This window comes from Phalangium opilio, unplaced genomic scaffold (genome assembly GCF_054372755.1).
Source record: "Phalangium opilio isolate 3A_F unplaced genomic scaffold, DU_Popi_V2 ptg000017l_1, whole genome shotgun sequence".
NCBI classification, from domain to species: domain Eukaryota; kingdom Metazoa; phylum Arthropoda; class Arachnida; order Opiliones; family Phalangiidae; genus Phalangium; species Phalangium opilio.
In genome coordinates, this window is record NW_028324151.1 from 11,576,191 (window position 1) to 11,713,260 (window position 137,070).

At 32.5% G+C, this 137,070-nt stretch overlaps 4 non-coding genes and 119 pseudogenes across 4 annotated transcripts; 4 read left to right on the forward strand and 119 right to left on the reverse strand.

The window, feature by feature from the left end:
* The first annotated feature begins 11,704 nt into the window (after positions 1-11,704).
* Positions 11,705-11,777, forward strand: TRNAT-GGU (transfer RNA threonine (anticodon GGU)). The gene has a single exon. It is a non-coding gene; the product is annotated as a tRNA-Thr (tRNA).
* An 822-nt stretch (positions 11,778-12,599) lies between these two features.
* TRNAT-GGU (transfer RNA threonine (anticodon GGU)) lies at positions 12,600-12,672 on the forward strand. The gene has a single exon. It is a non-coding gene; the product is annotated as a tRNA-Thr (tRNA).
* A 963-nt stretch (positions 12,673-13,635) lies between these two features.
* On the forward strand, positions 13,636-13,708 carry TRNAT-GGU (transfer RNA threonine (anticodon GGU)). The gene has a single exon. It is a non-coding gene; the product is annotated as a tRNA-Thr (tRNA).
* A 1,551-nt stretch (positions 13,709-15,259) lies between these two features.
* Positions 15,260-15,332, forward strand: TRNAT-GGU (transfer RNA threonine (anticodon GGU)). Its single transcript has one exon. It is a non-coding gene; the product is annotated as a tRNA-Thr (tRNA).
* A 967-nt stretch (positions 15,333-16,299) lies between these two features.
* Positions 16,300-16,418, reverse strand: LOC149703850 (5S ribosomal RNA; annotated as a pseudogene).
* A 136-nt stretch (positions 16,419-16,554) lies between these two features.
* Positions 16,555-16,673, reverse strand: LOC149703851 (5S ribosomal RNA; annotated as a pseudogene).
* A 1,956-nt stretch (positions 16,674-18,629) lies between these two features.
* On the reverse strand, positions 18,630-18,748 carry LOC149703852 (5S ribosomal RNA; annotated as a pseudogene).
* Positions 18,749-18,888: 140 nt separating this feature from the next.
* LOC149703853 (5S ribosomal RNA) lies at positions 18,889-19,007 on the reverse strand (annotated as a pseudogene).
* A 391-nt stretch (positions 19,008-19,398) lies between these two features.
* On the reverse strand, positions 19,399-19,517 carry LOC149703854 (5S ribosomal RNA; annotated as a pseudogene).
* A 141-nt stretch (positions 19,518-19,658) lies between these two features.
* On the reverse strand, positions 19,659-19,777 carry LOC149703855 (5S ribosomal RNA; annotated as a pseudogene).
* Positions 19,778-19,916: 139 nt separating this feature from the next.
* LOC149703856 (5S ribosomal RNA) lies at positions 19,917-20,035 on the reverse strand (annotated as a pseudogene).
* A 397-nt stretch (positions 20,036-20,432) lies between these two features.
* Positions 20,433-20,551, reverse strand: LOC149703857 (5S ribosomal RNA; annotated as a pseudogene).
* Positions 20,552-20,691: 140 nt separating this feature from the next.
* Positions 20,692-20,810, reverse strand: LOC149703858 (5S ribosomal RNA; annotated as a pseudogene).
* Positions 20,811-20,951: 141 nt separating this feature from the next.
* On the reverse strand, positions 20,952-21,070 carry LOC149703859 (5S ribosomal RNA; annotated as a pseudogene).
* Positions 21,071-21,725: 655 nt separating this feature from the next.
* On the reverse strand, positions 21,726-21,844 carry LOC149703860 (5S ribosomal RNA; annotated as a pseudogene).
* Positions 21,845-22,242: 398 nt separating this feature from the next.
* Positions 22,243-22,361, reverse strand: LOC149703861 (5S ribosomal RNA; annotated as a pseudogene).
* Positions 22,362-22,501: 140 nt separating this feature from the next.
* Positions 22,502-22,620, reverse strand: LOC149703862 (5S ribosomal RNA; annotated as a pseudogene).
* Positions 22,621-22,760: 140 nt separating this feature from the next.
* LOC149703863 (5S ribosomal RNA) lies at positions 22,761-22,879 on the reverse strand (annotated as a pseudogene).
* Positions 22,880-23,019: 140 nt separating this feature from the next.
* Positions 23,020-23,138, reverse strand: LOC149703864 (5S ribosomal RNA; annotated as a pseudogene).
* A 141-nt stretch (positions 23,139-23,279) lies between these two features.
* On the reverse strand, positions 23,280-23,398 carry LOC149703865 (5S ribosomal RNA; annotated as a pseudogene).
* A 139-nt stretch (positions 23,399-23,537) lies between these two features.
* Positions 23,538-23,656, reverse strand: LOC149703866 (5S ribosomal RNA; annotated as a pseudogene).
* A 397-nt stretch (positions 23,657-24,053) lies between these two features.
* LOC149703867 (5S ribosomal RNA) lies at positions 24,054-24,172 on the reverse strand (annotated as a pseudogene).
* Positions 24,173-24,571: 399 nt separating this feature from the next.
* LOC149703868 (5S ribosomal RNA) lies at positions 24,572-24,690 on the reverse strand (annotated as a pseudogene).
* Positions 24,691-24,830: 140 nt separating this feature from the next.
* LOC149703869 (5S ribosomal RNA) lies at positions 24,831-24,949 on the reverse strand (annotated as a pseudogene).
* Positions 24,950-25,440: 491 nt separating this feature from the next.
* On the reverse strand, positions 25,441-25,559 carry LOC149703870 (5S ribosomal RNA; annotated as a pseudogene).
* A 138-nt stretch (positions 25,560-25,697) lies between these two features.
* LOC149703871 (5S ribosomal RNA) lies at positions 25,698-25,816 on the reverse strand (annotated as a pseudogene).
* A 139-nt stretch (positions 25,817-25,955) lies between these two features.
* On the reverse strand, positions 25,956-26,074 carry LOC149703872 (5S ribosomal RNA; annotated as a pseudogene).
* Positions 26,075-26,214: 140 nt separating this feature from the next.
* On the reverse strand, positions 26,215-26,333 carry LOC149703873 (5S ribosomal RNA; annotated as a pseudogene).
* Positions 26,334-26,730: 397 nt separating this feature from the next.
* LOC149703874 (5S ribosomal RNA) lies at positions 26,731-26,849 on the reverse strand (annotated as a pseudogene).
* Positions 26,850-27,762: 913 nt separating this feature from the next.
* LOC149703875 (5S ribosomal RNA) lies at positions 27,763-27,881 on the reverse strand (annotated as a pseudogene).
* Positions 27,882-28,019: 138 nt separating this feature from the next.
* On the reverse strand, positions 28,020-28,138 carry LOC149703876 (5S ribosomal RNA; annotated as a pseudogene).
* Positions 28,139-28,273: 135 nt separating this feature from the next.
* Positions 28,274-28,392, reverse strand: LOC149703877 (5S ribosomal RNA; annotated as a pseudogene).
* Positions 28,393-30,347: 1,955 nt separating this feature from the next.
* Positions 30,348-30,466, reverse strand: LOC149703878 (5S ribosomal RNA; annotated as a pseudogene).
* Positions 30,467-30,606: 140 nt separating this feature from the next.
* On the reverse strand, positions 30,607-30,725 carry LOC149703879 (5S ribosomal RNA; annotated as a pseudogene).
* A 391-nt stretch (positions 30,726-31,116) lies between these two features.
* On the reverse strand, positions 31,117-31,235 carry LOC149703880 (5S ribosomal RNA; annotated as a pseudogene).
* Positions 31,236-31,376: 141 nt separating this feature from the next.
* Positions 31,377-31,495, reverse strand: LOC149703881 (5S ribosomal RNA; annotated as a pseudogene).
* A 139-nt stretch (positions 31,496-31,634) lies between these two features.
* On the reverse strand, positions 31,635-31,753 carry LOC149703882 (5S ribosomal RNA; annotated as a pseudogene).
* Positions 31,754-32,150: 397 nt separating this feature from the next.
* On the reverse strand, positions 32,151-32,269 carry LOC149703883 (5S ribosomal RNA; annotated as a pseudogene).
* Positions 32,270-32,668: 399 nt separating this feature from the next.
* Positions 32,669-32,787, reverse strand: LOC149703884 (5S ribosomal RNA; annotated as a pseudogene).
* Positions 32,788-33,184: 397 nt separating this feature from the next.
* On the reverse strand, positions 33,185-33,303 carry LOC149703885 (5S ribosomal RNA; annotated as a pseudogene).
* Positions 33,304-33,443: 140 nt separating this feature from the next.
* LOC149703886 (5S ribosomal RNA) lies at positions 33,444-33,562 on the reverse strand (annotated as a pseudogene).
* A 399-nt stretch (positions 33,563-33,961) lies between these two features.
* On the reverse strand, positions 33,962-34,080 carry LOC149703887 (5S ribosomal RNA; annotated as a pseudogene).
* A 397-nt stretch (positions 34,081-34,477) lies between these two features.
* On the reverse strand, positions 34,478-34,596 carry LOC149703888 (5S ribosomal RNA; annotated as a pseudogene).
* Positions 34,597-34,736: 140 nt separating this feature from the next.
* On the reverse strand, positions 34,737-34,855 carry LOC149703889 (5S ribosomal RNA; annotated as a pseudogene).
* Positions 34,856-35,346: 491 nt separating this feature from the next.
* On the reverse strand, positions 35,347-35,465 carry LOC149703890 (5S ribosomal RNA; annotated as a pseudogene).
* Positions 35,466-35,602: 137 nt separating this feature from the next.
* On the reverse strand, positions 35,603-35,721 carry LOC149703891 (5S ribosomal RNA; annotated as a pseudogene).
* A 139-nt stretch (positions 35,722-35,860) lies between these two features.
* LOC149703892 (5S ribosomal RNA) lies at positions 35,861-35,979 on the reverse strand (annotated as a pseudogene).
* A 397-nt stretch (positions 35,980-36,376) lies between these two features.
* On the reverse strand, positions 36,377-36,495 carry LOC149703893 (5S ribosomal RNA; annotated as a pseudogene).
* Positions 36,496-36,894: 399 nt separating this feature from the next.
* LOC149703894 (5S ribosomal RNA) lies at positions 36,895-37,013 on the reverse strand (annotated as a pseudogene).
* Positions 37,014-37,410: 397 nt separating this feature from the next.
* Positions 37,411-37,529, reverse strand: LOC149703895 (5S ribosomal RNA; annotated as a pseudogene).
* Positions 37,530-37,669: 140 nt separating this feature from the next.
* On the reverse strand, positions 37,670-37,788 carry LOC149703896 (5S ribosomal RNA; annotated as a pseudogene).
* A 399-nt stretch (positions 37,789-38,187) lies between these two features.
* On the reverse strand, positions 38,188-38,306 carry LOC149703897 (5S ribosomal RNA; annotated as a pseudogene).
* Positions 38,307-38,703: 397 nt separating this feature from the next.
* LOC149703898 (5S ribosomal RNA) lies at positions 38,704-38,822 on the reverse strand (annotated as a pseudogene).
* Positions 38,823-38,962: 140 nt separating this feature from the next.
* LOC149703899 (5S ribosomal RNA) lies at positions 38,963-39,081 on the reverse strand (annotated as a pseudogene).
* Positions 39,082-39,572: 491 nt separating this feature from the next.
* Positions 39,573-39,691, reverse strand: LOC149703900 (5S ribosomal RNA; annotated as a pseudogene).
* Positions 39,692-39,828: 137 nt separating this feature from the next.
* LOC149703901 (5S ribosomal RNA) lies at positions 39,829-39,947 on the reverse strand (annotated as a pseudogene).
* A 398-nt stretch (positions 39,948-40,345) lies between these two features.
* LOC149703902 (5S ribosomal RNA) lies at positions 40,346-40,464 on the reverse strand (annotated as a pseudogene).
* Positions 40,465-40,862: 398 nt separating this feature from the next.
* On the reverse strand, positions 40,863-40,981 carry LOC149703903 (5S ribosomal RNA; annotated as a pseudogene).
* Positions 40,982-41,119: 138 nt separating this feature from the next.
* Positions 41,120-41,238, reverse strand: LOC149703904 (5S ribosomal RNA; annotated as a pseudogene).
* A 139-nt stretch (positions 41,239-41,377) lies between these two features.
* On the reverse strand, positions 41,378-41,496 carry LOC149703905 (5S ribosomal RNA; annotated as a pseudogene).
* A 140-nt stretch (positions 41,497-41,636) lies between these two features.
* LOC149703906 (5S ribosomal RNA) lies at positions 41,637-41,755 on the reverse strand (annotated as a pseudogene).
* A 398-nt stretch (positions 41,756-42,153) lies between these two features.
* Positions 42,154-42,272, reverse strand: LOC149703907 (5S ribosomal RNA; annotated as a pseudogene).
* Positions 42,273-42,410: 138 nt separating this feature from the next.
* LOC149703908 (5S ribosomal RNA) lies at positions 42,411-42,529 on the reverse strand (annotated as a pseudogene).
* A 398-nt stretch (positions 42,530-42,927) lies between these two features.
* Positions 42,928-43,046, reverse strand: LOC149703909 (5S ribosomal RNA; annotated as a pseudogene).
* Positions 43,047-43,444: 398 nt separating this feature from the next.
* On the reverse strand, positions 43,445-43,563 carry LOC149703910 (5S ribosomal RNA; annotated as a pseudogene).
* Positions 43,564-43,703: 140 nt separating this feature from the next.
* LOC149703911 (5S ribosomal RNA) lies at positions 43,704-43,822 on the reverse strand (annotated as a pseudogene).
* A 398-nt stretch (positions 43,823-44,220) lies between these two features.
* Positions 44,221-44,339, reverse strand: LOC149703912 (5S ribosomal RNA; annotated as a pseudogene).
* Positions 44,340-44,477: 138 nt separating this feature from the next.
* LOC149703913 (5S ribosomal RNA) lies at positions 44,478-44,596 on the reverse strand (annotated as a pseudogene).
* A 656-nt stretch (positions 44,597-45,252) lies between these two features.
* On the reverse strand, positions 45,253-45,371 carry LOC149703914 (5S ribosomal RNA; annotated as a pseudogene).
* Positions 45,372-46,288: 917 nt separating this feature from the next.
* On the reverse strand, positions 46,289-46,407 carry LOC149703915 (5S ribosomal RNA; annotated as a pseudogene).
* Positions 46,408-47,064: 657 nt separating this feature from the next.
* On the reverse strand, positions 47,065-47,183 carry LOC149703916 (5S ribosomal RNA; annotated as a pseudogene).
* Positions 47,184-48,096: 913 nt separating this feature from the next.
* On the reverse strand, positions 48,097-48,215 carry LOC149703917 (5S ribosomal RNA; annotated as a pseudogene).
* A 138-nt stretch (positions 48,216-48,353) lies between these two features.
* LOC149703918 (5S ribosomal RNA) lies at positions 48,354-48,472 on the reverse strand (annotated as a pseudogene).
* Positions 48,473-49,128: 656 nt separating this feature from the next.
* On the reverse strand, positions 49,129-49,247 carry LOC149703919 (5S ribosomal RNA; annotated as a pseudogene).
* Positions 49,248-49,901: 654 nt separating this feature from the next.
* On the reverse strand, positions 49,902-50,020 carry LOC149703920 (5S ribosomal RNA; annotated as a pseudogene).
* Positions 50,021-50,158: 138 nt separating this feature from the next.
* Positions 50,159-50,277, reverse strand: LOC149703921 (5S ribosomal RNA; annotated as a pseudogene).
* A 642-nt stretch (positions 50,278-50,919) lies between these two features.
* LOC149703922 (5S ribosomal RNA) lies at positions 50,920-51,038 on the reverse strand (annotated as a pseudogene).
* Positions 51,039-51,176: 138 nt separating this feature from the next.
* On the reverse strand, positions 51,177-51,295 carry LOC149703923 (5S ribosomal RNA; annotated as a pseudogene).
* A 400-nt stretch (positions 51,296-51,695) lies between these two features.
* On the reverse strand, positions 51,696-51,814 carry LOC149703924 (5S ribosomal RNA; annotated as a pseudogene).
* Positions 51,815-51,953: 139 nt separating this feature from the next.
* LOC149703925 (5S ribosomal RNA) lies at positions 51,954-52,072 on the reverse strand (annotated as a pseudogene).
* Positions 52,073-52,210: 138 nt separating this feature from the next.
* LOC149703926 (5S ribosomal RNA) lies at positions 52,211-52,329 on the reverse strand (annotated as a pseudogene).
* Positions 52,330-52,972: 643 nt separating this feature from the next.
* Positions 52,973-53,091, reverse strand: LOC149703927 (5S ribosomal RNA; annotated as a pseudogene).
* Positions 53,092-53,229: 138 nt separating this feature from the next.
* On the reverse strand, positions 53,230-53,348 carry LOC149703928 (5S ribosomal RNA; annotated as a pseudogene).
* Positions 53,349-53,746: 398 nt separating this feature from the next.
* Positions 53,747-53,865, reverse strand: LOC149703929 (5S ribosomal RNA; annotated as a pseudogene).
* Positions 53,866-54,003: 138 nt separating this feature from the next.
* LOC149703930 (5S ribosomal RNA) lies at positions 54,004-54,122 on the reverse strand (annotated as a pseudogene).
* Positions 54,123-54,777: 655 nt separating this feature from the next.
* On the reverse strand, positions 54,778-54,896 carry LOC149703931 (5S ribosomal RNA; annotated as a pseudogene).
* Positions 54,897-55,551: 655 nt separating this feature from the next.
* Positions 55,552-55,670, reverse strand: LOC149703932 (5S ribosomal RNA; annotated as a pseudogene).
* A 138-nt stretch (positions 55,671-55,808) lies between these two features.
* LOC149703933 (5S ribosomal RNA) lies at positions 55,809-55,927 on the reverse strand (annotated as a pseudogene).
* Positions 55,928-56,325: 398 nt separating this feature from the next.
* Positions 56,326-56,444, reverse strand: LOC149703934 (5S ribosomal RNA; annotated as a pseudogene).
* A 139-nt stretch (positions 56,445-56,583) lies between these two features.
* On the reverse strand, positions 56,584-56,702 carry LOC149703935 (5S ribosomal RNA; annotated as a pseudogene).
* Positions 56,703-56,840: 138 nt separating this feature from the next.
* On the reverse strand, positions 56,841-56,959 carry LOC149703936 (5S ribosomal RNA; annotated as a pseudogene).
* Positions 56,960-57,613: 654 nt separating this feature from the next.
* Positions 57,614-57,732, reverse strand: LOC149703937 (5S ribosomal RNA; annotated as a pseudogene).
* Positions 57,733-58,387: 655 nt separating this feature from the next.
* On the reverse strand, positions 58,388-58,506 carry LOC149703938 (5S ribosomal RNA; annotated as a pseudogene).
* Positions 58,507-58,644: 138 nt separating this feature from the next.
* On the reverse strand, positions 58,645-58,763 carry LOC149703939 (5S ribosomal RNA; annotated as a pseudogene).
* Positions 58,764-59,161: 398 nt separating this feature from the next.
* Positions 59,162-59,280, reverse strand: LOC149703940 (5S ribosomal RNA; annotated as a pseudogene).
* A 138-nt stretch (positions 59,281-59,418) lies between these two features.
* On the reverse strand, positions 59,419-59,537 carry LOC149703941 (5S ribosomal RNA; annotated as a pseudogene).
* A 654-nt stretch (positions 59,538-60,191) lies between these two features.
* On the reverse strand, positions 60,192-60,310 carry LOC149703942 (5S ribosomal RNA; annotated as a pseudogene).
* Positions 60,311-60,965: 655 nt separating this feature from the next.
* Positions 60,966-61,084, reverse strand: LOC149703943 (5S ribosomal RNA; annotated as a pseudogene).
* Positions 61,085-61,222: 138 nt separating this feature from the next.
* On the reverse strand, positions 61,223-61,341 carry LOC149703944 (5S ribosomal RNA; annotated as a pseudogene).
* Positions 61,342-61,739: 398 nt separating this feature from the next.
* On the reverse strand, positions 61,740-61,858 carry LOC149703945 (5S ribosomal RNA; annotated as a pseudogene).
* Positions 61,859-61,997: 139 nt separating this feature from the next.
* LOC149703946 (5S ribosomal RNA) lies at positions 61,998-62,116 on the reverse strand (annotated as a pseudogene).
* A 138-nt stretch (positions 62,117-62,254) lies between these two features.
* LOC149703947 (5S ribosomal RNA) lies at positions 62,255-62,373 on the reverse strand (annotated as a pseudogene).
* Positions 62,374-63,028: 655 nt separating this feature from the next.
* Positions 63,029-63,147, reverse strand: LOC149703948 (5S ribosomal RNA; annotated as a pseudogene).
* Positions 63,148-63,802: 655 nt separating this feature from the next.
* LOC149703949 (5S ribosomal RNA) lies at positions 63,803-63,921 on the reverse strand (annotated as a pseudogene).
* Positions 63,922-64,059: 138 nt separating this feature from the next.
* On the reverse strand, positions 64,060-64,178 carry LOC149703950 (5S ribosomal RNA; annotated as a pseudogene).
* Positions 64,179-65,346: 1,168 nt separating this feature from the next.
* On the reverse strand, positions 65,347-65,465 carry LOC149703951 (5S ribosomal RNA; annotated as a pseudogene).
* A 138-nt stretch (positions 65,466-65,603) lies between these two features.
* Positions 65,604-65,722, reverse strand: LOC149703952 (5S ribosomal RNA; annotated as a pseudogene).
* Positions 65,723-67,145: 1,423 nt separating this feature from the next.
* On the reverse strand, positions 67,146-67,263 carry LOC149703953 (5S ribosomal RNA; annotated as a pseudogene).
* Positions 67,264-67,919: 656 nt separating this feature from the next.
* LOC149703954 (5S ribosomal RNA) lies at positions 67,920-68,038 on the reverse strand (annotated as a pseudogene).
* A 137-nt stretch (positions 68,039-68,175) lies between these two features.
* On the reverse strand, positions 68,176-68,294 carry LOC149703955 (5S ribosomal RNA; annotated as a pseudogene).
* Positions 68,295-68,948: 654 nt separating this feature from the next.
* On the reverse strand, positions 68,949-69,067 carry LOC149703956 (5S ribosomal RNA; annotated as a pseudogene).
* Positions 69,068-69,206: 139 nt separating this feature from the next.
* Positions 69,207-69,325, reverse strand: LOC149703957 (5S ribosomal RNA; annotated as a pseudogene).
* Positions 69,326-69,722: 397 nt separating this feature from the next.
* On the reverse strand, positions 69,723-69,841 carry LOC149703958 (5S ribosomal RNA; annotated as a pseudogene).
* A 138-nt stretch (positions 69,842-69,979) lies between these two features.
* LOC149703959 (5S ribosomal RNA) lies at positions 69,980-70,098 on the reverse strand (annotated as a pseudogene).
* A 139-nt stretch (positions 70,099-70,237) lies between these two features.
* LOC149703960 (5S ribosomal RNA) lies at positions 70,238-70,356 on the reverse strand (annotated as a pseudogene).
* Positions 70,357-70,753: 397 nt separating this feature from the next.
* Positions 70,754-70,872, reverse strand: LOC149703961 (5S ribosomal RNA; annotated as a pseudogene).
* Positions 70,873-71,527: 655 nt separating this feature from the next.
* Positions 71,528-71,646, reverse strand: LOC149703962 (5S ribosomal RNA; annotated as a pseudogene).
* Positions 71,647-71,785: 139 nt separating this feature from the next.
* On the reverse strand, positions 71,786-71,904 carry LOC149703963 (5S ribosomal RNA; annotated as a pseudogene).
* Positions 71,905-72,301: 397 nt separating this feature from the next.
* LOC149703964 (5S ribosomal RNA) lies at positions 72,302-72,420 on the reverse strand (annotated as a pseudogene).
* Positions 72,421-72,559: 139 nt separating this feature from the next.
* LOC149703965 (5S ribosomal RNA) lies at positions 72,560-72,678 on the reverse strand (annotated as a pseudogene).
* Positions 72,679-73,075: 397 nt separating this feature from the next.
* LOC149703966 (5S ribosomal RNA) lies at positions 73,076-73,194 on the reverse strand (annotated as a pseudogene).
* A 139-nt stretch (positions 73,195-73,333) lies between these two features.
* On the reverse strand, positions 73,334-73,452 carry LOC149703967 (5S ribosomal RNA; annotated as a pseudogene).
* A 397-nt stretch (positions 73,453-73,849) lies between these two features.
* LOC149703968 (5S ribosomal RNA) lies at positions 73,850-73,968 on the reverse strand (annotated as a pseudogene).
* Between the last annotated feature and the right edge of the window lie 63,102 nt (positions 73,969-137,070).

Consider the following 137,070-nt stretch of genomic DNA (forward strand, 5'->3'; position numbering starts at 1 on the left):
TTCAAAATCGACGTTTCTCGACCTGAGAAGCACATTTTGAGTATTTTTTCACTATTTTCAAATATGACCACTGAAACCATTATTTTTGTACTTTTTGCTTTAATTCAAGCAAATGTAACGATATTCATTCAAAAAGATGTATAAATTCAATTTTCAATAAGAAATCGTTGTCACGGATTTTGTATCTTGAAGAAAAAAAACATGCGATTTTTTCGGTACACTTTTGAATGCATTTTTTTCTGGATAAATGTTTGACCGAATTCAGCTTAATTACCTATAAAATACTCATTAAAAGTGATTTCATCTCGATTGATCAATAAATAAAAATGTACCTCGATTTTTAATACCATTTTCAAAATCGACGTTTCTCGACCAGAAAAGCACATTTTGAGTATTGTTTCACTATTTTCAAATATGACCACTGAAACCATTATTTTTGTACTTTTTGCTTTAATTCAAGCAAATGTAACGATATTCATTCAAAAAAATGTATAAATTCAATTTTCAATAAGAAATCGTTGTCACGGATTTTGTATCTTGAAGAAAAAAAACATGCGATTTTTTCGGTACACTTTTGAATGCATTTTTTTCTGGACAAATGTTTGACCGAATTCAGCTTAATTACCTATAAAATACTCATTAAAAGTGATTTCATCTCGATTGATCACTAAATAAAAATGTACCTCGATTTTTAATACCACTTTCAAAATCGACGTTTCTCGACCAGAGAAGCACATTTTGAGTATTTTTTCACAATTTTCAAATATGACCACTGAAACCATTATTTTTGTACTTTTTGCTTTAATTCAAGCAAATGTAACGATATTCATTCAAAAAGCTGTTTAAATTCAATTTTCAATAAGAAATCGTTGTCACGGATTTTGTATCTTGAAGAAAAAAACATGCGATTTTTTCGGTACACTTTTGAATGCATTTTTTTCTGGACAAATGTTTGACCGAATTCAGCTTAATTACCTATAAAATACTCATTAAAAGTGATTTCATCTCGATTGATCAATAAATAAAAATGTACCTCGATTTTTAATACCATTTTCAAAATCGACGTTTCTCGACCAGAGAAGCACATTTTGAGTATTTTTTCACTATTTTCAAATATGACCACTGAAACCATTATTTTTGTACTTTTTGCTTTAATTCAAGCAAATGTAACGATATTCATTCAAAAAAATGTATAAATTCAATTTTCAATAAGAAATCGTTGTCACGGATTTTGTATCTTGAAGAAAAAAAACATGCGATTTTTTCGGTACACTTTTGAATGCATTTTTTTCTGGACAAATGTTTGACCGAATTCAGCTTAATTACCTATAAAATACTCATTAAAAGTGATTTCATCTCGATTGATCACTAAATAAAAATGTACCTCGATTTTTAATACCACTTTCAAAATCGACGTTTCTCGACCAGAGAAGCACATTTTGAGTATTTTTTCACAATTTTCAAATATGACCACTGAAACCATTATTTTTGTACTTTTTGCTTTAATTCAAGCAAATGTAACGATATTCATTCAAAAAGCTGTTTAAATTCAATTTTCAATAAGAAATCGTTGTCACGGATTTTGTATCTTGAAGAAAAAAAACATGCGATTTTTTCGGTACACTTTTGAAAGCACTTTTTTTCTCGACAAATTTTTGACCGAATTCAGCTTAATTACCTATAAAATACTCATTAAAAGTGATTTCATCTCGATTGATCAATAAATAAAAATGTACCTCGATTTTTAATACCATTTTCAAAATCGACGTTTCTCGACCAGAGAAGCACATTTTGAGTATTTTTTCACTATTTTCAAATATGACCACTGAAACCATTATTTTTGTACTTTTTGCTTTAATTCAAGCAAATGTAACGATATTCATTCAAAAAGCTGTTTAAATTCAATTTTCAATAAGAAATCGTTGTCACGGATTTTGTATCTTGAAGAAAAAAACATGCGATTTTTTCGGTACACTTTTGAATGCATTTTTTTCTGGACAAATGTTTGACCGAATTCAGCTTAATTACCTATAAAATACTCATTAAAAGTGATTTCATCTCGATTGATCAATAAATAAAAATGTACCTCGATTTTTAATACCATTTTCAAAATCGACGTTTCTCGACCAGAAAAGCACATTTTTAGAATTTTTTCACTATTTCCCAATATAAATCGAGGAACATTTTTTTTATTGTTCAATCGAGATGAAATCACTTTTTATGAGTATTTTATAGGGAATTAAGCTGAATTCGGTCAAAAATTTGTCCAGAAAAAATGCATTCAAAAGTGTACCGAAAAAATTGCATGTATTTTTTCTTCTAGATACAAAATCCGTGACTACGATGACTTATTGAAAATTGAATTTTAACAGTTTTTTGAATGAATATCGTTCCATTTGCTTGAATTAAAGCAAAAAGATAAAAATTATGGATTCAGTGATTATATTTGAAAATAGTGAAGAAATACTCAAAATGTGCTTCTCTGGACGTGAAACGTCGATTTTGAAAATGTTATTAAAAATCGAAGTACCTTTTTATTTATTTTTCAATCGAGATGAAATCACTTTTAATGAGTATTTTATAGGGAATTAAGCTGAATTCGGTCAGAAATTTGTCCAGAAAAAAATGCATTCAAAATTCTAACGAAAAAATCGCACGTTTTTTTTCTTCAAGATACAAATCCGCGACAACGATTTCTTATGTAACATTGAATTTTAACAATTTTTTTGAATATCGTTACATTTGCTTGAATTAAAGCAAAATGTACAAAAATAATGGCTTCAGTGGTTATATTTGAAAATAGTGAAGAAATACTCAAAATGTGTTTCTCTGGCCGAGAAACGTCGATTTTGAAAATGTTATTAAAAATCGAGGAACATTTTTTTTATTGTTCAATCGAGATGAATTCACTTTTTATGAGTATTTTATAGGGAATTAAGCTGAATTCGGTCAAAAATTTGTCCAGAAAAAAATGCATTCAAAAGTGTACCGAAAACATTGCATGTATTTTTTCTTCTAGATACAAAATCCGTGACTACGATTTCTTATTGAAAATTGAATTTTAACAGTTTTTTGAATGAATATCGTTACATTTGCTTGAATTAAAGCAAAAAGATAAAAATTATGGATTCAGTGGTTATATTTGAAAATAGTGAAGAAATACTCAAAATATGCTTCTCTGGACGTGAAACGTCGATTTTGAAAATGTTATTAAAAATCGAAGTACCTTTTTATTTATTTTTCAATCGAGATGAAATCACTTTTAGTGAGTATTTTATAGGGAATTAAGCTGAATTCGGTCAAAAATTTGTCCAGAAAAAAATGCATTCAAGTCTAACGAAAAAATCGCACGTTTTTTTCCTTCAAGATACAAATCCGCGACAACGATTTCTTATGTAAAATTGAATTTTAACAGTTTTTTAAATAAATATCGTTACATTTGCTTGAATTAAATCAAAATGTACAAAAATAATGGCTTCAGTGGTTATATTTGAAAATAGTGAAGAAATACTCAAAATGTGTTTCTCTGGCCGAGAAACGTCGATTTTGAAAATGTTATTAAAAATCGAGGAACATTTTTTTATTGTTCAATCGAGATGAAATCACTTTTTATGAGTATTTTATAGGGAATTAAGCTGAATTCGGTCAAAAATTTGTCCAGAAAAAAATGCATTCAAAAGTGTACCGAAAAAATTGCATGTATTTTTTCTTCTAGATACAAAATCCGTGACTACGATGACTTATTGAAAATTGAATTTTAACAGTTTTTTGAATGAATATCGTTCCATTTGCTTGAATTAAAGCAAAAAGATAAAAATTATGGATTCAGTGATTATATTTGAAAATAGTGAAGAAATACTCAAAATGTGCTTCTCTGGACGTGAAACGTCGATTTTGAAAATGTTATTAAAAATCGAAGTACCTTTTTATTTATTTTTCAATCGAGATGAAATCACTTTTAATGAGTATTTTATAGGGAATTAAGCTGAATTCGGTCAGAAATTTGTCCAGAAAAAAATGCATTCAAAATTCTAACGAAAAAATCGCACGTTTTTTTTCTTCAAGATACAAATCCGCGACAACGATTTCTTATGTAACATTGAATTTTAACAATTTTTTTGAATATCGTTACATTTGCTTGAATTAAAGCAAAATGTACAAAAATAATGGCTTCAGTGGTTATATTTGAAAATAGTGAAGAAATACTCAAAATGTGTTTCTCTGGCCGAGAAACGTCGATTTTGAAAATGTTATTAAAAATCGAGGAACATTTTTTTTATTGTTCAATCGAGATGAATTCACTTTTTATGAGTATTTTATAGGGAATTAAGCTGAATTCGGTCAAAAATTTGTCCAGAAAAAAATGCATTCAAAAGTGTACCGAAAACATTGCATGTATTTTTTCTTCTAGATACAAAATCCGTGACTACGATTTCTTATTGAAAATTGAATTTTAACAGTTTTTTGAATGAATATCGTTACATTTGCTTGAATTAAAGCAAAAAGATAAAAATTATGGATTCAGTGGTTATATTTGAAAATAGTGAAGAAATACTCAAAATATGCTTCTCTGGACGTGAAACGTCGATTTTGAAAATGTTATTAAAAATCGAAGTACCTTTTTATTTATTTTTCAATCGAGATGAAATCACTTTTAGTGAGTATTTTATAGGGAATTAAGCTGAATTCGGTCAAAAATTTGTCCAGAAAAAAATGCATTCAAGTCTAACGAAAAAATCGCACGTTTTTTTCCTTCAAGATACAAATCCGCGACAACGATTTCTTATGTAAAATTGAATTTTAACAGTTTTTTAAATAAATATCGTTACATTTGCTTGAATTAAATCAAAATGTACAAAAATAATGGCTTCAGTGGTTATATTTGAAAATAGTGAAGAAATACTCAAAATGTGTTTCTCTGGCCGAGAAACGTCGATTTTGAAAATGTTATTAAAAATCGAGGAACATTTTTTTATTGTTCAATCGAGATGAAATCACTTTTTATGAGTATTTTATAGGGAATTAAGCTGAATTCGGTCAAAAATTTGTCCAGAAAAAAATGCATTCAAAAGTGTACCGAAAAAATTGCATGTATTTTTTCTTCTAGATACAAAATCCGTGACTACGATTTCTTATTGAAAATTGAATTTTAACAGTTTTTTGAATGAATATCGTTACATTTGCTTGAATTAAAGCAAAAAGATAAAAATTATGCATTCAGTGGTTATATTTGAAAATAGTGAAGAAATACTCAAAATTTGCTTCTCTGGACGTGAAACGTCGATTTTGAAAATGTTATTAAAAATCGAGGTACCATTTTATTTATTTTTCAATCGAGATGAAATCACTTTTAATGAGTATTTTATAGGGAATTAAGCTGAATTCGGTCAAAAATTTGTCCAGAAAAAAATGCATTCAAGTCTAACGAAAAAATCGCACGTTTTTTTCCTTCAAGATACAAATCCGCGACAACGATTTCTTATGTAAAATTGAATTTTAACAGTTTTTTAAATAAATATCGTTACATTTGCTTGAATTAAATCAAAATGTACAAAAATAATGGCTTCAGTGGTTATATTTGAAAATAGTGAAGAAATACTCAAAATGTGTTTCTCTGGCCGAGAAACGTCGATTTTGAAAATGTTATTAAAAATCGAGGAACATTTTTTTATTGTTCAATCGAGATGAAATCACTATTTATGAATATTTTATAGGGAATTAAGCTGAATTCGGTCAAAAATTTGTCCAGAAAAAAATGCATTCAAAAGTGTACTTAAAAAATTGCATGTTTTTTTTCTTCTGATTACAAAATCCGTGACTACGATGTCTTATTGAAAATTGAATTTTAACAATTTTTTTGAATATCGTTACATTTGCTTGAATTAAAGCAAAAAGATAAAAATTATGGATTCAGTGGTTATATTTGAAAATAGTGAAGAAATACTCAAAATATGCTTCTCTGGACGTGAAACGTCGATTTTGAAAATGTTATTAAAAATCGAGGTACCTTTTTATTTATTTTTCAATCGAGATGAAATCACATTTAATGAGTATTTTATAGGGAATTAAGCTGAATTCGGTCAAACATTTGTCCAGAAAAAAATGCATTCAAAAGTCTAACGAAAAAATCGCACGTTCTTTTCCTTCAAGATACAAATCCGCGACAACGATTTCTTATGTAAAATTGAATTTTAACAGTTTTTTAAATAAATATCGTTACATTTGCTTGAATTAAATCAAAATGTACAAAAATAATGGCTTCAGTGGTTATATTTGAAAATAGTGAAGAAATACTCAAAATGTGTTTCTCTGGCCGAGAAACGTCGATTTTGAAAATGTTATTAAAAATCGAGGAACATTTTTTTATTGTTCAATCGAGATGAAATCACTTTTTATGAGTATTTTATAGGGAATTAAGCTGAATTCGGTCAAAAATTTGTCCAGAAAAAAATGCATTCAAAAGTGTACCGAAAAAATTGCATGTATTTTTTCTTCTAGATACAAAATCCGTGACTACGATTTCTTATTGAAAATTGAATTTTAACAGTTTTTTGAATGAATATCGTTACATTTGCTTGAATTAAAGCAAAAAGATAAAAATTATGCATTCAGTGGTTATATTTGAAAATAGTGAAGAAATACTCAAAATTTGCTTCTCTGGACGTGAAACGTCGATTTTGAAAATGTTATTAAAAATCGAGGTACCATTTTATTTATTTTTCAATCGAGATGAAATCACTTTTAATGAGTATTTTATAGGGAATTAAGCTGAATTCGGTCAAAAATTTGTCCAGAAAAAAATGCATTCAAAAGTCTAACGAAAAAATCGCACGTTTTTTTCCTTCAAGATACAAATCCGCGACAACGATTTCTTATGTAAAATTGAATTTTAACAGTTTTTTAAATAAATATCGTTACATTTGCTTGAATTAAATCAAAATGTACAAAAATAATGGCTTCAGTGGTTATATTTGAAAATAGTGAAGAAATACTCAAAATGTGTTTCTCTGGCCGAGAAACGTCGATTTTGAAAATGTTATTAAAAATCGAGGAACATTTTTTTATTGTTCAATCGAGATGAAATCACTTTTTATGAGTATTTTATAGGGAATTAAGCTGAATTCGGTCAAAAATTTGTCCAGAAAAAAATGCATTCAAAAGTGTACCGAAAAAATTGCATGTATTTTTTCTTCTAGATACAAAATCCGTGACTACGATTTCTTATTGAAAATTGAATTTTAACAGTTTTTTGAATGAATATCGTTACATTTGCTTGAATTAAAGCAAAAAGATAAAAATTATGCATTCAGTGGTTATATTTGAAAATAGTGAAGAAATACTCAAAATTTGCTTCTCTGGACGTGAAACGTCGATTTTGAAAATGTTATTAAAAATCGAGGTACCATTTTATTTATTTTTCAATCGAGATGAAATCACTTTTAATGAGTATTTTATAGGAAATTAAGCTGAATTCGGTCAAAAATTTGTCCAGAAAAAAATGCATTCAAGTCTAACGAAAAAATCGCACGTTTTTTTCCTTCAAGATACAAATCCGCGACAACGATTTCTTATGTAAAATTGAATTTTAACAGTTTTTTAAATAAATATCGTTACATTTGCTTGAATTAAATCAAAATGTACAAAAATAATGGCTTCAGTGGTTATATTTGAAAATAGTGAAGAAATACTCAAAATGTGTTTCTCTGGCCGAGAAACGTCGATTTTGAAAATGTTATTAAAAATCGAGGAACATTTTTTTATTGTTCAATCGAGATGAAATCACTTTTTATGAGTATTTTATAGGGAATTAAGCTGAATTCGGTCAAAAATTTGTCCAGAAAAAAATGCATTCAAAAGTGTACCGAAAAAATTGCATGTATTTTTTCTTCTAGATACAAAATCCGTGACTACGATTTCTTATTGAAAATTGAATTTTAACAGTTTTTTGAATGAATATCGTTACATTTGCTTGAATTAAAGCAAAAAGATAAAAATTATGCATTCAGTGGTTATATTTGAAAATAGTGAAGAAATACTCAAAATTTGCTTCTCTGGACGTGAAACGTCGATTTTGAAAATGTTATTAAAAATCGAGGTACCATTTTATTTATTTTTCAATCGAGATGAAATCACTTTTAATGAGTATTTTATAGGGAATTAAGCTGAATTCGGTCAAAAATTTGTCCAGAAAAAAATGCATTCAAGTCTAACGAAAAAATCGCACGTTTTTTTCCTTCAAGATACAAATCCGCGACAACGATTTCTTATGTAAAATTGAATTTTAACAGTTTTTTAAATAAATATCGTTACATTTGCTTGAATTAAATCAAAATGTACAAAAATAATGGCTTCAGTGGTTATATTTGAAAATAGTGAAGAAATACTCAAAATGTGTTTCTCTGGCCGAGAAACGTCGATTTTGAAAATGTTATTAAAAATCGAGGAACATTTTTTTATTGTTCAATCGAGATGAAATCACTATTTATGAATATTTTATAGGGAATTAAGCTGAATTCGGTCAAAAATTTGTCCAGAAAAAAATGCATTCAAAAGTGTACTTAAAAAATTGCATGTTTTTTTTCTTCTGATTACAAAATCCGTGACTACGATGTCTTATTGAAAATTGAATTTTAACAATTTTTTTGAATATCGTTACATTTGCTTGAATTAAAGCAAAAAGATAAAAATTATGGATTCAGTGGTTATATTTGAAAATAGTGAAGAAATACTCAAAATATGCTTCTCTGGACGTGAAACGTCGATTTTGAAAATGTTATTAAAAATCGAGGTACCTTTTTATTTATTTTTCAATCGAGATGAAATCACATTTAATGAGTATTTTATAGGGAATTAAGCTGAATTCGGTCAAACATTTGTCCAGAAAAAAATGCATTCAAAAGTCTAACGAAAAAATCGCACGTTCTTTTTCTTCAAAATACAAATCCGCGACAACGACTTCTGATGTAAAATTGAATTTTAACAGTTTTTTAAATAAATATCGTTACATTTGCTTGAATTAAAGCAAAAAGTACAAAAATAAAGTTTTCAGTGGTTATATTTGAAAATAGTGAAGAAATACTCAAAATGTGTTTCTCTCGCCGAGAAACGTCGATTTTGAAAATGTTATTAAAAATCGAGGTACATTTTTATTTATTGTTCAATCGAGATGAAATCACTTTTAATGAGTATCTTATAGAGAATTAAGCTGAATTCGGTCAAAAATTTGTCCAGAAAAAAATGCATTCAAAAGTGAACCGAAAAAATTGAATGTTTTTTCCTTCTAGATACAAAATCCGTGACTACGATCTCTTATTGAAAATTTAATTTTAACAGTTATTTGAATGAATATCGTTACATTTGCTTGAATTAAAGCAAAAAGTACAAAAATGATGGTTTCAGTGGTTATATTTGAAAATAGTGAAGAAATACTCAAAATGTGTTTCTCTGGCCTTGAGACGTCGATTTTGAAAATGTTATTAAAAATCGAGGAACATTTTTATTTATTGTTCAATCGAGATGAAATCACTTTTAAAGAGTATTTTATAGGGATTTAAGTTGAATTTGGTCAAAAATTTGTCCAGAAAAAAATGCATTCAAAAGTGTACCGAAAAAATTGTATGTTTTTTTCCTTCTAGATACATAATCCGTGACTACGATTTCTTTTTGAAAATTGAATTTTAACAGCTTTTTGAAAATTGAATTTTAACAGTTTTTTGAATGAATATCGTTACATTTGCTTGAATTAAAGCAAAAAGTACTAAAATAATGGTTTCAGTCCTTATATTTAAGCTCCCGTGGCTCAATGGCTAGCGCGTTCGGCTGTTAACCGAAAGGTTGGTTGTTCGAGCCCACCCGGGAGCGGTTTTGTGGGGTCTCAGATGTAGCGCAAAAAGTCATAATTTTTCCTTAATACCTGACGACCATTTAATTTCTGAGCTTCCCTGGCTTAGTGTTAGGGCGTTCGGCTGTTAACCGAAAGGTTGGTGGTTCTAGCCCATCCGGGAGCGTTATTGTGGTGTCTCAGATGTAAACTATAAAGTCAAAGTTTTTCCACAATACCTGAAGACCATTTAATTTTTGGGATTCCGTGGCGCAATGTCTTGCGCGTTCGGCTTTTAACCAAACGGTTGGTGGTTCGAGCCTACCCGGGAACGATGGTGTGAAGTTTTAGAAGTAACGTAAAAAGTCAAAGCTTTTCCACAATAAATGACGATCATTTAATTTCCGGGCTTCCGTGGCGCTATGGTTAGCGCGTTCAGCTGGTAACCGAAAGGTTGGTGGTTCGAGCGCATCCGGAAGCGTTGTTGTGAGGTTTCAGATGTAACGTAAAAAGTCATAATTTTTCCACAATACCTGACGACCATTTATTTTCTGAGCTTTCGTGGCTCAATAATTAGCGCGTTCGGCTGTTAACCGAATGGTTGTTGGTTCGGGCCCACGCTGGAGCGGTGTTGTGTGGTCTCAGATGTAGCGTAAAAAGTCATAATTTTTCCACAATACCTGACGACCATTTAATTTCCGAGCTTCCTTGGCTCAATGGTTAGCGTGTTCGGCTGTTAACCGAAAGGTTGGTGGTTCTAGCCCACGCAGGAGCGGTGTTGTGGGTTCTCAGCGGTAGCTAAAAAATCATAATTTTTCCACAATACCTGACGAGTGACCACCATTTAATTTTTGGGCTTCCGTGGCGCAATGTCTTGCGCGTTCGGCTTTTAACCAAACGGTTGGTGGTTCGAGCCTACCCGGGAATGACGGTGTGAAGTTTTAGAAGTAACGTAAAAAGTCAAAGCTTTTCCACAAAAGATGACGACCATTTAATATTTGAGCTTCCATGGCTCAATGGTTAGCGCGTTCAGCTGTTAACCGAAAGGTTTGTGGTTCGAGTCCACCCAGGAACGATGGTGTGAAGTTATAGAAGTAACGTAAACAGTCAAAGCTTTTCCACAATACCTGACGACCATTTAAATTCCGGGCTTCCGTGGCGCTATAATTAGCGCGTTCAGCTGGTAACCGAAAGGTTGGTGGTTCGAACGCACCCGGAAGCGTTGTTGTGAGGTCTCAGATGTAACGTAAAAAGTCATAATTTTTCCACAATACCTGACGACCATTTATTTTCTGAGCTTCCGTGGCTCAATGGTTAGCCCGTTCGGCTGTTAACCGAATGGTTGTTGGTTCGAGCCCACGCTGGAGCGGTGTTGTGTGGTCTCAGATGTAGCGTAAAAAGTCATAATTTTTCCACAATACCTGACGACCATTTAATTTCTGAGCTTCCGTGGCGCAATGCTTTGCGCGTTCGGCTGTTAACTGCAAGGTTGGTGGTCTGAGCCCACCCGGGAGCGGTGTTGTGAGGTCTCAGATGTAAAGTAAAAAGTCAAAGTTTTTCCACAATACCTGACGACCTTTTAATTTCTGAGCTTCCGTGGCTCATTGGCTAGCGCGTTCGGCTGTTAACAGAAAGGTTGGTGGTTCTACCCCCCCCGGTAGCGGTTTTGTGAGGTTTCAGATGTAACACAAAATGTCAAAGTTTTTCCACAATACCTGACGACCATTTACTTTCTAGGCTTCCGTGGCACGATGGTTAGCGCGTTCGGCTGTTAACCGAAAGGTTGGTGGTTCGAGCCCACCCGGGAACGTTGGTGTGAAGTTTTAGAGGTAACGTAAGAAGTCAAAGCTTTTCCACAATACCTGACGACCATTTAATTTCCGGGCTTCCATGGCGCAATGGTTAGCGCGTTCAGCTGGTAACCGAAAGGTTGGTGGTTCGAGCGCACCCGGAAGCGTTGTTGTGAGGTCTCAGATGTAACGTAAAAAGTCATGATTTTTCCACAATACCTGACGACCATTTAATTTCCGAGCTTCCTTGGCTCAATGGTTAGCGTGTTCGGCTGTTAACCGAAAGGTTTGTGGTTCTAGCCCACGCAGGAGCGGTGTTGTGGGGTCTCAGAGGTAGCGTAAAAAATCATAATTTTTCCACAATACCTGACGAGGGACGACCATTTAATTTCTGAGCTTCCGTGGCGCAATGCTTTGCGCGTTCGGCTGTTAACTGCAAGGTTGATGGTCTGAGCCCACCCGGGAGCGGTGTTGTGCGGTCTCAGATGTAAAGTAAAAAGTCAAAGTTTTTCCACAATACCTGACGACCATTTAATTTCTGAGCTTCCGTGGCTCATTGGCTAGCGCGTTCGGCTGTTAACAGAAAGGTTGGTGGTTCTAGCCCACGCAGGAGCGGTGTTGTGGGGTCTCAGCGGTAGCTAAAAAATCATAATTTTTCCACAATACCTGACGAGTGACGACCATTTAATTTTTGGGCTTCCGTGGCGCAATGTCTTGCGCGTTCGGCTTTTAACCAAACGGTTGGTGGTTCGAGCCTACCCGGGAATGACGGTGTGAAGTTTTAGAAGTAACGTAAGAAGTCAAAGCTTTTCCACAAAAGATGACGACCATTTAATATTTGAGCTTCCATGGCTCAATGGTTAGCGCGTTCAGCTGTTAACCGAAAGGTTGGTGGTTCGAGTCCACCCAGGAACGATGGTGTGAAGTTATAGAAGTAACGTAAACAGTCAAAGCTTTTCCACAATACCTGACGACCATTTAATTTCCGGGCTTCCGTGGCGCTATGGTTAGCGCGTTCAGCTGGTAACCGAAAGGTTGGTGGTTCGAGCGCACCCGGAAGCGTTGTTGTGAGGTCTCAGATGTAACGTAAAAAGTCATGATTTTTCCACAATACCTGACGACCATTTATTTTCTGAGCTTCCGTGGCTCAATGGTTAGCCCGTTCGGCTGTTAACCGAATGGTTGTTGGTTCGAGCCCACGCTGGAGCGGTGTTGTGTGGTCTCAGATGTAGCGTAAAAAGTCATAATTTTTCCACAATACCTGACGACCATTTAATTTCCGAGCTTCCTTTGCTCAATGGTTAGCGTGTTCGGCTGTTACCCGAAAGGTTTGTGGTTCTAGCCCACGCAGGAGCGGTGTTGTGTGGTCTCAGAGGTAGCGTAAAAAATCATAATTTTTCCACAATACTTGACGAGGGACGACCATTTAATTTCTGAGCTTCCGTGGCGCCATTCTTTGCGCGTTCGGCTGTTAACTGCAAGGTTGGTGGTCTGAGCCCACCCGGGAGCGGTGTTGTGAGGTCTCAGATGTAAAGTAAAAAGTCAAAGTTTTTCCACAATACCTGACGACCATTTAATTTCTGAGCTTCCGTGGCTCATTGGCTAGCGCGTTCGGCTGTTAACAGAAAGGTTGGTGGTTCTAGCCCCCCCGGTAGCGGTTTTGTGAGGTTTCAGATGTAACACAAAATGTCAAAGTTTTTCCACAATACCTGACGACCATTTACTTTCTAGGCTTCCGTGGCACGATGGTTAGCGCGTTCGGCTGTTAACCGAAAGGTTGGTGGTTCGAGCGCACCCTGGAGCGGTGTTGTGGGGTCTCAGATGTAGCGTAAAAAGTCATAATTTTTCCACAATACCTGACGACCATCTAATTTCTGAGCTTCCATGGCTCAATGGTTAGCGCGTTCAGCTGTTAAGCGAAAGGTTGGTGGTTCGAGTTCACCCAGGAACGATGGTGTGAAGTTATAGAAGTAACGTAAACAGTCAAAGCTTTTCCACAATACCTGACGACCATTTAATTTCCGGGCTTCCGTGGCGCTATGGTTAGCGCGTTCAGCTGGTAACCGAAAGGTTGGTGGTTCGAGCGCACCCGGAAGCGTTGTTGTGAGGTCTTAGATGTAACGTAAAAAGTCATAATTTTTCCACAATACCTGACGACCATTTATTTCCTGAGCTTCCGTGGCTCAATGGTTAGCGCGTTCGGCTGTTAACCGAATAGTTGTTGGTTCGAGCCCACGCTGGAGCGGTGTTGTGGTCTCAGATGTAGCGTAAAAAGTCATAATTTTTCCACAATACCTGACGACCATTTAATTTCCGAGCTTCCTTGGCTCAATGGTTAGCGTGTTCGGCTGTTAACCGAATGGTTGTTGGTTCGAGCCCACGCTGGAGCGGTGTTGTGTGGTCTCAGATGTAGCGTAAAAAGTCATAATTTTTCCACAATACTTGACGACCATTTAAATTCCGAGCTTCCTTGGCTGAATGGTTAGCGTTTTCGGCTCTTAACCGAAAGGTTGGTGGTTCTAGCCCACGCAGGAGCGGTATTGTGGGGTCTCAGAGGTAGCGTAAAAAATCATAATTTTTCCACAATACCTGACGAGTGACGTTCATTTAATTTTTGGGCTTCCGTGGCGCAATGTCTTGCGCGTTCGGCTTTTAACCAAACGGTTGGTGGTTCGAGCTTACCCGGGAACGATGGTGTGAAGTTTTAGAAGTAACGTAAAAAGTCAAAGCTTTTCCACAATAAATGACGACCATTTAATATTTGAGCTTCCACGGCTCATTGGCTAGCGCGTTCGGCTGTTAACAGAAAGGTTGGTGGTTCCAGCCCACCCGGTAGCGGTTTTGTTAGGTTTCAGATGTAACACAAAATGTCAAAGTTTTTCCACAATAAATGACGACCATTTACTTTCTAAGCTTCCGTGGCGCGATGGTTAGCGCGTTCGGCTGTTAACCGAAAGGTTTGAGGATCGAGCCCACCCGGGAACGTTGGTGTGAAGTTTTAGAGGTAACGTAAGAAGTCAAAGCTTTTCCATAATACCTGACGACCATTAAATTTCCGGGCTTCCGTGGCGCAATGGTTAGCGCGTTCAGCTTTTAACCGAAAGGTTTGTGGTTCGAGTGCACCCTGGAGCGGTGTTGTGGGGTCTCAGATGTAGCGTAAAAAGTCATAATTTTTCCACAATACCTGACGACAAATTTCATTTCTGAGCTTCCTTGGCTCAATGGTTAGCGTGTTCGGCCGTTAACCGAAAGGTTGGTGGTTCTAGCCCACCCGCGAGCGGTGTTGTGGGGTCTCAGATGTAGCGTAAAAAGTCATAATTTTTCCACAATACCTGACGACAAATTTCATTTCTGAGCTTCCTTGGCTCAATGGTTAGCGTGTTCGGCCGTTAACCGAAAGGTTGGTGGTTCTAGCCCACCCGCGAGCGGTGTTGTGGGGTCTCAGATGTAGCGTAAAAAGTCATAATTTTTCCACAATACCTGACGACCATCTAATTTCTGAGCTTCCATGGCTCAATGGTTAGCGCGTTCAGCTGTTAACCGAAAGGTTGGTGGTTCGAGTCCACCCAGGAACGATGGTGTGAAGTTATAGAAGTAACGTAAACAGTCAAAGCTTTTCCACAATACCTGACGACCATTTAATTTCCGGGCTTCCGTGGCGCTATGGTTAGCGCGTTCAGCTGGTAACCGAAAGGTTGGTGGTTCGAGCGCACCCGGAAGCGTTGTTGTGAGGTCTCAGATGTAACGTAAAAAGTCATAATTTTTCCACACTACCTGACGACCATTTAATTTCCGAGCTTCCTTGGCACAATGGTTAGCGTGTTCGGCTGTTAACCGAAAGGTTGGTGGTTCTAGCCCAAGAAGGAGCGGTGTTGTGGGGTCTCAGAGGTAGCGTAAAAAATCATAATTTTTCCACAATACCTGACGAGTGACGACCATTTAATTTCTGAGCTTCCGTGGCGCATTCTTTGCGCGTTCGGCTGTTAACTGCAAGGTTGGTGGTTTGAGCCCACCCGGGAGCGGTGTTGTGAGGTCTCAGATGTAAAGTAAAAAGTCAAAGTTTTTCCACAATACCTGACGACCATTTAATTTCTGAGCTTCCTTGTCTCATTGGCTAGCGCGTTCGGCTGTTAACAGAAAGGTTGGTGGTTCCAGCCCACCCGGTAGCGGTTTTGTGAGGTTTCACGCAGTGTTCCTAAATGGTCTCCCTCCCAATTGCTGCCTGCGCTCGAAGCTGCTTAACTTCAATGATCGGACGGGAACCGTTGCTTTCAGCGTTATATGGCCGTCGCCGAGAGCACTAGTAAATAATTCGAATTTAAAACTAATTAGACAAATTAAACTTCCTGCATCTTTTTAAACAATGACAAAGATAAAATATGTTTGCTTTTTTCATATCTGGTAGAATTTAAAAGAGAAAACAAAAATGAAAAAGCCAACGGCACGCAGTGTTCTTAAATGGTCCCCTCCAAAGTCCTGCCTGCGCTCGAAGCTGCTTAACTTCAATGGTCGGACGAGAAAAGGTATTTTCCGCGTGATATGGCCGTTGCCGAGAGCACTAGTTAATAATTCGAATTTAAAATTAATTAGACAAATTAAACTTCCTGCTCTTTTTAAAACAATATCAAAAATAAAATGATTGCTTTTTTCATATCTGGTGGAATTTAAAAGAAAAAACAAAAATGAAAAAGCCAACGGCACGCAGTGTTCCTAAATGGTCTCCCTCCCAAGTACTGCCTGCGCTCGAAGCTGCTTAACTTCAATGATTGGACGAGAACCGGTGTTGTCAGCTTGATATGGCCGCTGCCGAGAGCACTAGTTAATAATTCGAATTTACAATTAATTAGACAAATTAAACTTCCTGCATCTTTTTAAAACAATAACAAAAAAAATGTTTGCTTTTTTCATATCTGGTGGAATTTAAAAGAGAAAAAAAAGTGAAAAAGCCAACGGCACGCAGTGTTCCTAAAGGGTCTCCCTCCCGAGTGCTGCCTGCGCTCGAAGCTGCTTAACTTCAATGTTCGGACGAGAAAAGGTATTTTCCGCTTGATATGGCCGTTGCCGAGAGCACTAGTTAATAATTCGAATTTAAAGTTAATTAGATAATAATTAACTCTCTACAAAATAACTCATCACCTGGCTTTGACGGCATAAAAGCTAAACCGCTGAAAATAGTGATCGAAAGCATAATAACCCCTCTTAAATACCTAATTAACTTATCCTTCAATCTAGGTATCTATCCAGAAAATCTAAAAAAAACCATAATAGTTCCAATTTTTAAAAAAGACGACCCAAAAACTCCGTCAAATTATCGCCCTATTTCACTGCTATCTATTATAGCAAAAATATTTGATAAAGCCTTTCACGTGCGACTCAACTCCTTCGTGGAGAAATTTAACATATTATCGGAATTTCAATTTGGTTTCCGTAGTGGGAATGGTACAATGGAAGCATTAGGGGGAGCATACAAGTATATACTAGAGGCACTTGATCAAAGTGAAATCTGTGTGGGCGTTTTTCTGGATCTACGAAAAGCTTTCGATAGTGTAGATCACGAACATCTACTAAACAAACTATACAAACAAGGGATCAGAGGAACTGCAAGTGCGTGGCTAAAAAGCTACCTAGAAAATAGACAATGCTACACTAGAGTGGGAAGGGATTTATCTGCGCCAAGTCAATTAATATCGGGAGTCCCGCAGGGCTCTATAATATCACCACTCTTATTTAATCTATTCATAAATGACCTCATTAAACAGGCACCGTCTGGTCACATGTTCATGTACGCAGATGACGCGCTCCTTTTATATAAATCCGCAAACCCAATAAATGCAATAGATCAATCAAACCACTACCTAGATAAGATATTTAAGTGGATCACAGATAATGGGCTTCTCCTTAATATAAAAAAGACGGAAGGCATAATATTCCATAATAGGGGTAGAGATGTCAGTAGGGTACTAAATGGTATCGAACTTAATAAGGAAAAAATTAAAATAGTAGATAAATACAAATATCTAGGCCTATACTTTGATAAACACTTAACCTGGGACAGTCATGTTAATATAACCAGCTCAAAATTAGCCCGAGTGAATGGATTGCTTTACCATTGTAGAAAAATGGTACCCAGAAATATTCTAATTGAAATATACCACGCATTATTTAATTCGGTGTTCTCTTATGGAATACAATTCTGGGGCAACACAACAAAAGCTAATAAAAATAGGATACATATCCTACAAAAAAGGGCAATTAGATCAATTTATAATTTGTCATTTAGAGACCATACCCAAGAGTATTTTACTAGGGCAAAAATTTTAAACATACAAGAGAGTATACAGTATAATAGCTTATGTTTCATATACACAAACATTAGGCGGGAAAATAGCCTACTAAAACAGAAGCAGAAAAATAGACATACTAGATCACTAGATCTATTAGATTTACCTAAATGTAACACCTCAAAAAAATTCACGTCTATCTTTTATACGGGAATAAAATTATATAACACAATATCACCTGAAATTCAAGCAAACCCGACTTTAACTAGATTTAAAAAGACTATAAAATCACTAATATTAGAAAAAAATAATAAAACCTTTACTTTTTTATTTAATTTGTTTTTATAAAGCCACCTTTGGCATAACCAATTGTTAAATATTTTATATTATACCATGCCACTGTTCAATTTTAAGTGGATATAACATATATTCATTAATTCTTTTTTCATGAATCTTTAACACGAATTATTATAAGACACCATTGTAAAATCTATTTTTTATTTGATTAAATTAAATTGTTATATTAAATTAGGCAGATAGGCACGGGGCTTACAAGTCACAATGTGACTTAGCCCCGTAGCAAACTGTATATGTAATGAAAAGTAAAAAATAAACATTTTTGAATTTGAATTTGAATTTGAATTAAACTTCCTGCATCTTTTTAAACAATGACAAAAATAAATAATGTTTGCTTTTTTCATATCTGGTAGAATTTAAAAGAGAAAACAAAAATGAAAACGCCAACGGCACGCAGTGTTCCTAAATGGTCTCCCTCCAAAGTCCTGCCTGCGCTCGAAGCTGCTTAACTTCAATGGTCAGACGAGAACCGGTGTTTTCCGCGTGATATGGCCGTTGCCGAGAGCATTAGTTAATAATTCGAACTTAAAATTAATTCGACAAATTAAACTTTCTGCATCTTTTTAAACAATAACAAAAATAAAATATGTTTGCTTTTTTCATATCTGGTAGAATTTAAAAGAGAAAACAAAAATGAAAAAGCCAACGGCACGCAGTGTTCCTAAATGGTCTCCCTCCAAAGTTCTGCCTGCGCTCGAAGCTGCTTAACTTCAATGGTCGGACGATAACCGGTGTTTTCCGCGTGATATGGCCGTTGCCGAGAGCACTAGTTAATAATTCGAATTTAAAATTAATTAGACAAATTAAACTTCCTGCTCTTTTTAAAACAATATCAAAAATAAAATGATTGCTTTTTTCATATCTGGTGGAATTTAAAAGAGAAAACAAAAATGAAAAAGCCAACATACGCAGTGTTCCTAAATGGTCTCCCTCCCAAGTACTTCCTGCGCTCGAAGCTGCTTAACTTCAATGATTGGACGAGAACCGGTGTTGTCAGAGTGATATGGCCGCTGCCGAGACAATAGTTAATAATTTGAATTTACAATTAATTAGACAAATTAAACTTCCTGCATCTTTTTAAAACAATAAGAAAAAAATGTTTGCTTTTTTCATATCTGGTGGAATTTAAAAGAGAAAAAAAAAGTGAAAAAGCCAACGGTACGCAGTGTTCCTAAATGGTCTCCCTCCCAAGTTCTGCCTGCGCTCGAAGCTGCTTAACTTCAATGTTCGGACGAGAAAAGGTATTTTCCGCTTGATATGGCCGTTGCCGAGAGCACTAGTTAATAATTCGAACTTAAAATTAATTAGACAAATTAAACTTCCTGCATCTTTTTAAAACAATATCAAAAATAAAATATGTTTGCTTTTTTCATATCTGGTAGAATTTAAAAGAGAAAACAAAAATGAAAAAGCCAACGGCACGCAGTGTTCCTAAATGGTCTCCCTCCAAAGTTCTGCCTGCGCTCGAAGCTGCTTAACTTCAATGAGCGGACGAGAACCGTTGTTTTCCGCGTGATATGGCCGTTGCCGAGAGCACTAGTTATTAATTCGAACTTAAAATTAATTAGACAAATTAATCTTCCTGCATCTTTTTAAAACAATAACAAAAATAAAATGTTTGCTTTTTTCGTATCTGGTGGAATTTAAAAGAGAAAACAAAACTGAAAAAGCCAACGGCACGCAGTGTTCCTAAATGGTGTCCCTCCCAAGTACTGTCTGCGCTCGAAGCTGCTTAACTTCAAAGATCGGACCAGAGCCGGTGTTTTCATCGTGATATGGCCGTTGCCGAGAGCTCTAGTCGATAAGTCAAATTTAAAACTAATTAGACAAATTAAACTTCCCTCATCATTTTAAAAAAATAACAAAAATAAAATGTTTGCTTTTTTCATATCTGGTGGACTTTAAAAGAGAAAAAAAAGTGAAAAAGCCAACGGCACGCAGTGTTCCTAAATGGTCTCCCTCCCAAGTGCTGCCTGCGCTCGAATCTGCTTAACTTCAATGGTCGGCCGAGAACCGGTGTTTTCCGCGCGATATGGCCGTTGCCGAGAGCACTAGTTAATAATTCGAATTTTTAGTTAATTAGACAAATTAAACTTTCTGTATCTTTTTAAACAATAACAAAAATAAAACATGTTTGCTTTTTTCATATCTGGTAGAATTTAAAAAAGAAAACAAAAATGAAAAAGCCAACGGCACGCAGTGTTCCTAAATGGTCTCCCTCCAAAGTTCTGCCTGCGCTCGAAGCTGCTTAACTTCAATGAGCGGACGAGAACCGGTGTTTTCCGCGTGATATGGCCGTTGCCGAGAGCAATAGTTAATAATTCGAATTTAAAATTAATTAGACAAATTAAACTTTCTGCATCTTTTTAAACAATAACAAAAATAAAATATGTTTGCTTTTTTCATATCTGGTTGAATTTAAAAGAGAAAACAAAAGTGAAAAAGCCAACGGCACGCAGTGTTCCTAAATGGTCTCCCTCCCAAGTTCTGCCTGCGCTCGAAGCTGCTTAACTTCAATGTTCGGACGAGAAAAGGTATTTTCCGCTTGATATGGCCGTTGCCGAGAGCACTAGTTAATAATTCGAACTTAAAATTAATTAGACAAATTAAACTTCCTGCATCTTTTTAAAACAATATCAAAAATAAAATATGTTTGCTTTTTTCATATCTGGTAGAATTTAAAAGAGAAAACAAAAATGAAAAAGCCAACGGCACGCAGTGTTCCTAAATGGTCTCCCTCCAAAGTTCTGCCTGCGCTCGAAGCTGCTTAACTTCAATGAGCGGACGAGAACCGTTGTTTTCCGCGTGATATGGCCGTTGCCGAGAGCACTAGTTATTAATTCGAACTTAAAATTAATTAGACAAATTAATCTTCCTGCATCTTTTTAAAACAATAACAAAAATAAAATGTTTGCTTTTTTCGTATCTGGTGGAATTTAAAAGAGAAAACAAAACTGAAAAAGCCAACGGCACGCAGTGTTCCTAAATGGTGTCCCTCCCAAGTACTGTCTGCGCTCGAAGCTGCTTAACTTCAAAGATCGGACCAGAACCGGTGTTTTCATTGTGATATGGCCGTTGCCGAGAGCTCTAGTCGATAAGTCAAATTTAAAACTAATTAGACAAATTAAACTTCCCTCATCATTTTAAAAAAATAACAAAAATAAAATGTTTGCTTTTTTCATATCTGGTGGAATTTAAAAGAGAAAAAAAAGTGAAAAAGCCAACGGCACGCAGTGTTCCTAAATGGTCTCCCTCCCAAGTGCTGCCTGCGCTCGAATCTGCTTAACTTCAATGGTCGGCCGAGAACCGGTGTTTTCCGCGCGATATGGCCGTTGCCGAGAGCACTAGTTAATAATTCGAATTTTTAGTTAATTAGACAAATTAAACTTTCTGTATCTTTTTAAACAATAACAAAAATAAAATATGTTTGCTTTTTTCATATCTGGTAGAATTTAAAAAAGAAAACAAAAATGAAAAAGCCAACGGCACGCAGTGTTCCTAAATGGTCTCCCTCCAAAGTTCTGCCTGCGCTCGAAGCTGCTTAACTTCAATGAGCGGACGAGAACCGGTGTTTTCCGCGTGATATGGCCGTTGCCGAGAGCAATAGTTAATAATTCGAATTTAAAATTAATTAGACAAATTAAACTTTCTGCATCTTTTTAAACAATAACAAAAATAAAATATGTTTGCTTTTTTCATATCTGGTTGAATTTAAAAGAGAAAACAAAAGTGAAAAAGCCAACGGCACGCAGTGTTCCTAAATGGTCTCCCTCCCAAGTGCTGCCTGCGCTCGAATCTGCTTAACTTCAATGGTCGGCCGAGAACCGGTGTTTTCCGCGCGATATGGCCGTTGCCGAGAGCACTAGTTAATAATTCGAATTTTAAGTTAATTAGACAAATTAAACTTTCTGTATCTTTTTAAACAATAACAAAAATAAAATATGTTTGCTTTTTTCATATCTGGTAGAATTTAAAAAAGAAAACAAAATGAAAAAGCCAACGGCACGCAGTGTTCCTAAATGGTCTCCCTCCAAAGTTCTGCCTGCGCTCGAAGCTGCTTAACTTCAATGAGCGGACGAGAACCGGTGTTTTCCGCGTGATATGGCCGTTGCCGAGAGCAATAGTTAATAATTCGAATTTAAAATTAATTAGACAAATTAAACTTTCTGCATCTTTTTAAACAATAACAAAAATAAAATATGTTTGCTTTTTTCATATCTGGTTGAATTTAAAAGAGAAAACAAAAGTGAAAAAGCCAACGGCACGCAGTGTTCCTAAATGGTCTCCCTCCCAAGTTCTGCCTGCGCTCGAAGCTGCTTAACTTCAATGGTCGGCCGAGAACCGGTGTTTTCCGCGCGATATGGCCGTTGCCGAGAGCACTAGTTAATAATTCGAATTTAAAGTTAATTAGACAAATTAAACTTTCTGTATCTTTTTAAACAATAACAAAAATAAAATATGTTTGCTTTTTTCATATCTGGTAGAATTTAAAAAAGAAAACAAAAATGAAAAAGCCAACGGCACGCAGTGTTCCTAAATGGTCTCCCTCCAAAGTTCTGCCTGCGCTCGAAGCTGCTTAACTTCAATGAGCGGACGAGAACCGGTGTTTTCCGCGTGATATGGCCGTTGCCGAGAGCAATAGTTAATAATTCGAATTTAAAATTAATTAGACAAATTAAACTTTCTGCATCTTTTTAAACAATAACAAAAATAAAATATGTTTGCTTTTTTCATATCTGGTTGAATTTAAAAGAGAAAACAAAAGTGAAAAAGCCAACGGCACGCAGTGTTCCTAAATGGTCTCCCTCCCAAGTTCTGCCTGCGCTCGAAGCTGCTTAACTTCAATGTTCGGACGAGAAAAGGTATTTTCCGCTTGATATGGCCGTTGCCGAGAGCACTAGTTAATAATTCGAACTTAAAATTAATTAGACAAATTAAACTTCCTGCATCTTTTTAAAACAATATCAAAAATAAAATATGTTTGCTTTTTTCATATCTGGTAGAATTTAAAAGAGAAAACAAAAATGAAAAAGCCAACGGCACGCAGTGTTCCTAAATGGTCTCCCTCCAAAGTTCTGCCTGCGCTCGAAGCTGCTTAACTTCAATGAGCGGACGAGAACCGTTGTTTTCCGCGTGATATGGCCGTTGCCGAGAGCACTAGTTATAAATTCGAACTTAAAATTAATTAGACAAATTAATCTTCCTGCATCTTTTTAAAACAATAACAAAAATAAAATGTTTGCTTTTTTCGTATCTGGTGGAATTTAAAAGAGAAAACAAAACTGAAAAAGCCAACGGCACGCAGTGTTCCTAAATGGTGTCCCTCCCAAGTACTGTCTGCGCTCGAAGCTGCTTAACTTCAAAGATCGGACCAGAACCGGTGTTTTCATCGTGATATGGCCGTTGCCGAGAGCTCTAGTCGATAAGTCAAATTTAAAACTAATTAGACAAATTAAACTTCCCTCATCATTTTAAAAAAATAACAAAAATAAAATGTTTGCTTTTTTCATATCTGGTGGAATTTAAAAGAGAAAAAAAAGTGAAAAAGCCAACGGCACGCAGTGTTCCTAAATGGTCTCCCTCCCAAGTGCTGCCTGCGCTCGAATCTGCTTAACTTCAATGGTCGGCCGAGAACCGGTGTTTTCCGCGCGATATGGCCGTTGCCGAGAGCACTAGTTAATAATTCGAATTTTTAGTTAATTAGACAAATTAAACTTTCTGTATCTTTTTAAACAATAACAAAAATAAAATATGTTTGCTTTTTTCATATCTGTTAGAATTTAAAAAAGAAAACAAAAATGAAAAAGCCAACGGCACGCAGTGTTCCTAAATGGTCTCCCTCCAAAGTTCTGCCTGCGCTCGAAGCTGCTTAACTTCAATGAGCGGACGAGAACCGGTGTTTTCCGCGTGATATGGCCGTTGCCGAGAGCAATAGTTAATAATTCGAATTTAAAATTAATTAGACAAATTAAACTTTCTGCATCTTTTTAAACAATAACAAAAATAAAATATGTTTGCTTTTTTCATATCTGGTTGAATTTAAAAGAGAAAACAAAAGTGAAAAAGCCAACGGCACGCAGTGTTCCTAAATGGTCTCCCTCCCAAGTGCTGCCTGCGCTCGAATCTGCTTAACTTCAATGGTCGGCCGAGAACCGGTGTTTTCCGCGCGATATGGCCGTTGCCGAGAGCACTAGTTAATAATTCGAATTTTAAGTTAATTAGACAAATTAAACTTTCTGTATCTTTTTAAACAATAACAAAAATAAAATATGTTTGCTTTTTTCATATCTGGTAGAATTTAAAAAAGAAAACAAAAATGAAAAAGCCAACGGCACGCAGTGTTCCTAAATGGTCTCCCTCCAAAGTTCTGCCTGCGCTCGAAGCTGCTTAACTTCAATGAGCGGACGAGAACCGGTGTTTTCCGCGTGATATGGCCGTTGCCGAGAGCAATAGTTAATAATTCGAATTTAAAATTAATTAGACAAATTAAACTTTCTGCATCTTTTTAAACAATAACAAAAATAAAATATGTTTGCTTTTTTCATATCTGGTTGAATTTAAAAGAGAAAACAAAAGTGAAAAAGCCAACGGCACGCAGTGTTCCTAAATGGTCTCCCTCCCAAGTTCTGCCTGCGCTCGAAGCTGCTTAACTTCAATGGTCGGACGAGAAAAGGTATTTTCCGCTTGATATGGCCGTTACCGAGAGCACTAGTTAATAATTCGAATTTAAAGTTAATTAGACAAATTAAACTTCCTGCATCTTTTTAAACAATGACAAAAATAAAATATGTTTGCTTTTTTCATATCTGGTGGAATTTAAAAGAGAAAACAAGAATGAAAAAGCCAACGGCACACAGTGTTCCTAAATGATCTCCCTCCAAAGTTCTGCCTGCGCTCGAAGCTGCTTAACTTCAATGAGCGGACGAGAACCGTTGTTTTCAGCGTGATATGGCAGTCGCCGAGAGCACTAGTAAATAATTCGAATTTAAAATTAATTAGACAAATTAAACTTCCTGCATCTTTTTAAAACAATAACAAAAATAAAATATTTGCTTTTTTCATATCTGGTGGAATTTAAAAGAGAAAACAAAAGTGAAAAAGCCAACGGCACGCAGTGATATACAATAACAAAAATAAAATGTTTGCTTTTTTCATATCTGGTGGAATTTAAAAGAGAAAACAAAAGTGAAAAAGCCAACGGCACGCAGTGTTCCTAAATGGTGTCCCTCCCAAGTACTGTCTGCGCTCGAAGCTGCTTAACTTCAATGATCGGACCAGAACCGGTGTTTTCATCGTGATATGGCCGTTGCCGAAAGCTCTAGTTGATAAGTCAAATTTAAAATTAATTAGACAAATTAAACTTCCCTCATCTTTTTAAAAAAATAACAAAAATAAAATGTTTGCTTTTTTCATATCTGGTGGAATTTCAAAGAGAAAAAAAAGTGAAAAAGCCAACGGCACGCAGTGTTCCTAAATGGTCTCCCTCCCAAGTGCTGCCTGCGCTCGAAGCTCCTTAACTTCAATGCTCGGACGAGAAAAGGTATTTTCCGCTTGATATGGCCGTTGCCGAGAGCACTAGTTAATAATTCGAATTTTAAGTTAATTAGACAAATTAAACTTTCTGTATCTTTTTAAACAATAACAGAAATAAAATATGTTTGCTTTTTTCATACCTGGTGGAATTTAAAAGAGAAAAAAAAGTGAAAAAGGCAACGGCACGCAGTGTTCCTAAATGGTCTCCCTCCCAAGTGGTGCATGCGCTCGAAGCTGCTTAACTTCAATGGTCGGACGAGAACCGGTGTTTTCCGCGCGATATGGCCGTTGCCGAGAGCACTAGTTAATAATTCGAATTTTAAGTTAATTAGACAAATTAAACTTTCTGTATCTTTTTAAACAATAACAAAAATTAAATATGTTTGCTTTTTTCATATCTGGTAGAATTTAAAAAAGAAAACAAAAATGAAAAAGCCAACGGCACGCAGTGTTCCTAAATGGTCTCCCTCCAAAGTTCTGCCTGCGCTCGAAGCTGCTTAACTTCAATGGTCGGACGAGAAAAGGTATTTTACGCTTGATATGGCCGTTGCCGAGAGCACTAGTTAATAATTCGAATTTAAAGTTAATTTGACAAATTAAACTTCCTGCATCTTTTTAAACAATGAAAAAAATAAAATATGTTTGCTTTTTTCATATCTGGTAGAATTTAAAAGAGAAAACAAAAGTGAAAAAGCCAACGGTACGCAGTGTTCCTAAATGGTCTCCCTCCCAAGTTCTGCTTGCGTTCGAAGCAGTTAACTTCAATGGTCGGACGAGAACCGGCGTTTTCCGCGTGATATGGCCGTTGCCGAGAGCACTAGTTATTAATTCGAACTTAAAATTAATTAGACAAATTAAACTTCCTGCATCTTTTTAAAACAATAACAAAAATAAAATGTTTGCTTTTTTCATATCTGGTGGAATTTAAAAGAGAAAACAAAAGTGAAAAAGCCAACGGCACGCAGTGTTCCTAAATGGTGTCCCTCCCAAGTACTGTCTGCGCTCGAAGCTGCTTAACTTCAATGATCGGACCAGAACCGGTGTTTTCATCGTGATATGGCCGTTGCCGAGAGCTCTAGTTGATAAGTCAAATTTAAAATTAATTAGACAAATTAAACTTCCCTCATCTTTTTAAAAAAATAACAAAAATAAAATGTTTGCTTTTTTCATATCTGGTGGAATTTAAAAGAGAAAAAAAAGTGAAAAAGCCAACGGCACGCAGTGTTCTTAAATGGTCTCCCTCCCAAGTGCTGCCTGCGCTCGAAGCTCCTTAACTTCAATGCTCGGACGAGAAAAGGTATTTTCCGCTTGATATGGCCGTTGCCGAGAGCAATAGTTAATAATTTGAATTTTAAGTTAATTAGACAAATTAAACTTTCTGTATCTTTTTAAACAATAACAGAAATAAAATATGTTTGCTTTTTTCATACCTGGTGGAATTTAAAAGAGAAAAAAAAGTGAAAAAGCCAACGGCACGCAGTGTTTCTAAATGGTCTCCCTCCCAAGTGCTGCCTGCGCTCGAAGCTGCTTAACTTCAATGGTCGACCGAGAACCGGTGTTTTCCGCGCGATATGGCCGTTGCCGAGAGCACTAGTTAATAATTCGAATTTTAAGTTAATTAGACAAATTAAACTTTCTGTATCTTTTTAAACAATAACAAAAATAAAATATGTTTGCTTTTTTCATACCTGGTGGAATTTAAAAGAGAAAAAAAAGTGAAAAAGCCAACGGCACGCAGTGTTTCTAAATGGTCTCCCTCCCAAGTGCTGCCTGCGCTCGAAGCTGCTTAACTTCAATGGTCGACCGAGAACCGGTGTTTTCCGCGCGATATGGCCGTTGCCGAGAGCACTAGTTAATAATTCGAATTTTAAGTTAATTAGACAAATTAAACTTTCTGTATCTTTTTAAACAATAACAAAAATAAAATATGTTTGCTTTTTTCATATCTGGTGGAATTTAAAAGAGAAAACAAAAGTGAAAAAGCCAACGGCACGCAGTGTTCCTAAATGGTCTCCCTCCCAAGTTCTGCCTGCGCTCGAAGCTGCTTAACTTCAATGGTCGGACGAGAAAAGGTATTTTCCGCGTGATATGGCCGTTGCCGAGAGCACTAGTTAATAATTCGAATTTAAAATTAATTAGACAAATTAAACTTCCTGCTCTTTTTAAAACAATATCAAAAATAAAATGATTGCTTTTTTCATATCTGGTGGAATTTAAAAGAAAAAACAAAAATGAAAAAGCCAACGGCACGCAGTGTTCCTAAATGGTCTCCCTCCCAAGTACTGCCTGCGCTCGAAGCTGCTTAACTTCAATGATTGGACGAGAACCGGTGTTGTCAGCTTGATATGGCCGCTGCCGAGAGCACTAGTTAATAATTCGAATTTACAATTAATTAGACAAATTAAACTTCCTGCATGTTTTTAAAACAATAACAAAAAAATGTTTGCTTTTTTCATATCTGGTGGAATTTAAAAGAGAAAAAAAAGTGAAAAAGCCAACGGCACGCAGTGTTCCTAAATGGTCTCCCTCCCGAGTGCTGCCTGCGCTCGAAGCTGCTTAACTTCAATGTTCGGACGAGAAAAGGTATTTTCCGCTTGATATGGCCGTTGCCGAGAGCACAAGTTAATAATTCGAATTTAAAGTTAATTAGATAATAATTAACTCTCTACAAAATAACTCATCACCTGGCTTTGACGGCATAAAAGCTAAACCGCTGAAAATAGTGATCGAAAGCATAATAACCCCTCTTAAATACCTAATTAACTTATCCTTCAATCTAGGTATCTATCCAGAAAATCTAAAAAAAACCATAATAGTTCCAATTTTTAAAAAAGACGACCCAAAAACTCCGTCAAATTATCGCCCTATTTCACTGCTATCTATTATAGCAAAAATATTTGATAAAGCCTTTCACGTGCGACTCAACTCCTTCGTGGAGAAATTTAACATATTATCGGAATTTCAATTTGGTTTCCGTAGTGGGAATGGTAAATGGAAGCATTAGGGGGAGCATACAAGTATATACTAGAGGCACTTGATCAAAGTGAAATCTGTGTGGGCGTTTTTCTGGATCTACGAAAAGCTTTCGATAGTGTAGATCACGAACATCTACTAAACAAACTATACAAACAAGGGATCAGAGGAACTGCAAGTGCGTGGCTAAAAAGCTACCTAGAAAATAGACAATGCTACACTAGAGTGGGAAGGGATTTATCTGCGCCAAGTCAATTAATATCGGGAGTCCCGCAGGGCTCTATAATATCACCACTCTTATTTAATCTATTCATAAATGACCTCATTAAACAGGCACCGTCTGGTCACATGTTCATGTACGCAGATGACGCGCTCCTTTTATATAAATCCGCAAACCCAATAAATGCAATAGATCAATCAAACCACTACCTAGATAAGATATTTAAGTGGATCACAGATAATGGGCTTCTCCTTAATATAAAAAAGACGGAAGGCATAATATTCCATAATAGGGGTAGAGATGTCAGTAGGGTACTAAATGGTATCGAACTTAATAAGGAAAAAATTAAAATAGTAGATAAATACAAATATCTAGGCCTATACTTTGATAAACACTTAACCTGGGACAGTCATGTTAATATAACCAGCTCAAAATTAGCCCGAGTGAATGGATTGCTTTACCATTGTAGAAAAATGGTACCCAGAAATATTCTAATTGAAATATACCACGCATTATTTAATTCGGTGTTCTCTTATGGAATACAATTCTGGGGCAACACAACAAAAGCTAATAAAAATAGGATACATATCCTACAAAAAAGGGCAATTAGATCAATTTATAATTTGTCATTTAGAGACCATACCCAAGAGTATTTTACTAGGGCAAAAATTTTAAACATACAAGAGAGTATACAGTATAATAGCTTATGTTTCATATACACAAACATTAGGCGGGAAAATAGCCTACTAAAACAGAAGCAGAAAAATAGACATACTAGATCACTAGATCTATTAGATTTACCTAAATGTAACACCTCAAAAAAATTCACGTCTATCTTTTATACGGGAATAAAATTATATAACACAATATCACCTGAAATTCAAGCAAACCCGACTTTAACTAGATTTAAAAAGACTATAAAATCACTAATATTAGAAAAAAATAATAAAACCTTTACTTTTTTATTTAATTTGTTTTTATAAAGCCACCTTTGGCATAACCAATTGTTAAATATTTTATATTATACCATGCCACTGTTCAATTTTAAGTGGATATAACATATATTCATTAATTCTTTTTTCATGAATCTTTAACACGAATTATTATAAGACACCATTGTAAAATCTATTTTTTATTTGATTAAATTAAATTGTTATATTAAATTAAGCAGATAGGCACGGGGCTTACAAGTCACAATGTGACTTAGCCCCGTAGCAAACTGTATATGTAATGAAAAGTAAAAAATAAACATTTTTGAATTTGAATTTGAATTTGAATTAAACTTCCTGCATCTTTTTAAACAATGACAAAAATAAATAATGTTTGCTTTTTTCATATCTGGTAGAATTTAAAAGAGAAAACAAAAATGAAAACGCCAACGGCACGCAGTGTTCCTAAATGGTCTCCCTCCAAAGTCCTGCCTGCGCTCGAAGCTGCTTAACTTCAATGGTCAGACGAGAACCGGTGTTTTCCGCGTGATATGGCCGTTGCCGAGAGCATTAGTTAATAATTCGAACTTAAAATTAATTCGACAAATTAAACTTTCTGCATCTTTTTAAACAATAACAAAAATAAAATATGTTTGCTTTTTTCATATCTGGTAGAATTTAAAAGAGAAAACAAAAATGAAAAAGCCAACGGCACGCAGTGTTCCTAAATGGTCTCCCTCCAAAGTTCTGCCTGCGCTCGAAGCTGCTTAACTTCAATGGTCGGACGATAACCGGTGTTTTCCGCGTGATATGGCCGTTGCCGAGAGCACTAGTTAATAATTCGAATTTAAAATTAATTAGACAAATTAAACTTCCTGCTCTTTTTAAAACAATATCAAAAATAAAATGATTGCTTTTTTCATATCTGGTGGAATTTAAAAGAGAAAACAAAAATGAAAAAGCCAACATACGCAGTGTTCCTAAATGGTCTCCCTCCCAAGTACTTCCTGCGCTCGAAGCTGCTTAACTTCAATGATTGGACGAGAACCGGTGTTGTCAGAGTGATATGGCCGCTGCCGAGACAATAGTTAATAATTTGAATTTACAATTAATTAGACAAATTAAACTTCCTGCATCTTTTTAAAACAATAAGAAAAAAATGTTTGCTTTTTTCATATCTGGTGGAATTTAAAAGAGAAAAAAAAAGTGAAAAAGCCAACGGTACGCAGTGTTCCTAAATGGTCTCCCTCCCAAGTTCTGCCTGCGCTCGAAGCTGCTTAACTTCAATGTTCGGACGAGAAAAGGTATTTTCCGCTTGATATGGCCGTTGCCGAGAGCACTAGTTAATAATTCGAACTTAAAATTAATTAGACAAATTAAACTTCCTGCATCTTTTTAAAACAATATCAAAAATAAAATATGTTTGCTTTTTTCATATCTGGTAGAATTTAAAAGAGAAAACAAAAATGAAAAAGCCAACGGCACGCAGTGTTCCTAAATGGTCTCCCTCCAAAGTTCTGCCTGCGCTCGAAGCTGCTTAACTTCAATGAGCGGACGAGAACCGTTGTTTTCCGCGTGATATGGCCGTTGCCGAGAGCACTAGTTATTAATTCGAACTTAAAATTAATTAGACAAATTAATCTTCCTGCATCTTTTTAAAACAATAACAAAAATAAAATGTTTGCTTTTTTCGTATCTGGTGGAATTTAAAAGAGAAAACAAAACTGAAAAAGCCAACGGCACGCAGTGTTCCTAAATGGTGTCCCTCCCAAGTACTGTCTGCGCTCGAAGCTGCTTAACTTCAAAGATCGGACCAGAGCCGGTGTTTTCATCGTGATATGGCCGTTGCCGAGAGCTCTAGTCGATAAGTCAAATTTAAAACTAATTAGACAAATTAAACTTCCCTCATCATTTTAAAAAAATAACAAAAATAAAATGTTTGCTTTTTTCATATCTGGTGGACTTTAAAAGAGAAAAAAAAGTGAAAAAGCCAACGGCACGCAGTGTTCCTAAATGGTCTCCCTCCCAAGTGCTGCCTGCGCTCGAATCTGCTTAACTTCAATGGTCGGCCGAGAACCGGTGTTTTCCGCGCGATATGGCCGTTGCCGAGAGCACTAGTTAATAATTCGAATTTTTAGTTAATTAGACAAATTAAACTTTCTGTATCTTTTTAAACAATAACAAAAATAAAATATGTTTGCTTTTTTCATATCTGGTAGAATTTAAAAAAGAAAACAAAAATGAAAAAGCCAACGGCACGCAGTGTTCCTAAATGGTCTCCCTCCAAAGTTCTGCCTGCGCTCGAAGCTGCTTAACTTCAATGAGCGGACGAGAACCGGTGTTTTCCGCGTGATATGGCCGTTGCCGAGAGCAATAGTTAATAATTCGAATTTAAAATTAATTAGACAAATTAAACTTTCTGCATCTTTTTAAAACAATATCAAAAATAAAATATGTTTGCTTTTTTCATATCTGGTAGAATTTAAAAGAGAAAACAAAAATGAAAAAGCCAACGGCACGCAGTGTTCCTAAATGGTCTCCCTCCAAAGTTCTGCCTGCGCTCGAAGCTGCTTAACTTCAATGAGCGGACGAGAACCGTTGTTTTCCGCGTGATATGGCCGTTTCCGAGAGCACTAGTTATTAATTCGAACTTAAAATTAATTAGACAAATTAATCTTCCTGCATCTTTTTAAAACAATAACAAAAATAAAATGTTTGCTTTTTTCGTATCTGGTGGAATTTAAAAGAGAAAACAAAACTGAAAAAGCCAACGGCACGCAGTGTTCCTAAATGGTGTCCCTCCCAAGTACTGTCTGCGCTCGAAGCTGCTTAACTTCAAAGATCGGACCAGAACCGGTGTTTTCATCGTGATATGGCCGTTGCCGAGAGCTCTAGTTGATAAGTCAAATTTAAAATTAATTAGACAAATTAAACTTCCCTCATCATTTTAAAAAAATAACAAAAATAAAATGTTTGCTTTTTTCATATCTGGTGGAATTTAAAAGAGAAAAAAAAGTGAAAAAGCCAACGGCACGCAGTGTTCCTAAATGGTCTCCCTCCCAAGTGCTGCCTGCGCTCGAATCTGCTTAACTTCAATGGTCGGCCGAGAACCGGTGTTTTCCGCGCGATATGGCCGTTGCCGAGAGCACTAGTTAATAATTCGAATTTTAAGTTAATTAGACAAATTAAACTTTCTGTATCTTTTTAAACAATAACAAAAATAAAATATGTTTGCTTTTTTCATATCTGGTAGAATTTAAAAAAGAAAACAAAAATGAAAAAGCCAACGGCACGCAGTGTTCCTAAATGGTCTCCCTCCAAAGTTCTGCCTGCGCTCGAAGCTGCTTAACTTCAATGAGCGGACGAGAACCGGTGTTTTCCGCGTGATATGGCCGTTGCCGAGAGCAATAGTTAATAATTCGAATTTAAAATTAATTAGACAAATTAAACTTTCTGCATCTTTTTAAACAATAACAAAAATAAAATATGTTTGCTTTTTTCATATCTGGTTGAATTTAAAAGAGAAAACAAAAGTGAAAAAGCCAACGGCACGCAGTGTTCCTAAATGGTCTCCCTCCCAAGTTCTGCCTGCGCTCGAAGCTGCTTAACTTCAATGTTCGGACGAGAAAAGGTATTTTCCGCTTGATATGGCCGTTGCCGAGAGCACTAGTTAATAATTCGAACTTAAAATTAATTAGACAAATTAAACTTCCTGCATCTTTTTAAAACAATATCAAAAATAAAATATGTTTGCTTTTTTCATATCTGGTAGAATTTAAAAGAGAAAACAAAAATGAAAAAGCCAACGGCACGCAGTGTTCCTAAATGGTCTCCCTCCAAAGTTCTGCCTGCGCTCGAAGCTGCTTAACTTCAATGAGCGGACGAGAACCGTTGTTTTCCGCGTGATATGGCCGTTTCCGAGAGCACTAGTTATTAATTCGAACTTAAAATTAATTAGACAAATTAATCTTCCTGCATCTTTTTAAAACAATAACAAAAATAAAATGTTTGCTTTTTTCGTATCTGGTGGAATTTAAAAGAGAAAACAAAACTGAAAAAGCCAACGGCACGCAGTGTTCCTAAATGGTGTCCCTCCCAAGTACTGTCTGCGCTCGAAGCTGCTTAACTTCAAAGATCGGACCAGAACCGGTGTTTTCATCGTGATATGGCCGTTGCCGAGAGCTCTAGTTGATAAGTCAAATTTAAAATTAATTAGACAAATTAAACTTCCCTCATCATTTTAAAAAAATAACAAAAATAAAATGTTTGCTTTTTTCATATCTGGTGGAATTTAAAAGAGAAAAAAAAGTGAGAAAGCCAACGGCACGCAGTGTTCCTAATTGGTCTCCCTCCCAAGTGCTGCCTGCGCTCGAATCTGCTTAACTTCAATGGTCGGCCGAGAACCGGTGTTTTCCGCGCGATATGGCCGTTGCCGAGAGCACTAGTTAATAATTCGAATTTTAAGTTAATTAGACAAATTAAACTTTCTGTATCTTTTTAAACAATAACAAAAATAAAATATGTTTGCTTTTTTCATATCTGGTAGAATTTAAAAAAGAAAACAAAAATGAAAAAGCCAACGGCACGCAGTGTTCCTAAATGGTCTCCCTCCAAAGTTCTGCCTGCGCTCGAAGCTGCTTAACTTCAATGAGCGGACGAGAACCGGTGTTTTCCGCGTGATATGGCCGTTGCCGAGAGCAATAGTTAATAATTCGAATTTAAAATTAATTAGACAAATTAAACTTTCTGCATCTTTTTAAACAATAACAAAAATAAAATATGTTTGCTTTTTTCATATCTGGTTGAATTTAAAAGAGAAAACAAAAGTGAAAAAGCCAACGGCACGCAGTGTTCCTAAATGGTCTCCCTCCCAAGTTCTGCCTGCGCTCGAAGCTGCTTAACTTCAATGGTCGGACGAGAAAAGGTATTTTCCGCTTGATATGGCCGTTACCGAGAGCACTAGTTAATAATTCGAATTTAAAGTTAATTAGACAAATTAAACTTCCTGCATCTTTTTAAACAATGACAAAAATAAAATATGTTTGCTTTTTTCATATCTGGTGGAATTTAAAAGAGAAAACAAGAATGAAAAAGCCAACGGCACAAAGTGTTCCTAAATGATCTCCCTCCAAAGTTCTGCCTGCGCTCGAAGCTGCTTAACTTCAATGAGCGGACGAGAACCGTTGTTTTCAGCGTGATATGGCAGTCGCCGAGAGCACTAGTAAATAATTCGAATTTAAAATTAATTAGACAAATTAAACTTCCTGCATCTTTTTAAAACAATAACAAAAATAAAATATTTGCTTTTTTCATATCTGGTGGAATTTAAAAGAGAAAACAAAAGTGAAAAAGCCAACGGCACGCAGTGATATACAATAACAAAAATAAAATGTTTGCTTTTTTCATATCTGGTGGAATTTAAAAGAGAAAACAAAAGTGAAAAAGCCAACGGCACGCAGTGTTCCTAAATGGTGTCCCTCCCAAGTACTGTCTGCGCTCGAAGCTGCTTAACTTCAATGATCGGACCAGAACCGGTGTTTTCATCGTGATATGGCCGTTGCCGAAAGCTCTAGTTGATAAGTCAAATTTAAAATTAATTAGACAAATTAAACTTCCCTCATCTTTTTAAAAAAATAACAAAAATAAAATGTTTGCGTTTTTCATATCTGGTGGAATTTAAAAGAGAAAAAAAGTGAAAAAGCCAACGGCACGCAGTGTTCCTAAATGGTCTCCCTCCCAAGTGCTGCCTGCGCTCGAAGCTCCTTAACTTCAATGCTCGGACGAGAAAAGGTATTTTCCGCTTGATATGGCCGTTGCCGAGAGCACTAGTTAATAATTCGAATTTTAAGTCAATTAAACAAATTAAACTTTCTGTATCTTTTTAAACAATAACAGAAATAAAATATGTTTGCTTTTTTCATACCTGGTGGAATTTAAAAGAGAAAAAAAAGTGAAAAAGCCAACGGCACGCAGTGTTCCTAAATGGTGTCCCTCCCAAGTACTGTCTGCGCTCGAAGCTGCTTAACTTCAAAGATCGGACCAGAGCCGGTGTTTTCATCGTGATATGGCCGTTGCCGAGAGCTCTAGTCGATAAGTCAAATTTAAAACTAATTAGACAAATTAAACTTCCCTCATCATTTTAAAAAAATAACAAAAATAAAATGTTTGCTTTTTTCATATCTGGTGGACTTTAAAAGAGAAAAAAAAGTGAAAAAGCCAACGGCACGCAGTGTTCCTAAATGGTCTCCCTCCCAAGTGCTGCCTGCGCTCGAATCTGCTTAACTTCAATGGTCGGCCGAGAACCGGTGTTTTCCGCGCGATATGGCCGTTGCCGAGAGCACTAGTTAATAATTCGAATTTTTAGTTAATTAGACAAATTAAACTTTCTGTATCTTTTTAAACAATAACAAAAATAAAATATGTTTGCTTTTTTCATATCTGGTAGAATTTAAAAAAGAAAACAAAAATGAAAAAGCCAACGGCACGCAGTGTTCCTAAATGGTCTCCCTCCAAAGTTCTGCCTGCGCTCGAAGCTGCTTAACTTCAATGAGCGGACGAGAACCGGTGTTTTCCGCGTGATATGGCCGTTGCCGAGAGCAATAGTTAATAATTCGAATTTAAAATTAATTAGACAAATTAAACTTTCTGCATCTTTTTAAAACAATATCAAAAATAAAATATGTTTGCTTTTTTCATATCTGGTAGAATTTAAAAGAGAAAACAAAAATGAAAAAGCCAACGGCACGCAGTGTTCCTAAATGGTCTCCCTCCAAAGTTCTGCCTGCGCTCGAAGCTGCTTAACTTCAATGAGCGGACGAGAACCGTTGTTTTCCGCGTGATATGGCCGTTTCCGAGAGCACTAGTTATTAATTCGAACTTAAAATTAATTAGACAAATTAATCTTCCTGCATCTTTTTAAAACAATAACAAAAATAAAATGTTTGCTTTTTTCGTATCTGGTGGAATTTAAAAGAGAAAACAAAACTGAAAAAGCCAACGGCACGCAGTGTTCCTAAATGGTGTCCCTCCCAAGTACTGTCTGCGCTCGAAGCTGCTTAACTTCAAAGATCGGACCAGAACCGGTGTTTTCATCGTGATATGGCCGTTGCCGAGAGCTCTAGTTGATAAGTCAAATTTAAAATTAATTAGACAAATTAAACTTCCCTCATCATTTTAAAAAAATAACAAAAATAAAATGTTTGCTTTTTTCATATCTGGTGGAATTTAAAAGAGAAAAAAAAGTGAAAAAGCCAACGGCACGCAGTGTTCCTAAATGGTCTCCCTCCCAAGTGCTGCCTGCGCTCGAATCTGCTTAACTTCAATGGTCGGCCGAGAACCGGTGTTTTCCGCGCGATATGGCCGTTGCCGAGAGCACTAGTTAATAATTCGAATTTTAAGTTAATTAGACAAATTAAACTTTCTGTATCTTTTTAAACAATAACAAAAATAAAATATGTTTGCTTTTTTCATATCTGGTAGAATTTAAAAAAGAAAACAAAAATGAAAAAGCCAACGGCACGCAGTGTTCCTAAATGGTCTCCCTCCAAAGTTCTGCCTGCGCTCGAAGCTGCTTAACTTCAATGAGCGGACGAGAACCGGTGTTTTCCGCGTGATATGGCCGTTGCCGAGAGCAATAGTTAATAATTCGAATTTAAAATTAATTAGACAAATTAAACTTTCTGCATCTTTTTAAACAATAACAAAAATAAAATATGTTTGCTTTTTTCATATCTGGTTGAATTTAAAAGAGAAAACAAAAGTGAAAAAGCCAACGGCACGCAGTGTTCCTAAATGGTCTCCCTCCCAAGTTCTGCCTGCGCTCGAAGCTGCTTAACTTCAATGTTCGGACGAGAAAAGGTATTTTCCGCTTGATATGGCCGTTGCCGAGAGCACTAGTTAATAATTCGAACTTAAAATTAATTAGACAAATTAAACTTCCTGCATCTTTTTAAAACAATATCAAAAATAAAATATGTTTGCTTTTTTCATATCTGGTAGAATTTAAAAGAGAAAACAAAAATGAAAAAGCCAACGGCACGCAGTGTTCCTAAATGGTCTCCCTCCAAAGTTCTGCCTGCGCTCGAAGCTGCTTAACTTCAATGAGCGGACGAGAACCGTTGTTTTCCGCGTGATATGGCCGTTTCCGAGAGCACTAGTTATTAATTCGAACTTAAAATTAATTAGACAAATTAATCTTCCTGCATCTTTTTAAAACAATAACAAAAATAAAATGTTTGCTTTTTTCGTATCTGGTGGAATTTAAAAGAGAAAACAAAACTGAAAAAGCCAACGGCACGCAGTGTTCCTAAATGGTGTCCCTCCCAAGTACTGTCTGCGCTCGAAGCTGCTTAACTTCAAAGATCGGACCAGAACCGGTGTTTTCATCGTGATATGGCCGTTGCCGAGAGCTCTAGTTGATAAGTCAAATTTAAAATTAATTAGACAAATTAAACTTCCCTCATCATTTTAAAAAAATAACAAAAATAAAATGTTTGCTTTTTTCATATCTGGTGGAATTTAAAAGAGAAAAAAAAGTGAGAAAGCCAACGGCACGCAGTGTTCCTAATTGGTCTCCCTCCCAAGTGCTGCCTGCGCTCGAATCTGCTTAACTTCAATGGTCGGCCGAGAACCGGTGTTTTCCGCGCGATATGGCCGTTGCCGAGAGCACTAGTTAATAATTCGAATTTTAAGTTAATTAGACAAATTAAACTTTCTGTATCTTTTTAAACAATAACAAAAATAAAATATGTTTGCTTTTTTCATATCTGGTAGAATTTAAAAAAGAAAACAAAAATGAAAAAGCCAACGGCACGCAGTGTTCCTAAATGGTCTCCCTCCAAAGTTCTGCCTGCGCTCGAAGCTGCTTAACTTCAATGAGCGGACGAGAACCGGTGTTTTCCGCGTGATATGGCCGTTGCCGAGAGCAATAGTTAATAATTCGAATTTAAAATTAATTAGACAAATTAAACTTTCTGCATCTTTTTAAACAATAACAAAAATAAAATATGTTTGCTTTTTTCATATCTGGTTGAATTTAAAAGAGAAAACAAAAGTGAAAAAGCCAACGGCACGCAGTGTTCCTAAATGGTCTCCCTCCCAAGTTCTGCCTGCGCTCGAAGCTGCTTAACTTCAATGGTCGGACGAGAAAAGGTATTTTCCGCTTGATATGGCCGTTACCGAGAGCACTAGTTAATAATTCGAATTTAAAGTTAATTAGACAAATTAAACTTCCTGCATCTTTTTAAACAATGACAAAAATAAAATATGTTTGCTTTTTTCATATCTGGTGGAATTTAAAAGAGAAAACAAGAATGAAAAAGCCAACGGCACAAAGTGTTCCTAAATGATCTCCCTCCAAAGTTCTGCCTGCGCTCGAAGCTGCTTAACTTCAATGAGCGGACGAGAACCGTTGTTTTCAGCGTGATATGGCAGTCGCCGAGAGCACTAGTAAATAATTCGAATTTAAAATTAATTAGACAAATTAAACTTCCTGCATCTTTTTAAAACAATAACAAAAATAAAATATTTGCTTTTTTCATATCTGGTGGAATTTAAAAGAGAAAACAAAAGTGAAAAAGCCAACGGCACGCAGTGATATACAATAACAAAAATAAAATGTTTGCTTTTTTCATATCTGGTGGAATTTAAAAGAGAAAACAAAAGTGAAAAAGCCAACGGCACGCAGTGTTCCTAAATGGTGTCCCTCCCAAGTACTGTCTGCGCTCGAAGCTGCTTAACTTCAATGATCGGACCAGAACCGGTGTTTTCATCGTGATATGGCCGTTGCCGAAAGCTCTAGTTGATAAGTCAAATTTAAAATTAATTAGACAAATTAAACTTCCCTCATCTTTTTAAAAAAATAACAAAAATAAAATGTTTGCGTTTTTCATATCTGGTGGAATTTAAAAGAGAAAAAAAGTGAAAAAGCCAACGGCACGCAGTGTTCCTAAATGGTCTCCCTCCCAAGTGCTGCCTGCGCTCGAAGCTCCTTAACTTCAATGCTCGGACGAGAAAAGGTATTTTCCGCTTGATATGGCCGTTGCCGAGAGCACTAGTTAATAATTCGAATTTTAAGTCAATTAAACAAATTAAACTTTCTGTATCTTTTTAAACAATAACAGAAATAAAATATGTTTGCTTTTTTCATACCTGGTGGAATTTAAAAGAGAAAAAAAAGTGAAAAAGCCAACGGCACGCAGTGTTCCTAAATGGTCTCCCTCCCAAGTGCTGCATGCGCTCGAAGCTGCTTAACTTCAATGGTCGGCCGAGAAACGGTGTTTTCCGCGCGATATGGCCGTTGCCGAGAGCACTAGTTAATAATTCGAATTTTAAGTTAATTAGACAAATTAAACTTTCTGTATCTTTTTAAACAATAACAAAAGTAAAATATGTTTGCTTTTTTCATATCTGGTAGAATTTAAAAAAGAAAACAAAAATGAAAAAGCCAACGGCACGCAGTGTTCCTAAATGGTCTCCCTCCAAAGTTCTGCCTGCGCTCGAAGCTGCTTAACTTCAATGGTCGGACGAGAAAAGGTATTTTACGCTTGATATGGCCGTTGCCGAGAGCACTAGTTAATAATTCGAATTTAAAGTTAATTTGACAAATTAAATTTCCTGCATCTTTTTAAACAATGAAAAAAATAAAATATGTTTGCTTTTTTCATATCTGGTAGAATTTAAAAGAGAAAACAAAAGTGAAAAAGCCAACGGTACGCAGTGTTCCTAAATGGTCTCCCTCCCAAATTCTGCCTGCGTTCGAAGCAGCTAAACTTCAATGGTCGGACGAGAACCGGTGTTTTCCGTGTGATATGGCCGTTGCCGAGAGCACTAGTTATTAATTCGAACTTAAAATTAATTAGACAAATTAAACTTCCTGCATCTTTTTAAAACAATAACAAAAATAAAATGTTTGCTTTTTTCATATCTGGTGGAATTTAAAAGAGAAAACAAAAGTGAAAAAGCCAACGGCACGCAGTGTTCCTAAATGGTGTCCCTCCCAAGTACTGTCTGCGCTCGAAGCTGCTTAACTTCAATGATCGGACCAGAACCGGTGTTTTCATCGTGATATGGCCGTTGCCGAAAGCTCTAGTTGATAAGTCAAATTTAAAATTAATTAGGCAAATTAAACTTCCCTCATCTTTTTAAAAAAATAACAAAAATAAAATGTTTGCTTTTTTCATATCTGGTGGAATTTCAAAGAGAAAAAAAAGTGAAAAAGCCAACGGCACGCAGTGTTCCTAAATGGTCTCCCTCCCAAGTGCTGCCTGCGCTCGAAGCTCCTTAACTTCAATGCTCGGACGAGAAAAGGTATTTTCCGCTTGATATGGCCGTTGCCGAGAGCACTAGTTAATAATTCGAATTTTAAGTTAATTAGACAAATTAAACTTTCTGTATCTTTTTAAACAATAACAGAAATAAAATATGTTTGCTTTTTTCATACCTGGTGGAATTTAAAAGAGAAAAAAAAGTGAAAAAGGCAACGGCACGCAGTGTTCCTAAATGGTCTCCCTCCCAAGTGCTGCATGCGCTCGAAGCTGCTTAACTTCAATGGTCGGCCGAGAACCGGTGTTTTCCGCGCGATATGGCCGTTGCCGAGAGCACTAGTTAATAATTCGAATTTTAAGTTAATTAGACAAATTAAACTTTCTGTATCTTTTTAAACAATAACAAAAATAAAATATGTTTGCTTTTTTCATATCTGGTAGAATTTAAAAAAGAAAACAAAAATGAAAAAGCCAACGGCACGCAGTGTTCCTAAATGGTCTCCCTCCAAAGTTCTGCCTGCGCTCGAAGCTGCTTAACTTCAATGGTCGGACGAGAAAAGGTATTTTACGCTTGATATGGCCGTTGCCGAGAGCACTAGTTAATAATTGGAATTTAAAGTTAATTTGACAAATTAAACTTCCTGCATCTTTTTAAACAATGAAAAAAATAAAATATGTTTGCTTTTTTCATATCTGGTAGAATTTAAAAGAGAAAACAAAAGTGAAAAAGCCAACGGTACGCAGTGTTCCTAAATGGTCTCCCTCCCAAGTTCTGCCTGCGTTCGAAGCAGCTAAACTTCAATGCTCGGACGAGAACCGGCGTTTTCCGCGTGATATGGCCGTTGCCGAGAGCACTAGTTATTAATTCGAACTTAAAATTAATTAGACAAATTAAACTTCCTGCATCTTTTTAAAACAATAACAAAAATAAAATGTTTGCTTTTTTCATATCTGGTGGAATTTAAAAGAGAAAACAAAAGTGAAAAAGCCAACGGCACGCAGTGTTCCTAAATGGTGTCCCTCCCAAGTACTGTCTGCGCTCGAAGCTGCTTAACTTCAATGATCGGACCAGAACCGGTGTTTTCATCGTGATATGGCCGTTGCCGAGAGCTCTAGTTGATAAGTCAAATTTAAAATTAATTAGACAAATTAAACTTCCCTCATCTTTTTAAAAAAATAACAAAAATGAAATGTTTGCTTTTTTCATATCTGGTGGAATTTAAAAGAGAAAAAAAAGTGAAAAAGCCAACGGCACGCAGTGTTCCTAAATGGTCTCCCTCCCAAGTGCTGCCTGCGCTCGAAGCTCCTTAACTTCAATGCTCGGACGAGAAAAGGTATTTTCCGCTTGATATGGCCGTTGCCGAGAGCAATAGTTAATAATTTGAATTTTAAGTTAATTAGACAAATTAAACTTTCTGTATCTTTTTAAACAATAACAGAAATAAAATATGTTTGCTTTTTTCATACCTGGTGGAATTTAAAAGAGAAAAAAAAGTGAAAAAGCCAACGGCACGCAGTGTTTCTAAATGGTCTCCCTCCCAAGTGCTGCCTGCGCTCGAAGCTGCTTAACTTCAATGGTCGACCGAGAACCGGTGTTTTCCGCGCGATATGGCCGTTTCCGAGAGCACTAGTTAATAATTCGAATTTTAAGTTAATTAGACAAATTAAACTTTCTGTATCTTTTTAAACAATAACAAAAATAAAATATGTTTGCTTTTTTCATATCTGGTGGAATTTAAAAGAGAAAACAAAAGTGAAAAAGCCAACGGCACGCAGTGTTCCTAAATGGTCTCCCTCCCAAGTTCTGCCTGCGCTCGAAGCTGCTTAACTTCAATGGTCGGACGAGAAAAGGTATTTTCCGCTTGATATGGCCGTTGCCGAGAGCACTAGTTAATAATTCGAATTTAAAGTTAATTAGACAAATTAAACTTCCTGCATCTTTTTAAACAATGACAAAAATAAAATATGTTTGCTTTTTTCATATCTGGTGGAATTTAAAAGAGAAAACAAGAATGAAAAAGCCAACGGCACACAGTGTTCCTAAATGGCCTCCCTCCAAAGTTCTGCCTGCGCTCGAAGCTGCTTAACTTCAATGAGCGGACGAGAACCGTTGTTTTCAGCGTGATATGGCAGTCGCCGAGAGCACTAGTAAATAATTCGAATTTAAAATTAATTAGACAAGTTAAACTTCCTGAATCTTTTTAAAACAATAACAAAAATAAAATATTTGCTTTTTTCATATCTGGTGGAATTTAAAAGAGAAAACAAAAGTGAAAAAGCCAACGGCACGCAGTGATCCTAAGTGGTCTCCCTCCCAAGTTCTGCCTTCGCTCAAAGCTGCTTAACTTCAATGGTCGGACGAGAAAAGGTATTTTCTGCTTGATATGGCCGTTGCCGAGAGCACTAGTTAATAATTCGAATTTAAAGTTAATTTGACAAATTAAACTTCCTGCATCTTTTTAAACAATGAAAAAAATAAAATATGTTTGCTTTTTTCATATCTGGTAGAATTTAAAAGAGAAAACAAAAGTGAAAAAGCCAACGGCACGCAGTGTTCCTAAATGGTCTCCCTCCAAAGTTCTGCCTGCGCTCGAAGCTGCTTAACTTCAATGGTCGGACGAGAAAAGGTATTTTACGCTTGATATGGCCGTTGCCGAGAGCACTAGTTAATAATTCGAATTTAAAGTTAATTTGACAAATTAAACTTCCTGCATCTTTTTAAACAATGAAAAAAATAAAATATGTTTGCTTTTTTCATATCTGGTAGAATTTAAAAGACAAAACAAAAGTGAAAAAGCCAACGGTACGCAGTGTTCCTAAATGGTCTCCCTCCCAAGTTCTGCCTGCGTTCGAAGCAGCTAAACTTCAATGGTCGGACGAGAACCGGCGTTTTCCGCGTGATATGGCCGTTGCCGAGAGCACTAGTTATTAATTCGAACTTAAAATTAATTAGACAAATTAAACTTCCTGCATCTTTTTAAAACAATAACAAAAATAAAATGTTTGCTTTTTTCATATCTGGTGGAATTTAAAAGAGAAAACAAAGGTGAAAAAGCCAACGGCACGCAGTGTTCCTAAATGGTGTCCCTCCCAAGTACTGTCTGCGCTCGAAGCTGCTTAACTTCAATGATCGGACCAGAACCGGTGTTTTCATCGTGATATGGCCGTTGCCGAGAGCTCTAGTTGATAAGTCAAATTTAAAATTAATTAGACAAATTAAACTTCCCTCATCTTTTTAAAAAAATAACAAAAATAAAATGTTTGCTTTTTTCATATCTGGTGGAATTTAAAAGAGAAAAAAAAGTGAAAAAGCCAACGGCACGCAGTGTTCCTAAATGGTCTCCCTCCCAAGTGCTGCCTGCGCTCGAAGCTCCTTAACTTCAATGCTCGGACGAGAAAAGGTATTTTCCGCTTGATATGGCCGTTGCCGAGAGCAATAGTTAATAATTTGAATTTTAAGTTAATTAGACAAATTAAACTTTCTGTATCTTTTTAAACAATAACAGAAATAAAATATGTTTGCTTTTTTCATACCTGGTGGAATTTAAAAGAGAAAAAAAAGTGAAAAAGCCAACGGCACGCAGTGTTTCTAAATGGTCTCCCTCCCAAGTGCTGCCTGCGCTCGAAGCTGCTTAACTTCAATGGTCGACCGAGAACCGGTGTTTTCCGCGCGATATGGCCGTTGCCGAGAGCACTAGTTAATAATTCGAATTTTTAGTTAATTAGACAAATTAAACTTTCTGTATCTTTTTAAACAATGACAAAATTAAAATATGTTTGCTTTTTTCATATCTGGTGGAATTTAAAAGAGAAAACAAGAATGGAAAAGCCAACGGCACACAGTGTTCCTAAATGGCCTCCCTCCAAAGTTCTGCCTGCGCTCGAAGCTGCTTAACTTCAATGGTCGGACGAGAAAATGTATTTCCCGCTTGATATGGCCGTTGCCGAGAGCACTAGTTAATAATTCGAATTTAAAGTTAATTAGACAAATTAAACTTCCTGAATCTTTTTAAAACAATAACAAAAATAAAATATTTGCTTTTTTCATATCTGGTGGAATTTAAAAGAGAGAACAAAAGTGAAAAAGGCAACGGCACGCAGTGATCTTAAGTGGTCTCCCTCCCAAGTTCTGCCTTCGCTCAAAGCTGCTTAACTTCAATGGTCGGACGAGAAAAGGTATTTTCTGCTTGATATGGCCGTTGCCGAGAGCACTAGTTAATAATTCGAATTTAAAGTTAATTTGACAAATTAAACTTCCTGCATCTTTTTAAACAATGAAAAAAATAAAATATGTTTGCTTTTTTCATATCTGGTAGAATTTAAAAGAGAAAACAAAAGTGAAAAAGCCAACGGCACGCAGTGTTCCTAAATGGTCTCCCTCCCAAGTTCTGCCTGTGTTCGAAGCTGCTTAACTTCAATGGTCGGACGAGAAAATGTATTTCCCGCTTGATATGGCCGTTGCCGAGAGCACTAGTTAATAATTCGAATTTAAAGTTAATTAGACAAATTAAACTTCCTGCATCTTTTTAAACAATGATAAAAATAAAATATGTTTGCTTTTTTCATATCTTGTAGAATTTAAAAGAGAAAACAAAAATGAAAAAGCCAACGGCACGCAGTGTTCCTAAATGGTCTCCCTCCAAAATTCTGCCTGTGTTCGAAGCTGCTTAACTTCAATGGTCGGACGAGAAAATGTATTTCCCGCTTGATATGGCCGTTGCCGAGAGCACTAGTTAATAATTCGAATTTAAAGTTAATTAGACAAATTAAACTTCCTGCATCTTTTTAAACAATGACAAAAATAAAATATGTTTTCTTTTTTCATATCTTGTAGAATTTAAAAGAGAAAACAAAAATGAAAAAGCCAACGGCACGCAGTGTTCCTAAATGGTCTCCCTCCAAAATTCTGCCTGCGTTCGAAGCTGCTTAACTTCAATGGTCGGACGAGAACCGGCGTTTTCCGCGTGATATGGCCGTTGCCGAGAGCACTAGTTATTAATTCGAACTTAAAATTAATTAGACAAATTAAACTTTCTGCATCTTTTTAAACAATAACAAAAATAAAATATGTTTGCTTTTTTCATATCTGGTGGAATTTAAAAGAGAAAACAAAAGTGAAAAAGCCAACGGCACGCAGTGATCCTAAGTGGTCTCCCTCCCAAGTTCTGCCTTCGCTCAAAGCTGCTTAACTTCAATGGTCGGACGAGAAAAGGTATTTTCTGCTTGATATGGCCGTTGCCGAGAGCACTAGTTAATAATTCGAATTTAAAGTTAATTTGACAAATTAAACTTCCTGCATCTTTTTAAACAATGGAAAAAATAAAATATGTTTGCTTTTTTCATATCTGGTAGAATTTAAAAGAGAAAACAAAAGTGAAAAAGCCAACGGCACGCAGTGTTCCTAAATGGTCTCCCTCCCAAGTTCTGCCTGTGTTCGAAGCTGCTTAACTTCAATGGTCGGACGAGAAAATGTATTTCCCGCTTGATATGGCCGTTGCCGAGAGCACTAGTTAATAATTCGAATTTAAAGTTAATTAGACAAATTAAACTTCCTGCATCTTTTTAAACAATGACAAAAATAAAATATGTTTGCTTTTTTCATATCTGGTGGAATTTAAAAGAGAAAACAAGAATGAAAAAGCCAACGGCACACAGTGTTCCTAAATGGTCTCCCTCCAAAGTTCTGCCTGCGCTCGAAGCTGCTTAACTTCAATGAGCGGACGAGAACCGTTGTTTTCAGCGTGATATGGCAGTCGCCGAGAGCACTAGTAAATAATTCGAATTTAAAATTAATTAGACAAATTAAACTTCCTGAATCTTTTTAAAACAATAACAAAAATAAAATATTTGCTTTTTTCATATCTGGTGGAATTTAAAAGAGAAAACAAAAGTGAAAAAGCCAACGGCACGCAGTGATCCTAAGTGGTCTCCCTCCCAAGTTCTGCCTTCGCTCGAAGCTGCTTAACTTCAATGATCGGACGAGAACCGGTGTTTTCCGCGTGATATGGCCGTTGCCGAGAGCTCTAGTTGATAAGTCAAATTTAAAATTAATTAGACAAATTAAACTTCCCTCATCTTTTTAAAACAATAACAAAAATAAAATGTTTGCTTTTCTCATACCTGGTGGAATTTAAAAGAGAAAACAAAAGTGAAAAAGCCAACGGCACGCAGTGTTCCTAAATGGTCTCCCTCCCAAGTTCTGCCTGCGTTCGAAGCTGCTAAACTTCAATGGTCGGAATAGAACCGGCGTTTTCCGCATGATATGGCCGTTGCCGAGAGCACTAGTAAATAATTCGAATTTAAAATTAATTAGACAAAATAAACTTCCTGCATCTTTTTAAAAATATAACAAAAATAAAATGTTTGCTTTTTTTATATCTGGTGGAATTTAAAAGAGAAAACTTAAGTGAAAAAGCCAACGGCACGCAGTGTTCCTAAATGGTCTCCCTCCCAAGTTCTGCCTGCTTTCGAAGCTGCTAAACTTCAATGGTCGGACGAGAACCGGCGTTTTCCGCGTGATATGGCCGTTGCCGAGAGAACTAGTTATTAATTCGAACTTAAAATTAATTAGACAAATTAAACTTCCTGCATCTTTTTAAAACAATAACAAAAATAAAATGTTTGCTTTTTTCATATCTGGTGGAATTTAAAAGAGAAAACAAAAATGAAAAAGCCAACGGGACGCAGTGTTCCTAAATGGTCTCTCTCCAAAGATCTGCCTGCGCTCGAAGCTGCTTAACTTCAATGAGCGGACGAGAACCGTTGTTTTCAGCGTGATATGGCAGTCGCCGAGAGCACTAGTAAATAATTCGAATTTAAAATTATTTAGACAAATTAAACTTCCTGCATCTTTTCAAAACAATAACAAAAATAAAATGTTTGCTTTTTTCATATCTGGTGGAATTTAAAAGAGAAAACAAAAGTGAAAAAGACAACGGCACGCAGTGTTCCTAAACGGTGTCCCTCCCAAGTACTGTCTGCGCTCGAAGCTGCTTAACTTCAATGATCGGACCAGAACCGGTGTTTTCATCGTGATATGGCCGTTGCCGAGAGCTCTAGTTGATAAGTCAAATTTAAAATTAATTAGACAAATTAAACTTCCCTCATCTTTTTAAAAAAATAACAAAAATAAAATGTTTCCTTTTTTCATATCTGGTGGAATTTAAAAGAGAAAACAAAGTGAATAAGCCAACGGCACGCAGTGTTCCTAAATGGTCTCCCTCCCAAGTACTGCCTGCGCTCGAAGCTGCTTAACTTCAATGATCGGACGAGAACCGGTGTTTTCCGCGTGATATGGCCGTTGCCGAGAGCACTAGTTAATAATTCGAACTTAAAATTAATTAGACAAATTAAACTTTCTGCATCTTTTTAAACAATAACAAAATTAAAATTTGTTTGCTTTTTTCATATCTGGTAGAATTTAAAAGAGAAAACAAAAGTGAAAAAGCCAACGGCACGCAGTGTTCCTAAATGGTCTCCCTCCCAAGTTCTGCCTGCTTTCGAAGCTGCTAAACTTCAATGGTCGGACGAGAACCGGCGTTTTCCGCGTGATATGGCCGTTGCCGAGAGCACTAGTTATTAATTCGAACTTAAAATTAATTAGACAAATTAAACTTCCTGCATCTTTTTAAAACAATAACAAAAATAAAATGTTTGCTTTTTTCATATCTGGTGGAATTTAAAAGAGAAAACAAAAATGAAAAAGCCAACGGGACGCAGTGTTCCTAAATGGTCTCTCTCCAAAGATCTGCCTGCGCTCGAAGCTGCTTAACTTCAATGAGCGGACGAGAACCGTTGTTTTCAGCGTGATATGGCAGTCGCCGAGAGCACTAGTAAATAATTCGGATTTAAAATTATTTAGACAAATTAAACTTCCTGCATCTTTTCAAAACAATAACAAAAATAAAATGTTTGCTTTTTTCATATCTGGTGGAATTTAAAAGAGAAAACAAAAGTGAAAAAGACAACGGCACGCAGTGTTCCTAAACGGTGTCCCTCCCAAGTACTGTCTGCGCTCGAAGCTGCTTAACTTCAATGATCGGACCAGAACCGGTGTTTTCATCGTGATATGGCCGTTGCCGAGAGCTCTAGTTGATAAGTCAAATTTAAAATTAATTAGACAAATTAAACTTCCCTCATCTTTTTAAAAAAATAACAAAAATAAAATGTTTCCTTTTTTCATATCTGGTGGAATTTAAAAGAGAAAACAAAGTGAATAAGCCAACGGCACGCAGTGTTCCTAAATGGTCTCCCTCCCAAGTTCTGCCTGCTTTCGAAGCTGCTAAACTTCAATGGTCGGACGAGAACCGGCGTTTTCCGCGTGATATGGCCGTTGCCGAGAGCACTAGTTATTAATTCGAACTTAAAATTAATTAGACAAATTAAACTTCCTGCATCTTTTTAAAACAATAACAAAAATAAAATGTTTGCTTTTTTCATATCTGGTGGAATTTAAAAGAGAAAACAAAAATGAAAAAGCCAACGGGACGCAGTGTTCCTAAATGGTCTCTCTCCAAAGATCTGCCTGCGCTCGAAGCTGCTTAACTTCAATGAGCGGACGAGAACCGTTGTTTTCAGCGTGATATGGCAGTCGCCGAGAGCACTAGTAAATAATTCGAATTTAAAATTATTTAGACAAATTAAACTTCCTGCATCTTTTCAAAACAATAACAAAAATAAAATGTTTGCTTTTTTCATATCTGGTGGAATTTAAAAGAGAAAACAAAAGTGAAAAAGACAACGGCACGCAGTGTTCCTAAACGGTGTCCCTCCCAAGTACTGTCTGCGCTCGAAGCTGCTTAACTTCAATGATCGGACCAGAACCGGTGTTTTCATCGTGATATGGCCGTTGCCGAGAGCTCTAGTTGATAAGTCAAATTTAAAATTAATTAGACAAATTAAACTTCCCTCATCTTTTTAAAAAAATAACAAAAATAAAATGTTTCCTTTTTTCATATCTGGTGGAATTTAAAAGAGAAAACAAAGTGAATAAGCCAACGGCACGCAGTGTTCCTAAATGGTCTCCCTCCCAAGTACTGCCTGCGCTCGAAGCTGCTTAACTTCAATGATCGGACGAGAACCGGTGTTTTCCGCGTGATATGGCCGTTGCCGAGAGCTCTAGTTGATAAGTCAAATTTAAAATTAATTAGACAAATTAAACTTCCCTCATCTTTTTAAAACAATAACAAAAATAAAATGTTTGCTTTTTTCATATCTGGTGGAATTTAAAAGAGAAAACAAAAGTGAAAAAGCCAACGGCACGCAGTGTTCCTAAATGGTCTCCCTCCCAAGTTCTGCCTGCGTTCGAAGCTGCTAATTTGCAATGGTCGGACGAGAACCGGCGTTTTCCGCATGATATGCCCGTTGCCGAGAGCACTAGTAAATAATTCGAATTTAAAATTAATTAGACAAAATAAACTTCCTGCATCTCTTTAAAACAATAACAAAAATAAAATGTTTGCTTTTTTATATCTGGTGGAATTTAAAAGAGAAAACAAAAGTGAAAAAGCCAACGGCACGCAGTGTTCCTAAATGGTCTCCCTCCCAAGTTCTGCCTGCGTTCGAAGCTGCTAAACTTCAATGGTCGGACGAGAACCGGCGTTTTCCGCGTGATATGGCCGTTGCCGAGAGCACTAGTTATTAATTCGAACTTAAAATTAATTAGACAAATTAAACTTCCTGCATCTTTTTAAAACAATAACAAAAATAAAATGTTTGCTTTTTTCATATCTGGTGGAATTTAAAAGAGAAAAAGACAACGGCACGCAGTGTTCCTAAACGGTGTCCCTCCCAAGTACTGTCTGCGCTCGAAGCTGCTTAACTTCAATGATCGGACCAGAACCGGTGTTTTCATCGTGATATGGCCGTTGCCGAGAGCTCTAGTTGATAAGTCAAATTTAAAATTAATTAGACAAATTAAACTTCCCTCATCTTTTTAAAAAAATAACAAAAATAAAATGTTTCCTTTTTTCATATCTGGTGGAATTTAAAAGAGAAAACAAAGTGAATAAGCCAACGGCACGCAGTGTTCCTAAATGGTCTCCCTCCCAAGTACTGCCTGCGCTCGAAGCTGCTTAACTTCAATGATCGGACGAGAACCGGTGTTTTCCGCGTGATATGGCCGTTGCCGAGAGAGCACTAGTTAATAATTCGAACTTAAAATTAATTAGACAAATTAAACTTTCTGCATCTTTTTAAACAATAACAAAAATAAAATATGTTTGCTTTTTTCATATCTGGTAGAATTTAAAAGAGAAAACAAAAATGAAAAAGCCAACGGCACGCAGTGTTCCTAAATGGTCTCCCTCCAAAGTTCTGCCTGCGCTCAAAGCTGCTTAACTTCAATGATCGGACCAGATCCGGTGTTTTCATCGTGATATGGCCGTTGCCGAGAGCTCTAGTTGATAAGTCAAATTTAAAATTAATTAGACAAATTAAACTTCCCTCATCTTTTTAAAACAATAACAAAAATAAAATGTTTGCTTTTTTCATATCTGGTGGAATTTAAAAGAGAAAATAAAAGTGAAAAAGCCAACGGCACGCAGTGTTCCTAAGTGGTGTCCCTCCCAAGTACTGTCTGCGCTCGAAGCTGCTTAACTTCAATGATCGGACCAGATCCGGTGTTTTCATCGTGATATGGCCGTTGCCGAGAGCTCTAGTTGATAAGTCAAATTTAAAATTAATTAGACAAATTAAACTTCCCTCATCTTTTTAAAACAATAACAAAAATAAAATGTTTGCTTTTTTCATATCTGGTGGAATTTAAAAGAGAAAATAAAAGTGAAAAAGCCAACGGCACGCAGTGTTCCTAAGTGGTGTCCCTCCCAAGTACTGTCTGCGCTCGAAGCTGCTTAACTTCAATGATCGGACCAGATCCGGTGTTTTCATCGTGATATGGCCGTTGCCGAGAGCTCTAGTTGATAAGTCAAATTTAAAATTAATTAGACAAATTAAACTTCCCTCATCTTTTTAAAACAATAACAAAAATAAAATGTTTGCTTTTTTCATATCTGGTGGAATTTAAAAGAGAAAACAAAGTGAATAAGCCAACGGCACGCAGTGTTCCTAAATGGTCTCCCTCCCAAGTACTGCCTGCGCTCGAAGCTGCTTAACTTCAATGATCGGACGAGAACCGGTGTTTTCCGCGTGATATGGCCGTTGCCGAGAGCTCTAGTTGATAAGTCAAATTTAAAATTAATTAGACAAATTAAACTTCCCTCATCTTTTTAAAACAATAACAAAAATAAAATGTTTGCTTTTTTCATATCTGGTGGAATTTAAAAGAGAAAACAAAAGTGAAAAAGCCAACGGCACTCATTGTTCCTAAATGGTCTTCCTCCCAAGTTCTGCCTGCGTTCGAAGCTGCTAATTTGCAATGGTCGGACGAGAACCGGCGTTTTCCGCATGATATGGCCGTTGCCGAGAGCACTAGTAAATAATTCGAATTTAAAATTAATTAGACAAAATAAACTTCCTGCATCTTTTTAAAACAATAACAAAAATAAAATGTTTGCTTTTTTTATATCTGGTGGAATTTAAAAGAGAAAACAAAAGTGAAAAAGCCAACGGCACGCAGTGTTCCTAAATGGTCTCCCTCCCAAGTTCTGCCTGCGTTCGAAGCTGCTAAACTTCAATGGTCGGACGAGAACCGGCGTTTTCCGCGTGATATGGCCGTTGCCGAGAGCACTAGTTATTAATTCGAACTTAAAATTAATTAGAGAAATTAAACTTCCTGCATCTTTTTAAAACAATAACAAAAATAAAATGTTTGCTTTTTTCATATCTGGTGGAATTTAAAAGAGAAAAAGACAACGGCACGCAGTGTTCCTAAACGGTGTCCCTCCCAAGTACTGTCTGCGCGCGAAGCTGCTTAACTTCAATGATCGGACCAGAACCGGTGTTTTCATCGTGATATGGCCGTTGCCGAGAGCTCTAGTTGATAAGTCAAATTTAAAATTAATTAGACAAGTTAAACTTCCCTCATCTTTTTAAAAAAATAACAAAAATAAAATGTTTCCTTTTTTCATATCTGGTGGAATTTAAAAGAGAAAACAAAGTGAAAAAGCCAACGGCACGCAGTGTTCCTAAATGGTCTCCCTCCCAAGTACTGCCTGCGCTCGAAGCTGCTTAACTTCAATGATCGGACGAGAACCGGTGTTTTCCGCGTGATATGGCCGTTGCCGAGAGCACTAGTTAATAATTCGAACTTAAAATTAATTAGACAAATTAAACTTACTGCATCTTTTTAAACAATAACAAAAATAAAATATGTTTGCTTTTTTCATATCTGGTAGAATTTAAAAGAGAAAACAAAAATGAAAAAGCCAACGGCACGCAGTGTTCCTAAATGGTCTCCCTCCAAAGTTCTGCCTGCGCTCAAAGCTGCTTAACTTCAATGAGCGGACGAGAACCGTTGTTTTCAGCGTAATATGGCAGTCGCCGAGAGCACTAGTAAATAATTCGAATTTAAAATGAATTAGACAAATTAAACTTCCTGCATCTTTTCAAAACAATAACAAAAATAAAATGTTTGCTTTTTTCATATCTGGTGGAATTTAAAAGAGAAAATAAAAGTGAAAAAGCCAACGGCACGCAGTGTTCCTAAGTGGTGTCCCTCCCAAGTACTGTCTGCGCTCGAAGCTGCTTAACTTCAATGATCGGACCAGATCCGGTGTTTTCATCGTGATATGGCCGTTGCCGAGAGCTCTAGTTGATAAGTCAAATTTAAAATTAATTAGACAAATTAAACTTCCCTCATCTTTTTAAAACAATAACAAAAATAAAATGTTTGCTTTTTTCATATCTGGTGGAATTTAAAAGAGAAAACAAAGTGAATAAGCCAACGGCACGCAGTGTTCCTAAATGGTCTCCCTCCCAAGTACTGCCTGCGCTCGAAGCTGCTTAACTTCAATGATCGGACGAGAACCGGTGTTTTCCGCGTGATATGGCCGTTGCCGAGAGCTCTAGTTGATAAGTCAAATTTAAAATTAATTAGACAAATTAAACTTCCCTCATCTTTTTAAAACAATAACAAAAATAAAATGTTTGCTTTTTTCATATCTGGTGGAATTTAAAAGAGAAAACAAAAGTGAAAAAGCCAACGGCACGCATTGTTCCTAAATGGTCTTCCTCCCAAGTTCTGCCTGCGTTCGAAGCTGCTAATTTGCAATGGTCGGACGAGAACCGGCGTTTTCCGCATGATATGGCCGTTGCCGAGAGCACTAGTAAATAATTCGAATTTAAAATTAATTAGACAAAATAAACTTCCTGCATCTTTTTAAAACAATAACAAAAATAAAATGTTTGCTTTTTTTATATCTGGTGGAATTTAATAGAGAAAACAAAAGTGAAAAAGCCAACGGCACGCAGTGTTCCTAAATGGTCTCCCTCCCAAGTTCTGCCTGCGTTCGAAGCTGCTAAACTTCAATGGTCGGACGAGAACCGGCGTTTTCCGCGTGATATGGCCGTTGCCGAGAGCACTAGTTATTAATTCGAACTTAAAATTAATTAGACAAATTAAACTTCCTGCATCTTTTTAAAACAATAACAAAAATAAAATGTTTGCTTTTTTCATATCTGGTGGAATTTAAAAGAGAAAACAAAAGTGAAAAAGACAACGGCACGCAGTGTTCCTAAACGGTGTCCCTCCCAAGTACTGTCTGCGCTCGAAGCTGCTTAACTTCAATGATCGGACCAGAACCGGTGTTTTCATCGTGATATGGCCGTTGCCGAGAGCTCTAGTTGATAAGTCAAATTTAAAATTAATTAGACAAATTAAACTTCCCTCATCTTTTTAAAACAATAACAAAAATAAAATGTTTGCTTTTTTCATATCTGGTGGAATTTAAAAGAGAAAACAAAAGTAAAGAAGCCAACGGCACGCAGTGTTCCTAAATGGTCTCCCTCCCAAGTTCTGCCTGCGTTCGAAGCTGCTAAACTTCAATGGTCGGACGAGAACCGGCGTTTTCCGCATGATATGGCCGTTGCCGAGAGCACTAGTAAATAATTCGAATTTAAAATTAATTAGACAAAATAAACTTCCTGCATCTTTTTAAAACAATAACAAAAATAAAATGTTTGCTTTTTTTATATCTGGTGGAATTTAAAAGAGAAAACAAAAGTGAAAAAGCCAACGGCACGCAGTGTTCCTAAATGGTCTCCCTCCCAAGTTCTGCCTGCGTTCGAAGCTGCTAAACTTCAATGGTCGGACGAGAACCGGCGTTTTCCGCGTGATATGGCCGTTGCCGAGAGCTCTAGTTATTAATTCGAACTTAAAATTAATTAGACAAATTAAACTTCCTGCATCTTTTTAAAACAATAACAAAAATAAAATGTTTGCTTTTTTCATATCTGGTGGAATTTAAAAGAGAAAACAAAAGTGAAAAAGACAACGGCACGCAGTGTTCCTAAACGGTGTCCCTCCCAAGTACTGTCTGCGCTCGAAGCTGCTTAACTTCAATGATCGGACCAGAACCGGTGTTTTCATCGTGATATGGCCGTTGCCGAGAGCTCTAGTTGATAAGTCAAATTTAAAATTAATTAGACAAGTTAAACTTCCCTCATCTTTTTAAAAAAATAACAAAAATAAAATGTTTCCTTTTTTCATATCTGGTGGAATTTAAAAGAGAAAACAAAGTGAAAAAGCCAACGGCACGCAGTGTTCCTAAATGGTCTCCCTCCCAAGTACTGCCTGCGCTCGAAGCTGCTTAACTTCAATGATCGGACGAGAACCGGTGTTTTCCGCGTGATATGGCCGTTGCCGAGAGCACTAGTTAATAATTCGAACTTAAAATTAATTAGACAAATTAAACTTACTGCATCTTTTTAAACAATAACAAAAATAAAATATGTTTGCTTTTTTCATATCTGGTAGAATTTAAAAGAGAAAACAAAAATGAAAAAGCCAACGGCACGCAGTGTTCCTAAATGGTCTCCCTCCAAAGTTCTGCCTGCGCTCAAAGCTGCTTAACTTCAATGAGCGGACGAGAACCGTTGTTTTCAGCGTAATATGGCAGTCGCCGAGAGCACTAGTAAATAATTCGAATTTAAAATGAATTAGACAAATTAAACTTCCTGCATCTTTTCAAAACAATAACAAAAATAAAATGTTTGCTTTTTTCATATCTGGTGGAATTTAAAAGAGAAAACAAAAGTGAAAAAGCCAACGGCACGCAGTGTTCCTAAGTGGTGTCCCTGCCAAGTACTGTCTGCGCTCGAAGCTGCTTAACTTCAATGATCGGACCAGATCCGGTGTTTTCATCGTGATATGGCCGTTGCCGAGAGCTCTAGTTGATAAGTCAAATTTAAAATTAACTAGACAAATTAAACTTCCCTCATCTTTTTAAAACAATAACAAAAATAAAATGTTTGCTTTTTTCATATCTGGTGGAATTTAAAAGAGAAAATAAAAGTGAAAAAGCCAACGGCACGCAGTGTTCCTAAGTGGTGTCCCTCCCAAGTACTGTCTGCGCTCGAAGCTGCTTAACTTCAATGATCGGACCAGATCCGGTGTTTTCATCGTGATATGGCCGTTGCCGAGAGCTCTAGTTGATAAGTCAAATTTAAAATTAATTAGACAAATTAAACTTCCCTCATCTTTTTAAAACAATAACAAAAATAAAATGTTTGCTTTTTTCATATCTGGTGGAATTTAAAAGAGAAAACAAAGTGAATAAGCCAACGGCACGCAGTGTTCCTAAATGGTCTCCCTCCCAAGTACTGCCTGCGCTCGAAGCTGCTTAACTTCAATGATCGGACGAGAACCGGTGTTTTCCGCGTGATATGGCCGTTGCCGAGAGCTCTAGTTGATAAGTCAAATTTAAAATTAATTAGACAAATTAAACTTCCCTCATCTTTTTAAAACAATAACAAAAATAAAATGTTTGCTTTTTTCATATCTGGTGGAATTTAAAAGAGAAAACAAAAGTGAAAAAGCCAACGGCACGCATTGTTCCTAAATGGTCTTCCTCCCAAGTTCTGCCTGCGTTCGAAGCTGCTAATTTGCAATGGTCGGACGAGAACCGGCGTTTTCCGCATGATATGGCCGTTGCCGAGAGCACTAGTAAATAATTCGAATTTAAAATTAATTAGACAAAATAAACTTCCTGCATCTTTTTAAAACAATAACAAAAATAAAATGTTTGCTTTTTTATATCTGGTGGAATTTAATAGAGAAAACAAAAGTGAAAAAGCCAACGGCACGCAGTGTTCCTAAATGGTCTCCCTCCCAAGTTCTGCCTGCGTTCGAAGCTGCTAAACTTCAATGGTCGGACGAGAACCGGCGTTTTCCGCGTGATATGGCCGTTGCCGAGAGCACTAGTTATTAATTCGAACTTAAAATTAATTAGACAAATTAAACTTCCTGCATCTTTTTAAAACAATAACAAAAATAAAATGTTTGCTTTTTTCATATCTGGTGGAATTTAAAAGAGAAAACAAAAGTGAAAAAGACAACGGCACGCAGTGTTCCTAAACGGTGTCCCTCCCAAATACTGTCTGCGCTCGAAGCTGCTTAACTTCAATGATCGGACCAGAACCGGTGTTTTCATCGTGATATGGCCGTTGCCGAGAGCTCTAGTTGATAAGTCAAATTTAAAATTAATTAGACAAATTAAACTTCCCTCATCTTTTTAAAACAATAACAAAAATAAAATGTTTGCTTTTTTCATATCTGGTGGAATTTAAAAGAGAAAACAAAAGTGAAGAAGCCAACGGCACGCAGTGTTCCTAAATGGTCTCCCTCCCAAGTTCTGCCTGCGTTCGAAGCTGCTAAACTTCAATGGTCGGACGAGAACCGGCGTTTTCCGCATGATATGGCCGTTGCCGAGAGCACTAGTAAATAATTCGAATTTAAAATTAATTAGACAAAATAAACTTCCTGCATCTTTTTAAAACAATAACAAAAATAAAATGTTTGCTTTTTTTATATCTGGTGGAATTTAAAAGAGAAAACAAAAGTGAAAAAGCCAACGGCACGCAGTGTTCCTAAATGGTCTCCCTCCCAAGTTCTGCCTGCGTTCGAAGCTGCTAAACTTCAATGGTCGGACGAGAACCGGCGTTTTCCGCGTGATATGGCCGTTGCCGAGAGCTCTAGTTATTAATTCGAACTTAAAATTAATTAGACAAATTAAACTTCCTGCATCTTTTTAAAACAATAACAAAAATAAAATGTTTGCTTTTTTCATATCTGGTGGAATTTAAAAGAGAAAACAAAAGTGAAAAAGACAACGGCACGCAGTGTTCCTAAACGGTGTCCCTCCCAAGTACTGTCTGCGCTCGAAGCTGCTTAACTTCAATGATCGGACCAGAACCGGTGTTTTCATCGTGATATGGCCGTTGCCGAGAGCTCTAGTTGATAAGTCAAATTTAAAATTAATTAGACAAGTTAAACTTCCCTCATCTTTTTAAAAAAATAACAAAAATAAAATGTTTCCTTTTTTCATATCTGGTGGAATTTAAAAGAGAAAACAAAGTGAAAAAGCCAACGGCACGCAGTGTTCCTAAATGGTCTCCCTCCCAAGTACTGCCTGCGCTCGAAGCTGCTTAACTTCAATGATCGGATGAGAACCGGTGTTTTCCGCGTGATATGGCCGTTGCCGAGAGCACTAGTTAATAATTCGAACTTAAAATTAATTAGACAAATTAAACTTACTGCATCTTTTTAAACAATAACAAAAATAAAATATGTTTGCTTTTTTCATATCTGGTAGAATTTAAAAGAGAAAACAAAAATGAAAAAGCCAACGGCACGCAGTGTTCCTAAATGGTCTCCCTCCAAAGTTCTGCCTGCGCTCAAAGCTGCTTAACTTCAATGAGCGGACGAGAACCGTTGTTTTCAGCGTAATATGGCAGTCGCCGAGAGCACTAGTAAATAATTCGAATTTAAAATGAATTAGACAAATTAAACTTCCTGCATCTTTTCAAAACAATAACAAAAATAAAATGTTTGCTTTTTTCATATCTGGTGGAATTTAAAAGAGAAAACAAAAGTGAAAAAGCCAACGGCACGCAGTGTTCCTAAGTGGTGTCCCTGCCAAGTACTGTCTGCGCTCGAAGCTGCTTAACTTCAATGATCGGACCAGATCCGGTGTTTTCATCGTGATATGGCCGTTGCCGAGAGCTCTAGTTGATAAGTCAAATTTAAAATTAATTAGACAAATTAAACTTCCCTCATCTTTTTAAAACAATAACAAAAATAAAATGTTTGCTTTTTTCATATCTGGTGGAATTTAAAAGAGAAAACAAAGTGAATAAGCCAACGGCACGCAGTGTTCCTAAATGGTCTCCCTCCCAAGTACTGCCTGCGCTCGAAGCTGCTTAACTTCAATGATCGGACGAGAACCGGTGTTTTCCGCGTGATATGGCCGTTGCCGAGAGCTCTAGTTGATAAGTCAAATTTAAAATTAATTAGACAAATTAAACTTCCCTCATCTTTTTAAAACAATAACAAAAATAAAATGTTTGCTTTTTTCATATCTGGTGGAATTTAAAAGAGAAAACAAAAGTGAAAAAGCCAACGGCACGCATTGTTCCTAAATGGTCTTCCTCCCAAGTTCTGCCTGCGTTCGAAGCTGCTAATTTGCAATGGTCGGACGAGAACCGGCGTTTTCCGCATGATATGGCCGTTGCCGAGAGCACTAGTAAATAATTCGAATTTAAAATTAATTAGACAAAATAAACTTCCTGCATCTTTTTAAAACAATAACAAAAATAAAATGTTTGCTTTTTTATATCTGGTGGAATTTAATAGAGAAAACAAAAGTGAAAAAGCCAACGGCACGCAGTGTTCCTAAATGGTCTCCCTCCCAAGTTCTGCCTGCGTTCGAAGCTGCTAAACTTCAATGGTCGGACGAGAACCGGCGTTTTCCGCGTGATATGGCCGTTGCCGAGAGCACTAGTTATTAATTCGAACTTAAAATTAATTAGACAAATTAAACTTCCTGCATCTTTTTAAAACAATAACAAAAATAAAATGTTTGCTTTTTTCATATCTGGTGGAATTTAAAAGAGAAAACAAAAGTGAAAAAGACAACGGCACGCAGTGTTCCTAAACGGTGTCCCTCCCAAATACTGTCTGCGCTCGAAGCTGCTTAACTTCAATGATCGGACCAGAACCGGTGTTTTCATCGTGATATGGCCGTTGCCGAGAGCTCTAGTTGATAAGTCAAATTTAAAATTAATTAGACAAATTAAACTTCCCTCATCTTTTTAAAACAATAACAAAAATAAAATGTTTGCTTTTTTCATATCTGGTGGAATTTAAAAGAGAAAACAAAAGTGAAGAAGCCAACGGCACGCAGTGTTCCTAAATGGTCTCCCTCCCAAGTTCTGCCTGCGTTCGAAGCTGCTAAACTTCAATGGTCGGACGAGAACCGGCGTTTTCCGCATGATATGGCCGTTGCCGAGAGCACTAGTAAATAATTCGAATTTAAAATTAATTAGACAAAATAAACTTCCTGCATCTTTTTAAAACAATAACAAAAATAAAATGTTTGCTTTTTTTATATCTGGTGGAATTTAAAAGAGAAAACAAAAGTGAAAAAGCCAACGGCACGCAGTGTTCCTAAATGGTCTCCCTCCCAAGTTCTGCCTGCGTTCGAAGCTGCTAAACTTCAATGGTCGGACGAGAACCGGCGTTTTCCGCGTGATATGGCCGTTGCCGAGAGCTCTAGTTATTAATTCGAACTTAAAATTAATTAGACAAATTAAACTTCCTGCATCTTTTTAAAACAATAACAAAAATAAAATGTTTGCTTTTTTCATATCTGGTGGAATTTAAAAGAGAAAACAAAAGTGAAAAAGACAACGGCACGCAGTGTTCCTAAACGGTGTCCCTCCCAAGTACTGTCTGCGCTCGAAGCTGCTTAACTTCAATGATCGGACCAGAACCGGTGTTTTCATCGTGATATGGCCGTTGCCGAGAGCTCTAGTTGATAAGTCAAATTTAAAATTAATTAGACAAGTTAAACTTCCCTCATCTTTTTAAAAAAATAACAAAAATAAAATGTTTCCTTTTTTCATATCTGGTGGAATTTAAAAGAGAAAACAAAGTGAAAAAGCCAACGGCACGCAGTGTTCCTAAATGGTCTCCCTCCCAAGTACTGCCTGCGCTCGAAGCTGCTTAACTTCAATGATCGGATGAGAACCGGTGTTTTCCGCGTGATATGGCCGTTGCCGAGAGCACTAGTTAATAATTCGAACTTAAAATTAATTAGACAAATTAAACTTACTGCATCTTTTTAAACAATAACAAAAATAAAATATGTTTGCTTTTTTCATATCTGGTAGAATTTAAAAGAGAAAACAAAAATGAAAAAGCCAACGGCACGCAGTGTTCCTAAATGGTCTCCCTCCAAAGTTCTGCCTGCGCTCAAAGCTGCTTAACTTCAATGAGCGGACGAGAACCGTTGTTTTCAGCGTAATATGGCAGTCGCCGAGAGCACTAGTAAATAATTCGAATTTAAAATGAATTAGACAAATTAAACTTCCTGCATCTTTTCAAAACAATAACAAAAATAAAATGTTTGCTTTTTTCATATCTGGTGGAATTTAAAAGAGAAAACAAAAGTGAAAAAGCCAACGGCACGCAGTGTTCCTAAGTGGTGTCCCTGCCAAGTACTGTCTGCGCTCGAAGCTGCTTAACTTCAATGATCGGACCAGATCCGGTGTTTTCATCGTGATATGGCCGTTGCCGAGAGCTCTAGTTGATAAGTCAAATTTAAAATTAACTAGACAAATTAAACTTCCCTCATCTTTTTAAAACAATAACAAAAATAAAATGTTTGCTTTTTTCATATCTGGTGGAATTTAAAAGAGAAAATAAAAGTGAAAAAGCCAACGGCACGCAGTGTTCCTAAGTGGTGTCCCTCCCAAGTACTGTCTGCGCTCGAAGCTGCTTAACTTCAATGATCGGACCAGATCCGGTGTTTTCATCGTGATATGGCCGTTGCCGAGAGCTCTAGTTGATAAGTCAAATTTAAAATTAATTAGACAAATTAAACTTCCCTCATCTTTTTAAAACAATAACAAAAATAAAATGTTTGCTTTTTTCATATCTGGTGGAATTTAAAAGAGAAAACAAAGTGAATAAGCCAACGGCACGCAGTGTTCCTAAATGGTCTCCCTCCCAAGTACTGCCTGCGCTCGAAGCTGCTTAACTTCAATGATCGGACGAGAACCGGTGTTTTCCGCGTGATATGGCCGTTGCCGAGAGCTCTAGTTGATAAGTCAAATTTAAAATTAATTAGACAAATTAAACTTCCCTCATCTTTTTAAAACAATAACAAAAATAAAATGTTTGCTTTTTTCATATCTGGTGGAATTTAAAAGAGAAAACAAAAGTGAAAAAGCCAACGGCACGCATTGTTCCTAAATGGTCTTCCTCCCAAGTTCTGCCTGCGTTCGAAGCTGCTAATTTGCAATGGTCGGACGAGAACCGGCGTTTTCCGCATGATATGGCCGTTGCCGAGAGCACTAGTAAATAATTCGAATTTAAAATTAATTAGACAAAATAAACTTCCTGCATCTTTTTAAAACAATAACAAAAATAAAATGTTTGCTTTTTTTATATCTGGTGGAATTTAATAGAGAAAACAAAAGTGAAAAAGCCAACGGCACGCAGTGTTCCTAAATGGTCTCCCTCCCAAGTTCTGCCTGCGTTCGAAGCTGCTAAACTTCAATGGTCGGACGAGAACCGGCGTTTTCCGCGTGATATGGCCGTTGCCGAGAGCACTAGTTATTAATTCGAACTTAAAATTAATTAGACAAATTAAACTTCCTGCATCTTTTTAAAACAATAACAAAAATAAAATGTTTGCTTTTTTCATATCTGGTGGAATTTAAAAGAGAAAACAAAAGTGAAAAAGACAACGGCACGCAGTGTTCCTAAACGGTGTCCCTCCCAAGTACTGTCTGCGCTCGAAGCTGCTTAACTTCAATGATCGGACCAGAACCGGTGTTTTCATCGTGATATGGCCGTTGCCGAGAGCTCTAGTTGATAAGTCAAATTTAAAATTAATTAGACAAATTAAACTTCCCTCATCTTTTTAAAACAATAACAAAAATAAAATGTTTGCTTTTTTCATATCTGGTGGAATTTAAAAGAGAAAACAAAAGTGAAAAAGCCAACGGCACGCAGTGTTCCTAAATGGTCTCCCTCCCAAGTTCTGCCTGCGTTCGAAGCTGCTAAACTTCAATGGTCGGACGAGAACCGGCGTTTTCCGCATGATATGGCCGTTGCCGAGAGCACTAGTAAATAATTCGAATTTAAAATTAATTAGACAAAATAAACTTCCTGCATCTTTTTAAAACAATAACAAAAATAAAATGTTTGCTTTTTTTATATCTGGTGGAATTTAAAAGAGAAAACAAAAGTGAAAAAGCCAACGGCACGCAGTGTTCCTAAATGGTCTCCCTCCCAAGTTCTGCCTGCGTTCGAAGCTGCTAAACTTCAATGGTCGGACGAGAACCGGCGTTTTCCGCGTGATATGGCCGTTGCCGAGAGCTCTAGTTATTAATTCGAACTTAAAATTAATTAGACAAATTAAACTTCCTGCATCTTTTTAAAACAATAACAAAAATAAAATGTTTGCTTTTTTCATATCTGGTGGAATTTAAAAGAGAAAACAAAAGTGAAAAAGACAACGGCACGCAGTGTTCCTAAACGGTGTCCCTCCCAAGTACTGTCTGCGCTCGAAGCTGCTTAACTTCAATGATCGGACCAGAACCGGTGTTTTCATCGTGATATGGCCGTTGCCGAGAGCTCTAGTTGATAAGTCAAATTTAAAATTAATTAGACAAATTAAACTTCCCTCATCTTTTTAAAAAAATAACAAAAATATAATGTTTCCTTTTTTCATATCTGGTGGAATTTAAAAGAGAAAACAAAGTGAATAAGCCAACGGCACGCAGTGTTCCTAAATGGTCTCCCTCCCAAGTACTGCCTGCGCTCGAAGCTGCTTAACTTCAATGATCGGACGAGAACCGGTGTTTTCCGCGTGATATGGCCGTTGCCGAGAGCACTAGTTAATAATTCGAACTTAAAATTAATTAGACAAATTAAACTTTCTGCATCTTTTCAAAACAATAACAAAAATAAAATGTTTGCTTTTTTCATATCTGGTGGAATTTAAAAGAGAAAACAAAAATGAAAAAGCCAACGGGACGCAGTGTTCCTAAATGGTCTCTCTCCAAAGATTTGCCTGCGCTCGAAGCTGCTTAACTTCAATGATCGGACGAGAACCGGTGTTTTCCGCGTGATATGGCCGTTGCCGAGAGCTCTAGTTGATAAGTCAAATTTAAAATTAATTAGACAAATTAAACTTCCCTCATCTTTTTAAAACAATAAAAAAATAAAATGTTTGCTTTTTTCATATCTGGTGGAATTTAAAAGAGAAAACAAAAGTGAAAAAGCCAACGGCACGCTGTGTTCCTAAATGGTCTCCCTCGCAAGTTCTGCCTGCGTTGGAAGCTGCTAAACTTCAATGGTCGGACGAGAACCGGCGTTTTCCGCATGATATGGCCGTTGCCGAGAGCACTAGTAAATAATTCGAATTTAAAATTAATTAGACAAAATAAACTTCCTGCATCTTTTTAAAACAATAACAAAAATAAAATGTTTGCTTTTTTATATCTGGTGGAATTTAAAAGAGAAAACAAAAGTGAAAAAGCCAACGGCACGCAGTGTTCCTAAATGGTCTCCCTCCCAAGTTATGCCTGCGTTCGAAGCTGCTAAACTTCAATGGTCGGACGAGAACCGGCGTTTTCCGCGTGATATGGCCGTTGCCGAGAGCACCAGTTATTAATTCGAACTTAAAATTAATTAGACAAATTAAACTTCCTGCATCTTTTTAAAACAATAACAAAAATAAAATGTTTGCTTTTTTATATCTGGTGGAATTTAAAAGAGAAAACAAAAATGAAAAAGCCAACGGGACGCAGTGTTCCTAAATGGTCTCTCTCCAAAGATCTGCCTGCGCTCGAAGCTGCTTAACTTCAATGAGCGGACGAGAACCGTTGTTTTCAGCGTGATATGGCAGTCGCCGAGAGCACTAGTAAATAATTCGAATTTAAAATTAATTAGACAAATTAAACTTCCTGCATCTTTTCAAAACAATAACAAAAATAAAATGTTTGCTTTTTTCATATCTGGTGGAATTTAAAAGAGAAAACAAAAGTGAAAAAGACAACGGCACGCAGTGTTCCTAAACGGTGTCCCTCCCAAGTACTGTCTGCGCTCGAAGCTGCTTAACTTCAATGATCGGACCAGAACCGGTGTTTTCATCGTGCTATGGCCGTTGCCGAGAGCTCTAGTTGATAAGTCAAATTTAAAATTAATTAGACAAATTAAACTTCCCTCATCTTTTTAAAAAAATAACAAAAATAAAATGTTTCCTTTTTTCATATCTGGTGGAATTTAAAAGAGAAAACAAAGTGAATAAGCCAACGGCACGCAGTGTTCCTAAATGGTCTCCCTCCCAAGTACTGCCTGCGCTCGAAGCTGCTTAACTTCAATGATCGGACGAGAACCGGCGTTTTTCGCGTGATATGGCCGTTGCCGATAGCACCAGTTATTAATTCGAACTTAAAATTAATTAGACAAATTAAACTTCCTGCATCTTTTTAAAACAATAACAAAAATAAAATGTTTGCTTTTTTCATATCTGGTGGAATTTAAAAGAGAAAACAAAAATGAAAAAGCCAACGGGACGCAGTGTTCCTAAATGGTCTCTCTCCAAAGATCTGCCTGCGCTCGAAGCTGCTTAACTTCAATGAGCGGACGAGAACCGTTGTTTGCATCGTGATATGGCAGTCGCCGAGAGCACTAGTAAATAATTCGAATTTAAAATTAATTAGACAAATTAAACTTCCTGCATCTTTTCAAAACAATAACAAAAATAAAATGTTTGCTTTTTTCATATCTGGTGGAATTTAAAAGAGAAAACAAAAATGAAAAAGCCAACGGGACGCAGTGTTCCTAAATGGTCTCTCTCCAAAGATCTGCCTGCGCTCGAAGCTGCTTAACTTCAATGATCGGACGAGAACCGATGTTTTCCGCGTGATATGGCCGTTGCCGAGAGCTCTAGTTGATAAGTCAAATTTAAAATTAGACAAATTAAAATTCCCTCATCTTTTTAAAACAATAAAAAAATAAAATGTTTGCTTTTTTCATATCTGGTGGAATTTAAAAGAGAAAACAAAAGTGAAAAAGCCAACGGCACGCTGTGTTCCTAAATGGTCTCCCTCCCAAGTTCTGCCTGCGTTGGAAGCTGCTAAACTTCAATGGTCGGACGAGAACCGGCGTTTTCCGCATGATATGGCCGTTGCCGAGAGCACTAGTAAATAATTCGAATTTAAAATTAATTAGACAAAATAAACTTCCTGCATCTTTTTAAAACAATAACAAAAATAAAATGTTTGCTTTTTTTATATCTGGTGGAATTTAAAAGAGAAAACAAAAGTGAAAAAGCCAACGGCACGCAGTGTTCCTAAATGGTCTCCCTCCCAAGTTCTGCCTGCGTTCGAAGCTGCTAAACTTCAATGGTCGGACGAGAACCGGCGTTTTCCGCGTGATATGGCCGTTGCCGAGAGCACCAGTTATTAATTCGAACTTAAAATTAATTAGACAAATTAAACTTCCTGCATCTTTTTAAAACAATAACAAAAATAAAATGTTTGCTTTTTTTATATCTGGTGGAATTTAAAAGAGAAAACAAAAATGAAAAAGCCAACGGGACGCAGTGTTCCTAAATGGTCTCTCTCCAAAGATCTGCCTGCGCTCGAAGCTGCTTAACTTCAATGAGCGGACGAGAACCGTTGTTTTCAGCGTGATATGGCAGTCGCCGAGAGCACTAGTAAATAATTCGAATTTAAAATTAATTAGACAAATTAAACTTCCCTCATCTTTTTAAAAAAATAACAAAAATAAAATGTTTCCTTTTTTCATATCTGGTGGAATTTAAAAGAGAAAACAAAGTGAATAAGCCAACGGCACGCAGTGTTCCTAAATGGTCTCCCTCCCAAGTACTGCCTGCGCTCGAAGCTGCTAACTTCAATGATCGGACGAGAACCGGTGTTTTCCGCGTGATATGGCCGTTGCCGAGAGCTCTAGTTGATAAGTCAAATTTAAAATTAATTAGACAAATTAAACTTCCCTCATCTTTTTAAAACAATAACAAAAATAAAATGTTTGCTTTTTTCATATCTGGTGGAATTTAAAAGAGAAAACAAAAATGAAAAAGCCAACGGGACGCAGTGTTCCTAAATGGTCTCTCTCCAAAGATCTGCCTGCGCTCGAAGCTGCTTAACTTCAATGAGCGGACGAGAACCGTTGTTTTCAGCGTGATATGGCAGTCGCCGAGAGCACTAGTAAATAATTCGAATTTAAAATTAATTAGACAAATTAAACTTCCTGCATCTTTTCAAAACAATAACAAAAATAAAATGTTTGCTTTTTTCATATCTGGTGGAATTTAAAAGAGAAAACAAAAGTGAAAAAGCCAACGGCACGCAGTGTTCCTAAATGGTCTCCCTCCCAAGTTCTGCCTGCGTTGGAAGCTGCTAAACTTCAATGGTCGGACGAGAACCGGCGTTTTCCGCATGATATGGCCGTTGCCGAGAGCACTAGTAAATAATTCGAATTTAAAATTAATTAGACAAATTAAACTTCCTGCATCTTTTCAAAACAATAACAAAAATAAAATGTTTGCTTTTTTTCATATCTGGTGGAATTTAAAAGAGAAAACAAAAGTGAAAAAGACAACGGCACGCAGTGTTCCTAAACGGTGTCCCTCCCAAGTACTGTCTGCGCTCGAAGCTGCTTAACTTCAATGATCGGACCAGAACCGGTGTTTTCATCGTGCTATGGCCGTTGCCGAGAGCTCTAGTTGATAAGTCAAATTTAAAATTAATTAGACAAATTAAACTTCCCTCATCTTTTTAAAAAAATAACAAAAATAAAATGTTTCCTTTTTTCATATCTGGTGGAATTTAAAGAGAAAACAAAGTGAATAAGCCAACGGCACGCAGTGTTCCTAAATGGTCTCCCTCCCAAGTACTGCCTGCGCACGAAGCTGCTTAACTTCAATGATCGGACGAGAACCGGTGTTTTCCGCGTGATATGGCCGTTGCCGAGAGCTCTAGTTGATAAGTCAAATTTAAAATTAATTAGACAAATTAAACTTCCCTCATCTTTTTAAAACAATAACAAAAATAAAATGTTTGCTTTTTTCATATCTGGTGGAATTTAAAAGAGAAAACAAAAATGAAAAAGCCAACGGGACGCAGTGTTCCTAAATGGTCTCTCTCCAAAGATCTGCCTGCGCTCGAAGCTGCTTAACTTCAATGAGCGGACGAGAACCGTTGTTTTCAGCGTGATATGGCAGTCGCCGAGAGCACTAGTAAATAATTCGAATTTAAAATTAATTAGACAAATTAAACTTCCTGCATCTTTTCAAAACAATAACAAAAATAAAATGTTTGCTTTTTTCATATCTGGTGGAATTTAAAAGAGAAAACAAAAGTGAAAAAGCCAACGGCACGCAGTGTTCCTAAATGGTCTCCCTCCCAAGTTCTGCCTGCGTTGGAAGCTGCTAAACTTCAATGGTCGGACGAGAACCGGCGTTTTCCGCATGATATGGCCGTTGCCGAGAGCACTAGTAAATAATTCGAATTTAAAATTAATTAGACAAAATAAACTTCCTGCATCTTTTTAAAACAATAACAAAAATAAAATGTTTGCTTTTTTATATCTGGTGGAATTTAAAAGAGAAAACAAAAGTGAAAAAGCCAACGGCACGCAGTGATCCTAAATGGTCTCCCTCCCAAGTTCTGCCTGCGTTCGAAGCTGCTAAACTTCAATGGTCGGACGAGAACCGGCGTTTTCCGCGTGATATGGCCGTTGCCGAGAGCACCAGTTATTAATTCGAACTTAAAATTAATTAGACAAATTAAACTTCCTGCATCTTTTTAAAACAATAACAAAAATAAAATGTTTGCTTTTTTCATATCTGGTGGAATTTAAAAGAGAAAACAAAAGTGAAAAAGCCAACGGCACGCAGTGATCCTAAATGGTCTCCCTCCCAAGTTCTGCCTGCGTTCGAAGCTGCTAAACTTCAATGGTCGGACGAGAACCGGCGTTTTCCGCGTGATATGGCCGTTGCCGAGAGCACCAGTTATTAATTCGAACTTAAAATTAATTAGACAAATTAAACTTCCTGCATCTTTTTAAAACAATAACAAAAATAAAATGTTTGCTTTTTTCATATCTGGTGGAATTTAAAAGAGAAAACAAAAATGAAAAAGCCAACGGGACGCAGTGTTCCTAAATGGTCTCTCTCCAAAGATCTGCCTGTGCTCGAAGCTGCTTAACTTCAATGAGCGGACGAGAACCGTTGTTTTCAGCGTGATATGGCAGTCGCCGAGAGCACTAGTAAATAATTCGAATTTAAAATTAATTAGACAAATTAAACTTCCTGCATCTTTTCAAAACAATAACAAAAATAAAATGTTTGCTTTTTTCATATCTGGTGGAATTTAAAAGAGAAAACAAAAGTGAAAAAGACAACGGCACGCAGTGTTCCTAAACGGTGTCCCTCCCAAGTACTGTCTAGGCTCGAAGCTGCTTAACTTCAATGATCGGACCAGAACCGGTGTTTTCATCGTGATATGGCCGTTGCCGAGAGCACTAGTAAATAATTCGAATTTAAAATTAATAGACAAAATAAACTTCCTGCATCTTTTTAAAACAATAACAAAAATAAAATGTTTGCTTTTCTTATATCTGGTGGAATTTAAAAGAGAAAACAAAAGTGAAAAAGCCAACGGCACGCAGTGATCCTAAATGGTCTCCCTCCCAAGTTCTGCCTGCGTTCGAAGCTGCTAAACTTCAATGGTCGGACGAGAACCGGCGTTTTCCGCGTGATATGGCCGTTGCCGAGAGCACCAGTTATTAATTCGAACTTAAAATTAATTAGACAAATTAAACTTCCTGCATCTTTTTAAAACAATAACAAAAATAAAATGTTTGCTTTTTTCATATCTGGTGGAATTTAAAAGAGAAAACAAAAGTGAAAAAGCCAACGGCACGCAGTGATCCTAAATGGTCTCCCTCCCAAGTTCTGCCTGCGTTCGAAGCTGCTAAACTTCAATGGTCGGACGAGAACCGGCGTTTTCCGCGTGATATGGCCGTTGCCGAGAGCACCAGTTATTAATTCGAACTTAAAATTAATTAGACAAATTAAACTTCCTGCATCTTTTTAAAACAATAACAAAAATAAAATGTTTGCTTTTTTCATATCTGGTGGAATTTAAAAGAGAAAACAAAAATGAAAAAGCCAACGGGACGCAGTGTTCCTAAATGGTCTCTCTCCAAAGATCTGCCTGTGCTCGAAGCTGCTTAACTTCAATGAGCGGACGAGAACCGTTGTTTTCAGCGTGATATGGCAGTCGCCGAGAGCACTAGTAAATAATTCGAATTTAAAATTAATTAGACAAATTAAACTTCCTGCATCTTTTCAAAACAATAACAAAAATAAAATGTTTGCTTTTTTCATATCTGGTGGAATTTAAAAGAGAAAACAAAAGTGAAAAAGACAACGGCACGCAGTGTTCCTAAACGGTGTCCCTCCCAAGTACTGTCTAGGCTCGAAGCTGCTTAACTTCAATGATCGGACCAGAACCGGTGTTTTCATCGTGATATGGCCGTTGCCGAGAGCACTAGTAAATAATTCGAATTTAAAATTAATTAGACAAAATAAACTTCCTGCATCTTTTTAAAACAATAACAAAAATAAAATGTTTGCTTTTCTTATATCTGGTGGAATTTAAAAGAGAAAACAAAAGTGAAAAAGCCAACGGCACGCAGTGATCCTAAATGGTCTCCCTCCCAAGTTCTGCCTGCGTTCGAAGCTGCTAAACTTCAATGGTCGGACGAGAACCGGCGTTTTTCGCGTGATATGGCCGTTGCCGATAGCACCAGTTATTAATTCGAACTTAAAATTAATTAGACAAATTAAACTTCCTGCATCTTTTTAAAACAATAACAAAAATAAAATGTTTGCTTTTTTCATATCTGGTGGAATTTAAAAGAGAAAACAAAAATGAAAAAGCCAACGGGACGCAGTGTTCCTAAATGGTCTCTCTCCAAAGATCTGCCTGTGCTCGAAGCTGCTTAACTTCAATGAGCGGACGAGAACCGTTGTTTTCAGCGTGATATGGCAGTCGCCGAGAGCACTAGTAAATAATTCGAATTTAAAATTAATTAGACAAATTAAACTTCCTGCATCTTTTCAAAACAATAACAAAAATAAAATGTTTGCTTTTTTCATATCTGGTGGAATTTAAAAGAGAAAACAAAAGTGAAAAAGACAACGGCACGCAGTGTTCCTAAACGGTGTCCCTCCCAAGTACTGTCTGCGCTCGAAGCTGCTTAACTTCAATGATCGGACCAGAACCGGTGTTTTCATCGTGATATGGCCGTTGCCGAGAGCACTAGTAAATAATTCGAATTTAAAATTAATTAGACAAAATAAACTTCCTGCATCTTTTTAAAACAATAACAAAAATAAAATGTTTGCTTTTCTTATATCTGGTGGAATTTAAAAGAGAAAACAAAAGTGAAAAAGCCAACGGCACGCAGTGATCCTAAATGGTCTCCCTCCCAAGTTCTGCCTGCGTTCGAAGCTGCTAAACTTCAATGGTCGGACGAGAACCGGCGTTTTCCGCGTGATATGGCCGTTGCCGAGAGCACCAGTTATTAATTCGAACTTAAAATTAATTAGACAAATTAAACTTCCTGCATCTTTTTAAAACAATAACAAAAATAAAATGTTTGCTTTTTTCATATCTGGTGGAATTTAAAAGAGAAAACAAAAATGAAAAAGCCAACGGGACGCAGTGTTCCTAAATGGTCTCTCTCCAAAGATCTGCCTGTGCTCGAAGCTGCTTAACTTCAATGAGCGGACGAGAACCGTTGTTTTCAGCGTGATATGGCAGTCGCCGAGAGCACTAGTAAATAATTCTAATTTAAAATTAATTAGACAAATTAAACTTCCTGCATCTTTTCAAAACAATAACAAAAATAAAATGTTTGCTTTTTTCATATCTGGTGGAATTTAAAAGAGAAAACAAAAGTGAAAAAGACAACGGCACGCAGTGTTCCTAAACGGTGTCCCTCCCAAGTACTGTCTGCGCTCGAAGCTGCTTAACTTCAATGATCGGACCAGAACCGGTGTTTTCATCGTGATATGGCCGTTGCCGAGAGCACTAGTAAATAATTCGAATTTAAAATTAATTAGACAAAATAAACTTCCTGCATCTTTTTAAAACAATAACAAAAATAAAATGTTTGCTTTTCTTATATCTGGTGGAATTTAAAAGAGAAAACAAAAGTGAAAAAGCCAACGGCACGCAGTGATCCTAAATGGTCTCCCTCCCAAGTTCTGCCTGCGTTCGAAGCTGCTAAACTTCAATGGTCGGACGAGAACCGGCGTTTTCCGCGTGATATGGCCGTTGCCGAGAGCACCAGTTATTAATTCGAACTTAAAATTAATTAGACAAATTAAACTTCCTGCATCTTTTTAAAACAATAACAAAAATAAAATGTTTGCTTTTTTCATATCTGGTGGAATTTAAAAGAGAAAACAAAAATGAAAAAGCCAACGGGACGCAGTGTTCCTAAATGGTCTCTCTCCAAAGATCTGCCTGTGCTCGAAGCTGCTTAACTTCAATGAGCGGACGAGAACCGTTGTTTTCAGCGTGATATGGCAGTCGCCGAGAGCACTAGTAAATAATTCGAATTTAAAATTAATTAGACAAATTAAACTTCCTGCATCTTTTCAAAACAATAACAGAAATAAAATGTTTGCTTTTTTCATATCTGGTGGAATTTAAAAGAGAAAACAAAAGTGAAAAAGACAACGGCACGCAGTGTTCCTAAACGGTGTCCCTCCCAAGTACTGTCTGCGCTCGAAGCTGCTTAACTTCAATGATCGGACCAGAACCGGTGTTTTCATCGTGATATGGCCGTTGCCGAGAGCACTAGTAAATAATTCGAATTTAAAATTAATTAGACAAAATAAACTTCCTGCATCTTTTTAAAACAATAACAAAAATAAAATGTTTGCTTTTCTTATATCTGGTGGAATTTAAAAGAGAAAACAAAAGTGAAAAAGCCAACGGCACGCAGTGATCCTAAATGGTCTCCCTCCCAAGTTCTGCCTGCGTTCGAAGCTGCTAAACTTCAATGGTCGGACGAGAACCGGCGTTTTCCGCGTGATATGGCCGTTGCCGAGAGCACCAGTTATTAATTCGAACTTAAAATTAATTAGACAAATTAAACTTCCTGCATCTTTTTAAAACAATAACAAAAATAAAATGTTTGCTTTTTTCATATCTGGTGGAATTTAAAAGAGAAAACAAAAATGAAAAAGCCAACGGGACGCAGTGTTCCTAAATGGTCTCTCTCCAAAGATCTGCCTGTGCTCGAAGCTGCTTAACTTCAATGAGCGGACGAGAACCGTTGTTTTCAGCGTGATATGGCAGTCGCCGAGAGCACTAGTAAATAATTCGAATTTAAAATTAATTAGACAAATTAAACTTCCTGCATCTTTTCAAAACAATAACAAAAATAAAATGTTTGCTTTTTTCATATCTGGTGGAATTTAAAAGAGAAAACAAAAGTGAAAAAGACAACGGCACGCAGTGTTCCTAAATGGTCTCCCTCCCAAGTACTGCCTGCGCTCGAAGCTGCTTAACTTCAATGATCGGACGAGAACCGGTGTTTTCCGCGTGATATGGCCGTTGCCGAGAGCTCTAGTTGATAAGTCAAATTTAAAATTAATTAGACAAATTAAACTTCCCTCATCTTTTTAAAACAATAACAAAAATAAAATGTTTGCTTTTTTCATATCTGGTGGAATTTAAAAGAGAAAACAAAAGTGAAAAAGCCAACGGCACGCAATGTTCCTAAATGGTCTCCCTCCCAAGTTCTGCCTGCGTTCGAAGCTGCTAAACTTCAATGGTCGGAATAGAACCGGCGTTTTCCGCATGATATGGCCGTTGCCGAGAGCACTAGTAAATAATCAATCGAGATGAAATCACTTTTAATGAGTATTTTATAGGTAATTAAGCTGAATTCGGTCAAACATTTGTCCAGAAAAAAATGCATTCAAAAGTGTACCGAAAAAATCGCATGTTTTTTTTCTTCAAGATACAAAATCCGTGACAACGATTTCTTATTGAAAATCGAATTTATACATCTTTTTGAATGAATATCGTTACATTTGCTTGAATTAAAGCAAAAAGTACAAAAATAATGGTTTCAGTGGTCATATTTGAAAATAGTGAAAAAATACTCAAAATGTGCTTCTCAGGTCGAGAAACGTCGATTTTGAAAGTGGTATTAAAAATCGAGGTACTTTTTTATTTAGTGATCAATCGAGATGAAATCACTTTTAATGAGTATTTTATAGGTAATTAAGCTGAATTCGGTCAAACATTTGTCCAGAAAAAAATGCATTCAAAAGTGTACCGAAAAAATCGCATGTTTTTTTTCTTCAAGATACAAAATCCGTGACAACGATTTCGTATTGAAAATTGAATTTATACAGTTTTTTGAATGAATATCGTTACATTTGCTTGAATTAAAGCAAAAAGTACAAAAATAATGGTTTCAGTGGTCATATTTCAAAATAGTGAAACAATACTCAAAATGTGCTTTTCTGGTCGAGAAACGTCGATTTTGAAAATGGTATTAAAAATCGAGGTACATTTTTATTTATTGATCAATCGAGATGAAATCACTTTTATTGAATATTTTGTAGGTAATTAAGCTGAATTCGGTCAAACATTTGTCCAGAAAAAAATGCATTCAAAAGTGTACCGAAAAAATCGCATGTTTTTTTTCTTCAAGATACAAAATCCGTGACAACGATTTCTTATTGAAAATTAAATTTAAACAGTTTTTTGAATGAATATCGTTACATTTGCTTGAATTACAGCAAAAAATACAAAAATAATGGTTTCAGTGGCTATATTTGAAAATAGTGAAAAAATTCTAAAAATGTGCTTCTCTGGTCGAGAAACGTCGATTTTGAAAGTGGTATTAAAAATCGAGGTACATTTTTATTTAGTGATCAATCGAGATGAACTCACTTTTAATGAGTATTTTATAGATAATTAAGCTGAATTCGGTCAAACATTTGTCCAGAAAAAAATGCATTCAAAAGTGTACCGAAAAAATCGCATGTTTTTTTTCTTCAAGATACAAAATCCGTGACAACGATTTCTTATTGAAAATTAAATTTAAACAGTTTTTTGAATGAATATCGTTACATTTGCTTGAATTACAGCAAAAAATACAAAAATAATGGTTTCAGTGGTTATATTTGAAAATAGTGAAAAAATTCTAAAAATGTACTTTTCTGGTCGAGAAACGTCGATTTTGAAAATGGTATTAAAAATCGAGGTACATTTTTATTTATTGATCAATCGAGATGAAATCACTTTTAATGAGTATTTTATAGGTAATTAAGCTGAATTCGGTCAAACATTTGTCCAGAAAAAAATGCATTCAAAAGTGTACCGAAAAAATCGCGTGTTTTTTTTCTTCAAGATACAAAATCCGTGACAACGATTTCTTATTGAAAATTGAATTTATACAGTTTTTTGAATGAATATCGTTACATTTGCTTGAATTAAAGCAAAAAGTACAAAAATAATGTTTTCAGTGGTCATATTTGAAAATAGTGAAAAAATACTCAAAATGTGCTTCTCTGGTCGAGAAACGTCGATTTTGAAAATGGTATTAAAAATCGAGGTACATTTTTATTTATTGATCAATCGAGATGAAATCACTTTTAATGAGTTTTTTATAGGTAAATAAGCTGAATTCGGTCAAACATTTGTCCAGAAAAAAATTCATTAAAAAGTGTACCGAAAAAATCGCATGTTTTTTTTCTTCAAGATACAAAATCCGTGACAACGATTTCTTATTGAAAATTGAATTTAAACAGTTTTTTGAATGAATATCGTTACATTTGCTTTATTTAAAGCAAAAAGTACAAAAATAATGGTTTCAGTGGTCATATTTGAAAATAGTGAAAAAATTCTAAAAATGTGCTTTTCTGGTCGAGAAACGTCGATTTTGAAAATGGTATTAAAAATCGAGGTACATTTTTATTTATTGATCAATCGAGATGAAATCACTTTTATTGAATATTTTGTAGGTAATTAAGCTGAATACGGTCAAACATTTGTCCAGAAAAAATGCATTCAAAAGTGTACCGAAAAAATCGCATGTTTTTTTCTTCAAGATACAAAATCCGTGACAACGATTTCTTATTGAAAATTGAATTTAAACAGTTTTTTGAATGAATATCGTTACATTTGCTTGAATTAAAGCAAAAAGTACAAAAATAATGGTTTCAGTGGTCATATTTGAAAATAGTGAAAAAATACTCAAAATGTGCTTCTCTGGTCGAGAAACGTCGATTTTGAAAATGGTATTAAAAATCGAGGTACATTTTTATTTATTTATCAATCGAGATGAAATCACTTTTAATGAGTATTTTATAGATAATTAAGCTGAATTCGGTCAAAAATTTGTCCAGAAAAAATGCATTGAAAAGTCTACCGAAAAAATCGCATGTTTTTTTTTCTTCAAGATACAAAATCCGTGACAACGATTTCTCATTGAAAATCGAATTTAAACAGTTTTTTGAATGAATATCGTTACATTTGCTTGAATTAAAGCAAAAAGTACAAAAATAATGGTTTCAGTGGTCATATTTCAAAATAGTGAAAAAATACTCAAAATGTGCTTCTCTGGTTGAGAAACGTCGATTTTGAAAATGGTATTAAAAATCGAGGTACATTTTTATTTATTGATCAATCGAGATGAAATCACTTTTAATGAGTATTTTATAGATAATTAAGCTGAATTCGGTCAAAAATTTGTCCAGAAAAAAATGCATTCAAAAGTGTACCGAAAACATCGCATGTTTTTTTTCTTCAAGATACAAAATCCGTGACAACGATTTCTTATTGAAAATTGAATTTGAACAGTTTTTTGAATGAATATCGTTACATTTGCTTGAATTAAAGCAAAAAGTACAAAAATAATGGTTTCTGTGTTTATATTTGAAAATATTGAAGAAATACTCAAAATATGCTTCTCTGGACGTGAAACGTCGATTTTAAAAATGTTATTAAAAATCGAGGTACCTTTTTATTTATTTTTCAATCGAGATGAAATCACTTTTAATGAGTATTTTATAGGGAATTAAGCTGATTTCGGTCAAAAATATGTCCAGAAATAAATGCATTCAAAAGTGTACCGAAAAAATTGACTTTTTTTCCTTCTAGATACAAAATCCGTGACAACGATTTCTTATTGAAAATTGAATTTATACAGTTTTTTGAATGAATATCGTTACATTTGCTTGAATTAAAGCAAAAAGTACAAAAATAATGGTTTCAGTGGTCATATTTCAAAATAGTGAAAAAATACTCAAAATGTGCTTCTCTGGTTGAGAAACGTCGATTTTGAAAATGGTATTAAAAATCGAGGTACATTTTTATTTATTGATCAATCGAGATGAAATCACTTTTAATGAGTATTTTATAAGTAATTAAGCTGAATTCGGTCAAAAATTTGTCCAGAAAAAAATGCATTTGAAAGTGTACCGAAAAAATTGCATGTTTTTTTTCTTCAAGATACAAAATCCGTGACAACGATTTCTTATTGAAAATTGAATTTATACAGTTTTTTGAATGAATATCGTTACATTTGCTTGAATTAAAGCAAAAAGTACAAAAATATTGGTTTCAGTGGTCATATTTGAAAATATGAAACAATACTCAAAATGTGGTTCTCGGGTCGAGAAACGTCGATTTTGAAAATGGTATTAAAAATCGAGGTACATTTTTATTTATTGATCAATCGAGATGAAATCACTTTTAATGAGTATTTTATAGGTAATTAAGCTGAATTCGGTCAAAAATTTGTCCAGAAAAAATGCATTGAAAAGTCTACCGAAAAAATCGCATGTTTTTTTTCTTCAAGATACAAAATCCGTGACAACGATTTCTTATTGAAAATCGAATTTAAACAGTTTTTTGAATGAATATCGTTACATTTGCTTGAATTAAAGCAAAAAGTGCAAAAATAATGGTTTCAGTGGTCATATTTGAAAATAGTGAAAAAATACTCAAAATGTGCTTCTCTGGTTGAGAAACGTCGATTTTGAAAATGGTATTAAAAATCGAGGTACATTTTTATTTATTGATCAATCGAGATGAAATCACTTTTAATGAGTATTTTATAGATAATTAAGCTGAATTCGGTCAAAAATTTGTCCAGAAAAAAATGCATTCAAAAGTGTACCGAAAACATCGCATGTTTTTTTTCTTCAAGATACAAAATCCGTGACAACGATTTCTTATTGAAAATTGAATTTGAACAGTTTTTTGAATGAATATCGTTACATTTCCTTGAATTAAAGCAAAAAGTGCAAAAATAATGGTTTCAGTGGTCATATTTGAAAATAGTGAAAAAATACTCAAAATGTGCTTCTCTGGTTGAGAAACGTCGATTTTGAAAATGGTATTAAAAATCGAGGTACATTTTTATTTATTGATCAATCGAGATGAAATCACTTTTAATGAGTATTTTATAGATAATTAAGCTGAATTCGGTCAAAAATTTGTCCAGAAAAAAATGCATTCAAAAGTGTACCGAAAACATCGCATGTTTTTTTTCTTCAAGATACAAAATCCGTGACAACGATTTCTTATTGAAAATTGAATTTATACAGTTTTTTGAATGAATATCGTTACATTTGCTTGAATTAAAGCAAAAAGTACAAAAATATTGGTTTCAGTGGTCATATTTGAAAATATGAAACAATACTCAAAATGTGCTTCTCGGGTCGAGAAACGTCGATTTTGAAAATGGTATTAAAAATCGAGGTACATTTTTATTTATTGATCAATCGAGATGAAATCACTTTTAATGAGTATTTTATAGGTAATTAAGCTGAATTCGGTCAAAAATTTGTCCAGAAAAAATGCATTGAAAAGTCTACCGAAAAAATCGCATGTTTTTTTTCTTCAAGATACAAAATCCGTGACAACGATTTCTTATTGAAAATCGAATTTAAACAGTTTTTTGAATGAATATCGTTACATTTGCTTGAATTAAAGCAAAAAGTGCAAAAATAATGGTTTCAGTGGTCATATTTGAAAATAGTGAAAAAATACTCAAAATGTGCTTCTCTGGTTGAGAAACGTCGATTTTGAAAATGGTATTAAAAATCGAGGTACATTTTTATTTATTGATCAATCGAGATGAAATCACTTTTAATGAGTATTTTATAGATAATTAAGCTGAATTCGGTCAAAAATTTGTCCAGAAAAAAATGCATTCAAAAGTGTACCGAAAACATCGCATGTTTTTTTTCTTCAAGATACAAAATCCGTGACAACGATTTCTTATTGAAAATTGAATTTGAACAGTTTTTTGAATGAATATCGTTACATTTGCTTGAATTAAAGCAAAAAGTGCAAAAATAATGGTTTCAGTGGTCATATTTGAAAATAGTGAAAAAATACTCAAAATGTGCTTCTCTGGTTGAGAAACGTCGATTTTGAAAATGGTATTAAAAATCGAGGTACATTTTTATTTATTGATCAATCGAGATGAAATCACTTTTAATGAGTATTTTATAGATAATTAAGCTGAATTCGGTCAAAAATTTGTCCAGAAAAAAATGCATTCAAAAGTGTACCGAAAACATCGCATGTTTTTTTTCTTCAAGATACAAAATCCGTGACAACGATTTCTTATTGAAAATTGAATTTGAACAGTTTTTTGAATGAATATCGTTACATTTGCTTGAATTAAAGCAAAAAGTACAAAAATAATGGTTTCTGTGTTTATATTTGAAAATATTGAAGAAATACTCAAAATATGCTTCTCTGGACGTGAAACGTCGATTTTGAAAATGGTATTAAAAATCGAGGTACATTTTTATTTATTGATCAATCGAGATGAAATCACTTTTAATGAGTATTTTATAAGTAATTAAGCTGAATTCGGTCAAAAATTTGTCCAGAAAAAAATGCATTTGAAAGTGTACCGAAAAAATTGCATGTTTTTTTTCTTCAAGATACAAAATCCGTGACAACGATTTCTTATTGAAAATTGAATTTATACAGTTTTTTGAATGAATATCGTTACATTTGTTGAATTAAAGCAAAAAGTACAAAAATATTGGTTTCAGTGGTCATATTTGAAAATATGAAACAATACTCAAAATGTGGTTCTCGGGTCGAGAAACGTCTATTTTGAAAATGGTATTAAAAATCGAGGTACATTTTTATTTATTGATCACTCGAGATGAAATCACATTTAATGAGTATTTTATAGGTAATTAAGCTGAATTCGGTCAAAAATTTGTCCAGAAAAAATGCATTGAAAAGTCTACCGAAAAAATCGCATGTTTTTTTTTCTTCAAGATACAAAATCCGTGACAACGATTTCTTATTGAAAATCGAATTTAAACAGTTTTTTGAATGAATATCGTTACATTTGCTTGAATTAAAGCAAAAAGTGCAAAAATAATGGTTTCAGTGGTCATATTTGAAAATAGTGAAAAAATACTCAAAATGTGCTTCTCAGGTCGAGAAACGTCGATTTTGAAAGTGGTATTAAAAATCGAGGTACTTTTTTATTTAGTGATCAATCGAGATGAAATCACTTTTAATGAGTATTTTATAGGTAATTAAGCTGAATTCGGTCAAACATTTGTCCAGAAAAAAATGCATTCAAAAGTGTACCGAAAAAATCGCATGTTTTTTTTCTTCAAGATACAAAATCCGTGACAACGATTTCGTATTGAAAATTGAATTTGAACAGTTTTTTGAATGAATATCGTTACATTTGCTTGAATTAAAGCAAAAAGTGCAAAAATAATGGTTTCAGTGGTCATATTTGAAAATAGTGAAAAAATACTCAAAATGTGCTTCTCTGGTTGAGAAACGTCGATTTTGAAAATGGTATTAAAAATCGAGGTACATTTTTATTTATTGATCAATCGAGATGAAATCACTTTTAATGAGTATTTTATAGATAATTAAGCTGAATTCGGTCAAAAATTTGTCCAGAAAAAAATGCATTCAAAAGTGTACCGAAAACATCGCATGTTTTTTTTCTTCAAGATACAAAATCCGTGACAACGATTTCTTATTGAAAATTGAATTTGAACAGTTTTTTGAATGAATATCGTTACATTTGCTTGAATTAAAGCAAAAAGTACAAAAATAATGGTTTCTGTGTTTATATTTGAAAATATTGAAGAAATACTCAAAATATGCTTCTCTGGACGTGAAACGTCGATTTTGAAAATGGTATTAAAAATCGAGGTACATTTTTATTTATTGATCAATCGAGATGAAATCACTTTTAATGAGTATTTTATAAGTAATTAAGCTGAATTCGGTCAAAAATTTGTCCAGAAAAAAATGCATTTGAAAGTGTACCGAAAAAATTGCATGTTTTTTTTCTTCAAGATACAAAATCCGTGACAACGATTTCTTATTGAAAATTGAATTTATACAGTTTTTTGAATGAATATCGTTACATTTGCTTGAATTAAAGCAAAAAGTACAAAAATATTGGTTTCAGTGGTCATATTTGAAAATATGAAACAATACTCAAAATGTGGTTCTCGGGTCGAGAAACGTCTATTTTGAAAATGGTATTAAAAATCGAGGTACATTTTTATTTATTGATCAATCGAGATGAAATCACATTTAATGAGTATTTTATAGGTAATTAAGCTGAATTCGGTCAAAAATTTGTCCAGAAAAAATGCATTGAAAAGTCTACCGAAAAAATCGCATGTTTTTTTTTCTTCAAGATACAAAATCCGTGACAACGATTTCTTATTGAAAATCGAATTTAAACAGTTTTTTGAATGAATATCGTTACATTTGCTTGAATTAAAGCAAAAAGTGCAAAAATAATGGTTTCAGTGGTCATATTTGAAAATAGTGAAAAAATACTCAAAATGTGCTTCTCTGGTTGAGAAACGTCGATTTTGAAAATGGTATTAAAAATCGAGGTACATTTTTATTTATTGATCAATCGAGATGAAATCACTTTTAATGAGTATTTTATAAGTAATTAAGCTGAATTCGGTCAAAAATTTGTCCAGAAAAAAATGCATTTGAAAGTGTACCGAAAAAATTGCATGTTTTTTTTCTTCAAGATACAAAATCCGTGACAACGATTTCTTATTGAAAATTGAATTTATACAGTTTTTTGAATGAATATCGTTACATTTGCTTGAATTAAAGCAAAAAGTACAAAAATATTGGTTTCAGTGGTCATATTTGAAAATATGAAACAATACTCAAAATGTGGTTCTCGGGTCGAGAAACGTCTATTTTGAAAATGGTATTAAAAATCGAGGTACATTTTTATTTATTGATCAATCGAGATGAAATCACATTTAATGAGTATTTTATAGGTAATTAAGCTGAATTCGGTCAAAAATTTGTCCAGAAAAAATGCATTGAAAAGTCTACCGAAAAAATCGCATGTTTTTTTTTCTTCAAGATACAAAATCCGTGACAACGATTTCTTATTGAAAATCGAATTTAAACAGTTTTTTGAATGAATATCGTTACATTTGCTTGAATTAAAGCAAAAAGTGCAAAAATAATGGTTTCAGTGGTCATATTTGAAAATAGTGAAAAAATACTCAAAATGTGCTTCTCTGGTTGAGAAACGTCGATTTTGAAAATGGTATTAAAAATCGAGGTACATTTTTATTTATTGATCAATCGAGATGAAATCACTTTTAATGAGTATTTTATAGATAATTAAGCTGAATTCGGTCAAAAATTTGTCCAGAACAAAATGCATTCAAAAGTGTACCGAAAACATCGCATGTTTTTTTTCTTCAAGATACAAAATCCGTGACAACGATTTCTTATTGAAAATTGAATTTATACAGTTTTTTGAATGAATATCGTTACATTTGCTTGAATTAAAGCAAAAAGTACAAAAATATTGGTTTCAGTGGTCATATTTGAAAATATGAAACAATACTCAAAATGTGCTTCTCGGGTCGAGAAACGTCGATTTTGAAAATGGTATTAAAAATCGAGGTACATTTTTATTTATTGATCAATCGAGATGAAATCACTTTTAATGAGTATTTTATAGGTAATTAAGCTGAATTCGGTCAAAAATTTGTCCAGAAAAAATGCATTGAAAAGTCTACCGAAAAAATCGCATGTTTTTTTTTCTTCAAGATACAAAATCCGTGACAACGATTTCTTATTGAAAATCGAATTTAAACAGTTTTTTGAATGAATATCGTTACATTTGCTTGAATTAAAGCAAAAAGTGCAAAAATAATGGTTTCAGTGGTCATATTTGAAAATAGTGAAAAAATACTCAAAATGTGCTTCTCTGGTTGAGAAACGTCGATTTTGAAAATGGTATTAAAAATCGAGGTACATTTTTATTTATTGATCAATCGAGATGAAATCACTTTTAATGAGTATTTTATAGATAATTAAGCTGAATTCGGTCAAAAATTTGTCCAGAACAAAATGCATTCAAAAGTGTACCGAAAACATCGCATGTTTTTTTTCTTCAAGATACAAAATCCGTGACAACGATTTCTTATTGAAAATTGAATTTATACAGTTTTTTGAATGAATATCGTTACATTTGCTTGAATTAAAGCAAAAAGTACAAAAATATTGGTTTCAGTGGTCATATTTGAAAATATGAAACAATACTCAAAATGTGCTTCTCGGGTCGAGAAACGTCGATTTTGAAAATGGTATTAAAAATCGAGGTACATTTTTATTTATTGATCAATCGAGATGAAATCACTTTTAATGAGTATTTTATAGGTAATTAAGCTGAAATCGGTCAAAAATTTGTCCAGAAAAAAATTCATTCAAAAGTGTACCGAAAACATCGCATGTTTTTTTTCTTCAAGATACAAAATCCGTGACAACGATTTCTTATTGAAAATTGAATTTATACAGTTTTTTGAATGAATATCGTTACATTTGCTTGAATTAAAGCAAAAAGTACAAAAATATTGGTTTCAGTGGTCATATTTGAAAATATGAAACAATACTCAAAATGTGCTTCTCGGGTCGAGAAACGTCGATTTTGAAAATGGTATTAAAAATCGAGGTACATTTTTATTTATTGATCAATCGAGATGAAATCACTTTTAATGAGTATTTTATAGGTAATTAAGCTGAATTCGGTCAAAAATTTGTCCAGAAAAAATGCATTGAAAAGTCTACCGAAAAAATCGCATGTTTTTTTTTCTTCAAGATACAAAATCCGTGACAACGATTTCTTATTGAAAATTGAATTTAAACAGTTTTTTGAATGAATATCGTTACATTTGCTTTATTTAAAGCAAAAAGTACAAAAATAATGGTTTCAGTGGTCATATTTGAAAATAGTGAAAAAATACTCAAAATGTGCTTCTCTGGTCGAGAAACGTCGATTTTGAAAATGGTATTAAAAATCGAGGTACATTTTTATTTATTGATCAATCGAGATGAAATCACTTTTAATGAGTATTTTATAGGTAATTAAGCTGAATTCGGTCAAAAATTTGTCCAGAAAAAATGCATTGAAAAGTCTACCGAAAAAATCGCATGTTTTTTTTTCTTCAAGATACAAAATCCGTGACAACGATTTCTTATTGAAAATCGAATTTAAACAGTTTTTTGAATGAATATCGTTACATTTGCTTGAATTAAAGCAAAAAGTGCAAAAATAATGGTTTCAGTGGTCATATTTGAAAATAGTGAAAAAATACTCAAAATGTGCTTCTCTGGTTGAGAAACGTCGATTTTGAAAATGGTATTAAAAATCGAGGTACATTTTTATTTATTGATCAATCGAGATGAAATCACTTTTAATGAGTATTTTATAGATAATTAAGCTGAATTCGGTCAAAAATTTGTCCAGAACAAAATGCATTCAAAAGTGTACCGAAAACATCGCATGTTTTTTTTCTTCAAGATACAAAATCCGTGACAACGATTTCTTATTGAAAATTGAATTTATACAGTTTTTTGAATGAATATCGTTACATTTGCTTGAATTAAAGCAAAAAGTACAAAAATATTGGTTTCAGTGGTCATATTTGAAAATATGAAACAATACTCAAAATGTGCTTCTCGGGTCGAGAAACGTCGATTTTGAAAATGGTATTAAAAATCGAGGTACATTTTTATTTATTGATCAATCGAGATGAAATCACTTTTAATGAGTATTTTATAGGTAATTAAGCTGAATTCGGTCAAAAATTTGTCCAGAAAAAAATTCATTCAAAAGTGTACCGAAAACATCGCATGTTTTTTTTCTTCAAGATACAAAATCCGTGACAACGATTTCTTATTGAAAATTGAATTTATACAGTTTTTTGAATGAATATCGTTACATTTGCTTGAATTAAAGCAAAAAGTACAAAAATATTGGTTTCAGTGGTCATATTTGAAAATATGAAACAATACTCAAAATGTGCTTCTCGGGTCGAGAAACGTCGATTTTGAAAATGGTATTAAAAATCGAGGTACATTTTTATTTATTGATCAATCGAGATGAAATCACTTTTAATGAGTATTTTATAGGTAATTAAGCTGAATTCGGTCAAAAATTTGTCCAGAAAAAATGCATTGAAAAGTCTACCGAAAAAATCGCATGTTTTTTTTTCTTCAAGATACAAAATCCGTGACAACGATTTCTTATTGAAAATTGAATTTAAACAGTTTTTTGAATGAATATCGTTACATTTGCTTTATTTAAAGCAAAAAGTACAAAAATAATGGTTTCAGTGGTCATATTTGAAAATAGTGAAAAAATACTCAAAATGTGCTTCTCTGGTCGAGAAACGGTGATTTTGAAAATGGTATTTAAAATCGAGGTACATTTTTATTTATTGATCAATCGTGATGAAATCACTTTTAATGAGTATTTTATAGGTAATTAAGCTGAATTCGGTCAAAAATTTGTCCAGAAAAAAATGCATTCAAAAGTGTACCGAAAAAATCGCATGTTTTTTTTCTTCAAGATACAAAATCCGTGACAACGATTTCTTATTGAAAATTGAATTTATACAGTTTTTTGAATGAATATCGTTACATTTGCTTTATTTAAAGCAAAAAGTACAAAAATAATGGTTTCAGTGGTCATATTTGAAAATAGTGAAAAACTACTCAAAATGTGTTTCTCTGGTCGAGAAACGTCGATTTTGAAAATGGTATTAAAAATCGAGGTACATTTTTATTTATAGATCAATCGTGATGAAATCACTTTTAATGAGTATTTTATAGGTAATTAAACTGAATTCGGTCAAAAATTTGTCCAGAAAAAATGCATTCAAAAGTGTACCGAAAAAATCGCATGTTTTTTTTCTTCAAGATACAAAATCCGTGACAACGATTTCTTATTGAAAATTGAATTTGAACAGTTTTTAGAATGAATATTTGCTTGAATTACAGCAAAAAGTACAAAAATAATGGTTTCAGTGGTCATATTTGAAAATAGTGAAAAAATACTCAAAATGTGCTTCTCTGGTCGAGAAGCGTCGATTTTGAAAATGGTATTAAAAATCGAGGTACATTTTTATTTATTGATCAATCGAGATGAAATCACTTTTATTGAATATTTTGTAGGTAATTAAGCTGAATATGGTCAAACATTTGTCCAGAAAAAAATGCATTCAAAAATGTACCGAAAAAATCGCATGTTTTTTCTTCAAGATACAAAATCCGTGACAACGATTTCTTATTGAAAATTGAATTTAAACAGTTTTTTGAATGAATATCGTTACATTTGCTTGAATTAAAGCAAAAAGTACAAAAATAATGGTTTCAGTGGTCATATTTGAAAATAGTGAAAAAATACTCAAAATGTGCTTCTCTGGTCGAGAAACGTCGATTTTGAAAATGGTATTAAAAATCGAGGTACATTTTTATTTATTGATCAATCGAGATGAAATCACTTTTAATGAGTATTTTATAGGTAATTAAGCTGAATTCGGTCAAAAATTTGTCGAGAAAAAAGTGCATTCAAAAGTGTACCGAAAAAATCGCATGTTTTTTTTCTTCAAGATACAAAATCCGTGACAACGATTTCTTATTGAAAATTGAATTTAAACAGTTTTTTGAATGAATATCGTTACATTTGCTTTATTTAAAGCAAAAAGTACAAAAATAATGGTTTCAGTGGTCATATTTGAAAATAGTGAAAAAATTCTAAAAATGTGCTTTTCTGGTCGAGAAACGTCGATTTTGAAAATGGTATTAAAAATCGAGGTACATTTTTATTTATTGATCAATCGAGATGAAATCACTTTTATTGAATATTTTGTAGGTAATTAAGCTGAATACGGTCAAACATTTGTCCAGAAAAAAATGCATTCAAAAGTGTACCGAAAAAATCGCATGTTTTTTTCTTCAAGATACAAAATCCGTGACAACGATTTCTTATTGAAAATCGAATTTAAACAGTTTTTTGAATGAATATCGTTACATTTGCTTGAATTAAAGCAAAAAGTGCAAAAATAATGGTTTCAGTGGTCATATTTGAAAATAGTGAAAAAATACTCAAAATGTGCTTCTCTGGTTGAGAAACGTCGATTTTGAAAATGGTATTAAAAATCGAGGTACATTTTTATTTATTGATCAATCGAGATGAAATCACTTTTAATGAGTATTTTATAGATAATTAAGCTGAATTCGGTCAAAAATTTGTCCAGAAAAAAATGCATTCAAAAGTGTACCGAAAACATCGAATGTTTTTTTTCTTCAAGATACAAAATCCGTGACAACGATTTCTTATTGAAAATTGAATTTGAACAGTTTTTTGAATGAATATCGTTACATTTGCTTGAATTACAGCAAAAAGTACAAAAATAATGGTTTCAGTGGTCATATTTGAAAATAGTGAAAAAATACTCAAAATGTGCTTCTCTGGTCGAGAAGCGTCGATTTTGAAAATGGTATTAAAAATCGAGGTACATTTTTATTTATTGATCAATCGAGATGAAATCACTTTTAATGAGTATTTTATAGGTAATTAAGCTGAATTCGGTCAAAAATTTGTCGAGAAAAAAGTGCATTCAAAAGTGTACCGAAAAAATCGCATGTTTTTTTTCTTCAAGATACAAAATCCGTGACAACGATTTCTTATTGAAAATTGAATTTAAACAGTTTTTTGAATGAATATCGTTACATGTGCTTTATTTAAAGCAAAAAGTACAAAAATAATGGTTTCAGTGGTCATATTTGAAAATAGTGAAAAAATTCTAAAAATGTGCTTTTCTGGTCGAGAAACGTCGATTTTGAAAATGGTATTAAAAATCGAGGTACATTTTTATTTATTGATCAATCGAGATGAAATCACTTTTATTGAATATTTTGTAGGTAATTAAGCTGAATACGGTCAAACATTTGTCCAGAAAAAATGCATTCAAAAGTGTACCGAAAAAATCGCATGTTTTTTTCTTCAAGATACAAAATCCGTGACAACGATTTCTTATTGAAAATTGAATTTAAACAGTTTTTTGAATGAATATCGTTACATTTGCTTGAATTAAAGCAAAAAGTACAAAAATAATGGTTTCAGTGGTCATATTTGAAAATAGTGAAAAAATACTCAAAATGTGCTTCTCTGGTCGAGAAACGTCGATTTTGAAAATGGTATTAAAAATCGAGGTACATTTTTATTTATTGATCAATCGAGATGAAATCACTTTTATTGAATATTTTGTAGGTAATTAAGCTGAATATGGTCAAACATTTGTCCAGAAAAAAATGCATTGAAAAATGTACCGAAAAAATCGCATGTTTTTTCTTCAAGATACAAAATCCGTGACAACGATTTCTTATTGAAAATTGAATTTAAACAGTTTTTTGAATGAATATCGTTACATTTGCTTGAATTAAAGCAAAAAGTACAAAAATAATGGTTTCAGTGGTCATATTTGAAAATAGTGAAAAAATACTCAAAATGTGCTTCTCTGGTCGAGAAACGTCGATTTTGAAAATGGTATTAAAAATCGAGGTACATTTTTATTTATTAATCAATCGAGATGAAATCACTTTTAATGAGTATTTTATAGGTAATTAAGCTGAATTCGATCAAAAATTTGTCGAGAAAAAAGTGCATTCAAAAGTGTACCGAAAAAATCGCATGTTTTTTTTCTTCAAGATACAAAATCCGTGACAACGATTTCTTATTGAAAATTGAATTTAAACAGTTTTTTGAATGAATATCGTTACATTTGCTTTATTTAAAGCAAAAAGTACAAAAATAATGGTTTCAGTGGTCATATTTGAAAATAGTGAAAAAATACTCAAAATGTGCTTCTCTGGTCGAGAAACGGTGATTTTGAAAATGGTATTTAAAATCGAGGTACATTTTTATTTATTGATCAATCGTGATGAAATCACTTTTAATGAGTATTTTATAGGTAATTAAGCTGAATTCGGTCAAAAATTTGTCCAGAAAAAAATGCATTCAAAAGTGTACCGAAAAAATCGCATGTTTTTTTTCTTCAAGATACAAAATCCGTGACAACGATTTCTTATTGAAAATTGAATTTATACAGTTTTTTGAATGAATATCGTTACATTTGCTTTATTTAAAGCAAAAAGTACAAAAATAATGGTTTCAGTGGTCATATTTGAAAATAGTGAAAAACTACTCAAAATGTGCTTCTCTGGTCGAGAAACGTCGATTTTGAAAATGGTATTAAAAATCGAGGTACATTTTTATTTATAGATCAATCGTGATGAAATCACTTTTAATGAGTATTTTATAGGTAATTAAACTGAATTCGGTCAAAAATTTGTCCAGAAAAAATGCATTCAAAAGTGTACCGAAAAAATCGCATGTTTTTTTTCTTCAAGATACAAAATCCGTGACAACGATTTCTTATTGAAAATTGAATTTGAACAGTTTTTAGAATGAATATCGTTACATTTGCTTGAATTACAGCAAAAAGTACAAAAATAATGGTTTCAGTGGTCATATTTGAAAATAGTGAAAAAATACTCAAAATGTGCTTCTCTGGTCGAGAAGCGTCGATTTTGAAAATGGTATTAAAAATCGAGGTACATTTTTATTTATTGATCAATCGAGATGAAATCACTTTTATTGAATATTTTGTAGGTAATTAAGCTGAATATGGTCAAACATTTGTCCAGAAAAAAATGCATTCAAAAATGTACCGAAAAAATCGCATGTTTTTCTTCAAGATACAAAATCCGTGACAACGATTTCTTATTGAAAATTGAATTTAAACAGTTTTTTGAATGAATATCGTTACATTTGCTTGAATTAAAGCAAAAAGTACAAAAATAATGGTTTCAGTGGTCATATTTGAAAATAGTGAAAAAATACTCAAAATGTGCTTCTCTGGTCGAGAAACGTCGATTTTGAAAATGGTATTAAAAATCGAGGTACATTTTTATTTATTGATCAATCGAGATGAAATCACTTTTAATGAGTATTTTATAGGTAATTAAGCTGAATTCGGTCAAAAATTTGTCGAGAAAAAAGTGCATTCAAAAGTGTACCGAAAAAATCGCATGTTTTTTTTCTTCAAGATACAAAATCCGTGACAACGATTTCTTATTGAAAATTGAATTTAAACAGTTTTTTGAATGAATATCGTTACATTTGCTTTATTTAAAGCAAAAAGTACAAAAATAATGGTTTCAGTGGTCATATTTGAAAATAGTGAAAAAATTCTAAAAATGTGCTTTTCTGGTCGAGAAACGTCGATTTTGAAAATGGTATTAAAAATCGAGGTACATTTTTATTTATTGATCAATCGAGATGAAATCACTTTTATTGAATATTTTGTAGGTAATTAAGCTGAATACGGTCAAACATTTGTCCAGAAAAAATGCATTCAAAAGTGTACCGAAAAAATCGCATGTTTTTTTCTTCAAGATACAAAATCCGTGACAACGATTTCTTATTGAAAATTGAATTTCAACAGTTTTTTGAATGAATATCGTTACATTTGCTTGAATTAAAGCAAAAAGTACAAAAATAATGGTTTCAGTGGTCATATTTGAAAATAGTGAAAAAATACTCAAAATGTGCTTCTCTGGTCGAGAAACGTCGATTTTGAAAATGGTATTAAAAATCGAGGTACATTTTTATTTATTGATCAATCGAGATGAAATCACTTTTAATGAGTATTTTATAGGTAATTAAGCTGAATTCGATCAAAAATTTGTCGAGAAAAAAGTGCATTCAAAAGTGTACCGAAAAAATCGCATGTTTTTTTTCTTCAAGATACAAAATCCGTGACAACGGTTTCTTATTGAAAATTGAATTTAAACAGTTTTTTGAATGAATATCGTTACATTTGCTTTATTTAAAGCAAAAAGTACAAAAATAATGGTTTCAGTGGTCATATTTGAAAATAGTGAAAAAATACTCAAAATGTGCTTCTCTGGTCGAGAAACGGTGATTTTGAAAATGGTATTTAAAATCGAGGTACATTTTTATTTATTGATCAATCGTGATGAAATCACTTTTAATGAGTATTTTATAGGTAATTAAGCTGAATTCGGTCAAAAATTTGTCCAGAAAAAAATGCATTCAAAAGTGTACCGAAAAAATCGCATGTTTTTTTTCTTCAAGATACAAAATCCGTGACAACGATTTCTTATTGAAAATTGAATTTATACAGTTTTTTGAATGAATATCGTTACATTTGCTTTATTTAAAGCAAAAAGTACAAAAATAATGGTTTCAGTGGTCATATTTGAAAATAGTGAAAAACTACTCAAAATGTGCTTCTCTGGTCGAGAAACGTCGATTTTGAAAATGGTATTAAAAATCGAGGTACATTTTTATTTATAGATCAATCGTGATGAAATCACTTTTAATGAGTATTTTATAGGTAATTAAACTGAATTCGGTCAACAATTTGTCCAGAAAAAACGCATTCAAAAGTGTACCGAAAAAATCGCATGTTTTTTTTCTTCAAGATACAAAATCCGTGACAACGATTTCTTATTGAAAATTGAATTTGAACAGTTTTTAGAATGAATATCGTTACATTTGCTTGAATTACAGCAAAAAGTACAAAAATAATGGTTTCAGTGGTCATATTTGAAAATAGTGAAAAAATACTCAAAATGTGCTTCTCTGGTCGAGAAACTTCGATTTTGAAAATGGTATTAAAAATCGAGGTACATTTTTATTTATTGATCAATCGAGATGAAATCACTTTTAATGAGTATTTTATAGGTAATTAAGCTGAATTCGGTCAAAAATTTGTCCAGAAAAAAATGCATTCAAAAGTGTACCGAAAAAATCGCATGTTTTTTTCTTCAAGATACAAAATCCGTGACAACGATTTCTTATTGAAAATTGAATTTGAACAGTTTTTTGAATGAATATCGTTACATTTGCTTGAATTACAGCAAAAAATACAAAAATAATGGTTTCAGTGGTTATATTTGAAAATAGTGAAAAAATTCTAAAAATGTGCTTTTCTGGTCGAGAAACGTCGATTTTGAAAATGGTATTAAAAATCGAGGTACATTTTTATTTATTGATCAATCGAGATGAAATCACTTTTATTGAATATTTTGTAGGTAATTAAGCTGAATACGGTCAAACATTTGTCCAGAAAAAAATGCATTCAAAAGTGTACCGAAAAAATCGCATGTTTTTTTCTTCAAGATACAAAATCCGTGACAACGATTTCTTATTGAAAATTGAATTTAAACAGTTTTTTGAATGAATATCGTTACATTTGCTTGAATTAAAGCAAAAAGTACAAAAATAATGGTTTCAGTGGTCATATTTGAAAATAGTGAAAAAATACTCAAAATGTGCTTCTCTGGTCGAGAAACGTCGATTTTGAAAATGGTATTAAAAATCGAGGTACATTTTTATTTATTGATCAATCGAGATGAAATCACTTTTAATGAGTATTTTATAGGTAATTAAGCTGAATTCGGTCAAAAATTTGTCGAGAAAAAGTGCATTCAAAAGTGTACCGAAAAAATCGCATGTTTTTTTTCTTCAAGATACAAAATCCGTGACAACGATTTCTTATTGAAAATTGAATTTAAACAGTTTTTTGAATGAATATCGTTACATTTGCTTTATTTAAAGCAAAAAGTACAAAAATAATGGTTTCAGTGGTCCTATTTGAAAATAGTGAAAAAATACTCAAAATATGCTTCTCTGGTCGAGAAACGTCGATTTTGAAAATGGTATTAAAAATCGAGGTACATTTTTATTTATTGATCAATCGAGATGAAATCACTTTTATTGAATATTTTGTAGGTAATTAAGCTGAATACGGTCAAACATTTGTCCAGAAAAAAATGCATTCAAAAGTGTACCGAAAAAATCGCATGTTTTTTTCTTCAAGATACAAAATCCGTGACAACGATTTCTTATTGAAAATTGAATTTATACAGTTTTTTGAATGAATATCGTTACATTTGCTTTATTTAAAGCAAAAAGTACAAAAATAATGGTTTCAGTGGTCATATTTGAAAATAGTGAAAAACTACTCAAAATGTGCTTCTCTGGTCGAGAAACGTCGATTTTGAAAATGGTATTAAAAATCGAGGTACATTTTTATTTATAGATCAATCGTGATGAAATCACTTTTAATGAGTATTTTATAGGTAATTAAACTGAATTCGGTCAAAAATTTGTCCAGAAAAAATGCATTCAAAAGTGTACCGAAAAAATCGCATGTTTTTTTTCTTCAAGATACAAAATCCGTGACAACGATTTCTTATTGAAAATTGAATTTGAACAGTTTTTAGAATGAATATCGTTACATTTGCTTGAATTACAGCAAAAAGTACAAAAATAATGGTTTCAGTGGTCATATTTGAAAATAGTGAAAAAATACTCAAAATGTGCTTCTCTGGTCGAGAAGCGTCGATTTTGAAAATGGTATTAAAAATCGAGGTACATTTTTATTTATTGATCAATCGAGATGAAATCACTTTTATTGAATATTTTGTAGGTAATTAAGCTGAATATGGTCAAACATTTGTCCAGAAAAAAATGCATTCAAAAATGTACCGAAAAAATCGCATGTTTTTCTTCAAGATACAAAATCCGTGACAACGATTTCTTATTGAAAATTGAATTTAAACAGTTTTTTGAATGAATATCGTTACATTTGCTTGAATTAAAGCAAAAAGTACAAAAATAATGGTTTCAGTGGTCATATTTGAAAATAGTGAAAAAATACTCAAAATGTGCTTCTCTGGTCGAGAAACGTCGATTTTGAAAATGGTATTAAAAATCGAGGTACATTTTTATTTATTGATCAATCGAGATGAAATCACTTTTAATGAGTATTTTATAGGTAATTAAGCTGAATTCGGTCAAAAATTTGTCGAGAAAAAAGTGCATTCAAAAGTGTACCGAAAAAATCGCATGTTTTTTTTCTTCAAGATACAAAATCCGTGACAACGATTTCTTATTGAAAATTGAATTTAAACAGTTTTTTGAATGAATATCGTTACATTTGCTTTATTTAAAGCAAAAAGTACAAAAATAATGGTTTCAGTGGTCATATTTGAAAATAGTGAAAAAATTCTAAAAATGTGCTTTTCTGGTCGAGAAACGTCGATTTTGAAAATGGTATTAAAAATCGAGGTACATTTTTATTTATTGATCAATCGAGATGAAATCACTTTTATTGAATATTTTGTAGGTAATTAAGCTGAATACGGTCAAACATTTGTCCAGAAAAAATGCATTCAAAAGTGTACCGAAAAAATCGCATGTTTTTTTCTTCAAGATACAAAATCCGTGACAACGATTTCTTATTGAAAATTGAATTTCAACAGTTTTTTGAATGAATATCGTTACATTTGCTTGAATTAAAGCAAAAAGTACAAAAATAATGGTTTCAGTGGTCATATTTGAAAATAGTGAAAAAATACTCAAAATGTGCTTCTCTGGTCGAGAAACGTCGATTTTGAAAATGGTATTAAAAATCGAGGTACATTTTTATTTATTGATCAATCGAGATGAAATCACTTTTAATGAGTATTTTATAGGTAATTAAGCTGAATTCGATCAAAAATTTGTCGAGAAAAAAGTGCATTCAAAAGTGTACCGAAAAAATCGCATGTTTTTTTTCTTCAAGATACAAAATCCGTGACAACGATTTCTTATTGAAAATTGAATTTAAACAGTTTTTTGAATGAATATCGTTACATTTGCTTTATTTAAAGCAAAAAGTACAAAAATAATGGTTTCAGTGGTCATATTTGAAAATAGTGAAAAAATACTCAAAATGTGCTTCTCTGGTCGAGAAACGGTGATTTTGAAAATGGTATTTAAAATCGAGGTACATTTTTATTTATTGATCAATCGTGATGAAATCACTTTTAATGAGTATTTTATAGGTAATTAAGCTGAATTCGGTCAAAAATTTGTCCAGAAAAAAATGCATTCAAAAGTGTACCGAAAAAATCGCATGTTTTTTTTCTTCAAGATACAAAATCCGTGACAACGATTTCTTATTGAAAATTGAATTTATACAGTTTTTTGAATGAATATCGTTACATTTGCTTTATTTAAAGCAAAAAGTACAAAAATAATGGTTTCAGTGGTCATATTTGAAAATAGTGAAAAACTACTCAAAATGTGCTTCTCTGGTCGAGAAACGTCGATTTTGAAAATGGTATTAAAAATCGAGGTACATTTTTATTTATAGATCAATCGTGATGAAATCACTTTTAATGAGTATTTTATAGGTAATTAAACTGAATTCGGTCAACAATTTGTCCAGAAAAAACGCATTCAAAAGTGTACCGAAAAAATCGCATGTTTTTTTTCTTCAAGATACAAAATCCGTGACAACGATTTCTTATTGAAAATTGAATTTGAACAGTTTTTAGAATGAATATCGTTACATTTGCTTGAATTACAGCAAAAAGTACAAAAATAATGGTTTCAGTGGTCATATTTGAAAATAGTGAAAAAATACTCAAAATGTGCTTCTCTGGTCGAGAAACTTCGATTTTGAAAATGGTATTAAAAATCGAGGTACATTTTTATTTATTGATCAATCGAGATGAAATCACTTTTAATGAGTATTTTATAGGTAATTAAGCTGAATTCGGTCAAAAATTTGTCCAGAAAAAAATGCATTCAAAAGTGTACCGAAAAAATCGCATGTTTTTTTCTTCAAGATACAAAATCCGTGACAACGATTTCTTATTGAAAATTGAATTTGAACAGTTTTTTGAATGAATATCGTTACATTTGCTTGAATTACAGCAAAAAATACAAAAATAATGGTTTCAGTGGTTATATTTGAAAATAGTGAAAAAATTCTAAAAATGTGCTTTTCTGGTCGAGAAACGTCGATTTTGAAAATGGTATTAAAAATCGAGGTACATTTTTATTTATTGATCAATCGAGATGAAATCACTTTTATTGAATATTTTGTAGGTAATTAAGCTGAATACGGTCAAACATTTGTCCAGAAAAAAATGCATTCAAAAGTGTACCGAAAAAATCGCATGTTTTTTTCTTCAAGATACAAAATCCGTGACAACGATTTCTTATTGAAAATTGAATTTAAACAGTTTTTTGAATGAATATCGTTACATTTGCTTGAATTAAAGCAAAAAGTACAAAAATAATGGTTTCAGTGGTCATATTTGAAAATAGTGAAAAAATACTCAAAATGTGCTTCTCTGGTCGAGAAACGTCGATTTTGAAAATGGTATTAAAAATCGAGGTACATTTTTATTTATTGATCAATCGAGATGAAATCACTTTTAATGAGTATTTTATAGGTAATTAAGCTGAATTCGGTCAAAAATTTGTCGAGAAAAAGTGCATTCAAAAGTGTACCGAAAAAATCGCATGTTTTTTTTCTTCAAGATACAAAATCCGTGACAACGATTTCTTATTGAAAATTGAATTTAAACAGTTTTTTGAATGAATATCGTTACATTTGCTTTATTTAAAGCAAAAAGTACAAAAATAATGGTTTCAGTGGTCCTATTTGAAAATAGTGAAAAAATACTCAAAATATGCTTCTCTGGTCGAGAAACGTCGATTTTGAAAATGGTATTAAAAATCGAGGTACATTTTTATTTATTGATCAATCGAGATGAAATCACTTTTATTGAATATTTTGTAGGTAATTAAGCTGAATACGGTCAAACATTTGTCCAGAAAAAAATGCATTCAAAAGTGTACCGAAAAAATCGCATGTTTTTTTCTTCAAGATACAAAATCCGTGACAACGATTTCTTATTGAAAATCGAATTTAAACAGTTTTTTGAATGAATATCGTTACATTTGCTTGAATTAAAGCAAAAAGTGCAAAAATAATGGTTTCAGTGGTCATATTTGAAAATAGTGAAAAAATACTCAAAATGTGCTTCTCTGGTTGAGAAACGTCGATTTTGAAAATGGTATTAAAAATCGAGGTACATTTTTATTTATTGATCAATCGAGATGAAATCACTTTTAATGAGTATTTTATAGATAATTAAGCTGAATTCGGTCAAAAATTTGTCCAGAAAAAAATGCATTCAAAAGTGTACCGAAAACATCGAATGTATTTTTTCTTCAAGATACAAAATCCGTGACAACGATTTCTTATTGAAAATTGAATTTGAACAGTTTTTTGAATGAATATCGTTACATTTGCTTGAATTACAGCAAAAAGTACAAAAATAATGGTTTCAGTGGTCATATTTGAAAATAGTGAAAAAATACTCAAAATGTGCTTCTCTGGTCGAGAAGCGTCGATTTTGAAAATGGTATTAAAAATCGAGGTACATTTTTATTTATTGATCAATCGAGATGAAATCACTTTTATTGAATATTTTGTAGGTAATTAAGCTGAATATGGTCAAACATTTGTCCAGAAAAAAATGCATTCAAAAATGTACCGAAAAAATCGCATGTTTTTTCTTCAAGATACAAAATCCGTGACAACGATTTCTTATTGAAAATTGAATTTAAACAGTTTTTTGAATGAATATCGTTACATTTGCTTGAATTAAAGCAAAAAGTACAAAAATAATGGTTTCAGTGGTCATATTTGAAAATAGTGAAAAAATACTCAAAATGTGCTTCTCTGGTCGAGAAACGTCGATTTTGAAAATGGTATTAAAAATCGAGGTACATTTTTATTTATTGATCAATCGAGATGAAATCACTTTTAATGAGTATTTTATAGATAATTAAGCTGAATTCGGTCAAAAATTTGTCCAGAAAAAAATGCATTCAAAAGTGTACCGAAAACATCGCATGTTTTATTTCTTCAAGATACAAAATCCGTGACAACGATTTCATATTGAAAATTGAATTTATACAGTTTTTTGAATGAATATCGTTACATTTGCTTGAATTAAAGCAAAAAGTACAAAAATATTGGTTTCAGTGGTCATATTTGAAAATATGAAACAATACTCAAAATGTGCTTCTCGGGTCGAGAAACGTCGATTTTGAAAATGGTATTAAAAATCGAGGTACATTTTTATTTATTGATCAATCGAGATGAAATCACTTTTAATGAGTATTTTATAGGTAATTAAGCTGAATTCGGTCAAAAATTTGTCCAGAAAAAATGCATTGAAAAGTCTACCGAAAAAATCGCATGTTTTTTTTTCTTCAAGATACAAAATCCGTGACAACGATTTCTTATTGAAAATCGAATTTAAACAGTTTTTTGAATGAATATCGTTACATTTGCTTGAATTAAAGCAAAAAGTGCAAAAATAATGGTTTCAGTGGTCATATTTGAAAATAGTGAAAAAATACTCAAAATGTGCTTCTCTGGTTGAGAAACGTCGATTTTGAAAATGGTATTAAAAATCGAGGTACATTTTTATTTATTGATCAATCGAGATGAAATCACTTTTAATGAGTATTTTATAGATAATTAAGCTGAATTCGGTCAAAAATTTGTCCAGAAAAAAATGCATTCAAAAGTGTACCGAAAACATCGCATGTTTTTTTTCTTCAAGATACAAAATCCGTGACAACGATTTCTTATTGAAAATTGAATTTGAACCGTTTTTTGAATGAATATCGTTACATTTGCTTGAATTAAAGCAAAAAGTGCAAAAATAATGGTTTCAGTGGTCATATTTGAAAATAGTGAAAAAATACTCAAAATGTGCTTCTCTGGTTGAGAAACGTCGATTTTGAAAATGGTATTAAAAATCGAGGTACATTTTTATTTATTGATCAATCGAGATGAAATCACTTTTAATGAGTATTTTATAGATAATTAAGCTGAATTCGGTCAAAAATTTGTCCAGAAAAAAATGCATTCAAAAGTGTACCGAAAACATCGCATGTTTTTTTTCTTCAAGATACAAAATCCGTGACAACGATTTCTTATTGAAAATTGAATTTGAACAGTTTTTTGAATGAATATCGTTACATTTGCTTGAATTAAAGCAAAAAGTACAAAAATAATGGTTTCTGTGTTTATATTTGAAAATATTGAAGAAATACTCAAAATATGCTTCTCTGGACGTGAAACGTCGATTTTGAAAATGTTATTAAAAATCGAGGTACCTTTTTATTTATTTTTCAATCGAGATGAAATCACTTTTAATGAGTATTTTATAGGGAATTAAGCTGATTTCGGTCAAAAATATGTCCAGAAATAAATGCATTCAAAAGTGTACCGAAAAAATTGACTTTTTTTCCTTCTAGATACAAAATCCGTGACTACGATTTCTTATTGAAAATAGAATTTTAACAGTTTTTTAATGAATATCGTTACATTTGCTTGAATTAAAGCAAAAAGTACAAAGATAATGGCTTCAGTGGTTATATTTGAAAATAGTGAAGAAAAACTCAAAATGTGTTTTTCTGGCCGAGAAACGTCGATTTTGAAAATGTTATTAAAAATCGAGGTACATTTTTATTTATTGTTCAATCGAGATGAAATCACTTTTAATGAGTATTTTATAAGATATTAAGCTGAATTCGGTCAAAAATTTGTCCAGAAAAAATGCATTCAAAAATGTACTTAAAAATTTGCATGTTTTTTTCTTTTGATTACAAAATCCGTGACTACGATGTCTTATTGAAAATTGAATTTTAAAATTTTTTTTGAATATCGTTACATTTGCTTGAATTAAAGCAAAAAGTACAAAAATAATGGTTTCAGTATTTATATTTGAAAATAGTGAAAAAATACTCAAAATGTGCTTCTCTGGTCGAGAAACGTCGATTTTGAAAATGGTATTAAAAATCGAGGTACATTTTTATTTATTGATCAATCGAGATGAAATCACTTTTAATGAGTATTTTATAGGTAATTAAGCTGAATTCGGTCAAAAATTTGTCCAGAAAAAAATGCATTCAAAAGTGTACCGAAAAAATCGCATGTTTTTTTTCTTCAAGATACAAAATCCGTGACAACGATTTCTTATTGAAAATTGAATTTGAACAGTTTTTTGAATGAATATCGTTACATTTGCTTGAATTACAGCAAAAAATACAAAAATAATGGTTTCAGTGGTTATATTTGAAAATAGTGAAAAAATACTCAAAATGTGCTTCTCTGGTCGAGAAACGTCGATTTTGAAAATGGTATTAAAAATCGAGGTACATTTTTATTTATTGATCAATCGAGATGAAATCACTTTTAATGAGTATTTTATAGGTAATTAAGCTGAATTCGGTCAAAAATTTGTCGAGAAAAAGTGCATTCAAAAGTGTACCGAAAAAATCGCATGTTTTTTTTCTTCAAGATACAAAATCCGTGACAACGATTTCTTATTGAAAATTGAATTTAAACAGTTTTTTGAATGAATATCGTTACATTTGCTTGAATTTAAGCAAAAAGTACAAAAATAATGGTTTCAGTGGTCATATTTGAAAATAGTGAAAAAATACTCAAAATGTGCTTCTCTGGTCGAGAAGCGTCGATTTTGAAAATGGTATTAAAAATCGAGGTACATTTTTATTTATTGATCAATCGAGATGAAATCACTTTTAATGAGAATTTTATAGGTAATTAAGCTGAGTTCGGTCAAAAATTTGTCCAGAAAAAAATGCATTCAAAAGTGTACCGAAAAAATCGCATGTTTTTTTTCTTCAAGATACAAAATCCGTGACAACGATTTCTTATTGAAAATTGAATTTGAACAGTTTTTTGAATGAATATCGTTACATTTGCTTGAATTACAGCAAAAAATACAAAAATAATGGTTTCAGTGGTTATATTTGAAAATAGTGAAAAAATTCTAAAAATGTGCTTTTCTGGTCGAGAAACGTCGATTTTGAAAATGGTATTAAAAATCGAGGTACATTTTTATTTATTGATCAATCGAGATGAAATCACTTTTATTGAATATTTTGTAGGTAATTAAGCTGAATACGGTCAAACATTTGTCCAGAAAAAAATGCATTCAAAAGTGTACCGAAAAAATCGCATGTTTTTTTCTTCAAGATACAAAATCCGTGACAACGATTTCTTATTGAAAATCGAATTTAAACAGTTTTTTGAATGAATATCGTTACATTTGCTTGAATTAAAGCAAAAAGTGCAAAAATAATGGTTTCAGTGGTCATATTTGAAAATAGTGAAAAAATACTCAAAATGTGCTTCTCTGGTTGAGAAACGTCGATTTTGAAAATGGTATTAAAAATCGAGGTACATTTTTATTTATTGATCAATCGAGATGAAATCACTTTTAATGAGTATTTTATAGATAATTAAGCTGAATTCGGTCAAAAATTTGTCCAGAAAAAAATGCATTCAAAAGTGTACCGAAAACATCGAATGTTTTTTTTCTTCAAGATACAAAATCCGTGACAACGATTTCTTATTGAAAATTGAATTTGAACAGTTTTTTGAATGAATATCGTTACATTTGCTTGAATTACAGCAAAAAGTACAAAAATAATGGTTTCAGTGGTCATATTTGAAAATAGTGAAAAAATACTCAAAATGTGCTTCTCTGGTCGAGAAGCGTCGATTTTGAAAATGGTATTAAAAATCGAGGTACATTTTTATTTATTGATCAATCGAGATGAAATCACTTTTATTGAATATTTTGTAGGTAATTAAGCTGAATATGGTCAAACATTTGTCCAGAAAAAAATGCATTCAAAAATGTACCGAAAAAATCGCATGTTTTTTCTTCAAGATACAAAATCCGTGACAACGATTTCTTATTGAAAATTGAATTTAAACAGTTTTTTGAATGAATATCGTTACATTTGCTTGAATTAAAGCAAAAAGTACAAAAATAATGGTTTCAGTGGTCATATTTGAAAATAGTGAAAAAATACTCAAAATGTGCTTCTCTGGTCGAGAAACGTCGATTTTGAAAATGGTATTAAAAATCGAGGTACATTTTTATTTATTGATCAATCGAGATGAAATCACTTTTAATGAGTATTTTATAGGTAATTAAGCTGAATTCGGTCAAAAATTTGTCGAGAAAAAAGTGCATTCAAAAGTGTACCGAAAAAATCGCATGTTTTTTTTCTTCAAGATACAAAATCCGTGACAACGATTTCTTATTGAAAATTGAATTTAAACAGTTTTTTGAATGAATATCGTTACATTTGCTTTATTTAAAGCAAAAAGTACAAAAATAATGGTTTCAGTGGTCATATTTGAAAATAGTGAAAAAATTCTAAAAATGTGCTTTTCTGGTCGAGAAACGTCGATTTTGAAAATGGTATTAAAAATCGAGGTACATTTTTATTTATTGATCAATCGAGATGAAATCACTTTTATTGAATATTTTGTAGGTAATTAAGCTGAATACGGTCAAACATTTGTCCAGAAAAAATGCATTCAAAAGTGTACCGAAAAAATCATATGTTTTTTTCTTCAAGATACAAAATCCGTGACAACGATTTCTTATTGAAAATTGAATTTAAACAGTTTTTTGAATGAATATCGTTACATTTGCTTTATTTAAAGCAAAAAGTACAAAAATAATGGTTTCAGTGGTCATATTTGAAAATAGTGAAAAAATACTCAAAATGTGCTTCTCTGGTCGAGAAACGGTGATTTTGAAAATGGTATTTAAAATCGAGGTACATTTTTATTTATTGATCAATCGTGATGAAATCACTTTTAATGAGTATTTTATAGGTAATTAAGCTGAATTCGGTCAAAAATTTGTCCAGAAAAAAATGCATTCAAAAGTGTACCGAAAAAATCGCATGTTTTTTTTCTTCAAGATACAAAATCCGTGACAACGATTTCTTATTGAAAATTGAATTTATACAGTTTTTTGAATGAATATCGTTACATTTGCTTTATTTAAAGCAAAAAGTACAAAAATAATGGTTTCAGTGGTCATATTTGAAAATAGTGAAAAACTACTCAAAATGTGCTTCTCTGGTCGAGAAACGTCGATTTTGAAAATGGTATTAAAAATCGAGGTACATTTTTATTTATTGATCAATCGAGATGAAATCACTTTTAATGAGTATTTTATAGATAATTAAGCTGAATTCGGTCAAAAATTTGTCCAGAAAAAAATGCATTCAAAAGTGTACCGAAAACATCGCATGTTTTTTTTCTTCAAGATACAAAATCCGTGACAACGATTTCTTATTGAAAATTGAATTTGAACCGTTTTTTGAATGAATATCGTTACATTTGCTTGAATTAAAGCAAAAAGTGCAAAAATAATGGTTTCAGTGGTCATATTTGAAAATAGTGAAAAAATACTCAAAATGTGCTTCTCTGGTTGAGAAACGTCGATTTTGAAAATGGTATTAAAAATCGAGGTACATTTTTATTTATTGATCAATCGAGATGAAATCACTTTTAATGAGTATTTTATAGATAATTAAGCTGAATTCGGTCAAAAATTTGTCCAGAAAAAAATGCATTCAAAAGTGTACCGAAAACATCGCATGTTTTTTTTCTTCAAGATACAAAATCCGTGACAACGATTTCTTATTGAAAATTGAATTTGAACAGTTTTTTGAATGAATATCGTTACATTTGCTTGAATTAAAGCAAAAAGTACAAAAATAATGGTTTCTGTGTTTATATTTGAAAATATTGAAGAAATACTCAAAATATGCTTCTCTGGACGTGAAACGTCGATTTTGAAAATGTTATTAAAAATCGAGGTACCTTTTTATTTATTTTTCAATCGAGATGAAATCACTTTTAATGAGTATTTTATAGGTAATTAAGCTGAATTCGGTCAAAAATTTGTCCAGAAAAAAATGCATTCAAAAGTGTACCGAAAAAATCGCATGTTTTTTTTCTTCAAGATACAAAATCCGTGACAACGATTTCTTATTGAAAATTGAATTTGAACAGTTTTTTGAATGAATATCGTTACATTTGCTTGAATTACAGCAAAAAATACAAAAATAATGGTTTCAGTGGTTATATTTGAAAATATTGAAAAAATTCTAAAAATGTGCTTTTCTGGTCGAGAAACATCGATTTTGAAAATGGTATTAAAAATCGAGGTACATTTTTATTTATTAATCAATCGAGATGAAATCACTTTTATTGAATATTTTGTAGGTAATTAAGCTGAATACGGTCAAACATTTGTCCAGAAAAAAATGCATTCAAAAGTGTACCGAAAAAATCGCATGTTTTTTTCTTCAAGATACAAAATCCGTGACAACGATTTCTTATTGAAAATTGAATTTAAACAGTTTTTTGAATGAATATCGTTACATTTGCTTGAATTAAAGCAAAAAGTACAAAAATAATGGTTTCAGTGGTCATATTTGAAAATAGTGAAAAAATACTCAAAATGTGCTTCTCTGGTCGAGAAGCGTCGATTTTGAAAATGGTATTAAAAATCGAGGTACATTTTTATTTATTGATCAATCGAGATGAAATCACTTTTAATGAGAATTTTATAGGTAATTAAGCTGAGTTCGGTCAAAAATTTGTCCAGAAAAAAATGCATTCAAAAGTGTACCGAAAAAATCGCATGTTTTTTTTCTTCAAGATACAAAATCCGTGACAACGATTTCTTATTGAAAATTGAATTTGAACAGTTTTTTGAATGAATATCGTTACATTTGCTTGAATTACAGCAAAAAATACAAAAATAATGGTTTCAGTGGTTATATTTGAAAATAGTGAAAAAATTCTAAAAATGTGCTTTTCTGGTCGAGAAACGTCGATTTTGAAAATGGTATTAAAAATCGAGGTACATTTTTATTTATTGATCAATCGAGATGAAATCACTTTTATTGAATATTTTGTAGGTAATTAAGCTGAATACGGTCAAACATTTGTCCAGAAAAAAATGCATTCAAAAGTGTACCGAAAAAATCGCATGTTTTTTTCTTCAAGATACAAAATCCGTGACAACGATTTCTTATTGAAAATCGAATTTAAACAGTTTTTTGAATGAATATCGTTACATTTGCTTGAATTAAAGCAAAAAGTGCAAAAATAATGGTTTCAGTGGTCATATTTGAAAATAGTGAAAAAATACTCAAAATGTGCTTCTCTGGTTGAGAAACGTCGATTTTGAAAATGGTATTAAAAATCGAGGTACATTTTTATTTATTGATCAATCGAGATGAAATCACTTTTAATGAGTATTTTATAGATAATTAAGCTGAATTCGGTCAAAAATTTGTCCAGAAAAAAATGCATTCAAAAGTGTACCGAAAACATCGAATGTTTTTTTTCTTCAAGATACAAAATCCGTGACAACGATTTCTTATTGAAAATTGAATTTGAACAGTTTTTTGAATGAATATCGTTACATTTGCTTGAATTACAGCAAAAAGTACAAAAATAATGGTTTCAGTGGTCATATTTGAAAATAGTGAAAAAATACTCAAAATGTGCTTCTCTGGTCGAGAAGCGTCGATTTTGAAAATGGTATTAAAAATCGAGGTACATTTTTATTTATTGATCAATCGAGATGAAATCACTTTTATTGAATATTTTGTAGGTAATTAAGCTGAATATGGTCAAACATTTGTCCAGAAAAAAATGCATTCAAAAATGTACCGAAAAAATCGCATGTTTTTTCTTCAAGATACAAAATCCGTGACAACGATTTCTTATTGAAAATTGAATTTAAACAGTTTTTTGAATGAATATCGTTACATTTGCTTGAATTAAAGCAAAAAGTACAAAAATAATGGTTTCCGTGGTCATATTTGAAAATAGTGAAAAAATACTCAAAATGTGCTTCTCTGGTCGAGAAACGTCGATTTTGAAAATGGTATTAAAAATCGAGGTACATTTTTATTTATTGATCAATCGAGATGAAATCACTTTTAATGAGTATTTTATAGGTAATTAAGCTGAATTCGGTCAAAAATTTGTCGAGAAAAAAGTGCATTCAAAAGTGTACCGAAAAAATCGCATGTTTTTTTTCTTCAAGATACAAAATCCGTGACAACGATTTCTTATTGAAAATTGAATTTAAACAGTTTTTTGAATGAATATCGTTACATTTGCTTTATTTAAAGCAAAAAGTACAAAAATAATGGTTTCAGTGGTCATATTTGAAAATAGTGAAAAAATTCTAAAAATGTGCTTTTCTGGTCGAGAAACGTCGATTTTGAAAATGGTATTAAAAATCGAGGTACATTTTTATTTATTGATCAATCGAGATGAAATCACTTTTATTGAATATTTTGTAGGTAATTAAGCTGAATACGGTCAAACATTTGTCCAGAAAAAATGCATTCAAAAGTGTACCGAAAAAATCGCATGTTTTTTTCTTCAAGATACAAAATCCGTGACAACGATTTCTTATTGAAAATTGAATTTAAACAGTTTTTTGAATGAATATCGTTACATTTGCTTTATTTAAAGCAAAAAGTACAAAAATAATGGTTTCAGTGGTCATATTTGAAAATAGTGAAAAAATACTCAAAATGTGCTTCTCTGGTCGAGAAACGGTGATTTTGAAAATGGTATTTAAAATCGAGGTACATTTTTATTTATTGATCAATCGTGATGAAATCACTTTTAATGAGTATTTTATAGGTAATTAAGCTGAATTCGGTCAAAAATTTGTCCAGAAAAAAATGCATTCAAAAGTGTACCGAAAAAATCGCATGTTTTTTTTCTTCAAGATACAAAATCCGTGACAACGATTTCTTATTGAAAATTGAATTTATACAGTTTTTTGAATGAATATCGTTACATTTGCTTTATTTAAAGCAAAAAGTACAAAAATAATGGTTTCAGTGGTCATATTTGAAAATAGTGAAAAACTACTCAAAATGTGCTTCTCTGGTCGAGAAACGTCGATTTTGAAAATGGTATTAAAAATCGAGGTACATTTTTATTTATAGATCAATCGTGATGAAATCACTTTTAATGAGTATTTTATAGGTAATTAAACTGAATTCGGTCAAAAATTTGTCCAGAAAAAATGCATTCAAAAGTGTACCGAAAAAATCGCATGTTTTTTTTCTTCAAGATACAAAATCCGTGACAACGATTTCTTATTGAAAATTGAATTTGAACAGTTTTTAGAATGAATATCGTTACATTTGCTTGAATTACAGCAAAAAGTACAAATATAATGGTTTCAGTGGTCATATTTGAAAATAGTGAAAAAATACTCAAAATGTGCTTCTCTGGTCGAGAAGCGTCGATTTTGAAAATGGTATTAAAAATCGAGGTACATTTTTATTTATTGATCAATCGAGATGAAATCACTTTTATTGAATATTTTGTAGGTAATTAAGCTGAATATGGTCAAACATTTGTCCAGAAAAAAATGCATTCAAAAATGTACCGAAAAAATCGCATGTTTTTTCTTCAAGATACAAAATCCGTGACAACGATTTCTTATTGAAAATTGAATTTAAACAGTTTTTTGAATGAATATCGTTACATTTGCTTGAATTAAAGCAAAAAGTACAAAAATAATGGTTTCAGTGGTCATATTTGAAAATAGTGAAAAAATACTCAAAATGTGCTTCTCTGGTCGAGAAACGTCGATTTTGAAAATGGTATTAAAAATCGAGGTACATTTTTATTTATTGATCAATCGAGATGAAATCACTTTTAATGAGTATTTTATAGGTAATTAAGCTGAATTCGGTCAAAAATTTGTCGAGAAAAAAGTGCATTCAAAAGTGTACCGAAAAAATCGCATGTTTTTTTTCTTCAAGATACAAAATCCGTGACAACGATTTCTTATTGAAAATTGAATTTAAACAGTTTTTTGAATGAATATCGTTACATTTGCTTTATTTAAAGCAAAAAGTACAAAAATAATGGTTTCAGTGGTCATATTTGAAAATAGTGAAAAAATTCTAAAAATGTGCTTTTCTGGTCGAGAAACGTCGATTTTGAAAATGGTATTAAAAATCGAGGTACATTTTTATTTATTGATCAATCGAGATGAAATCACTTTTATTGAATATTTTGTAGGTAATTAAGCTGAATACGGTCAAACATTTGTCCAGAAAAAAATGCATTCAAAAGTGTACCGAAAAAATCGCATGTTTTTTTCTTCAAGATACAAAATCCGTGACAACGATTTCTTATTGAAAATCGAATTTAAACAGTTTTTTGAATGAATATCGTTACATTTGCTTGAATTAAAGCAAAAAGTGCAAAAATAATGGTTTCAGTGGTCATATTTGAAAATAGTGAAAAAATACTCAAAATGTGCTTCTCTGGTTGAGAAACGTCGATTTTGAAAATGGTATTAAAAATCGAGGTACATTTTTATTTATTGATCAATCGAGATGAAATCACTTTTAATGAGTATTTTATAGATAATTAAGCTGAATTCGGTCAAAAATTTGTCCAGAAAAAAATGCATTCAAAAGTGTACCGAAAACATCGAATGTTTTTTTTCTTCAAGATACAAAATCCGTGACAACGATTTCTTATTGAAAATTGAATTTGAACAGTTTTTTGAATGAATATCGTTACATTTGCTTGAATTACAGCAAAAAGTACAAAAATAATGGTTTCAGTGGTCATATTTGAAAATAGTGAAAAAATACTCAAAATGTGCTTCTCTGGTCGAGAAGCGTCGATTTTGAAAATGGTATTAAAAATCGAGGTACATTTTTATTTATTGATCAATCGAGATGAAATCACTTTTATTGAATATTTTGTAGGTAATTAAGCTGAATATGGTCAAACATTTGTCCAGAAAAAAATGCATTCAAAAATGTACCGAAAAAATCGCATGTTTTTTCTTCAAGATACAAAATCCGTGACAACGATTTCTTATTGAAAATTGAATTTAAACAGTTTTTTGAATGAATATCGTTACATTTGCTTGAATTAAAGCAAAAAGTACAAAAATAATGGTTTCAGTGGTCATATTTGAAAATAGTGAAAAAATACTCAAAATGTGCTTCTCTGGTCGAGAAACGTCGATTTTGAAAATGGTATTAAAAATCGAGGTACATTTTTATTTATTGATCAATCGAGATGAAATCACTTTTATTGAATATTTTGTAGGTAATTAAGCTGAATACGGTCAAACATTTGTCCAGAAAAAATGCATTCAAAAGTGTACCGAAAAAATCGCATGTTTTTTTCTTCAAGATACAAAATCCGTGACAACGATTTCTTATTGAAAATTGAATTTAAACAGTTTTTTGAATGAATATCGTTACATTTGCTTGAATTAAAGCAAAAAGTACAAAAATAATGGTTTCAGTGGTCATATTTGAAAATAGTGAAAAAATACTCAAAATGTGCTTCTCTGGTCGAGAAACGTCGATTTTGAAAATGGTATTAAAAATCGAGGTACATTTTTATTTATTGATCAATCGAGATGAAATCACTTTTAATGAGTATTTTATAGGTAATTAAGCTGAATTCGATCAAAAATTTGTCGAGAAAAAAGTGCATTCAAAAGTGTACCGAAAAAATCGCATGTTTTTTTTCTTCAAGATACAAAATCCGTGACAACGATTTCTTATTGAAAATTGAATTTAAACAGTTTTTTGAATGAATATCGTTACATTTGCTTTATTTAAAGCAAAAAGTACAAAAATAATGGTTTCAGTGGTCATATTTGAAAATAGTGAAAAAATACTCAAAATGTGCTTCTCTGGTCGACAAACGGTGATTTTGAAAATGGTATTTAAAATCGAGGTACATTTTTATTTATTGATCAATCGTGATGAAATCACTTTTAATGAGTATTTTATAGGAAATTAAGCTGAATTCGGTCAAAAATTTGTCCAGAAAAAAATGCATTCAAAAGTGTACCGAAAAAATCGCATGTTTTTTTTCTTCAAGATACAAAATCCGTGACAACGATTTCTTATTGAAAATTGAATTTATACAGTTTTTTGAATGAATATCGTTACATTTGCTTTATTTAAAGCAAAAAGTACAAAAATAATGGTTTCAGTGGTCAAATTTGAAAATAGTGAAAAACTACTCAAAATGTGCTTCTCTGGTCGAGAAACGTCGATTTTGAAAATGGTATTAAAAATCGAGGTACATTTTTATTTATAGATCAATCGTGATGAAATCACTTTTAATGAGTATTTTATAGGTAATTAAACTGAATTCGGTCAAAAATTTGTCCAGAAAAAATGCATTCAAAAGTGTACCGAAAAAATCGCATGTTTTTTTTCTTCAAGATACAAAATCCGTGACAACGATTTCTTATTGAAAATTGAATTTGAACAGTTTTTAGAACGAATATCGTTACATTTGCTTGAATTACAGCAAAAAGTACAAAAATAATGGTTTCAGTGGTCATATTTGAAAATAGTGAAAAAATACTCAAAATGTGCTTCTCTGGTCGAGAAGCGTCGATTTTGAAAATGGTATTAAAAATCGAGGTACATTTTTATTTATTGATCAATCGAGATGAAATCACTTTTATTGAATATTTTGTAGGTAATTAAGCTGAATATGGTCAAACATTTGTCCAGAAATAAATGCATTCAAAAATGTACCGAAAAAATCGCATGTTTTTTCTTCAAGATACAAAATCCGTGACAACGATTTCTTATTGAAAATTGAATTTAAACAGTTTTTTGAATGAATATCGTTACATTTGCTTGAATTATGCCAAAAAGTACAAAAATAATGGTTTCAGTGGTCATATTTGAAAATAGTGAAAAAATACTCAAAATGTGCTTCTCTGGTCGAGAAACGTCGATTTTGAAAATGGTATTAAAAATCGAGGTACATTTTTATTTATTGATCAATCGAGATGAAATCACTTTTAATGAGTATTTTATAGGTAATTAAGCTGAATTCGGTCAAAAATTTGTCGAGAAAAAAGTGCATTCAAAAGTGTACCGAAAAAATCGCATGTTTTTTTTCTTCAAGATACAAAATCCGTGACAACGATTTCTTATTGAAAATTGAATTTAAACAGTTTTTTGAATGAATATCGTTACATTTGCTTTATTTAAAGCAAAAAGTACAAAAATAATGGTTTCAGTGGTCATATTTGAAAATAGTGAAAAAATTCTAAAAATGTGCTTTTCTGGTCGAGAAACGTCGATTTTGAAAATGGTATTAAAAATCGAGGTACATTTTTATTTATTGATCAATCGAGATGAAATCACTTTTATTGAATATTTTGTAGGTAATTAAGCTGAATACGGTCAAACATTTGTCCAGAAAAAATGCATTCAAAAGTGTACCGAAAAAATCGCATGTTTTTTTCTTCAAGATACAAAATCCGTGACAACGATTTCTTATTGAAAATTGAATTTAAACAGTTTTTTGAATGAATATCGTTACATTTGCTTGAATTAAAGCAAAAAGTACAAAAATAATGGTTTCAGTGGTCATATTTGAAAATAGTGAAAAAATACTCAAAATGTGCTTCTCTGGTCGAGAAACGTCGATTTTGAAAATGGTATTAAAAATCGAGGTACATTTTTATTTATTGATCAATCGAGATGAAATCACTTTTAATGAGTATTTTATAGGTAATTAAGCTGAATTCGGTCGAAAATTTGTCGAGAAAAAAGTGCATTCAAAAGTGTACCGAAAAAATCGCATGTTTTTGTTCTTCAAGATACAAAATCCGTGACAACGATTTCTTATTGAAAATTGAATTTGAACAGTTTTTTGAATGAATATCGTTCCATTTGCTTGAATTACAGCAAAAAATACAAAAATAATGGTTTCAGTGGTTATATTTGAAAATAGTGAAAAAATTCTAAAAATGTGCTTTTCTGGTCGAGAAACGTCGATTTTGAAAATGGTATTAAAAATCGAGGTACATTTTTATTTATTGATCAATCGAGATGAAATCACTTTTATTGAATATTTTGTAGGTAATTAAGCTGAATACGGTCAAACATTTGTCCAGAAAAAAGTGCATTCAAAAGTGTACCGAAAAAATCGCATGTTTTTTTTCTTTAAGATACAAAATCCGTGACCACGATTTCTTATTGAAAATTGAATTTATACAGTTTTTTGAATGAATATCGTTACATTTGCTTTATTTAAAGCAAAAAGTACAAAAATAATGGTTTCAGTGGTCATATTTGAAAATAGTGAAAAAATACTCAAAATGTGCTTCTCTGGTCGAGAAACGTCGATTTTGAAAATGGTATTAAAAATCGAGGTACATTTTTATTTATTGATCAATCGTGATGAAATCACTTTTAATGAGTATTTTATAGGTAATTAAGCTGAATTCGGTCAAAAATTTGTCCAGAAAAAAATGCATTCAAAAGTGTACCGAAAAAATCGCATGTTTTTTTTCTTCAAGATACAAAATCCGTGACAACGATTTCTTATTGAAAATTGAATTTAAACAGTTTTTTGAATGAATATCGTTACATTTGCTTGAATTAAAGCAAAAAGTACAAAAATAATGGTTTCAGTGGTCATATTTGAAAATAGTGAAAAAATACTCAAAATGTGCTTCTCTGGTCGAGAAACGTCGATTTTGAAAATGGTATTAAAAATCGAGGTACATTTTTATTTATTGATCAATCGAGATGAAATCACTTTTAATGAGTATTTTATAGGTAATTAAGCTGAATTCGGTCAAAAATTTGTCGAGAAAAAAGTGCATTCAAAAGTGTACCGAAAAAATCGCATGTTTTTTTTCTTCAAGATACAAAATCCGTGACAACGATTTCTTATTGAAAATTGAATTTGAACAGTTTTTTGAATGAATATCGTTACATTTGCTTGAATTACAGCAAAAAATACAAAAATAATGGTTTCAGTGGTTATATTTGAAAATAGTGAAAAAATTCTAAAAATGTGCTTTTCTGGTCGAGAAACGTCGATTTTGAAAATGGTATTAAAAATCGAGGTACATTTTTATTTATTGATCAATCGAGATGAAATCACTTTTATTGAATATTTTGTAGGTAATTAAGCTGAATACGGTCAAACATTTGTCCAGAAAAAAATGCATTCAAAAGTGTACCGAAAAAATCGCATGTTTTTTTCTTCAAGATACAAAATCCGGGACAACGATTTCTTATTGATATTTGAATTTAAACAGTTTTTTGAATGAATATCGTTACATTTGCTTGAATTAAAGCAAAAAGTACAAAAATAATGGTTTCAGTGGTCATATTTGAAAATAGTGAAAAAATACTCAAAATGTGCTTCTCTGGTCGAGAAACGTCGAATTTGAAAATGGTATTAAAAATCGAGGTACATTTTTATTTATTGATCAATCGAGATGAAATCACTTTTAATGAGTATTTTATAGGTAGTTAAGCTGAATTCGGTTAAAAATTTGTCCAGAAAAAAATGCTTTCAAAAGTGTACCGAAAAAATCGCATGTTTTTTTCTTCAAGATAAAAAATCCGTGACAACGATTTCTTATTTAAAATTGAATTTAAACAGCTTTTTGAATGAATATCGTTACATTTGCTTGAATTAAAGCAAAAAGTACAAAAATAATGGTTTCAGTGGTCACATTTGAAAATAGTGAAAAAATACTCAAAATGTGCTTCTTTGGTCGAGAAACGTCGATTTTGAAAATGGTATTAAAAATCGAGGTACATTTTTATTTATTGATCAATCGTGATGAAATCACTTTTAATGAGTATTTTATAGGTAATTAAGCTGAATTCGGTCAAAAATTTGTCCAGAAAAAAATGCATTCAAAAGTGTACCGAAAAAATCGCATGTTTTTTTTCTTCAAGATACAAAATCCGTGACAACGATTTCTTATTGAAAATGGAATTTGAACAGTTTTTTGAATGAATATCGTTACATTTGCTTGAATTACAGCAAAAAATACAAAAATAATGGCTTCAGTGGTTATATTTGAAAATAGTGAAAAAATTCTAAAAATGTGCTTTTCTGGTCGAGAAACGTCGATTTTGAAAATGGTATTAAAAATCGAGGTACATTTTTATTTATTGATCAATCGAGATGAAATCACTTTTATTGAATATTTTGTAGGTAATTAAGCTGAATACGGTCAAACATTTGTCCAGAAAAAAATGCATTCAAAAGTGTACCGAAAAAATCGCATGTTTTTTTCTTCAAGATACAAAATCCGTGACAACGATTTCTTATTGATATTTGAATTTAAACAGTTTTTTGAATGAATATCGTTACATTTGCTTGAATTAAAGCAAAAAGTACAAAAATAATGGTTTCAGTGGTCATATTTGAAAATAGTGAAAAAATACTCAAAATGTGCTTCTCTGGTCGAGAAACGTCGAATTTGAAAATGGTATTAAAAATCGAGGTACATTTTTATTTATTGATCAATCGAGATGAAATCACTTTTAATGAGTATTTTATAGGTAATTAAGCTGAATTCGGTTAAAAATTTGTCCAGAAAAAAATGCTTTCAAAAGTGTACCGAAAAAATCGCATGTTTTTTTCTTCAAGATAAAAAATCCGTGACAACGATTTCTTATTGAAAATTGAATTTAAACAGCTTTTTGAATGAATATCGTTACATTTGCTTGAATTAAAGCAAAAAGTACAAAAATAATGGTTTCAGTGGTCATATTTGAAAATAGTGAAAAAATACTCAAAATGTGCTTCTCTGGTCGAGAAACGTCGATTTTGAAAATGGTATTAAAAATCGAGGTACATTTTTATTTATTGATCAATCGTGATGAAATCACTTTTAATGAGTATTTTATAGGTAATTAAGCTGAATTTGGTCAAAAATTTGTCCAGAAAAAAATGCATTCAAAAGTGTACCGAAAAAATCGCATGTTTTTTTTCTTCAAGATACAAAGTCCGTGACAACGATTTCTTATTGAAAATTGAATTTGAACAGTTTTTTGAATGAATATCGTTACATTTGCTTGAATTACAGCAAAAAATACAAAAATAATGGTTTCAGTGGTTATATTTGAAAATAGTGAAAAAATTCTAAAAATGTGCTTTTCTGGTCGAGAAACTTCGATTTTGAAAATGGTATTAAAAATCGAGGTACATTTTTATTTATTGATCAATCGAGATGAAATCACTTTTATTGAATATTTTGTAGGTAATTAAGCTGAATACGGTCAAACATTTGTCCAGAAAAAAATGCATTCAAAAGTGTACCGAAAAAATCGCATGTTTTTTTCTTCAAGATACAAAATCCGTGACAACGATTTCTTATTGATATTTGAATTTAAACAGTTTTTTGAATGAATATCGTTACATTTGCTTGAATTAAAGCAAAAAGTACAAAAATAATGGTTTCAGTGGTCATATTTGAAAATAGTGAAAAAATACTCAAAATGTGCTTCTCTGGTCGAGAAACGTCGAATTTGAAAATGGTATTAAAAATCGAGGTACATTTTTATTTATTGATCAATCGAGATGAAATCACTTTTAATGAGTATTTTATAGGTAATTAAGCTGAATTCGGTTAAAAATTTGTCCAGAAAAAAATGCTTTCAAAAGTGTACCGAAAAAATCGCATGTTTTTTTCTTCAAGATAAAAAATCCGTGACAACGATTTCTTATTGAAAATTGAATTTAAACAGCTTTTTGAATGAATATCGTTACATTTGCTTGAATTAAAGCAAAAAGTACAAAAATAATGGTTTCAGTGGTCATATTTGAAAATAGTGAAAAAATACTCAAAATGTGCTTCTCTGGTCGAGAAACGTCGATTTTGAAAATGGTATTAAAAATCGAGGTACATTTTTATTTATTGATCAATCGTGATGAAATCACTTTTAATGAGTATTTTATAGGTAATTTAGCTGAATTTGGTCAAAAATTTGTCCAGAAAAAAATGCATTCAAAAGTGTACCGAAAAAATCGCATGTTTTTTTTCTTCAAGATACAAAGTCCGTGACAACGATTTCTTATTGAAAATTGAATTTGAACAGTTTTTTGAATGAATATCGTTACATTTGCTTGAATTACAGCAAAAAATACAAAAATAATGGTTTCAGTGGTTATATTTGAAAATAGTGAAAAAATTCTAAAAATGTGCTTTTCTGGTCGAGAAACTTCGATTTTGAAAATGGTATTAAAAATCGAGGTACATTTTTATTTATTGATCAATCGAGATGAAATCACTTTTATTGAATATTTTGTAGGTAATTAAGCTGAATACGGTCAAACATTTGTCCAGAAAAAAATGCATTCAAAAGTGTACCGAAAAAATCGCATGTTTTTTCTTCAAGATACAAAATCCGTGACAACGATTTCTTATTGAAAATTGAATTTAAACAGTTTATTGAATGAATATCGTTACATTTGCTTGAATTAAAGCAAAAAGTACAAAAATAATGGTTTCAGTGGTCATATTTGAAAATAGTGAAAAAATACTCAAAATGTGCTTCTCTGGTCGAGAAACGTCGATTTTGAAAATGGTATTAAAAATCGAGGTACATTTTTATTTATTGATCAATCGAGATGAAATCACTTTTAATGAGTATTTTATAGGTAATTAAGCTGAATTCGGTCAAAAATTTGTCGAGAAAAAAGTGCATTCAAAAGTGTACCGAAAAAATCGCATGTTTTTTTCTTCAAGATACAAAATCCGTGACAACGATTTCTTATTGAAAATTGAATTTAAACAGTTTTTTGAATGAATATCGTTACATTTGCTTGAATTAAAGCAAAAAGTACAAAAATAATGGTTTCAGTGGTCATATTTGAAAATAGTGAAAAAATACTCAAAATGTGCTTCTCTGGTCGAGAAACGTCGATTTTGAAAATGGTATTAAAAATCGAGGTACATTTTTATTTATTGATCAATCGAGATGAAATCACTTTTAATGAGTATTTTATAGGTAATTAAGCTGAATTCGGTCAAAAATTTGTCCAGAAAAAAATGCATTCAAAAGTGTACCGAAAAAATCGCATGTTTTTTTTCTTCAAGATACAAAATCCGTGACAACGATTTCTTATTGAAAATTGAATTTAAACAGTTTTTTGAATGAATATCGTTACATTTGCTTGAATTAAAGCAAAAAGTACAAAAATAATGGTTTCAGTGGTCATATTTGAAAATAGTGAAAAAATACTCAAAATGTGCTTCTCTGGTCGAGAAACGTCGATTTTGAAAATGGTATTAAAAATCGAGGTACATTTTTATTTATTGATCAATCGAGATGAAATCACTTTTAATGAGTATTTTATAGGTAATTAAGCTGAATTCGGTCAAAAATTTGTCGAGAAAAAAGTGCATTCAAAAGTGTACCGAAAAAATCGCATGTTTTTTTTCTTCAAGATACAAAATCCGTGACAACGATTTCTTATTGAAAATTGAATTTGAACAGTTTTTTGAATGAATATCGTTACATTTGCTTGAATTACAGCAAAAAATACAAAAATAATGGTTTCAGTGGTTATATTTGAAAATAGTGAAAAAATTCTAAAAATGTGCTTTTCTGGTCGAGAAACGTCGATTTTGAAAATGGTATTAAAAATCGAGGTACATTTTTATTTATTGATCAATCGAGATGAAATCACTTTTATTGAATATTTTGTAGGTAATTAAGCTGAATACGGTCAAACATTTGTCCAGAAAAAAATGCATTCAAAAGTGTACCGAAAAAATCGCATGTTTTTTTCTTCAAGATACAAAATCCGTGACAACGATTTCTTATTGATATTTGAATTTAAACAGTTTTTTGAATGAATATCGTTACATTTGCTTGAATTAAAGCAAAAAGTACAAAAATAATGGTTTCAGTGGTCATATTTGAAAATAGTGAAAAAATACTCAAAATGTGCTTCTCTGGTCGAGAAACGTCGAATTTGAAAATGGTATTAAAAATCGAGGTACATTTTTATTTATTGATCAATCGAGATGAAATCACTTTTAATGAGTATTTTATAGGTAATTAAGCTGAATTCGGTTAAAAATTTGTCCAGAAAAAAATGCTTTCAAAAGTGTACCGAAAAAATCGCATGTTTTTTTCTTCAAGATAAAAAATCCGTGACAACGATTTCTTATTGAAAATTGAATTTAAACAGCTTTTTGAATGAATATCGTTACATTTGCTTGAATTAAAGCAAGAAGTACAAAAATAATGGTTTCAGTGGTCATATTTGAAAATAGTGAAAAAATACTCAAAATGTGCTTCTCTGGTCGAGAAACGTCGATTTTGAAAATGGTATTAAAAATCGAGGTACATTTTTATTTATTGATCAATCGAGATGAAATCACTTTTAATGAGTATTTTATAGGTAATTAAGCTGAATTCGGTCAAAAATTTGTCGAGAAAAAAGTGCATTCAAAAGTGTACCGAAAAAATCGCATGTTTTTTTTCTTCAAGATACAAAATCCGTGACAACGATTTCTTATTGAAAATTGAATTTGAACAGTTTTTTGAATGAATATCGTTACATTTGCTTGAATTACAGCAAAAAATACAAAAATAATGGTTTCAGTGGTTATATTTGAAAATAGTGAAAAAATTCTAAAAATGTGCTTTTCTGGTCGAGAAACGTCGATTTTGAAAATGGTATTAAAAATCGAGGTACATTTTTATTTATTGATCAATCGAGATGAAATCACTTTTATTGAATATTTTGTAGGTAATTAAGCTGAATACGGTCAAACATTTGTCCAGAAAAAAATGCATTCAAAAGTGTACCGAAAAAATCGCATGTTTTTTTCTTCAAGATACAAAATCCGGGACAACGATTTCTTATTGATATTTGAATTTAAACAGTTTTTTGAATGAATATCGTTACATTTGCTTGAATTAAAGCAAAAAGTACAAAAATAATGGTTTCAGTGGTCATATTTGAAAATAGTGAAAAAATACTCAAAATGTGCTTCTCTGGTCGAGAAACGTCGAATTTGAAAATGGTATTAAAAATCGAGGTACATTTTTATTTATTGATCAATCGAGATGAAATCACTTTTAATGAGTATTTTATAGGTAATTAAGCTGAATTCGGTTAAAAATTTGTCCAGAAAAAAATGCTTTCAAAAGTGTACCGAAAAAATCGCATGTTTTTTTCTTCAAGATAAAAAATCCGTGACAACGATTTCTTATTTAAAATTGAATTTAAACAGCTTTTTGAATGAATATCGTTACATTTGCTTGAATTAAAGCAAAAAGTACAAAAATAATGGTTTCAGTGGTCACATTTGAAAATAGTGAAAAAATACTCAAAATGTGCTTCTTTGGTCGAGAAACGTCGATTTTGAAAATGGTATTAAAAATCGAGGTACATTTTTATTTATTGATCAATCGTGATGAAATCACTTTTAATGAGTATTTTATAGGTAATTAAGCTGAATTCGGTCAAAAATTTGTCCAGAAAAAAATGCATTCAAAAGTGTACCGAAAAAATCGCATGTTTTTTTTCTTCAAGATACAAAATCCGTGACAACGATTTCTTATTGAAAATTGAATTTGAACAGTTTTTTGAATGAATATCGTTACATTTGCTTGAATTACAGCAAAAAATACAAAAATAATGGCTTCAGTGGTTATATTTGAAAATAGTGAAAAAATTCTAAAAATGTGCTTTTCTGGTCGAGAAACGTCGATTTTGAAAATGGTATTAAAAATCGAGGTACATTTTTATTTATTGATCAATCGAGATGAAATCACTTTTATTGAATATTTTGTAGGTAATTAAGCTGAATACGGTCAAACATTTGTCCAGAAAAAAATGCATTCAAAAGTGTACCGAAAAAATCGCATGTTTTTTTCTTCAAGATACAAAATCCGTGACAACGATTTCTTATTGATATTTGAATTTAAACAGTTTTTTGAATGAATATCGTTACATTTGCTTGAATTAAAGCAAAAAGTACAAAAATAATGGTTTCAGTGGTCATATTTGAAAATAGTGAAAAAATACTCAAAATGTGCTTCTCTGGTCGAGAAACGTCGAATTTGAAAATGGTATTAAAAATCGAGGTACATTTTTATTTATTGATCAATCGAGATGAAATCACTTTTAATGAGTATTTTATAGGTAATTAAGCTGAATTCGGTTAAAAATTTGTCCAGAAAAAAATGCTTTCAAAAGTGTACCGAAAAAATCGCATGTTTTTTTCTTCAAGATAAAAAATCCGTGACAACGATTTCTTATTGAAAATTGAATTTAAACAGCTTTTTGAATGAATATCGTTACATTTGCTTGAATTAAAGCAAAAAGTACAAAAATAATGGTTTCAGTGGTCATATTTGAAAATAGTGAAAAAATACTCAAAATGTGCTTCTCTGGTCGAGAAACGTCGATTTTGAAAATGGTATTAAAAATCGAGGTACATTTTTATTTATTGATCAATCGAGATGAAATCACTTTTATTGAATATTTTGTAGGTAATTAAGCTGAATACGGTCAAACATTTGTCCAGAAAAAAATGCATTCAAAAGTGTACCGAAAAAATCGCATGTTTTTTCTTCAAGATACAAAATCCGTGACAACGATTTCTTATTGAAAATTGAATTTAAACAGTTTATTGAATGAATATCGTTACATTTGCTTGAATTAAAGCAAAAAGTACAAAAATAATGGTTTCAGTGGTCATATTTGAAAATAGTGAAAAAATACTCAAAATGTGCTTCTCTGGTCGAGAAACGTCGATTTTGAAAATGGTATTAAAAATCGAGGTACATTTTTATTTATTGATCAATCGAGATGAAATCACTTTTAATGAGTATTTTATAGGTAATTAAGCTGAATTCGGTCAAAAATTTGTCCAGAAAAAAATGCATTCAAAAGTGTACCGAAAAAATCGCATGTTTTTTTTCTTCAAGATACAAAATCCGTGACAACGATTTCTTATTGAAAATTGAATTTAAACAGTTTTTTGAATGAATATCGTTACATTTGCTTGAATTAAAGCAAAAAGTACAAAAATAATGGTTTCAGTGGTCATATTTGAAAATAGTGAAAAAATACTCAAAATGTGCTTCTCTGGTCGAGAAACGTCGATTTTGAAAATGGTATTAAAAATCGAGGTACATTTTTATTTATTGATCAATCGAGATGAAATCACTTTTAATGAGTATTTTATAGGTAATTAAGCTGAATTCGGTTAAAAATTTGTCCAGAAAAAAATGCTTTCAAAAGTGTACCGAAAAAATCGCATGTTTTTTTCTTCAAGATAAAAAATCCGTGACAACGATTTCTTATTGAAAATTGAATTTAAACAGCTTTTTGAATGAATATCGTTACATTTGCTTGAATTAAAGCAAAAAGTACAAAAATAATGGTTTCAGTGGTCATATTTGAAAATAGTGAAAAAATACTCAAAATGTGCTTCTCTGGTCGAGAAACGTCGATTTTGAAAATGGTATTAAAAATCGAGGTACATTTTTATTTATTGATCAATCGTGATGAAATCACTTTTAATGAGTATTTTATAGGTAATTAAGCTGAATTCGGTCAAAAATTTGTCCAGAAAAAAATGCATTCAAAAGTGTACCGAAAAAATCGCATGTTTTTTTCTTCAAGATACAAAATCCGTGACAACGATTTCTTATTGAAAATTGAATTTAAACAGTTTTTTGAATGAATATCGTTACATTTGCTTGAATTAAAGCAAAAAGTACAAAAATAATGGTTTCAGTGGTCATATTTGAAAATAGTGAAAAAATACTCAAAATGTGCTTCTCTGGTCGAGAAACGTCGATTTTGAAAATGGTATTAAAAATCGAGGTACATTTTTATTTATTGATCAATCGAGATGAAATCACTTTTAATGAGTATTTTATAGGTAATTAAGCTGAATTCGGTCAAAAATTTGTCCAGAAAAAAATGCATTCAAAAGTGTACCGAAAAAATCGCATGTTTTTTTTCTTCAAGATACAAAATCCGTGACAACGATTTCTTATTGAAAATTGAATTTGAACAGTTTTTTGAATGAATATCGTTACATTTGCTTGAATTACAGCAAAAAATACAAAAATAATGGTTTCAGTGGTTATATTTGAAAATAGTGAAAAAATACTCAAAATGTGCTTCTCTGGTCGAGAAACGTCGATTTTGAAAATGGTATTAAAAATCGAGGTACATTTTTATTTATTGATCAATCGAGATGAAATCACTTTTAATGAGTATTTTATAGGTAATTAAGCTGAATTCGGTCAAAAATTTGTCCAGAAAAAAATGCATTTAAAAGTGTACCGAAAAAATTGCATGTTTTTCTTCTTCAAGATACAAAATCCGTGACAACGATTTCTTATTGAAAATTGAATTTATACAGTTTTTGAATGAATATCGTTACATTTGCTTGAATTAAAGCAAAAAGTACAAAAATATCGGTTTCAGTGGTCATATTTGAAAATATGAAACAATACTCAAAATGTGCTTCTCGGGTCGAGAAACGTCGATTTTGAAAATGGTATTAAAAATCGAGGTACATTTTTATTTATTGATCAATCGAGATGAAATCACTTTTAATGAGTATTTTATAGGTAATTAAGCTGAATTCGGTCAAAAATTTGTCCAGAAAAAAATGCATTTAAAAGTGTACCGAAAAAATTGCATGTTTTTTTTCTTCAAGATACAAAATCCGTGACAACGATTTCTTATTGAAAATTGAATTTATACAGTTTTTTGAATGAATATCGTTACATTTGCTTGAATTAAAGCAAAAAGTACAAAAAAATTGGTTTCAGTGGTCATATTTGAAAATATGAAACAATACTCAAAATGTGCTTCTCGGGTCGAGAAACGTCGATTTTGAAAATGGTATTAAAAATCGAGGTACATTTTTATTTATTGATCAATCGAGATGAAATCACTTTTAATGAGTATTTTATAGGTAATTAAGCTGAATTCGGTCAAAAATTTGTCCAGAAAGAATGCATTGAAAAGTCTACCGAAAAAATCGCATGTTTTTTTTTCTTCAGGATACAAAATCCGTGACAACGATTTCTTATTGAAAATCGAATTTAAACAGTTTTTTGAATGAATATCGTTACATTTGCTTGAATTAAAGCAAAAAGTACAAAAATAATGGTTTCAGTGGTCATATTTCAAAATAGTGAAAAAATACTCAAAATGTGCTTCTCTGGTCGAGAAACGTCGAATTTGAAAATGGTATTAAAAATCGAGGTACATTTTTATTTATTGATCAATCGAGATGAAATCACTTTTAATGAGTATTTTATAGGAAATTAAGCTGAATTCGGTCAAAAATTTGTCGAGAAAAAAGTGCATTCAAAAGTGTACCGAAAAAATCGCATGTTTTTTTTCTTCAAGATACAAAATCCGTGACAACGATTTCTTATTGAAAATTGAATTTAAACAGTTTTTTGAATGAATATCGTTACATTTGCTTTATTTAAAGCAAAAAGTACAAAAATAATGGTTTCAGTGGTCATATTTGAAAATAGTGAAAAATACTCAAAATGTGCTTCTCTGGTCGAGAAACGTCGATTTTGAAAATGGTATTAAAAATCGAGGTACATTTTTATTTATTGATCAATCGAGATGAAATCACTTTTAATGAGTATTTTATAGGTAATTAAGCTGAATTCGGTCAAAAATTTGTCGAGAAAACAGTGCATTCAAAAGTGTACCGAAAAAATCGCATGTTTTTTTTCTTCAAGGTACAAAATCCGTGACAACGATTTCTTATTGAAAATTGAATTTGAACAGTTTTTTGAATGAATATCGTTACATTTGCTTGAATTACTGCAAAAAATACAAAAATAATGGTTTCAGTGGTTATATTTGAAAATAGTGAAAAAATTCTAAAAATGTGCTTTTCTGGTCGAGAAACGTCGATTTTGAAAATGGTATTAAAAATCGAGTTACATTTTTATTTATTGATCAATCGAGATGAAATCACTTTTATTGAATATTTTGTAGGTAATTAAGCTGAATACGGTCAAACATTTGTCCAGAAAAAAATGCATTCAAAAGTGTACCGAAAAAATCGCATGTTTTTTTCTTCAAGATACAAAATCCGTGACAACGATTTCTTATTGATATTTGAATTTAAACAGTTTTTTGAATGAATATCGTTACATTTGCTTGAATTAAAGCAAAAAGTACAAAAATAATGGTTTCAGTGGTCATATTTGAAAATAGTGAAAAAATACTCAAAATGTGCTTCTCTGGTCGAGAAACGTCGAATTTGAAAATGGTATTAAAAATCGAGGTACATTTTTATTTATTGATCAATCGAGATGAAATCACTTTTAATGAGTATTTTATAGGTAATTAAGCTGAATTCGGTTAAAAATTTGTCCAGAAAAAAATGCTTTCAAAAGTGTACCGAAAAAATCGCATGTTTTTTTCTTCAAGATAAAAAATCCGTGACAACGATTTCTTATTGAAAATTGAATTTAAACAGCTTTTTGAATGAATATCGTTACATTTGCTTGAATTAAAGCAAAAAGTACAAAAATAATGGTTTCAGTGGTCATATTTGAAAATAGTGAAAAAATACTCAAAATGTGCTTCTCTGGTCGAGAAACGTCGATTTTGAAAATGGTATTAAAAATCGAGGTACATTTTTATTTATTGATCAATCGTGATGAAATCACTTTTAATGAGTATTTTATAGGTAATTAAGCTGAATTCGGTCAAAAATTTGTCCAGAAAAAAATGCATTCAAAAGTGTACCGAAAAAATCGCATGTTTTTTTCTTCAAGATACAAAGTCCGTGACAACGATTTCTTATTGAAAATTGAATTTGAACAGTTTTTTGAATGAATATCGTTACATTTGCTTGAATTAAAGCAAAAAGTACAAAAATAATGGTTTCAGTGGTTATATTTGAAAATAGTGAAAAAATTCTAAAAATGTGCTTTTCTGGTCGAGAAACTTCGATTTTGAAAATGGTATTAAAAATCGAGGTACATTTTTATTTATTGATCAATCGAGATGAAATCACTTTTATTGAATATTTTGTAGGTAATTAAGCTGAATACGGTCAAACATTTGTCCAGAAAAAAATGCATTCAAAAGTGTACCGAAAAAATCGCATGTTTTTTTCTTCAAGATACAAAATCCGTGACAACGATTTCTTATTGAAAATTGAATTTATACAGTTTTTGAATGAATATCGTTACATTTGCTTGAATTAAAGCAAAAAGTACAAAAATATCGGTTTCAGTGGTCATATTTGAAAATATGAAACAATACTCAAAATGTGCTTCTCGGGTCGAGAAACGTCGATTTTGAAAATGGTATTAAAAATCGAGGTACATTTTTATTTATTGATCAATCGAGATGAAATCACTTTTAATGAGTATTTTATAGGTAATTAAGCTGAATTCGGTCAAAAATTTGTCCAGAAAAAAATGCATTTAAAAGTGTACCGAAAAAATTGCATGTTTTTTTTCTTCAAGATACAAAATCCGTGACAACGATTTCTTATTGAAAATTGAATTTATACAGTTTTTTGAATGAATATCGTTACATTTGCTTGAATTAAAGCAAAAAGTACAAAAAAATTGGTTTCAGTGGTCATATTTGAAAATATGAAACAATACTCAAAATGTGCTTCTCGGGTCGAGAAACGTCGATTTTGAAAATGGTATTAAAAATCGAGGTACATTTTTATTTATTGATCAATCGAGATGAAATCACTTTTAATGAGTATTTTATAGGTAATTAAGCTGAATTCGGTCAAAAATTTGTCCAGAAAGAATGCATTGAAAAGTCTACCGAAAAAATCGCATGTTTTTTTTTCTTCAGGATACAAAATCCGTGACAACGATTTCTTATTGAAAATCGAATTTAAACAGTTTTTTGAATGAATATCGTTACATTTGCTTGAATTAAAGCAAAAAGTACAAAAATAATGGTTTCAGTGGTCATATTTCAAAATAGTGAAAAAATACTCAAAATGTGCTTCTCTGGTCGAGAAACGTCGAATTTGAAAATGGTATTAAAAATCGAGGTACATTTTTATTTATTGATCAATCGAGATGAAATCACTTTTAATGAGTATTTTATAGGAAATTAAGCTGAATTCGGTCAAAAATTTGTCGAGAAAAAAGTGCATTCAAAAGTGTACCGAAAAAATCGCATGTTTTTTTTCTTCAAGATACAAAATCCGTGACAACGATTTCTTATTGAAAATTGAATTTAAACAGTTTTTTGAATGAATATCGTTACATTTGCTTTATTTAAAGCAAAAAGTACAAAAATAATGGTTTCAGTGGTCATATTTGAAAATAGTGAAAAATACTCAAAATGTGCTTCTCTGGTCGAGAAACGTCGATTTTGAAAATGGTATTAAAAATCGAGGTACATTTTTATTTATTGATCAATCGAGATGAAATCACTTTTAATGAGTATTTTATAGGTAATTAAGCTGAATTCGGTCAAAAATTTGTCGAGAAAACAGTGCATTCAAAAGTGTACCGAAAAAATCGCATGTTTTTTTTCTTCAAGATACAAAATCCGTGACAACGATTTCTTATTGAAAATTGAATTTGAACAGTTTTTTGAATGAATATCGTTACATTTGCTTGAATTACTGCAAAAAATACAAAAATAATGGTTTCAGTGGTTATATTTGAAAATAGTGAAAAAATTCTAAAAATGTGCTTTTCTGGTCGAGAAACGTCGATTTTGAAAATGGTATTAAAAATCGAGGTACATTTTTATTTATTGATCAATCGAGATGAAATCACTTTTATTGAATATTTTGTAGGTAATTAAGCTGAATACGGTCAAACATTTGTCCAGAAAAAAATGCATTCAAAAGTGTACCGAAAAAATCGCATGTTTTTTTCTTCAAGATACAAAATCCGTGACAACGATTTCTTATTGATATTTGAATTTAAACAGTTTTTTGAATGAATATCGTTACATTTGCTTGAATTAAAGCAAAAAGTACAAAAATAATGGTTTCAGTGGTCATATTTGAAAATAGTGAAAAAATACTCAAAATGTGCTTCTCTGGTCGAGAAACGTCGAATTTGAAAATGGTATTAAAAATCGAGGTACATTTTTATTTATTGATCAATCGAGATGAAATCACTTTTAATGAGTATTTTATAGGTAATTAAGCTGAATTCGGTTAAAAATTTGTCCAGAAAAAAATGCTTTCAAAAGTGTACCGAAAAAATCGCATGTTTTTTTCTTCAAGATAAAAAATCCGTGACAACGATTTCTTATTGAAAATTGAATTTAAACAGCTTTTTGAATGAATATCGTTACATTTGCTTGAATTAAAGCAAAAAGTACAAAAATAATGGTTTCAGTGGTCATATTTGAAAATAGTGAAAAAATACTCAAAATGTGCTTCTCTGGTCGAGAAACGTCGATTTTGAAAATGGTATTAAAAATCGAGGTACATTTTTATTTATTGATCAATCGTGATGAAATCACTTTTAATGAGTATTTTATAGGTAATTAAGCTGAATTCGGTCAAAAATTTGTCCAGAAAAAAATGCATTCAAAAGTGTACCGAAAAAATCGCATGTTTTTTTTCTTCAAGATACAAAGTCCGTGACAACGATTTCTTATTGAAAATTGAATTTGAACAGTTTTTTGAATGAATATCGTTACATTTGCTTGAATTACAGCAAAAAATACAAAAATAATGGTTTCAGTGGTTATATTTGAAAATAGTGAAAAAATTCTAAAAATGTGCTTTTCTGGTCGAGAAACTTCGATTTTGAAAATGGTATTAAAAATCGAGGTACATTTTTATTTATTGATCAATCGAGATGAAATCACTTTTATTGAATATTTTGTAGGTAATTAAGCTGAATACGGTCAAACATTTGTCCAGAAAAAAATGCATTCAAAAGTGTACCGAAAAAATCGCATGTTTTTTTCTTCAAGATACAAAATCCGTGACAACGATTTCTTATTGAAAATTGAATTTAAACAGTTTTTTGAATGAATATCGTTACATTTGCTTGAATTAAAGCAAAAAGTACAAAAATAATGGTTTCAGTGGTCATATTTGAAAATAGTGAAAAAATACTCAAAATGTGCTTCTCTGGTCGAGAAACGTCGATTTTGAAAATGGTATTAAAAATCGAGGTACATTTTTATTTATTGATCAATCGAGATGAAATCACTTTTAATGAGTATTTTATAGGAAATTAAGCTGAATTCGGTCAAAAATTTGTCGAGAAAAAAGTGCATTCAAAAGTGTACCGAAAAAATCGCATGTTTTTTTTCTTCAAGATACAAAATCCGTGACAACGATTTCTTATTGAAAATTGAATTTAAACAGTTTTTTGAATGAATATCGTTACATTTGCTTTATTTAAAGCAAAAAGTACAAAAATAATGGTTTCAGTGGTCATATTTGAAAATAGTGAAAAATACTCAAAATGTGCTTCTCTGGTCGAGAAACGTCGATTTTGAAAATGGTATTAAAAATCGAGGTACATTTTTATTTATTGATCAATCGAGATGAAATCACTTTTAATGAGTATTTTATAGGTAATTAAGCTGAATTCGGTCAAAAATTTGTCGAGAAAACAGTGCATTCAAAAGTGTACCGAAAAAATCGCATGTTTTTTTTCTTCAAGATACAAAATCCGTGACAACGATTTCTTATTGAAAATTGAATTTGAACAGTTTTTTGAATGAATATCGTTACATTTGCTTGAATTACTGCAAAAAATACAAAAATAATGGTTTCAGTGGTTATATTTGAAAATAGTGAAAAAATTCTAAAAATGTGCTTTTCTGGTCGAGAAACGTCGATTTTGAAAATGGTATTAAAAATCGAGGTACATTTTTATTTATTGATCAATCGAGATGAAATCACTTTTATTGAATATTTTGTAGGTAATTAAGCTGAATACGGTCAAACATTTGTCCAGAAAAAAATGCATTCAAAAGTGTACCGAAAAAATCGCATGTTTTTTTCTTCAAGATACAAAATCCGTGACAACGATTTCTTATTGATATTTGAATTTAAACAGTTTTTTGAATGAATATCGTTACATTTGCTTGAATTAAAGCAAAAAGTACAAAAATAATGGTTTCAGTGGTCATATTTGAAAATAGTGAAAAAATACTCAAAATGTGCTTCTCTGGTCGAGAAACGTCGAATTTGAAAATGGTATTAAAAATCGAGGTACATTTTTATTTATTGATCAATCGAGATGAAATCACTTTTAATGAGTATTTTATAGGTAATTAAGCTGAATTCGGTTAAAAATTTGTCCAGAAAAAAATGCTTTCAAAAGTGTACCGAAAAAATCGCATGTTTTTTTCTTCAAGATAAAAAATCCGTGACAACGATTTCTTATTGAAAATTGAATTTAAACAGCTTTTTGAATGAATATCGTTACATTTGCTTGAATTAAAGCAAAAAGTACAAAAATAATGGTTTCAGTGGTCATATTTGAAAATAGTGAAAAAATACTCAAAATGTGCTTCTCTGGTCGAGAAACGTCGATTTTGAAAATGGTATTAAAAATCGAGGTACATTTTTATTTATTGATCAATCGTGATGAAATCACTTTTAATGAGTATTTTATAGGTAATTAAGCTGAATTCGGTCAAAAATTTGTCCAGAAAAAAATGCATTCAAAAGTGTACCGAAAAAATCGCATGTTTTTTTTCTTCAAGATACAAAGTCCGTGACAACGATTTCTTATTGAAAATTGAATTTGAACAGTTTTTTGAATGAATATCGTTACATTTGCTTGAATTACAGCAAAAAATACAAAAATAATGGTTTCAGTGGTTATATTTGAAAATAGTGAAAAAATTCTAAAAATGTGCTTTTCTGGTCGAGAAACGTCGATTTTGAAAATGGTATTAAAAATCGAGGTACATTTTTATTTATTGATCAATCGAGATGAAATCACTTTTATTGAATATTTTGTAGGTAATTAAGCTGAATACGGTCAAACATTTGTCCAGAAAAAAATGCATTCAAAAGTGTACCGAAAAAATCGCATGTTTTTTCTTCAAGATACAAAATCCGTGACAACGATTTCTTATTGAAAATTGAATTTAAACAGTTTATTGAATGAATATCGTTACATTTGCTTGAATTAAAGCAAAAAGTACAAAAATAATGGTTTCAGTGGTCATATTTGAAAATAGTGAAAAAATACTCAAAATGTGCTTCTCTGGTCGAGAAACGTCGATTTTGAAAATGGTATTAAAAATCGAGGTACATTTTTATTTATTGATCAATCGAGATGAAATCACTTTTAATGAGTATTTTATAGGTAATTAAGCTGAATTCGGTCAAAAATTTGTCGAGAAAAAAGTGCATTCAAAAGTGTACCGAAAAAATCGCATGTTTTTTTCTTCAAGATACAAAATCCGTGACAACGATTTCTTATTGAAAATTGAATTTAAACAGTTTTTTGAATGAATATCGTTACATTTGCTTGAATTAAAGCAAAAAGTACAAAAATAATGGTTTCAGTGGTCATATTTGAAAATAGTGAAAAAATACTCAAAATGTGCTTCTCTGGTCGAGAAACGTCGATTTTGAAAATGGTATTAAAAATCGAGGTACATTTTTATTTATTGATCAATCGAGATGAAATCACTTTTAATGAGTATTTTATAGGTAATTAAGCTGAATTCGGTCAAAAATTTGTCCAGAAAAAAATGCATTCAAAAGTGTACCGAAAAAATCGCATGTTTTTTTTCTTCAAGATACAAAATCCGTGACAACGATTTCTTATTGAAAATTGAATTTAAACAGTTTTTTGAATGAATATCGTTACATTTGCTTGAATTAAAGCAAAAAGTACAAAAATAATGGTTTCAGTGGTCATATTTGAAAATAGTGAAAAAATACTCAAAATGTGCTTCTCTGGTCGAGAAACGTCGATTTTGAAAATGGTATTAAAAATCGAGGTACATTTTTATTTATTGATCAATCGAGATGAAATCACTTTTAATGAGTATTTTATAGGTAATTAAGCTGAATTCGGTCAAAAATTTGTCGAGAAAAAAGTGCATTCAAAAGTGTACCGAAAAAATCGCATGTTTTTTTTCTTCAAGATACAAAATCCGTGACAACGATTTCTTATTGAAAATTGAATTTGAACAGTTTTTTGAATGAATATCGTTACATTTGCTTGAATTACAGCAAAAAATACAAAAATAATGGTTTCAGTGGTCATATTTGAAAATAGTGAAAAAATACTCAAAATGTGCTTCTCTGGTCGAGAAACGTCGATTTTGAAAATGGTATTAAAAATCGAGGTACATTTTTATTTATTGATCAATCGAGATGAAATCACTTTTAATGAGTATTTTATAGGTAATTAAGCTGAATTCGGTCAAAAATTTGTCCAGAAAAAAATGCATTCAAAAGTGTACCGAAAAAATCGCATGTTTTTTTTCTTCAAGATACAAAATCCGTGACAACGATTTCTTATTGAAAATTGAATTTAAACAGTTTTTTGAATGAATATCGTTACATTTGCTTGAATTAAAGCAAAAAGTACAAAAATAATGGTTTCAGTGGTCATATTTGAAAATAGTGAAAAAATACTCAAAATGTGCTTCTCTGGTCGAGAAACGTCGATTTTGAAAATGGTATTAAAAATCGAGGTACATTTTTATTTATTGATCAATCGAGATGAAATCACTTTTAATGAGTATTTTATAGGTAATTAAGCTGAATTCGGTCAAAAATTTGTCGAGAAAAAAGTGCATTCAAAAGTGTACCGAAAAAATCGCATGTTTTTTTTCTTCAAGATACAAAATCCGTGACAACGATTTCTTATTGAAAATTGAATTTGAACAGTTTTTTGAATGAATATCGTTACATTTGCTTGAATTACAGCAAAAAATACAAAAATAATGGTTTCAGTGGTTATATTTGAAAATAGTGAAAAAATTCTAAAAATGTGCTTTTCTGGTCGAGAAACGTCGATTTTGAAAATGGTATTAAAAATCGAGGTACATTTTTATTTATTGATCAATCGAGATGAAATCACTTTTATTGAATATTTTGTAGGTAATTAAGCTGAATACGGTCAAACATTTGTCCAGAAAAAAATGCATTCAAAAGTGTACCGAAAAAATCGCATGTTTTTTTCTTCAAGATACAAAATCCGTGACAACGATTTCTTATTGATATTTGAATTTAAACAGTTTTTTGAATGAATATCGTTACATTTGCTTGAATTAAAGCAAAAAGTACAAAAATAATGGTTTCAGTGGTCATATTTGAAAATAGTGAAAAAATACTCAAAATGTGCTTCTCTGGTCGAGAAACGTCGAATTTGAAAATGGTATTAAAAATCGAGGTACATTTTTATTTATTGATCAATCGAGATGAAATCACTTTTAATGAGTATTTTATAGGTAATTAAGCTGAATTCGGTTAAAAATTTGTCCAGAAAAAAATGCTTTCAAAAGTGTACCGAAAAAATCGCATGTTTTTTTCTTCAAGATAAAAAATCCGTGACAACGATTTCTTATTGAAAATTGAATTTAAACAGCTTTTTGAATGAATATCGTTACATTTGCTTGAATTAAAGCAAAAAGTACAAAAATAATGGTTTCAGTGGTCATATTTGAAAATAGTGAAAAAATACTCAAAATGTGCTTCTCTGGTCGAGAAACGTCGATTTTGAAAATGGTATTAAAAATCGAGGTACATTTTTATTTATTGATCAATCGAGATGAAATCACTTTTAATGAGTATTTTATAGGTAATTAAGCTGAATTCGGTCAAAAATTTGTCGAGAAAAAAGTGCATTCAAAAGTGTACCGAAAAAATCGCATGTTTTTTTTCTTCAAGATACAAAATCCGTGACAACGATTTCTTATTGAAAATTGAATTTGAACAGTTTTTTGAATGAATATCGTTACATTTGCTTGAATTACAGCAAAAAATACAAAAATAATGGTTTCAGTGGTTATATTTGAAAATAGTGAAAAAATTCTAAAAATGTGCTTTTCTGGTCGAGAAACGTCGATTTTGAAAATTGTATTAAAAATCGAGGTACATTTTTATTTATTGATCAATCGAGATGAAATCACTTTTATTGAATATTTTGTAGGTAATTAAGCTGAATACGGTCAAACATTTGTCCAGAAAAAAATGCATTCAAAAGTGTACCGAAAAAATCGCATGTTTTTTTCTTCAAGATACAAAATCCGGGACAACGATTTCTTATTGATATTTGAATTTAAACAGTTTTTTGAATGAATATCGTTACATTTGCTTGAATTAAAGCAAAAAGTACAAAAATAATGGTTTCAGTGGTCATATTTGAAAATAGTGAAAAAATACTCAAAATGTGCTTCTCTGGTCGAGAAACGTCGAATTTGAAAATGGTATTAAAAATCGAGGTACATTTTTATTTATTGATCAATCGAGATGAAATCACTTTTAATGAGTATTTTATAGGTAATTAAGCTGAATTCGGTTAAAAATTTGTCCAGAAAAAAATGCTTTCAAAAGTGTACCGAAAAAATCGCATGTTTTTTTCTTCAAGATAAAAAATCCGTGACAACGATTTCTTATTTAAAATTGAATTTAAACAGCTTTTTGAATGAATATCGTTACATTTGCTTGAATTAAAGCAAAAAGTACAAAAATAATGGTTTCAGTGGTCACATTTGAAAATAGTGAAAAAATACTCAAAATGTGCTTCTTTGGTCGAGAAACGTCGATTTTGAAAATGGTATTAAAAATCGAGGTACATTTTTATTTATTGATCAATCGTGATGAAATCACTTTTAATGAGTATTTTATAGGTAATTAAGCTGAATTCGGTCAAAAATTTGTCCAGAAAAAAATGCATTCAAAAGTGTACCGAAAAAATCGCATGTTTTTTTTCTTCAAGATACAAAATCCGTGACAACGATTTCTTATTGAAAATTGAATTTGAACAGTTTTTTGAATGAATATCGTTACATTTGCTTGAATTACAGCAAAAAATACAAAAATAATGGCTTCAGTGGTTATATTTGAAAATAGTGAAAAAATTCTAAAAATGTGCTTTTCTGGTCGAGAAACGTCGATTTTGAAAATGGTATTAAAAATCGAGGTACATTTTTATTTATTGATCAATCGAGATGAAATCACTTTTATTGAATATTTTGTAGGTAATTAAGCTGAATACGGTCAAACATTTGTCCAGAAAAAAATGCATTCAAAAGTGTACCGAAAAAATCGCATGTTTTTTTCTTCAAGATACAAAATCCGTGACAACGATTTCTTATTGATATTTGAATTTAAACAGTTTTTTGAATGAATATCGTTACATTTGCTTGAATTAAAGCAAAAAGTACAAAAATAATGGTTTCAGTGGTCATATTTGAAAATAGTGAAAAAATACTCAAAATGTGCTTCTCTGGTCGAGAAACGTCGAATTTGAAAATGGTATTAAAAATCGAGGTACATTTTTATTTATTGATCAATCGAGATGAAATCACTTTTAATGAGTATTTTATAGGTAATTAAGCTGAATTCGGTTAAAAATTTGTCCAGAAAAAAATGCTTTCAAAAGTGTACCGAAAAAATCGCATGTTTTTTTCTTCAAGATAAAAAATCCGTGACAACGATTTCTTATTGAAAATTGAATTTAAACAGCTTTTTGAATGAATATCGTTACATTTGCTTGAATTAAAGCAAAAAGTACAAAAATAATGGTTTCAGTGGTCATATTTGAAAATAGTGAAAAAATACTCAAAATGTGCTTCTCTGGTCGAGAAACGTCGATTTTGAAAATGGTATTAAAAATCGAGGTACATTTTTATTTATTGATCAATCGTGATGAAATCACTTTTAATGAGTATTTTATAGGTAATTAAGCTGAATTCGGTCAAAAATTTGTCCAGAAAAAAATGCATTCAAAAGTGTACCGAAAAAATCGCATGTTTTTTTTCTTCAAGATACAAAGTCCGTGACAACGATTTCTTATTGAAAATTGAATTTGAACAGTTTTTTGAATGAATATCGTTACATTTGCTTGAATTACAGCAAAAAATACAAAAATAATGGTTTCAGTGGTTATATTTGAAAATAGTGAAAAAATTCTAAAAATGTGCTTTTCTGGTCGAGAAACTTCGATTTTGAAAATGGTATTAAAAATCGAGGTACATTTTTATTTATTGATCAATCGAGATGAAATCACTTTTATTGAATATTTTGTAGGTAATTAAGCTGAATACGGTCAAACATTTGTCCAGAAAAAAATGCATTCAAAAGTGTACCGAAAAAATCGCATGTTTTTTCTTCAAGATACAAAATCCGTGACAACGATTTCTTATTGAAAATTGAATTTAAACAGTTTATTGAATGAATATCGTTACATTTGCTTGAATTAAAGCAAAAAGTACAAAAATAATGGTTTCAGTGGTCATATTTGAAAATAGTGAAAAAATACTCAAAATGTGCTTCTCTGGTCGAGAAACGTCGATTTTGAAAATGGTATTAAAAATCGAGGTACATTTTTATTTATTGATCAATCGAGATGAAATCACTTTTAATGAGTATTTTATAGGTAATTAAGCTGAATTCGGTCAAAAATTTGTCGAGAAAAAAGTGCATTCAAAAGTGTACCGAAAAAATCGCATGTTTTTTTCTTCAAGATACAAAATCCGTGACAACGATTTCTTATTGAAAATTGAATTTAAACAGTTTTTTGAATGAATATCGTTACATTTGCTTGAATTAAAGCAAAAAGTACAAAAATAATGGTTTCAGTGGTCATATTTGAAAATAGTGAAAAAATACTCAAAATGTGCTTCTCTGGTCGAGAAACGTCGATTTTGAAAATGGTATTAAAAATCGAGGTACATTTTTATTTATTGATCAATCGAGATGAAATCACTTTTAATGAGTATTTTATAGGTAATTAAGCTGAATTCGGTCAAAAATTTGTCCAGAAAAAAATGCATTCAAAAGTGTACCGAAAAAATCGCATGTTTTTTTTCTTCAAGATACAAAATCCGTGACAACGATTTCTTATTGAAAATTGAATTTAAACAGTTTTTTGAATGAATATCGTTACATTTGCTTGAATTAAAGCAAAAAGTACAAAAATAATGGTTTCAGTGGTCATATTTGAAAATAGTGAAAAAATACTCAAAATGTGCTTCTCTGGTCGAGAAACGTCGATTTTGAAAATGGTATTAAAAATCGAGGTACATTTTTATTTATTGATCAATCGAGATGAAATCACTTTTAATGAGTATTTTATAGGTAATTAAGCTGAATTCGGTCAAAAATTTGTCGAGAAAAAAGTGCATTCAAAAGTGTACCGAAAAAATCGCATGTTTTTTTTCTTCAAGATACAAAGTCCGTGACAACGATTTCTTATTGAAAATTGAATTTGAACAGTTTTTTGAATGAATATCGTTACATTTGCTTGAATTACAGCAAAAAATACAAAAATAATGGTTTCAGTGGTTATATTTGAAAATAGTGAAAAAATTCTAAAAATGTGCTTCTCTGGTCGAGAAACGTCGATTTTGAAAATGGTATTAAAAATCGAGGTACATTTTTATTTATTGATCAATCGAGATGAAATCACTTTTAATGAGTATTTTATAGGTAATTAAGCTGAATTCGGTCAAAAATTTGTCGAGAAAACAGTGCATTCAAAAGTGTACCGAAAAAATCGCATGTTTTTTTTCTTCAAGATACAAAAT